This window comes from Chiloscyllium plagiosum, unplaced genomic scaffold (genome assembly GCF_037043375.1).
Source record: "Chiloscyllium plagiosum isolate Xiang-an unplaced genomic scaffold, Cpla_swu_hap1 HiC_scaffold_37, whole genome shotgun sequence".
In the NCBI taxonomy this organism is placed as follows: domain Eukaryota; kingdom Metazoa; phylum Chordata; class Chondrichthyes; order Orectolobiformes; family Hemiscylliidae; genus Chiloscyllium; species Chiloscyllium plagiosum.
This window is the reverse complement of record NW_028270175.1, coordinates 22,182,195-22,326,373: the sequence shown is the minus strand read 5'-3', so window position 1 is coordinate 22,326,373 and position 144,179 is coordinate 22,182,195. Positions and strand designations below refer to the sequence as shown.

The following is a 144,179-nucleotide window of genomic DNA, read 5'->3' as shown; positions in this document are numbered from 1 at the left end:
CATAGATCATCATCACCAATAGTAAGGTCACAGGGAGATGAGGGTCTTTGAGCTCACTACAGGTGTCCAAAGCTGTAAGGCCACCAGAATATACTGTTTGGCAGGCAGCAGAACCTGGACCTGCACTCATAGTGTGAGTGAATCAAAAAGAAAACTTATTGAGAGCACGCCTATTGCATAGGTGCCATTTCTCTGTAAATAAAGCCTCATGTTTGTTAATATATGCTATGACTTGTTTTTTGCTTAAGTCCCTGTCTAATTCCTAATAAAACTGTCACAATATGAGGTGAGACATCCTGTTCCATACATGATGCACAATGGAGCAAGGCCTGACTTGAGAAGCTGCTGTGCTGTTTGTGGGCAAAGTGAACATTGCATTTATAAGGAACTCAGTTAGTGAGCCATCTTTTCTCCAGATGGACAGACATTGCTATTTCTTCACTGGCCTCAGTGGTCAAAGCTGTTGATCTTGTTTGAAATGATCAGCAATGTTTAGGGCAAAGAGATGTATTGGGATAGTGAGCTAACTCAAGGGATCCCACAAGTGTATTTCCTCTGCAGTTTATGGCTATTGCTGTCCTTTGAAGGGCCTCATCACATTACAAACACCTCTGACACTCCCCCCTCCTTAGGCTGATGCATTTGCCCTGCCCACCCCAGGTTTGGTGGTGCTAACTTTCTTTGCTATTTATACTTGCAAATTCTAGGACAATGGAAAGCTTTTGACAAGTGGCCCTCAGCTTATGATTTCCAGGCTCTGCTTCTGCATATTGGTGAGCCCCTAAATATCCAAATCAAAAGCTTTAGTGCTAGGTTAAATGGTGGCCTCTATGTGGGAGGTTGAGAAGGGGTTATTAAAGAACAGTAGGGAACTGAAGGCCTGGGCTTGGGTATTGGAGCACTGAGTTGGGTGTGGGAGGTAGATCACAAGGATTGATGTAATGTATCTGATCTAGGCTTGGGGGTCCAAGGCACTTGCTCAGTCCTCACCTAGTTATTGTGACTTCATTTCCAAAGGTTTGGAGAAAATGCCAGAGTACCACTTAGGTTTGGGCTGGTTGCATCCACCTGCCCATCTCTTTCTTTCCTTCTCCTTCAGATTTTCCCGTGTTAAGTGCGGTCATCAGAAAGCAGTTTGATTACCCTTCAAAACTACCACTATTTCTATTTTGGATTTGCCGATGGTTTTATAGCCATATGTCCATTAATTCAGACTGGTAATTAAACAATAGAAGATTGTCCAAGTCCACACTTTTAGTGAGAGTTTTATTTTTGTTAATCGCACTAACCACACTCCATAAAATTCACACACCCCATTAATGGCTTCCCAAAACTTTACATGTAATTCACACCCAATTAAGCCTTAATATATCCAGCACCTGTTCTTCTCTCATTTCATTAGGTCTCAGGCATTCCTTCAGACCATGTTAGATGATAATACTTGGGACTTGTCTGCACCAGTGGCTGGGGTGCCCTTTCCTTCCATCTCACCTCCATTTAACCCAGACGTGGGCAGGTTGGTGTAAGAGTTCTAATTTTTTAAACCTTCAGCCACCATCTGAACCAAGTCTGTCCACAAATTTCCTTCTGAATGACCAGAGATGCAGTTAGAATACTCATTGATTCAGCATGCAGTGTTACTCCTGAAAACAGCCATTATTATTCTTGACCAATCAACCTTCTGGTGATTGCAAAATGAATGCAAATAGAAACAGAGTTTAGGGCGGCATGGTGGCACAGTGGTTAGTACTGCTGCCTTACAGTGCCAGAGACCCGGGTTCAATTCCTGTCTTGGGCAACTGTGTGTGGAGTTTGCACATTCTCCCCGTGTCTGTGTGGGTTTCCTCCGGGTGCTCCGGTTTCCTCCCACAATCCAAAAATGTGCAGGTTAGGTGAATTGGCCATGCTAAACTGCATTAGGTGAAGGGGTAAACGTAGGGGTCTGGGTGAGTTGCTCTTTGGAGGGTCGGTGTGGACTTGTTGGGCTGAAGGGCCTGTTTCCACACGGTAAGTAATCTAATGAAAAACTGATTGTTTCTTGTCAGTGTAGTAGGAGGACCAGTGTATGAACAGAATTTTTAAAAGAAGGAACCTATCTCTTTCTTTTTGACGAATTGACCTAATACCGTTGTGTTTTCACCTATTTTCTATATGTTATTGCCACAGAGAACAACGTATTCAAAAAAGGCCAGCTGTCACACCTAATTTGCATTTTTAATTTGCATATATTTACAATTACACCAAATTGGGGGATGGGTGGATTAGTTAGAGGGTTGTAGTTAATACTGAGAAAGATAACAACATAAAAGTCTAGTGTTCATAAACATTTGCAGAATGGACATGTAATTGGCAAATTAATTTCAATGTAGATGTGTGAGGTGGTACAATTTGTTTGGAGGAACAAGGAAACCTTGCCAAATCTCCTGAGAAAATGAGGCAGAGGATAAAAGCTATCGATACACATCATTTAAAGTAGTATAAATGCAAACCCTGGAATGCATTTTTTGTGGAATAGAAGTGGAAAGCAGAGAGCTTATGTTAAATATGTAGAAAACCTTGGTTAGACTATAGTTAGAGTATTATGTGTAATACTAGTTACTGTTACTAAATGGATATACAGCATGCTGGGGCTCCATATATTGAAGAGACAAAGTTGAGGGGTATACTATCAGAGGCCTTTAATGTTATTGATGTAATAGGGTAGATATACAGAGGATGTTTCAGGCAAGTCCAAAATTAGGGACCATTTTAAGAATGATGTCTTAGGGCGGCACGGTGGCACAGTGGCACAGTGGTTAGCACTGCTCCCTCACAGCGCCAGCGACCCAGGTTCAATTCCCGCCTTGGGTGACTGTCGTGTGGGGTTTGCACATTCTCCCCGTGCCTGCGTGGGTTTCTTCCGGGTGCTCCGGTTTCCTCCCACTATCCAAAAATGTGCAGGTTAGGTGAATTGGCCGTAGTGTTAGGTGAAGAGGTAAATGTAGGGGAATGGGTCTGGGTGGGTTGCGCTTTGGCGGGTCGGTGTGGACTTGTTGGGCCGAACGGCCTGTTTCCACACTGTAAGTAATCTAATCTAAGCTGTGCTGATTGGTGTAGGTGACAGTTAGTCTTACAAACTTTCTATACAGCAACAGTTGCTGGTGTTCTGCTTAAGCCTGTGTTTTATGCTGTCTGGTTGCTTCCTTCACTTTCAGTCTTTGTGCCACTAAACTTCCTCGTGTTGATTAATCTCCCAATACTTCTGCACAGATAACATGTCCAAAAAACTTCATTGGTCCTCTTTTGAAGTCATTTAAGAGCGCTCTTGTTCTTCCTGCTTTACACTCAGCTTCTTTGTTAGTTTTTTCTACAACCACTTAATCCTTAGATCCGCCTCAAGCACCACATTTTAATGCAATTGATTTCCTTTACTTAAACAAAAAAACAAAGAACTGTGGATACTGGAAAAGCTCAGCAAGTCTGGCAGCATTTGTGGAGAGAAAGCAGAGTTAACATTTCATGTCCTATGACCTTTCTCAGATTGTATAATTACATACCTCTAGAGTAGGTCGGACTTGAACCCAGATCTCTCAGGCCATCCAAAGTTTCTTTCTCAATGTACCAAGCTTCGCATCCATAATTAATTACCTGTCAGGCATAACATTTTCATACACAGATTCAAAACCCAAGGAGGGATTCTTATAATTTTTTAAAATATTGAAGACACATTTGTGGCTTGTCCAATCCTTCTCAGTATTGCTTTTGACATTGGAAGTTAGTATGCTCCCTTGAGAGTTGAGTTGATCGACTTATTCTGACATACTTTCATTAATTCTGATGTTGCAATCTGAAATGTCCTTTCTCTTCATCATTACCATAGTGTACGTGTTCTTGCAGATGCATCTCACCCCATCTTTACTACTTTCCTTTATAATGGCAAAGATAGATTTGCAAGTCCTTTATTGCCACAAGAAAGGCGTTTGACCATAGGAACATACGACAGTGGAGCAGAAATTAGGCCATTCAACCCACGGAGTCTGCTCTGCCATTCAATCATGGCTGATAAGTTTCTCAACCCCATTCTCCCACTTTCTCCCCGTAACCCTTGATCCCCTTTGAGAATCTATCTGTCTCACTTTTAAATATACTCAATGACCTGGCCTACGCAGCCTTCTATGGCAATGAGTTCCATAGATAAAGGCATTAGCATTGAAAATGTTATTGTCTCTCCTACCTTTATACTTTCAAGCCCTTCAGTTTTGCAGAACACTAATGCTAACACTAATGAGCATGTGCATAGGAAGCTTTGTCATGATGTCATGGGCACACAAGGAAGTGGTGAATCTGAGAAAGGAGCAGCAGTTTGGACCTCACACTCGACTGGAATCTGTATGGCCGATGTAAGTAAATGTTTACCTCAAAAAGTTCTCTATCTCTAGTCAGATGCGTTACACGGAATAGTGCGCCCTAAGCTCTAAGACACAGCCCAACAAAAAAACTCAAATGAAAGCAAATTACTGCAGATGCTGGAGATCTAAAATAAAAACAAAGTGCTGGAGAAACTAAGCAGGTCTTGCAACAACTATGTAGAGAGAAACAGCTTTAATGTTTTGAACTCAGTATGACTCTTCTTTGAAACATTTTCAAACTTGCTTCCATTTACTGTTATGTTGCAACCTGAAGTGTCCTTTCTCTTTGTCATTACCATGGGGTATGTTTCCTTGAAGAAGAGTGCAAGTTGAGAAGAAGGCATATGGTACTCAAATCGTTAACTCTAGTACCCTGTCCACAGATGCGACCAGAACTAGTGATTTTCTCCAGCACTTTGTTTTTGCAACAAGCATTCTTCTGATAGTGTTGAAACTTTATTGCTGGAACAGCACAGCAGGTCAGGCAGCATCCAGGGAACAGGAGATTCGACGTTTCGGGCATAGGCCCTTCTTCAAGAAGGGCCTATGCCCGAAACGTCGAATCTCCTGTTCCCTGGATGCTGCCTGACCTGCTGTGCTGTTCCAGCAATAAAGTTTCAACTTTGATCTCCAGCATCTGCAGACCTCACTTTCTCCTCCTTCTTCTGATAGTGCACTTGTTTTATAGGAATAAGCAGTTAGTTATAACATTATTCCTCGTAAATAAATAATTCACAGAAACGTTTACCCGGAGTGGTTAGAATGTGGAATTTGCTACCACATAGATTAGTTGAGACAAACAGCATAAATGCATTTTAGGAGAAATTAAGTACATAAGGTTAAAAAAGATATGCAAATATCCTTGAAGATAATGAAGTGGGGTGATGGGAGATTCTAGTGAAGCATAAAACGCCAGTTCAACCAAAAGAACTCTTTCTGTCCACTAGATTCTATGTAATTTTTTGGCAATACATAATAGATCCTATTTTGCTTACTTTGCATTTTATATTCCTGTTTGGTCTAAGTAAACAATATGGACCCAGAACACTCAAGTAAACATTTACTAGTACTTTGTAGTTCTGGATATGCTGCTTTGTAGTCATGGATCTGTAGTGAATCTGGTAGATTAATGTAAATTAATTAAAACGTGCTATGCCTGACAGTACATTAACCTAGCTCAATGATACACTCTGGTGATTGATATGTTGCACTGCAGTTATTCACTATTATTTAGACGTATGAGCCTGAATATTCTTTTGAAAGATTTAGAATCATTTTTATTGGTGATTTGAATTCTGTGAAAACAGATTGTGAATAATAAGGCTCTGATTTTCATTGATCTGTATAGTAAAGAGGTCATTCAGCCATTGTGCTTATGTGAACTCTTAAAGTAATGTATGTCAGTTGTGGCTTAGTTAGGAGCATTCTTACTTCAGAGTGAGAAGGTTGTGGTTCAAATGCATTCTCAGATTTGAACACAAAAATCAAGAGTAACACACCAACACAGTAGTAAAGGAGTGCTGCAACATTAGATGTGCCCTCTTTAATATGAAACATTAAACAGGAGAGGAGGAGGCGATAACCTAGTGGTATTAACACTAGACTATTAATCCAGAATCTGGATTAGTGGTGCTGGAGGAGCACAGCAGTTCAGGCAGCATCCAAGGAGCAGCGAAACTCAGCTAATATTTTGGCACCAGGGTTTGAATCTCACCATCTCACTATAAAAGATATGTGGAATTAAGAATTTTCTGATGACCATGAAGCCATTGTTGATTGTGGGAAAACACATTTGGTTTACAAATGTCCTTCAGGGAAGGAAATGTGCCATCCTCACCTGGTCTGACTTAAGTGGAACAAGCGACTCCAGAGCCACAGCAATGTGGTTGACTTTTAACTGCTTCCTGAAATGGCCCAGCAAGCCATTCACCTGTATCAATTGCAACAGAGTTTCAAAGAAGAAAAACTGGATGGGCCACTGGGAATGGAAAAGACAATGACAAACACGGTCCTTTTGACCCTGCAAATACCTCCCTACCAATCTCCTAGTGCCAAAACTGGGAGAGCTGTCACCCAATAAAGTCATACTTACAGAATCATATCTTACAGACAATGTCCCAGACACCACCATCACCATTTTTGGATAAGTCCTGTCCCAGTGGCAGGACAGACCCAGCTTGGTGTTATGCAGTCAGCTCTGGATTCTCTGGGAGTCCTCAACATTGGCTCCAGATCACAAGATGTTTCATGCCTTCAGGTTAAACATGGGCAAGGAAATCTCCTGCTGATTACCATGTACCATCCTTCTTTGGTTGATGAATCAGTACTTCATGTTGAACAACACTTGGAGGAAGCACTGAGGGTGGCAAGGATGCAAAATGTACTCTAGGTGGGGGATTATAATGTCCATCACCAAAATGGCTTGGCAGCAGCACTAACAGAGCAAGCCAGTTGGGTCCTAAAGAACATAGCTACTAGACTGGGTCTATGGCAGATGGTGAGGTAACCAAGAGGGACAAACATGCTCACCTGCGTCCTTACCAATCTCCAGCTGCAGATGCATCTGTCCATGACAGTATTGGTAAGAGTGACCACTGCACAGTCCTTGTGGAGAAAGAGTCCTGCCTTCCCTCCATTGTATTGTGTGGCATTATCACTGTACTAAATGGGTCAGATTTCAAACAGATCTAACAGTTCAAGACCGGACACCCATAAAGGCACTACAGGCCATCAACAGCAACAGAATATTAGTCTGGCATTGGATAGTGCAGGAGGGCATGCCAGAAGCAGCACCAGACAGACATAAAAATGAGGTGTCAACCTGGTGAAGTTGCCAAACAGGACCAGTTGGATGCCAAATAGCATAAGCAACAAGTGATAGACAGAGCTAAGTGACTTCACAATCAATGGATCAGGTCGAAGCTCTGTTGACTGACGAAATCCAGTCGTGAATGATGGTGGACAATTAACCAACTCACTAGAGTTGTTGGCTCCATAAATATCCCCATCCTCAATGATGGAAGAGACCAGCGTATTATTGTGAAAGGTAAGGCTGAAGCATTCAAATTCAGCCAGAAGTGTCAGGTGGATGATGCATCCTGGCCTCTTCCCGTAGCCCCCAGCATTACAGATACCAGTCTTCAGCGAATTCAATTCACTCCACGTGAACAAGAAATGTTGGAGGTACTGGATACTGCCAAGGTAATGGGTCCTGACAACATCAGGCAGATAGCAACAGTTGGAAAATGGAATTGAGGCAAAAAAAATCAGCTACAATAGCTTGTATTGAAAGGGTTTCTCATGTAACTACAAATTAGTCTCAGTCTCTGAAGTTTGTATATTCATCGTCTGAGGCATGAGAAAGAAGAAGGAGGATGGGAAAAATTTCTGGCTGTAACAGCTGCTCCATTTTTGAGGAATTTTAGTTGTTGGAGGTGGTTTCCTTGAATTCCAGGAGCAGCAACAATTACTGTTTTATATGCTGTTGCTTTGTTTTGGAACTTTGGAAAAAAAAGTCAAAACAACAGCACTTTTAAAAGCACTTTTAATGGCTCAGGGATGGGCAGGACTCACAGCTTAATGTTCCAGGATACAAATGCTACAGGAAGGAAAGAAATGGGGGCAAGAGAGGACAGGAAGTGGTGTTTTTGATAAGGGTTAGCATTACAGCTGTGCTGAGGGAGGATATTCCCAGAAATACATCCAGGCAAGTTATTTGGGTGGAACTGAGAAATAAGAAAGGGATGATCACCTTATTGGGATTGTATTATAGACCCCCCAATTGTCAGAGGGAAATTGAAAAACAAACTTGTAAGGAGATCTCAGCTATCTGTAAGAATAATAGAGTGGTTATGGTAGGGGATTTTAACTTTCCGAACATCGACTGGGACTGCCATAGGGCAGATGTTCACAGGTAAAGGGATGGCTGGAAAATGGGAAGCCTTCAAAAATGAGATAACAAGAATCCAAAGAAAGTATATTCCTGTTAGGGTGAGAGGAAAGCCTGGTAGGTATAGGGAATGCTGGATGACTAAAGAAATTGAGGGTTTGCTTAAGAAAAAGAAGGAAGCATATGTCAGGTGTAGACAGGATAGATCGAGTGAATCCTTAGAAGAGTATAAAGGCATTAGGAGATACTTAAGAGAGAAATCAAGAGAGCAAAAAGGGGATAGCTTTGGCAAATAGAATTAAGGAGAATCCAAAGAGTTTTTACAAATACATTAAGGACAAAAGGGTAACCAGGGAGAGATTAGGGCCCCTCAAAGATCAGCAAGGCGGCCTTTGTGTGGAGCCGCACAAAATGAGGGAGATACTAAACGAGTAATTTGTATCAGTATTTACTGTGGAAAAGGACATGGAAGATACAGAATGTAGGGAAATAGATAGTGACATCTTTCAAAATGTCCATATTACAGAGGAGGAAGAGCTGGATGTCTTGAAACACATAAAGGTGGGTAAATCCCCAGGAACTGATCAGGTCTACCCTAGAACTCTGTGGGAAGCTAGAGAAGTGATTGCTGGGCCTCTTGCTGAGATATTCGTATCATCAATAGTCACAGGTGAGGTGCCAGAAGACTGGAGGTTGCCTAATGTAGTGCCACTGTTTAAGAAGGGTGGTAAGGACAAGCCAGGGAACTATAGACCAGTGAGTTTGACGTCGGTGGTGGGCAAGTTGTTGGAGGGAATCCTGATGGACAGGATGTACATCTATTTGGAAGGGCAAGGACTGATTAGGAATAGTCAACATGGCTTTGTGCGTGGGAACTTATGTCTCACAAATTTGATTGAGTTTTTTGAAGAGGACTGATGAAGGCAGAGAGGTAGATATGATCTATATGGACTTCAGTAAGGCATTCGACAAGATTCCCCATGGGAGACTGATTAGCAAGATTAGATCTCACGGAATACAGGGAGAATTAGCCAATTGGATACAGAACTGGCTCAAAGGTAGAAGACAGAGGTTGGTGGTGAGGGTTGTTTTTCAGACAGGAGGCCTGTGACCAGTGATGTGCTACAAGGATCGGTGCTGGGTCCTCTACTTTTCGTCATTTACATAAATGATTTGGATGTGAGCTTAAGAGGTATAGTTAGTAAGTTTGCAGATGACACCAAAATTGGAGGTGTAGTGGACAGCGAAGAAGGTTACCTCAGATTACAACAGGATCTTGACCAGATGGGCCAATGGGCTGAGAAGTGGCAGATGGAGTTTAATTTAGATAAATGCGAGGTGCTGCATTTTGGGAAAGCAAGTCTTAGTAGGAGTTACACATTTAATGGTAAGGTCCTAGGGAGTGTTGCTGAACAAAGAGACCTTGGAGTGCAGGTTCATAACTCCTTGAAAGTGGAGTCACAGGTAGATAGTATAGTGAAGAAGGCGTTTGATATGCTTTCCTTTATTGGTCAGAGTATTGAGTACAGGAGTTGGGAGGTCATGTTGTGGCTGTACAGAACATTGGTTAGGCTACTGTTGGAATATTGAGTGCAATTCTGGTCTCCTTCCTATCGGAAAGATGTTGTGAAACTTGAAAGGGTTCAGAAAAGACTTACAAGGATGTTGCCAGGGTTGGAGGATTTGAGCTATAGGGAGAGACTGAATAGGTTAGGGCTGTTTTCCCTGGAGCATTGGAGGCTGAGGGGTGACCTTATAGAAGTTTACAAAATTATGAGGGGCATGGATAGGGAAAATAGACAAAGTCTTTTCCCTGGGGTCGGGGAGTCCAGAACTAGAGGACATAGGATTAGGGTGAGAGGGGAAAGATATAAAAGAGACCTCAGGGGCAACTTTTTCACGCAGAGGGTGGTATGTGTATGAAGTGTGAAGGCTGGTATAATTGCAACATTTAAGAGGCATTTGGATGGGTATATGAATAGGAAGGGTTTGGAGGGATATGGGCCAAATGCTGGCAGGTGGGACTAGATTGGGTTGGAATATCTGGTCGGCATGGACAGGTTGGACCAGAGGTTCTGTTTCCATGCTGTACATCTCTATGACTCTATGACTTGAAAAGTATTTACTGAAGGAGCGTCAACTACTTCCCTGGGCAAGGAATTCCATAGTTGAAACTTTATTGCTGGAACAGCACAGCAGGTCAGGCAGCATCCAGGGAACAGGAGATTCGACGTTTCGGGCACAGGCCCTTCTTCAGGAATGAGCAGAGAGTGTTCAGCAGGAGAAGATAAAAGGTAGGGAGGAGGGACTTGGAGGAGGGGCGTTGGAAATGTGATAGGTGGAAAGAGGTCAAGGTGAGGGTGATAGGTCGGAGTAGGATGGAGGCGGAGAGGTCAAGAAGAAGACTGCAGGTCAGGAAGGCGGTGCTGGGCTGGAGGGATTCGGCTGAGACAAGGTGGGGGGAGGGGGGATGAAGAAACTGGTGAAGTCCAAGTTCATCCCCTGTGGTTGGAGGGTTCCCAGTCGGAAGATAAGACGCTCCTCCTCCGACCGTCGCGTTGTTGTGGTTTGGCGGTGGATGAGTCCAATGACCTGCATATCCTCGGTGGAGTGGGAGGGGGAGTTGAAATGCTGTGCTACAGGGTGGTTGGGTTGGTTCGTCCGGGTGGCCCAGAGGTGCTCTCTGAATCGCTCCGCAAGTAGGCGGCCTGTCTCCCCAATATAGAGGAGGCCACACCAGCTGCAGCGGATGCAGTAGATGATGTGGGTGGAGGTGCAGGTGAATCTGTGGCGGATATGGAAGTTTCCTTTGGGGCCTTGGAGAGAAGTGAGGGGGGAGGTGTGGGCGCAAGTGTTGCACCTCCTGCGGTTGCAAGGGAAGGTGCCGGGAGTGGAGGTTGGGTCGGTGGGGGGTGTGGATCTGACAAGGGAGTCGCGGAGGGAGTGGTCTCTACGGAAAGCTGATAGGGGAGGGGAGGGAAATTCCTTCGTCTCCGCTGCATCTGCTCCCAGGAGGACCAGTTCAAAATACGTACAACACAGATGGCCTCCTTCTTCAAGGACCGCAATTTCCCCCCCGACGTGGTCGACGGTGCCCTCCACCGCATCTCCTCCACTTCCCGCTCCTCCGCCCTTGAGCCCCGCCCCTCCAACCGCCACCAGGACAGAACCCCACTGGTCCTCACCTACCACCCCACCAATCTCCATGTACAGCGCATCATCCGCCGTCACTTCCGCCACCTCCAAACAGACCCCAGCACCAAGGATATATTTCCCTCCCCTCCCCTATCAGCTTTCCGTAGAGACCACTCCCTCCGCGATTCCCTTGTCAGATCCACACCCCCCACCGACCCAACCTCCGCTCCCGGCACCTTCCCTTGCAACCGCAGGAGGTGCAACACTTGTGCCCACACCTCCCCCCTCACTTCTCTCCAAGGCCCCAAAGGAAACTTCCATATCCGCCACAGATTCACCTGCACCTCCACCCACATCATCTACTGCATCCGCTGCAGCCGGTGTGGCCTCCTCTATATTGGGGAGACAGGCCGCCTACTTGCGGAGCGATTCAGAGAGCACCTCTGGGCCACCCGGACGAACCAACCCAACCACTCTGTAGCACAGCATTTCAACTCCCCCTCCCACTCCACCGAGGATATGCAGGTCATTGGACTCATCCACCGCCAAACCACAACAACGCGACGGTCGGAGGAGGAGCGTCTTATCTTCCGACTGGGAACCCTCCAACCACAGGGGATGAACTTGGACTTCACCAGTTTCTTCATCCCCCCTCCCCCCACCTTGTCTCAGCCGAATCCCTCCAGCCCGGCACCGCCTTCCTGACCTGCAGTCTTCTTCTTGACCTCTCCGCCTCCATCCTACTCCGACCTATCACCCTCACCTTGACCTCTTTCCACCTATCACATTTCCAACGCCCCTCCTCCAAGTCCCTCCTCCCTACCTTTTATCTTCTCCTGCTGAACACTCTCTGCTCATTCCTGAAGAAGGGCCTGTGCCCGAAACGTCGAATCTCCTGTTCCCTGGATGCTGCCTGACCTGCTGTGCTGTTCCAGCAATAAAGTTTCAACTTTGATCTCCAGCATCTGCAGACCTCACTTTCTCCTCAAGGAATTCCATAGAATAACAACCCTCTGGGTGAAGAAGTTCCTTCTCAGTTCAGTTCTAAACCTGCTTCCTCTAATCTTGAGGGCATGCCCTCTTGTCCAAGTCTCATCCACCAGTGGAAACATCATACATATATATATATATTTTATCTATTCCCTTCATAATTTTAAATGTTTCGATCAGATCCCCCTTCATTCTTCTGAATTCCAATGAATATGATCCCAATCTACTCAGTGTCTCCTCATAGTCAACCCCGCCAACTCCAGAATCAATCTAGTGAACTTCCTCTACACCCCTTCCAGTGCCAGTACATCCTTTCTCAAGTAAGGAGACCAACTCTGCACACAGTACTCCAGGTGTGGCCTCACCAGCACCTTGTACAGCTGTAACATTACCTCTCTGTTTTTAAACTCAACCCCTTTAGCAATGAAGGACAAAATTCCATTTGCCTTCCTAATTGCTTGTTGCACCTGTAGACCAACCTTCTGTGATTCATGCACAAGGACACCCAGGTCCCTCTGCAAATCAGCATGCTGCAATGTTTTACCATTCAAGTAATAATCTACTTTGCTGTTACTCTTATCAAAATGTATGACTTCACATTTACGAACATTGTACTCCATCTGCCAAACCTTTGCCCACTCACTCAATGTATCTATTTCCTCTGCAAAGTTTCGCAGTCCTCTGCACATTTTGCTCTGCCACTCATCTTAGTGTCATCGGCAAATTTTGACACCATACAAGTGGTCCCCGACTCCAAATCATTGATATAAATTATAAATAATTGTGATCCCAATACCGATCTCTGAGGCAAATCACTTGCCAAACAGAATAGCACTCATTTATCCACACTCTTTGCTTCGTGTCAGTCAACCAATCTTCTATCCACACTAATAGTCTACCCCTAACACATGCATCCTTATCTTGTGCAGCAACCTCATGTGCGGCACCTTGTCAGAGGCCTTTTGGAATTTTGTTTCTAAACTCTTGCAAAGCTATTGGGCCTTCCTCCCATTAGGCTACCTATGAACAAATACCCCACCAGTGCCATACGGGGAGGCATCACACATCAATATCAGATCTTTCTTGGGATCATAGTGTGCCAATACTTTAAGAGAATGATGCTGTTTTCTTTAATTTATTGAAAGGTAGGTTTTATCTATGAGACCATTTCCAAGGTTGACCCAGATGATGCAATGGTGCCGGGATTGATCCAGGGTTACATATGAACATAACGTAATAATTTCCCAGATCAAGAAATGACCTAAGCTTCTGGACAGATGTTAGATTTGATTTGATTTATTATTGTCACATGTACTGAAGTACAGTGAGGAGTTCTGTTTTGCATGCACTACAGGCAAATCATACTATACAAAGTGCATTTGGGGCAATAGAACAGAGTGAAGAATGTAATGTTACAGCTGCAGAGAAGGTGCACAAAGTGCAAGATCAACATTAAATTTAAAATTTGTGGGAGCCAGGGAACCTTTGATCACCCTCACTTTATTTTTCAATGGGTGTCATCTGGTCTTGTCAATTCTGTAATCCAAGTGGGTCACTTGCGGGGCCTGGAGCATGCAATTTTCCCTTCTTCGGCATACGTCTGCCTTGGAAAAACACCTTAGGACTATTTACAAGTTCTGAGAGTTCATCGTTAGGTTTCCCTTTTATCAGGACGTCATCTAGGTAAATGGCGCATTCTTTCCATACACTGGACCCAGTCTTCAATAGCAGGATCAAATGAGCCAAACTCCCAAAACAAAGGCATGATAACAGAAAATGTTTAGCCAAACTCAAAGGTAACTGTTGTGAGCAAATTTCTTCAGAATCATGCTTTACTCTCATCACCACTGAAATAACTCCACAGAGGCCGATATCCCATCACCCTTTTTTTTACATGAACAGTCCTTGACTATTATACTGCCTCATACAGAGTCAGGCACCAAAGTGTTAGTATCCCTGACACTCAACCTTTATTTTCCTCTTTTTAGGAACACACTGACTGTGGTCCAGCCAGCACAGAGTCAGTGCCCTAAACTGAGGAGAATCTAATTCTCCTGGTTATATATTTTTTCTTTTTTTTTGTGCTTATTTTTCCCCAGCAGCCATATCGTGTGTGTGCAAGTGTAGGACACAGTGTAGAACAACAGATGTTTAAATCTTTATTTGTGTTCCACCACCAAGAAGAAAGGAAACACCTGAGTGGCCAGTGACAGCAATGGCCTTCTTATCAAAGGCCAACGCTGCGTGATCAAAAAGGTGAAGGGGAGGGCAGGGATTCAATCAAAATAGAGTTGGAAAAGGAAATAAAACATTCCACTCCCTGCGGCTCCCACTTCTCCCTGAAGAGCTCAAGGGTGTTGGTGGACACCGCATGCTCCTTCTCCAGAGACACCTGGGCTCGGACACTCAACCTTATTTTTCTTTTATAAGTCTGGGCATTTATAAGTTCAGAGAAAGTGAGGACTGCAGATGCTGCAGATCAGAGTCAAAAAGCACAGCAGGTTAGACAGCATCCAAGGAGCAGGAGAGTCAACGTTTCAAGCATAAGCTCTTCCTCAACCTTTTTTTTTCTTGTTTTTAACCCCCACACTACCACCTAAGTGCGGTAGTGCTTATTTTTTCCTCAGCACCCATGGTGTGTGTGTATACGTGTGAGACTCAGTGAAGGACACAAAGTGCACGAATCTTTATTCAAATGCCACCACCAGGAAGATAGGAAAACACCCGGGTGGCCAGTGACAAACACTGCCCTTCACATCAAAGGGCAGTGCTGTGTGATCAAAACAGTGAAGGGGAGGGTAGGGACTAAATCAAAATAAAGTTGGAGGGAGAAATGATGCACTCCACTCCCTGCGGCGCCCACCTCTCCCTGAACAACTCCAGGGTGTTGGTGGACACCGCGTGCTCCTTCTCCAAGGACACCCGGGCCCTAACGTAACCGCGGAAGAGGGGCAGGCTTTACTCAATCTTTACTTTTTTTTTCCTTTTTTTTCAGTGAAAGACACAAAATGCACGAATCTTTATTCAATTTCCACCACCAGGAAGATAGGAAAACACCCGGGCGGTCAGTGACAAACACTGCCCTTCACATCAAAGGGCAGTGCTGTGTGATCAAAAACAGTGAAGGGGAGGGTAGGGACTAAATCAAAATAGAATTGGAGGGAGAAATGATGCACTCCACTCCCTGCGGCGCCCACCTCTCCCTGAACAACTCCAGGGTGTTGGTTGACACCGCATGCTCCTTCTCCAAGGACACCCGGGCTCTGACGTAACCGCGGAAGAGGGGCAGGCATTACTCAACCTTTTTTTTTCTTTTTTTCTTTTTTTTCTTTTCTTTTTTTTCTTTTTCCTTTTTTTTTCCCTTTCTTTTTTAACTCCCACACTACCACCTAAGTGCGGTAGTGCTTATTTTATCCCCAGCACCCATGGTGTGTGTGTGCAGGGGTGAGACACAGTGAAAGACACAAAGTGCACGAATCTTTATTCAAATTCCACCACCAGGAAGATAGGAAAACACCCGGGTGGCCAGTGACAAACACTGCCCTTCACTTCAAAGGGCAATGCTGTGTGATCAAAACAGTGAAGGGGAGGGTAGGGACTAAATCAAAATAGAATTGGAGGGAGAAATGATGCACTCCACTCCCTGCGGTGCCAACCTCTCCCTGAACAACTCCAGGGTGTTGGTGGACACCGCGTGCTCCTTCTCCAAGGACACCCGGGCTCTAACGTAACCGCGGAAGAGGGGCAGGCATTACTCAACCTTTTTTTTTCTCTCTTTTTTTTCTTTTTTTTTCTCTTTTTTTTTGAGCGGTAGCGCTTATTTTATCCCCAGCACCCATGGTGTGTGTGTGCAGGTGTGAGACACAGTGGAAGACACAAAGTGCACCAATCTTTATTCAATTTCCACCACCAGGAAGATAGGAAAACACCCGGGTGGCCAGTGACAAACACTGCCCTTCACATCAAAGGGCATTGCTGTGTGATCAAAACAGTGAAGGGGAGGGTAGGGACTAAATTAAAATAGAATTGGAGGGAGAAATGATGCACTCCACTCCCTGCGGCGCCCACCTCTCCCTGAACAACTCCAGGGTGTTGGTCGACACCGCGTGCTCCTTCTCCAAGGACACCCGGGCTCTAACGTAACCGCGGAAGAGGGGCAGGCATTACTCAACCTGTATTTTTTTTTCTTTTTTTTTATTATATTTTTTTTTTATCTTTTTTTTCCTTTAACCCCCACACTATCACCTAAATGCGGTAGTGCTTATTTTATCCCCAGCACCCATGGTGTGTGTGTGTGCAGGTGGGAGACACAGTGAAAGACACAAAGTGCACGAATCTTTATTCGATTTCCACCACCAGGAAGACAGGAAAACACCCGGGTGGCCAGTGACAAACACTGCCCTTCACAGCAAGGGACAGTGCTGTGTGATCAAAACAGTGAAGGGGAGGGTAGGGACTAAATCAAAATAGAACTGGAGGGAGAAATAATGCACTCCACTCCCTGCGGCGCCCACCTCTCCCTGAACAACTCCAGGGTGTTGGTCGACACCGCTTGCTCCTTCTCCAAGGACACCCGGGCTCTAACGTAACCGCGGAAGAGGGGCAGGCATTACTCAACCTGTATTTTTTCTTTTTTTTTTCCACACTACCACCTAAGTGCGGTAGACAGTCTTTTCATTTTTTTTTTATTTATTAAACCCCCACACTACCACCTAAGTGCGGTAGTGCTTATTATTTTTTTCCCCAGCACCCATGGTGTGTGTGTATACGTGTGAGACACAGTGAAAGACACAAAGTGCATGAGTCTTTATTCAAATTCCAACACCAGGAAGATAGGAAAACACCTGGGTGGCCAGTGACAAACACTGCCCTTCACATCAAAGGGCAGTGCTGTGTGATCAAAACAGTGAAGGGGAGGGTAGGGACTAAATCAAAATAGAACTGGAGGGAGAAATAATGCACTCCACTCCCTGCGGCGCCCACCTCTCCCTGAACAACTCCAGGGTGTTGGTCGACACCGCGTGCTCCTTCTCCAAGGACACCCGGGCTCTAACGTAACCGCGGAAGAGGGGCAGGCATTACTCAACCTTTATTTCTCTTTTAAGGTGCTTGCGGTTTATTTTTTTTTCTTTTTTTTTTCCTTCTCCAAGGACACCCGGGCTCTAACGTATCTCCTGGTTATACCGCTTATTTTATCCCCAGCACCCATGGTGTGTGTGTGCAGGTGTGAGACACAGTGAAAGACACAAAGTGCACCAATCTTTATTCAAATTCCACCACCAGGAAGATAGGAAAACACCCGGGTGGCCAGTGACAAACACTGCCCTTCACATCAAAGGGTAGTGCTGTGTGATCAAAACAGTGAAGGGGAGGGTAGGGACTAAATCAAAATAGAACTGGAGGGAGAAATAATGCACTCCACTCCCTGCGGCGCCCACCTCTCCCTGAACAACTCCAGGGTGTTGGTCGACACCGCGTGCTCCTTCTCCAAGGACACCCGGGCCCTAACGTAACCGCGGAAGAGGGGCAGGCATTACTCAACCTTTATATTGTCAGCCAGGACTGCCTGATTGGACTAAATTACCAGCCCCAATCAGGGAACTTGTATATTCTATGAGGTCCAGCTGACTGACCTCATTACAATCACTACAGCTGGTTTGCCTGGAAGTTGGCACAGATTGTGTTTCAAAACAAATGGCATGCTGCACTAAGGGGGGAGAAAAGCTCCCAACAATGAAGAACAAATGGAGGCTTTTCCTCCCACAGTCTCCTCCCAAACTACCCTCACCACAACATCCACCTCCTTCTACCCATTCCCACCCTTTCTTCTGTCGTTCCCCCCCCCCCCACTGTCACAATACAAATTACATGACATTACATTACAGTGTGGAAACAGGCCCTTCGGCCCAACAAGTCCACACCGACCCGCCGAAGCGTAACCCACCCATATCCCTACAATGTTGATCTTATTACACAAGTATAAATTCAGGACCATTGTTCTTTCATTTACACAAGTTTATGTGTCTTTGTTTAGCTGTTGGAGTCATAGGGAGGATGATAATTCTATCTTGGATGGTATAAGTGAACTCTTTGCCAAGTGGAGAATGTCCACGTTCACAATGTTTACAACACGGAGGCGAACCCCTCTGTGAATTAAACCAAACACTTAGAAAAGCTCCAGTCCTCTGTTAAATTATGAGTGACAGAGGACTGGAAAGTGGACATTTTCTGAATTATTTATATTAAAAACCTTCTCAATTTTTTTACAAAAACAACTATATATATATATAAAAACCAGAATACAAAAGGATAGAGGTAGTACAACAGTGTCATATCACAATACTATTAATAATAAACTACCTACTATTCTACCAGAACATATCTATTTAAACTAAACTACAATCAAATTAAATAAAAGTTAAATTAAGATGAATTCAAGTTAAATTAAATTACTTTATTCACAATACTTTATTCTATTTCACTCACCGCACCTCTGGGAGCACCAGTCATGATACCCGTATTTTCCCAGCTTCCCCCTCCCAGGCCCCAGGAGCCGCCCAATCCGACTCGGACGGCTATATCACGGCACTGGTTAATATTGCAGATAAGTCTGTGTCTATATAATTTAGAAAGGGCCGCCATGTCTTTTAGAACTGCTCTGTTTTGTGGTGCATCATATTTGTAAGGTAGTCTTGGGGGAGATGCTCCATCACCAGCCTACGCCATCCCATAAGACCTGGGAGTTTTCCACATCCAATTCACTAGAATGTTCTTCCTTACACAGTGGATAAGAATGTTACACAACCTCTTCCCGTGTTCCCCCAAAGAGAACAAGCTTGGCAACCCCAGGAGAAGAAATACTGGATCCACCTTGACTTCAATTCCCACAATTTCCCTTCAGCTCCCTTACAATGGCACTCCTATATCTCCGGATCTTGTAACATGACCAGTAGCAGTGTGTAAGAGTGTCTATACTAATTTTAGATTTGGGACATCCTAGAGATGCTCCTCTCTTGAACTTAGCACGCCTCCCTGGCGCCATATGAGCCCTGTGTAAACCTTCAATTGCATGGCCTGTGCTTTGTTACATATTGAGATTTTCTTTCATGTTCCCATATATCTCCCCATGTTTCCATTGGAATATCCTCTCCTAGTTCCCAATTCCAAGTCCCACAGACTCTCTCCATATCTCATAAGGCACGCCCTTTCTGTAAATGATACAAAGTACTAACGGAAAGAGCACCCATGCACTGAGCACTCTTTTCTCCCTGTCTGACTGGTAAGACTGTGGTCCTCATCCTATCTGAAAGTACTGGAAAACATCCCTATTAGACAGTTCATATTTCTGACTTAGTTGACTAAACAACATCAAGACCTTCCCCTCAAATAAATCTCCCAAACACGAAATTCCCTTATTCTCCCATAGCTTAAATACAGAGCCCATTGCCCCAGGTTTAAATCCTGGGGCTCCCGCTAATAGGGTAAACGGCGAGGTCTTAATCCAATTGCCCTCGTCTTGCCTCATTATCCACCATGCTTTCATTGTATTCAAAATGATTGGGCTCATACACTGCTCTGTCATGGATTTCATCTTATCCGTGAATAATAGATTAGCTAGGGGATAACATCAAGCCAAATAGACCTTGAATCCCCCCGTACCCAGTCACCCACATATGCTAAGATGGTGCTTATTTGATATCTCTTCAAGTCCGAAGGTCCACCCCGCCTCCTCACCCTGAGGGAGTTGCAATTTAGTAAACTTAATTAGGGGGCACCTGCGACACCAAATGATGGACCCAAGCCAATCATTGAGCCTCCGTAACACTTGTCTGGGTAGCAACACTGGGAGCATTCTCATGGGGTGCAACAGACAAAGAAGAACATTCATTTTGATCAGGGCTATTTGGCCTAACCATGATAACAGTAATCCCTCCCACCGCTGTAAATCCTGTTTTATTCTCTCCAGTAATTTTACTTGGTTAGCTTTATACAGCTGGTGGAAGTCAGATGGAATAAAAATTCCCAAATACAAAAAACCTTTTGATGACCATCTAAACGGGAACTGCATTCCATCCTTTAGATCAGGCACCTCCACTAATCCTCCCACCAGCATGTCTTCCAATTTTGTGAAGTTGATCCTGTATCCTAAAAAACTGCCAAATAAATTAATTTTTTGTATCAATCGGCATACGAATTTCTCCGGATAGGCCAAAAACAAAAGGACATCGTCAGCGTATAGGGTGATTTTATGCCCATTCCCACTCCTGGTGCCACTATTTCAGAGTCCCTCCTGATAGCCTGCGTTTATACCAGGAGGTCCAGCTTCTCAAAAAAAGGACTGTATTCTTGCTACACTGTCTTCGCCGCCCTCTGACCGGTATAACTCTGCAAAATATTCCCGAAATCTAACATTGATCTTCAACTCACGGGTAACTGTGACAGCCCTCTCTTTCATAGACATAATGGATTGTGAAGCACTTTTCTTTCTAGCCAGATAAGCCAGATATCTACCTGGCTTATCTCCAAATCTAAACAACCTTTGTTTAGCAAAGGAGACCTCTTTTTGTGTCACCAGTGTGTGCACTGAGTCAAGAGCAGCCTGGAGAGCCATGACCCAATGCAGCTTAATCACTGAAGATCTATTATAATATGCTTCATCAGCCACCTTCAGTCAAGCCTCCAGCTCTTTCTAGATGTTGATTATGAATTGGTCAGGCCTTAGCGGTCTCCCAAAGTACTGACGGATTATTGGCCGTACTCAAGTTAATATCCCAGAAAGCCCTGAACTCTCTTGTAATGTACTCAGCAAATTTGCTATCCCTTAACAGGAATGGGTCCATGGGCCAGTGCCGTGCATCTATTCCGACACCCTTGATTTAACATCTAAATACACTGACACATGGTCCGAGATAGTTATATTCCCAACTTTGGAAGCCAATATTCTGTCCAAACAGACCGATGGCATAAAGAACATATCAATTTGTACGTAGCACTTTAATTGGAAGCACTAGCTTTCGGAGTGTCGCTCCTTCATCAGGTGGTTGTGGAGACACAATGGTCAGGCACAGAATTTATAGCAAAAGTTTACAGTGTGATGTAACTGAAATTATACATTGAAAAATACCTTGATTGTTTGTTGAGTCTTTCATCTGTTCGAATACCGTGACAGTTTCACTTCTTTCATGTGTAAATCACAAAATCTTTTTTTAAAAGTTGCATCCTCAGGTTAGCTGTAACAATTGGTGTTAGCTAGACAATATGCTAACACCAATTGTTACAGCTAACCTAAGAATGCAACTGTGCCAAATACAATGCACATGTAAATAAAGGGTGACTTGGTAATGGGATACCGGCCACCATGGAGGTATTTAACTGCTCTTCTCTTCCTTTATCAGCCCAGGGGGAATGAGATCATTTATAGTGCATTACCGGCTGCAACACCTGATGACCCTGACTGTGAATAGAGCCTGAGATGTGGATTGGGCCTACAGATGTTGTGGTACTATTTGCTATGCCTCTTCTCTCCTTACTGTGTTTGGTGCTGCCAGTCATTGAAGCAAAGTGGGAGAGCCTAGTCAGTGACTGCAGTGAATTTTGACTGCAACAAAGTTGTGCAGCCATAGCCTGTAACTTTCCGTTCATTATGTTTCATGCAAGGACCAACTTAAACTGGCTACAACTGATTTTAATTCTTATTTAGTGTAAATTATCTTGTAAAGTGCCAACAATAAATTTAATGAAACATTGAAGCTTGGGAATGGGAGCCAGCCGTCCTGCTTCAGCTCTCTGAAGTCTACATCTTATCACGTCCCCATCTTCACTGTTGTCATATGTTTGTTTAAAAAATAGGAGCAGAATATGCCCTGTAGTCCCCCAAGTCTGTTCCTCCATTGAATAAGGTAATGGCTGATCTGATTGTGGCCTGAGCTCCACTTTCCTGCAGGTCTCCAATCATCCTTAACTCTCTTGTCTAACCTCACCTTTGCAGTACAGAAGATCACATGCTTTCCCATCTTTCCAAACCCCAATTACTCCAAGACCCAACAAACTTACTTTAAAAATCTTATCATCACTTTTAAATCCATCTGTGACCTCACTCTATATTTCCTTGTGATTCCTTCCTTCCTTCCATCTCATCCTATGCTGTTCATTCATAACCCATGCTTCCTTCGCTCCAGAATGGAAGACTGATGATTCATCGAACACAATATGATCCTTTAGAACCCCTGACCAGGGAGGTGTCTTTCCCTGAGTCAGATGGTTTAAGTCCTGCTGTGGAAGGTCTCACTTGTCACAATCAATGGTTCACTGCATCTCTGTGGAAGATGGTGCAAATGTGGTACAGGGAGAAATAGAGAACTGACATTCAATTCCAGTACTGGGGGAGCTCTGCATTGTCAGAGATGACATCTTTTAGAAATGACATTGGAGTTCTCATTTGCCCTTTTGTGTGGATGTGAACGTTTTGTTGATAAAGACTCAGTCATTTCATTTTATTTTGTGAGACCTCTCTGGACTGAGGGCCAGGAAGTCTCACGCCTCACTGTCTTTGCTGTTCTATATCTAATTCTTCTGAGAAAGGTGAATTGTTTTGATGGTAACTGTGAATCTTTAGTTCCTAGCATGTGAAATGTTTCTGATTAATGTGATGCTACTTGGTGTAGGTATCTGCAAACTTGGCACTTGGCCATACCTTGGGCAGAGGAGAAGCACAAGAACTTGTGGGTGTTCCAGTCTGCACAGGCCCGACAGACACTGTGAAGAATCTTTAGCTGTTGAGGAGGTATCGCTACAAGCTAAGGCACAACTGAGAGTATCACAAATAGCTTCAAATAGCAGATACAGCTGCTCATTGTTGGAGACAGAAGACATTATTAGACCAAGCTATCAGACATCAACATCCAGTGCTTATTAAAATAGTAGGTGAATTGTCATTCTTCTTTATAAAGTGATTACATCTGAAGAACAAGATTTGGCACTTTCCGAAGAGTAGCTAGGGAATAGTGCAGGAAAATGAAAGCAATAATTATCCTGATGAATCATCGCTGGATTCCCTTCAAAGATAACAACATCCTGCATAAGCTGAAGAACTCAAAATCAAACTGCTCCCTTACTAGCCCACAGTAGCACATCAAAAATTAACATTTCCCTCCTCTCTGCCCACTTCCTGACTCTTCCCTTCTCCTACACTCTAACAGCCTGTCTTTTCACATTTCCTCCACTCTTTTCTCATACTGAATAAGCCCATTTTCATTTTATAGCTTAAAGCAGTTTAAAATCAGTATTTACGTCAGTTTCTCTATTTAAGTAGTAAGTGTTAGTGTTGAGTGCAGGAGTCAATGAACAGCTTCTGCTTGTTGATAATCAAAGCTGAGTTATAGGATAGGCTGACATTTCTGACATCATTAGCTACAGGCCACAAGAGGGCAGCATTGGCAACAGGTCATACAAAGTTGGCACAACTTCACGATCAGAGCTGAAAATGTGTTGCTGGAAAAGCGCAGCAGGTCAGGCAGCATCCAAGGAACAGGAGAATCGACATTTCGGGAATCAGCCCTTCTTCAGGAATGAGGGAAGTGTGTCCAGCAGGCTAAGATAAAAGGTAGGGAGGACGGACTTGGGGCAGGGGCATTGGAAATGCGATAGGTGGAAGGAGGTCAAGGTGAGGGTGTTAGGTCGGAGTGGGGTGGGGGCGAAGAGGTCAGGAAGAGGATTGCAGGTTAGGAAGGCGGTGCTGAGTTCGAGGGATTTGTCTGAGACAAGGTGGGGGGAGGGGAAATGAGGAAACTGGAGAAATCTGAGTTCATCCCTTGTGGTTGGAGGGTTCCTAGGCGGAAGATGAGGCGCTCTTCCTCCAACCATCGTGTTGCTATGGTCTGGAGATGGAGGAGTCCAAGGACATGCATGACCTTGGTGGAGTGGGAGGGGGAGTTGAAGTGTTGAGCCACGGGGTGGTTGGGTTGGTTGGTCCAGGTGTCCCAGAGGTGTTCTCTGAAACGTTCCGCAAGTAGGTGGTCTGTCTCCCCAATATAGAGGAGGCCACATCGGGTGCAGCGGATGCAATAGATGATGTGTGTGGAGGTGCAGGTGAATTTGTGGTGGATATGGAAGTATCGCTTGGGGCCTTGGAGGGAAGTAAGGGGGGAGGTGTGGGCGCAAGTTTTGCATTTCTTGCGGTTGCAGGGGAAGGTGCCGGGAGTGGAGGTTGGGTTGGTGGGGGGTGTGGACCTGACGAGGGAGTCACGGAGGGAGTGGTCTTTTCGGAACGCTGATAGGGGAGGGGAGGGAAATATATCCCTGGTGGTGGGGTCCGTTTGGAGGTGGCGGAAACTTCACGATCAACCTTGGAAGACCTCAGGGGAACAACTCATTTGAAAACTTGCACCAAATAGGCTAAATTGGAGGGGGAATAAAAACAACTCCTACTGTAACTAATTTTGAATTTCTACTTTATTATCTAATTTTTCCTTATCTGCTGAGACACATGCCCTTGACAGATAGAGTCATAAAGTCATCGAGATATACAGCACAGAAACAGACCCTTAGGTCCAACTCGTTCTTGCCGACCAGATATCCCAACCTAATCTAGTCCATTTGCCAGCACTCGGCCCATATTCCTTTAAGCCCTTCCTATTCATTTACCTCTAAATGTTGCAATTGTACCAGCCTCCACCACTTCCTCTGGCAGCTTATTCCATACATGTACCACCCTATGTGTGAAAAAATTGCCCTTTCGGTCTCTTTTATATCTTTCCCCTCTCACCCGAAACCTATGCCCTCTAGTTCTGGACTCCCCCACCCCGGGGAAAAGACTTTGTCTATTTATCCTATCCATGCCTCTCATGATTTATAAACCTCTATGATGTGGTTGCATGATGAATAGTGTCTCCACTATTTCACCAAGTTATCATTCTCCATGTGACAGTCTAAGGAGTAAAATCAAGGAGACCGTTTAACCTCTGGGATGACCTGATACACTCATTTTGCATCCATGCATGCATTTAGCAACCAGGAGTGGGGGATTTTCCCCTACCAACCTACAGTGGTGTCAGGTCAGGATAAGATCAGGTTTTGCTGTGATAGCATTCACAGTTGACACTTCTGGCTTAACCTCAGACATGTAGAGCATGACATACGTCAAATAATTCTCCACAAGCACTGAGCCTTAAGGGCAGGTAGAGACTGGATCACCAGCTGAGGTGTAGGCTTGCTGCAAAGAGTAAGATTGCTTTTGCTGGTGCTATTGCTATTATTTTGCATCATGCTCTTATGTGAACATACTGTGTTCCTGTCTGAAAGTGGATTTATTAATAGCTCTTCAGATGTTGGAAGCAAGTAGTCAGATTATCCCTGCTGTCTCATCAGCTAGACAGTAACATTGAAGAGAGGCGATTGAGGCTGTTGCTTAACACCAAGCTGAACTTGGTCAAAGGTGAGAATGCTGGAGATCCTTTATAGATCACAAGTTGTTTTGTGATTGTTAACTAATCTAATAGCTCAGAAATGCAATAAACTGTTAAGAGTTTTATTCCAACATCATGGGGAAGAAGTGGAAAGACAGATACAGTGAGTTTGTGTCAAAATGCCACCAGGAATCTCAGACTTGAGAGTATTCCCTGTCAAAAACATAGCCAACACACAGATTCATTAAATATTTATTGATTTTGCACTATTATTTCAATGCACATCATTACCTTCCTTATGTGCAGACTTTATCTGTGAATGTTTCTCCCAGTGAATCATATATATTTTAAATATTGTTTCCAAGCCCACTATTATCTGGATGTGTGTCACTCTGTGAATCATAATCTTAAAATAATATGAAAGATAAAATATTAATGAAATCTGAAGTGTTTCCTACTCCATTGCCCATGAAATATGTTCTCTTTTTGATGAGCAAAGGTAAATTGAGAGCCACTGGACTCGTGGACTGTCTGAGTGTGTTTTGTGTGTCAACTTTACTGATTTGTTGAAACATTTTTGAAAAATAATTTTTAAGGGTGAAAATAAGTACTTTTTTTCCAAAATGCAACAGCCTTCAATTAGGTGGTCAATCAAAGAATTGCAGTGTTTCATTCATGTTATTATAGTTCCCTTACTCTCACAACAACCATCTCCAAAGCACATTTTACGAGAAAGGTATCTCGAGTTGTGGCACATTATTATAATGTCCATCTTTAGTTTTCTGACAGATGGACTAGATTCAGGCCTCTTGCCTTTTCAGAGTGACAGGATGATGTACAGCAGATGATAATGATGTCTGCAGTACAGCAGTGGGTGATGCAGACAGTATTGCATCAGATGGCAACACTGAACTAGAAACAGAATGAGGTTATGACATAGTAGCGTTACTCCACAAATAATGAACAGGGTATGATAATTTTGGTACTGCCACACAGTTTGCAGAAGTTAAAAGAAAACCCTGTTGCTGTTTAGTTTCCCATTTCCAAACCTCTTACTACTCCTCATGTGATCACTTTCAAATAAAGAATAGAAATGTAAACATATCCTCAGCTGTAGTCACAACATGCATAACATTATATACACTTCTGAACTGTGTTATTTATACACTCTGTAGAAACTGGATCTATTTGTTCTATTTTTACCTTATTTGAAGGAAGAATGTACACATTTTGTTATTGACCTTCAGTTATCAGCACAATGTTTTGCTACAACCCTCTCATGGGCACTCTGTATAACAAAATGGTAAGATAGAGCATTTTACATTTTACATTATCAATTGATAGGCTTTACTGAGACAGAATCCAGCATTACATAGATACCACCCTGCTATATACAATCTGTTACAGCTACCAGTCACCACTGTCTGTTTCAGCTCAGCTAATATGATAAGTTTGAATTAGTTTCTTTTTTTGTCTGTTCCTCGGGTCCCTGCTGTCTTGGGTTGAATTTGCACATCAGCAGAAAGAGTGGGTGCTATCTCTTTCTACACCTTTCAATGATACAATTAAGCTGTGCTGGTAACATGGAGAAATCAATGGAGCTGACATCTGAAGTTGATTTTATTGGAGCAAACATGAACTGATTGGATCTTACAGAAAGCACTGAGATCCTGGTGGAGGGAGGTAGGTGTGGAGAGGCCTCTGGTGACTCCCAGAGTCTCATTACTTTATGCTTTTCTGTAAAAGTATTCATCATTTACTGAGGTTCAAGATGACCATAAGGCCATAAGACCATAAGACATAGGAGTGGAAGTAAGGCCATTCGGCCCATCGAGTCCACTCCGGCTTGCTTTGACATGGTTTGCTTTGATTTTTTTTCAATGATCTGTTTGATGATAGCATCTCCTAGGTGGTTCTAAATCATTGCAACCAGCACTTCCTCAGAGGGTCCCCGGTTTATGGTGATCTCAGTGCTCATCCAGCTGTTAGAGGGCAGTTATTATCAATGGAACCCAAGCTGAACATGTTAGCTTTTTCACTGAGCAGAAGCAAGATGGGAGAAGGAACACTAAAATGTTATTGAAGTTATAGTGCAGTAATTTCTGATGGTGCTTGGTATATAATATTGATGTGCAGCAGAGATTTGGGCAAGCCTGAGAAGACACTTTACTGCTGCTCTGCTTTGATGAGAAAGTGGGGGTTGCAGATGCTGGAGATCAGTGCTGCTCTGCTTTGTTTACTGGCTGTTGTCAATCTATGAAATGCTGGTGATTGTTACCTTTATCTGAATCACTGCTTGCAGCAGAGAAGCACCTCCACAATTCTGTCACCGATGCAAGCAGCCAGACATTGTTTTAGATATGGGTCCCAGAGATTTATGTTACATTTCAATAATTACTTATTTTTAGCAGCCCTGAAGTAATTTTATGGCCAAGGCCAAAATCCAGAAATTGGCTAAGTAAGGATAATAAAACCTGCAAGTATTTTGGAGTTTTAACTGTTAACAATGCTGAGGGGAGCACTCCCTCACTCCATCTAAGTTTACTGCTCACTGATTGCTTCCTCTACCCACATTATTGAGGCTGCTCTGCGGCCAGCACATTTTTGTTCTTGGGGTGTGAATGTCACTGATATATCTAAGGTTTGCTGCCCTTCCATATTTTGTGTTCAGAAAGTCATGATTAGCTGTCTTCTTGAAATGCTGCAGTTTATATGATGTAGGTACATCCATTAACCTGCAGGATTTAATTCAGTGATGATGAAGGAACAATGATATAGTTCTCAATCTGGAGGGTGTGTGACTTAGAGGAGGACTTCCAGGTGATGGTTATCCTATAACTTCTGTTACTAGCAGGTCTGAGGGTGATCTAGGTTCATTTGTTCTCCTTCTCCCTCTTTGGGGATTAAAGCATGTTCTATGCTTGCCTTTAGTCAGCTGCTGTTGGACAGAGACCTTTCTCCCATCTCCCTGTTCGAAGCTTGTTAATAAGTCACATCTAATATGGTGTTTTCTGCACATGCTAATGTAAGGAACATTTTTCGAAGGAAAGTTGGCTCCCTGAAGGATAATATCCTTGTGAAGCAGCTTTCAACTTTATTTCATGCCTCAATGTTTGTTTAACTATTATCTAACTATCTTTGTGGTTAAGATGAGGAACAAGGGCTCCGTCTAATAGATGATCCCTGTTCTGGTACATGGATAAATACAAGAAATACCCCTTCCCTGCTGTGTTGGTTTTGGGGATACTAACGGTTCTCTAACCAGCCCATGCTCTGGAAGCTTTTCTCTCACCCACTGCGCCATCAAAGCGAAAGGTATGGCAGATCTGGCAGAGGTGAAGGTGTCATGAGCATTTGCTCATGAGGATATAAGGATCCGAATGTTGAAGATTGATACTTGAGTTAACCCAATGACCGTTCTCTGTCTTAGAGCCAGATATTAAGGACTAATAGGGTATTTGGCACTCACACCTCTGTTTGTCACCTGGAAAAACTGGATGTTGATCGTGAGAAGCAACCGTCACTCATTTCCCAGCTCTTTAATTAGAGATTACAGGGCAACAGTTAGAAGCAGGAACCTGGATTGATTTACCCTCCATAAACCTGGGGATCACAAGGAAATTAACAGGGGCAGGAATCCTGGTTGATGTCCTGTCTCCCTAACATTGGGCAGTGATCAGAAATAACAACATTGGATGATTTCTCCTCTCTGTAAACCCAGTTGTAGCCCCACTGCTTCTTGGCTGAGATGAAACCAGTGCATTTTTAGGCTGAGTAACATTGGGTGTGTATTTATTCACTGAGCTATTCCTTCACAGCAATTAGTTGTTGATAACTTCTGCCTTCACCTCTTCAAATTTGAGTTTCCTTTCTTTAAGTGCAGAGTAGCTATCAGCTTTTGTTATGTTTTTGCTTGGAGTATGGAATTTTTTCGTTAGTGACCATATCCCCCTATGTTGATATCTGGTTACCTGAGAGAAATTGTTGGCTGGAAGGAACCTGGACCTGCTGTTCAGGCTCCCAGATGCAATACTGGATACTCCTTTGTTGAACCACTTTCTCACTTTGTATTGGCAGTCGTAATGATGAAGTAAATAGCTGGCCCCGTCTATCATGCAGGATATGCTGGGACACCATTAGAATCAAATGCAGATTTAAGCTTTTAAATTGCTTAAACTGAAAGATATACAATACATACACAACATATTACACACTTAATGTCAACAATATTGTAATAAAAGCTCAATTGTGAGTTAAGCAGAGAACAATTCAATCTCTGAAGATGTTGAGGTTTATGTTTAAACAGTATAAAGCTGATGTTTACACGCCACTGTAAGCATTTGCTGTGCAAATGAACCAGATACGCATATTTTGACCATTCTTAGCTTCCCCCCTTTATCCCCCCATGAAAGGATTCCCTACCTGGTACAGTTTAACTGTTTTAAAACAGGATGATGCACAATTTCGGGAATGAGTGATTATTGAACTTTGCAAGAATAGACTCTGTTTGTCAAGACGAACAGAAAGCTGAATCTAAGGATTACGAAAACCTCTACAAGTTGTTTCAAATGTAGATAAGAGCCTTGGGTCTCCAGTGTCAAGATGTTCTTGTTGCTCTTTAGAAAGGTTTCTGATCCCAGTTAAGCAGTTTAATGGCTGAGCATTTCCTTACATCCAAATCACAAGAAACATTGCAAAGGGCTGAGTTGCAGACCATAAGACCATAAGACATAGGAATGGAAGTAAGGCCATTCGGCCCATCGAGTCCACTCCGCCATTCAATCATGGCTGATGGCATTTCAACTCCACTTACCCGCATTCTTCCCATAGTCCTTAATTCCTTGTGACATCAAGAATTTATCATTCTCTGTCTTGAAGACATTTAGCGTCCTGGCCTCCACTGCACCCCGCAGCAATGAATTCCACAGGCCCACCACTCTCTGGCTGAAGAAATGTCTCCGCATTTCTGTTCTGAATTCACCCCCTCTAATTCTAAGGCTGTGTCCACGGGTCCTAGTCTCCTTGCCTAACGGAAACAATTTCCTAGCGTCCACCCTTTCCAAGCCATGTATTATCTTGTAAGTTTCTATTGGATCTCCCCTTAATCTTCTAAACTCCAATGAATACAATCCCAGGATCCTCAGCCGTTCCTCATATGTTAGACCTACCATTCCAGGGATCATTCGTGTGAATCTCCGCTGGACACTCTCCAGTGCCAGTATGTCCTTCCTGAGGTGTGGGGACCAAAACTGGACACAGTACTCCAAATGGGGCCTAACCAGAGCTTTATAAAGTCTCAGTAGTACAACGGTGCTTTTATATTCCAACCCTCTTGAGATAAATGACAACATTGCATTCGCTTTCTTAATCACGGACTCAACCTGCATGTTTACCTTTAGAGAATCTTCAACTAGCACTCCCAGATCCCTTTGTACTTTGGCTTTATGAATTTTCTCACCGTTTAGAAAGTAGTCCAAGCTTGTATTCTTTTTTCCAAAGTGGAAGACCTCGCATTTGCTCACATTGAATTCCATCAGCCATTTCCTGGACCATTCTCCCAAACTGTCTAGATCCTTCTGCAGCCTCCCCACTTCCTCAGTACCATCTGCCTGTCCACCTAACTTCGTATCATCGGCAAACTTCGCTAGAATGCCCCCAGTCCCTTCATCCAGATCATTAATATATAATGTGAACAGCTGCAGCCCCAACACTGAAACCTGCGGGACACCGCTTGTCACCGGCTGCCATTCTGAAAAAGAACCTTTTATCTCAACTCTCTGCCTTCTGTCAGACAGCCAATCCTCAATCCATACCAGTAGCTCACCTCGAACACCATGGGCCCTCACCTTACTCAGCAGCCTCCCGTGTGGCACCTTATCAAAGGCCTTTTGGAAGTCTAGGTAGATCACATCCACTGGGTTTCCCTGGTCTAACCTACTTGTCACCTCTTCAAAGAATTCCAACAGGTTTGTCAGGCACAACCTCCCCTTACTAAATCCATGTTGACTTGTTCTAATCCGACCCTGCTCTTCCAAGAATTTAGAAACCTCATCCTTAATGATGGATTCTAGAATTTTACCAACAACCGAGGTTAGGCTAATTGGCCTATAATTTTCCATCTTTCCCTGACTCCAGTGACTTTTGAAAGATCTCAACCAATGCCTCCGCTATTTCCTCAGCCACCTCCCTCAGAACTCTAGGATGTAGCCCACCGGGGCCAGGAGATTTATCAATTTTAAGAACCTTTTAGCTTTTCTAGCACTTTCTCTTTTGTAATAGCAACCATACTCAACTCAGCCCCCTGACTCCCTTTAATTGTTGGGATATTACTCATGTCTTCCACTGTGAAGACTGATACAAAGTACTTATTAAGTTCTCCAGCTATTTCCTTATCTCCCATCACTAGGCTTCTAGCATCAGTTTGAAGTGGCCCAATGTCTACTTTTGCCTGTCGTTTGTTTCTTATGTATTGAAAGAAACTTTTACGATCATTTCTAATATTACTGGCTAGCCTACCTTCATATTTGATCCTCTCCTTCCTTATTTCTCTCTTTGTTATCCTCTGTTTGTTTTTGTAGCCTTCCCAATCTTCTGATTTCCCAGTGCTCTTGGTCACTTTATAGGATCTCTCTTTTTCTTTAATACATTTCCTGACTTCCTTTTTCAGCCATGGCTGTCTAATCCCTCCCCGGGTAATCTTTCTTTTCTTGGGGATGAACCTCTGTACAGTGTCCTCAATTATACCCACAAACTCCTGCCATTTTTGTTCTACTGTCTTCCCCGCTAGGCTCTGCTTCCAGTCTATTTTTGTCAGTTCCTCTCTCATGCCCTCATAATTACCTTTATTTAACTGTAACACCATTACATCCGATTTTGCCTTCTCTCTTTCAAACCCTTTGGTCCTATTCAGGGAGTGGCTCACAGCACTGGGGAATCTAATGAAGGGAAAAGATGAGGGATCAGTTTGAAATAATAAAATTAAATTTCTGTGTTTTCTCTGCAGTTGTTAGTATCAATCTTTCTATGTGATGTCATCCATCAGTATCAATTTTTGATTTTAATGCTTTTAAATGAGTCATACTTTGTTTTCTTGCAAGTTAATTTTGTACAAATTTTAAAATTCTATGCTTTGGAAATTTTTAGAATTTGTACTCTTTAATTCCAATATTTCATTCTATGAACTATAAGTAATGTTGATGTGGAGGAGCTGGTATTGGCCTAGGGTGGACAAAGTTAAAAATCACACAACACCAGGTTATAGTCCAACAGGTTTATTTGATGAAGGAGCAGCGGTCCGAAAGCTAGTGTTTCCAAAAAAACCTGTTGGACTATAACCTGGTGTTGTGTGATTTTTAACTTTATTATTATTCAGTCTCATGGTGTGAAAATGGTGGTACTGTTTAGGAGAAGATGCAGCAGAGTGAGGAATATTTAAGGCTGGTTTCTTTATAGATCCTTTTATAGATTATCTGTGATTTCTGAATTTTAAGCTGCATTGGAAGGATCTACATTAAATATGGAGATTTTCCAATTTATTTTTGAGGGAGTCTGGTAAATGAAAATGACATGTTCACTATCGACTGACAGTCTATACCTTAACCACATTTACTCACCTCTGCTTCAATCTCACTAAGTTGTGATTAAAAACCTGTTTGAAATGTCAACTTGTCCTCTGAGCATACAGATTAATGTGTACAACATTTTGCTTAAAAATCTCTGTGTTTTAGTGGAACACATCTTGTGCTGACATTGGAATTTTCTGTTGGATACAGAATAGGCTGGTTATGGTAAAGAACAGATTTGGTTACTGCTGGTGTTGCTGGAATTCATTCCCGAGACCGGTCTGGCATTACAGCAATGCAAAGTTTCTATTTATTTCATGAACTCAGTGCACTTGCTCGTTGGATGAGAGTACAGTGTGTGATTCATATCCCTTAACATCAATTAGTTTCTATAACAACAAATTGTTTGGGCATCAGGATGTTCCAAAAAGCTAATGAACACTAATGAAAACAAAATAGAATGATGAAAGGGAACAGGAAAATGGAAGAGGCAGGAATGATGGCAGAGGGTGGCACCTCAGGCAACAACCAATGCACTTTTAACCAAGCCATGCAACATCCTGATGAGCACAAATGAATAGTCATGCATGGCAACTATTGCTGGTGGCTTGATTCGCTAGACAATAAAGGTAATCATGCCGGCACAATATTCAAACAATGCATTATCACTAATAAGTGGCTCATTCACCTCTACGTTATAAGGTTCTGAGTTCAGGCCCTACTTCAGGATTGGAGAATGAAAATCAAAAGCAAACTGCTAGCACTTTAGGAGTGCAGTACTGTTGGAGGTATAGCCTTTTGTGTGAGATATTACAAATCAATTTTTAATGTGTGTGTGTGTGAGTGACATAAAAGACCCTTTGGCACTATATCAAAGAGAATCAGGAGCTTTAACTGCAGTGTCCTGGCCAATATCTGTCCACAAAAGAACAAATATCGCATCATTATTTGATCATTGTTGCTGTTTGCGGGAACTCGCTGTGGCAAATTAGCTGCCATGTTACAGCAGTGACTACACTTCAAATGGTTGTAAAGCACTTGGAGATGTCCCATGGTTCTGAAAAGCTTTATATAAACGCAGTCCTGTCTTCATTTCATTCTATATGAAGTTTATTGCACTTAGAATAATAAAGAGTACCATTACATTTGAGACACCAGAATCTGGCAAATGTTACACACTGTACCACTAATCTGGTGGTGTTTTACACAGAATCTCGTTTAAGTAGTGGCCTAGCTGTGGTATTAGGGCAACAGGCAATATGGTTACATTCATCATTAACTGAGCTATGACAATGTCCAAAGCAAATCCAAACGAAAGCAGTAATAATTTTATCGGCTTAAGTAAACAATTGCTGCTGTGAGAAGGGATGATGTATAAAATATAAAATTATATAGAAGCAAGAGGCGGCTATTCAACTCCTGGTGTGTGCTCTGTCATTCAACACGATCTTGGCTCATCTTCTACCTCAACCCCATTCTTCTGGATTAACCACACATTTTTGAAGGAAAATAATTGTTTAGAATAAAGAGCTAATGAATCTGTTCGAGGGCAGATTCAAGTGTCACACAAAAGCCTACCAACCAAGGACAATTCTTGTGGATTTGTAAAGAAACTTTGTATTGGTGAGCCATCCATGGTGGACCTAAATAATCAGTGGAAGCCTGTAGGGATTAATCCTGGATCTGTTGATCTCCATCATCTTTAAAAATGCCTTCGCACAAAATCACCAGGGAACCATTAGCAACCTATGACTGAAATTTGCAATGTCATGAAATAAATAGAATGCAGGTAGACCTTGATGGAATGGTTGGGGCAATTGGGAGAGTGTGGAAATAGAATTGTACCTTCTGGATGTCTTTTAGCCAATTGGTAGCTTATTTATGTGGATTGTGGCACTTTTATTATGTGTACATCATGCAAGACCTTGAGGCTGTCCCTCGAATCAAGGGTAATATCTACTCAGGATTGAGAATTTCCATGTGCAGGTTGTGTGCTTACTGTGCACTATATTCATTACCAAAAATCAGGACAATTAAAGATTAAAACAAAAAACAGGCTCCTGTCTTGGTTGGAGCACACCCAGGAGTGTTTGTTCCATATGCAGAGTTATAGGGAAAAGGTAGGAGATTGGCATGCAGTTAAAATGCCGAGAAAGCCAGTGCAGACACAATGGACCAAATGATCACCTCCTGCACAACAAGTATTTTGTGAACTTTTGGTCCTTTCACATGGTGATGTACAAGCTTTGGAAAAGACCCAAGGAGACTTCTAAGAGTAGAAGTTGAAAAGCTGTCAGTTACCAAGATAGAGCTGACAGCAGAGGCTGTTGTATTTTAAACAAACTTTGATTTCAGACCTTTCAACGAGCTCAATAGGATTACTAAAGTCCAAATATACAAGTTAAGTAAGCACAGAGTTAGGTGAGGTCTGACATGGTCAACCTGTGTACAACATAAATGTTTGCTGCATGCATTCAGGTGAGAAATGGACGAGTTAATATTAGTTTTTCTATATTTGGGTAAATTACTGGGATCAGAGTTCAGTCAGATTAATGGAGATTTTCCCAAAACTGGCCTTTACTTATTATAGGTTTTTTTTTCCCTGTCCAAGGACATTGTGTGAGTGACATCTGATGGTCATTGAACTAGCAGGCATGGGGCAGACTTGAATGGACACTTGTATCATAGTGGTAGCATCCACACTTCTGAGCCAAAAGACCCCAGGTTCAAGTCCCACCTGTTCCAGAGGTGTGTAATAACATTCCTGAACAGGTTGACTAAAAGTCTGGGGCAGACTTGAAGTGTCTCTTAGAAAAATATCTCCAAATCTGAAACGGAAAGCTGGTATTGTTTTAGGTGATCATGATATTATTGGAGTGTTGGAGAAACAAATAGGGCAGGCTTGAGGGGGTTCTTGTGTAGTGGTAGTGACCTTTCCTCTGAAGGAGATTCCAATTCAAGGCCCACCTACTCCAGAAATGTGTAATATCATCTGATAAAGTTAATTCAAAAATGTCGAGGACAGAATTGGTAGATCAGCTCATATTATGCTCCTTTTTCATATATTCTAGATTAATGGGGTTGTGTTATTATGAGCTAGCAATACAGAAATACCGAGAAGGCACCCTGAAATGAGGTGCACTATATGAGGTGAGTGCTTGTAAAGTTGCAGACACCATATTTGAGCAGATGATAAGGTAACAAATCTGCAGATTACAGCGCTGAGAGGGTGAGGGAGTGTTTGCTTGACTGTATGGTGTGTTACAGATAACTGTGTCCAAAGTGTTGTGGTGTCATGCACTTTCAGATGACAACACATATGTCAAACTGATTATCGATAGTCTAACTTTATTTTCATCAGATGGCAGACCAGGAACTCCTACAATGATGAGTGCTGGAATGATTTAAAGATTAATTGTCGGTCTGTTTGGCTGCATTGTTTGACTATCAAGTCCTATGGTTGAACTCAAAATGGGAATTTCTGACTCAGAGGCAAGAACAAGACTGTGCCTGCACGATGCAACATGACAGATTAATTCATTGTCTTCTACTTTTTGTTTATACAAATCAATTAAAAGATAAGGTAGAGTATAAATATTGTATGAACTGCATTTAACACTTTCAGCGCTTTGTTTTTATAATTACTAACTGAAAAAAATACTGTGGCTGTTTGAACTTTCACACACTAATCCTCTACATACTGCACTTCCCCCATCCAACATTTGTTCAACAGCGGTGTGGATATTTAAAACTTGAGCCCTTATTAATGATCCTCAAAACAACTTATGTTGTAGCATGACTCCTTATATGAACTCCTTGCTGTGTATATAAATCTTAAGCACTAAATGTCACAAGTTATGTTCATCCCATGTAGAATATCCAGATTTCAGCTTGACATAAAACCCCAGTTCATACTTTAAACAAGTTGGAACCTGTTCAGCAATAACCTACTAATTCCTGATGCTAGGGTTCCTTACCACTGAAGTCTCATTAGCTTAGTACAGTTCCTAGCATGACAAACAATGTATATGTACATCACATCTTTTACAACTTTAGGACTTCCCAAAGCACTTTACTTATCAATCATTTACTTCAGACAACAGTGTACTCACTGTTGGAATTAAGGAAACTAGACACACAGCAGACTTGAGCAGTTGCAGTTCACAGATTAAAAGGGGCAGTAACAACTAGGAAACAAACTTGACTGAGAGAGGTAACAAAGAGTAGTGATTAATGGATGTTTTTCAGGCTGCAGAAAGGTTTCTAATAGATTTCCTCATCCATTAATGACCTAGGATACAACTTGTCCCTCCCTGGCGATGGCAAAGGTGGTGGTGAGAAGAGCAAATAATTGGGCAAGTTGGCCCAGGATAGATACCCCTTCTTGCCATATCAGCAATTGAGATTTTAGCAAGAAGGTCAATTAGGGACCTTTTTGTCTCAGCAGCAATAAAAGTCCTTTGGGTTAATTACAGTACCCTAGGCTTTATTAATTGGAGTTTAGAGTACAACACCAAGGAGATTGCATTAAACTTGCATTAGACAGACCTTGGCTTCAACTGGAGTACTGAGTGTCACACAAGGACAGATACAAGGGTATTTGAAGACATGGCAGAGAAGATTCTGGAGAATGAGTCCAGGGATGAAAGACTGGAGAATAGAAGGCTGAGGGGAATTCTGGTAGATGATTCTACTCATAAACCATGAGTCTGGACAAAGCTTTCAAAGGGGAATGAGACTGTTGTCAAAACATTTCTAATCTGCAGGGTTATAGGAGAATGGCACCAACTGAAATGTTCATTTGGAAAGATGGTGCAGACACGATTGTCCAAATAACCTGCTGCACCATAACAACTTTGTGTTTCTGAAATCTGCAACTTCATGCTTTAAAGAGGAGTGCCACCATTGAGACAAGTTAACACTTTTATAACTGCTTTTAAGGTTTGATCATTCCACAGCCAGAAAACAGTCTGCTTTCATGTCCAACCGGTGTAGTATGGCTTTCTCTAGCATGGACTCCAAGAGGCCATGCCCTGCAATTCCCAGAGCTGCTCACTATTTCCATTGTCACAACATAATCTTATGGTCATATTTTTGTCAATTATCACAATAGATCTTTACTGAGTCTTAGCTTCCAGCAATATGTTTATTTGCAACAATACTGAATTTGGCAGCTCAATCTTAGTGTTAACTTCTGCTAAGACTGATTCCTAAACTTAGCTTAAATCAGGGTTTGGAGTGCTATTTAAACAAATAGATATATACAAAATCAATACATTATTCCTGCAAAACAAGATAAACATATAGTTTACTAGTTCTACCCCGTTTCAAAGAGTTTGAAAACAGGAGTCAGAATTACAACTATAGCCAGTTGTTCTGCAGACTGTGCAAATTTTAAACTATATAAAAGTTTAAGCCACTTTGCTGCTCATCCCAGACACCGCCTTTGATGATGAGATATCAGCATCAAATCAGATTCAGTTGATGTGATGACTGGAGGTGGCCCAGGATTGGCAAACATCATTCCATTATCCAGGAAACATGCCCCAGCTGCTTAATGTCAGCTGTTCATTCCTGATCCCTTTTGCCTTGGGAGTGAAATAATTTCATATGAAGCTTAGTATCTCAGTGACCGCCTAGTAGAGTAGATGCCAGGTGCATACTGGGATGATACACACTATTCCTGACCTGGTTAGTCCACTGTATGTTGGACAGCACACTTTTGGACATTGAGTAAAGAAAGTGAGTTTCAGATGTGACTCCCCTTTCTCTATCTGGTCCTGGTATGATTCACTATCATCTCTACATGAATAACATGCATTTGATATGTTTTCAGATTCAGACTATGCCCTCAACCAGAGGAATGCAGAGAAATGCGAAACAGAATCTCCACATAAACCTTAACCATGACCTCACTCAGCCTAGTGCTTGCAATCAAAGAGCTGTGAAAATATTGCAACATCACAGTGCAAAGTTACGAACAATTACAGCAAATAGAGTCAAATGCTACAGTAAAAGTCCATTCCAGCAGAACAAAGATTCTAGCTTGTACATGGGAGATTGTGAGGTAGTCTCCCTATACAAAGTCTAGTTGCCAGTTGGTTGTCCTGTACAACGTAATTTCATGGTCTGACAGTGATATCACAAGTCATTGATGCACAAGTGTTTTCAGATGCTTTTAACATGAAGAGATCATCAATAACCTGCCACAGACAGTTTTCAAATGGAAAGTCATTATCCACGAGATTGACCAAGTAATAGTTGTCATGGATGTCCTGAACTATCTGTTGTGACGGAGATCCTGCTGGGTACAATTTGGCCCATCGTTCAATCCACAGGGCAAAGGCTTCATCCTGAGAAGAAAGTACAGCATTACCAAGTCTGCAGACTACTTTCCACTACACTTAAACACACACTGCATCCCTCTTTCCCCACATAGACATCCCCCTCTGGCCTACTCGTACACTTTTGCCCCAGATTGTACAGAGAATGTATACTTGTGCCTTTATCCTATGTGTGGTAGGGGATTAATACGAGTAAGCAATTCTAATGTTGATTAATTGAGTGGAAAAGGTGCTGTACCATGTCTTTAAGTAATCAAATCAACCACTAGCAGAAATCCCAAGATATATTTTGGGAGCTGCCACACTTACATGTGGGCATTCTGAGGATCAGTGTTCAAATTCATTGCAGAGAAAAGACAGAGACAGAATAGTTAAAAATACATCCACAATGACTTCACAAAGCAACCTAACAGATCAATTCCTGACAAGAATTGATCCATTACCTTCCAGTACATGAAGCTGACGGGATCAACCACTGTTGGTTGAATTATCTCACGTCCAGGGAAAATACCCCATGTAACTGCAATTGGCTGCAGATCAAAGGCATTATTTATATTCTCACCCTGCAACACGAGAAACATTCCAACATTAGCTTATGAACATGCTGAAAATGGCTACAATTTTGCAATTGTCCCATTTCGGTTGAATACAAAGTCAGTACAACGTTTGAGAAATTGAAATTAGTTACATTCCAAAAAGTAGACTGTAGCTCGTTTAGTCCCCTTGGTAAATGTTATGCTGCAGACCCCAAAAAAGAGCTGCTTCTTTGTGCTCCTTGTCTCATGTCCAAGAGGAACTGGTTGCTGGCTTTCAGTGGTGGAGGAAGCGGTTAGCCTCCTATGCTGGGTTGAGTGAATCTACAACTGATTATTTACAGTTATTACCCAAATGTCAGTCTAAAGGGCTGATTTGGTTATTCTGCACTGCAATCCTACTCAAATTTTTGTGGACTCCCTGAAATTTTGCCATGTGAGAACAGAGAGCAGCAAAGGCTCACAGAATAGCCTCTACCATCTGAGCCCATGTCTACTGAAGCTGCAGGATTATGAGCATTGAGGAGAGATTGTGCTGTCACAGCATTTCAGTGCTGATGCACCCTGTGATATACCCAAAATTTAGAGCTCTACACTGGGCATACCTCATGGTATCCCTGTTACTTTGGCCTCCACTGCAGAGGAGCACAGTTCAAATGAGCAGTCACATGTAACCAAGGAAATGTGCTAGTGGACTAGTTAGCAAAGTTTGTGATGCTCGTAGATAGTCTAATGAGGATAGGAAGTACTGTCACAAAGGTAGCACCTTTTCAAATCTCGACCCAAGGTTAGGATGGGTTTATGTTGGCTTCTAGCCAACAGGCTCAACTATTTCATTGAGTATGACCAGCCTCTCCCTAGGCCCAGAGCTAGAAAACTCCTGCTTAATTTCCTGATTGAAGTTATCGGTAAATCTCTAATAACTTTCAAATGAATGAAAAGCTAAAGAACAATCTATAGATGCATCAAGGGAAACTCTTCAGTTTTCTTCTTAAAGTAACAACATTTAAGTTATATTCTTTACTGTGGCTCCATCCATGACTGCTTTGTCCTTACCTTCACATTTACAATCTGGTAGTTCACTCGTGTTTTGTAATTCTTGAGAACTTTAAGTAAAGTAGGTACGTTTTCAGAGGAGGTAAAAAACTCAAGGTAAGCCTGTAGAATGAAGAGTACGATTCAGCCACAGAGTAAATACATAGGTGCTTCTCAGGGCCTCTCTTCGTTTGCCCGGAATTCCAAACTAGCAATTTCTAAACCAACAGAAGTATCCTTTTACACTCCTAATATTCTCTTTACACGTACCTTCTGAAAAACAAAGCCTCCCTCTGGTCCCCAACCCACAATGGGGTCGGTTGATGGTCGAGCATTGATGTTAGGCTGGGAGTTTATTGTGAGAATTCCCAATCGATTCACTTTCTCCAGTTCTTTTTTCATCAGAGATGTTTCTAGTGCCAAAGGTTCATCATTCCAGGGCAAACAGGTCACCTGAGAATACACAAATCTGAAGTCACTGGGAGTTCCTTTTTTTTTTAAAAGGAATTCTCTTATAGATGGCTGGGCCAGCATTTATTGACCATCCCTAATTGGCCTGGAGCTAGTGATGGTGAACAACATTTTTTTTTAAAACTGATACAGGCAATGGTGCTGTTACTAAGGGATTTCCAGGATCTTGACCAGCAGTGAAGGAACAACAAATGTTCCAGTTCAAGCTGGTACGCAACTTGGAGGGGAAGTCGCAGTTTTTGGTATTCTGTTCTTGTTCTTCTAGGCAGGAGAGGCCGCAGTCTTGGAAATTGCTGGTGAAGGAGCACTGCAACTTGTCGATGCTACACGATGCCATGTGTGCTGGTGGTCAAGAAACTGATTATTGAAGATGTTGGTCAGTGTCGCAATCAAATAGGCTGCTTTATCCCAGACGGTTTCAGCTTCCTTGAGAATTGTTGGAGCTGCACCCATTCAGGCAAGTGCAGAGTATTCCATCCCACTCCTGACTTATGTGTTGTATTTGGGAGATAGGAGGTGAGTTACTCACTGCAGAATTTCTTGCCGACAAGAGTAAACCAGAGGCTAAGTATTCATATGGCTCATCTCGTTCAGTTTCTGCTCAATTAAAATGTAAATTATCCATTAAAAAACTGGATCTGGGTATTTCAAACATTTGAGTTCTGCACTGTAAGCCGAAGGCTGCCAGACCCAAAGTGATTCACTTTAGTTGGGAAGGTTTTGTTTGTTTCCAATTTATAAGCCATTGCCAATATGTCCATTTGATTCATGACCATCCCTTAATCCTGAAACCCTTCAATACAGTTTTTTTCCCATTATCTCTACCATTTATCCTGACATTTGAAAGAAGATTCAATTTAATAATTCCAGAAATTTGATCCTCAGGTTCTTCAAGTCCAGACAATCTAACATATTATCACAACCCATTAGGATTATTATCACTGCAGTGTACTGATGGATTACTCTTTGGAAAACAAAAATCAATCCAGAAACAAAAACAGAAATTGCTGGAGAAACTCAGCAGGTCTGGCAGCATCTGTAGAGAGAAAGCAAAGTCAATGTTTTTCATTAGAACTAGCAGTAGCAAGAAAAGGTGGTATATGTACTGAAGGCAGAGGATAAATGAATGAGAGGTAAGAAAGACAATTGGGTGGACAAAGGGCTGGATAATGGTATGGCAGGGAGAAACACGTGCTGTTAATGGGTACCATAAGTATATGAAAATAGGTCAGCTGTGCTGAAAGTAGCCCATGTGATCATGAGGCCTAGGGTGTGGGGGTAGGCAAAGGACATAGAAGGTGATGTCCAGCCCCAAACATTATTGAGCTCGATATGGAGTTCTGGAAGCTGCAGGGTTGCTAAGCATTAAATGAGATGCTGTTCTTCAAACTTGTGCTGAGCCTTGCAGCAGGTTGGAGGCAGAAATATTGGCCAAGGAACCCGGTGGTGTGTTGATGTGGCAGACAACTGTTCACACCAGGTTGTGTTCGTTAAATTGTGCAGTAATCTGAAATACTGACCAGTTCAATGAGATGAAGGTAGCGTATAAACCCCAAGGCTTACAGTTTTGGACTTTGGCAACTCAATATATAACGTAACATAACATATAAGCAGCAAGTGTGCATGAAAATTGAAACACCCTGATAATAATCAGCAAAGCCACCTATTAAAAAAAGAAGTTGAAAATTTGAAGCCTCAAGACTCCATTACCCTGTAATTTCACCTGGTAGCAGCTTGTATAAACAGTTGGGAGAGTAAGAACTTAGTATGAAATGGCATTAACTTCATATTAAACTTCCATAAACTACTACTGAATTTAAAACTCAATGCTTCTAAATTAGTTACAATAAATAACAGCAATTTCTTAACATAGTTTGATTAGATCACAGCAGCCCATTACCTTTTCGCCATGGCTGTTGGATTCACCAGAGATATATGCTGTGAAAACATCAAAGATACTTTTCTCATCTACTAGCTCCTCCCCCCACATCTTCAGCAGCTGGTCTTTGGAATAATTATTCTTCAGATAGAAGAGATAATAATCGTTCAGCTCACCAAATGCAGGAGATGATGAGTTCCCCCTGAAACAACAAATATAAAATCTCACAATGCAGACACTGACCTCTCCTCAGTAGCATTGCCATAATTGTTCAATTAATGTTATCTATAGTTACCTTCTGTAAATTGGTTGCCATCTTTAGGGGAGCAGAAAATTAAATAAACTTTCATGTTGTTATTGGTAATATTTTACTGAATAGACCCAGTGCATGAGAAAAAATAAACCACAGTTTAGCTCATTTAGGATTGGAATATTCCAGATTAATCCCATCAAAATTAAATTGAAGAGACCTGTAACCACCAGTATTTCAACCTGATGTTACATGGCTCAAACCCTCACTCCAGACGTACCCAAGGCTGGTACAATTGCAACATTTAAGAGGCATTTGGATGGGTATTTGAATAGGAAGGGTTTGGAGGGATATGGGCCGGGTACTGGCAGGTGGGACTAGATTGGGTTGGGATATCTGGTCGGCATGGACAGGTTGGACTGAAGAGTCTGTTTCCATGCTGTATATCTCTAGGACTCTAAGTTTGGAAGGGCTGAATTGAGAATTATATTTCTAGATGTTTTTCCACAATTGAGGTGGATATCACACACCATACACTAACAAAGCTCAACTACCAGCACTAATATATTGCCAAATATTTACAATAGTAATCTTTGTCATGTAATTAACTGTTGAAATACTGCACCTTCATACAATTATTCACAGTCTCAACACAATCATGATTTAAATGACCGTACCATCTTCCATTGGGAAATTCATCCCAATCCTGCGTTCTGTAGATATAACTCTTCTGCCTTGAAGCCCAGAATATTGGACGAACATCCTCAACCTTTCGCTTTGGATTGGCACTGGTGGTCCATGGCAAGGCTCGCCTGAATGAGGATAGGGAAAGAGAAATTTAAGGGGTTAAACACACCTACTCCCATGACAATGACCTCAAAACAAAAAGGACAAATCTGTGATACATTCAAGCAACTGATAGTGGACTCAAGATTACAATAACAGTATCTAAGCTGTGTCCTCTCCCTTTCTGAAAATGAAGTCCTATCATGTACTAGAATGCAAATTAATGAATAAACAAAGGGGCAGGTACATCCAGAATTTAGCTCGCATCATTACTTTTTTTTCTAATGCTGGTTAAGTGAACTGAAATAATCATGTTATTTACCTTATCTATTCAAACCTACCTAGGGTCCTCAGTCCATAACCTCAGTCGTTTCAGAATCTCCACAGTTGCCACCTCTCGGTTCAAGGTGTAGAAATGAAGCCCTGGCACCAATCCTGATTCCAACAGAACCTTGCACATGTCAGTGGCCAAGTCAATACCATAATTCCTAATGGCAGCGTCATTATCTTTGATTGGTTCAATTACATCTTTGATTTCCTGAGGTACCTGTAGCTTGGAGAGCTTGACCAGCTGTCGTAATGAGTGATACCCCTGCCACAGGATAGAAGGAAGGTGTGTATGAAATTAATAATCTGAATTGTACCAATTTACAGAATGAGAACGAAAATGTTGCACTTCTGCAGGTAACTATGTGAAATTATTGCTTCAATGTAAGGCTACGCAACAAGGTATGTCAAATTCTTAACTGGAATCCCAGATGCCCCCAAGCCTTCTGTTTGTACATACCTGAATGGGGAAGATTCCTGGCAGAATAGGACAAGTAATTCCAATTGCACGACAGTCCTTGAAAAATGTAATGAAGGTTTCAGGTTTGAAGAAGAGTTGCGAGATGACAAAGTCTGCACCAGCATCTACCTTTGCCTTCAGGTGTCTGAGGTCCTCCTTGTAACTGTCGCATTCTGGGTGCCCTGTTGGGTAACCTGCAAGGAAATAACATTTAAGTTAACTTGATTTAAGGTAATGAGAACAGAACACTAAGAAACTTATTGCGCAAAACTGAGCTCACCAGCAACACAGATATCAAAGTAATCTTGGAACTCAGAGCGTATATGCTTGACCAAATCACTAGCATAATTGAATCCTTTTTCTTCAACCTTCCACTCATCACCCATGGGATCTGCAGACAGAAAAAAAATTATGTTTAAGGTCTGTACAATCCATCAAACCGTGGAACGACAACCACTTTTCATCATCTGACTCCTGTCTCCCTCACTCTATTTTGTCAGGTGGGGAAATGTAGAATTGACTGGATAATTTGAATGTTGCTCATTGTCAATCAACAGGTTAAGAGTGGTTTATAGATCCTTCCTTACCTTTGCACCCAACTGTCTTTTACTGTAATATTATATACAGCAAGTCAATAGTACTTCAGGTCATTGGTGGATTGGGGGAAGCTATGTATCTTTGCCTGTCTCATGTTATTTTAGACATCTATTTAGACATAACAGGACAGCCTCTTGGAAATCTGACAGATGAGTGGCATGAATTGCTCAAGCCCTCATAAATGTATTACTGTTTCTTACTCTTTGATTTGCCATGTTTGAATGCATAGTTATGGAGCTTTGAAAAATATCAATCTTGGTATTGTTGTCTCATTGGTGAATGTAACCTGAATCAGAACACTTGGTGCTAGAACACTATCAGCAATCGTAGATATAGAAATTAATTGAATAATTTTCTAGCTGGCCTGAACTGAATGCTGGTTTTGATGGGAAACCTTTGAGCTCAGTGTTAAACAGAGTAAGTTTTCCACATTTACAAGGGTGTTGAGCAAATTGGGACAGCTGGTGGCATGCTACCTTTGGGAGCATATCACTATCGAACCCAAGGCGCCTCAATACAAAAACAGCTCCAGGTTTAAACTTTGAGTTCTTCATAGGTCCAGACATGTTGATAATAAAAACAATATAATTGGGTGATCTTACAATACATCAAGAGGATAGCCTTTTCTTCTCTTCCATGTGTCTCCACTGTAAATGTTAGAAATAAGGTAGATGATAGGGAGATGTGAATTCACTCTTGAGTTCAGGACACCAAACCAAAAACATCCCTAATGTAGGATGAGAAAAGTTAAAGTGAAGAGACGTAGAGCAGGACACTGATCAATATCTCACCACCACGGAGCGCGAGTATATTCTTCAGACCCAAATTACGAGCCTTGTGTAGGTGCCGTGAGAGCTCATCCTTGGTTTGATTACAACAGGTTATATGCAACAATGTCTCCAGTCCACAGTAATTTACTGCTGTACTAGCTATCATCATAGAGGAAGTCTCCTTGTCAGAGCCTGGGTCCCCAGCAGGATGCCAAGTTATATCAATGAAGAGTGGTCCACCAACAGCCATATGGTCAAACCTAAATCAAGACAAAGGTCATGGTCAGCAAATTGTAACAAGTCATCTCAAAGAATAAACGATCAATTCCCAAGTTTGGATTCTCCACTGATTCAGTAGGCTTAAACAGGGAGCCATACAAATTACGCTTCATTGTTGTAACCCATTTGTATCAGAGCTAGGGCAGAATATTGCAGTTGGCTTCAGTAGCCAGGTTAGGGAGGAAACAAGAGAAAATTGACTCTACTCCAACAACTAAAGGTGAGCTCCAGTTTAATCTGTAATGCCCCCATTAATACATGTGTGAAATTTGTAATTTGATACAAGAAAGAACAACACATAATGGAACAAGAGCCATCACTCAAGAAAAGCCACATTGGAACTCGGTTCAGCCTGGGTTGTGACTTTCAGCAGAGGAACATTTGATAGGAGAAAAGGAAACCTAAAACATGTTTTCAAGGTGTTAACCTAGTCACAACCACACAGCACATGACAGGTTTGGACATCCTGATGGAACCAGGTGGTCATCTTGCGTTTTGTGCATTGGGGGAAGAAACAGAAGTTGACACCAATGAGCCTCAACCCGACATATAAGTTGATTCTGTCCATACTTATTTGAGGGCATTAGTGTTCTCTCTGAAACATTCCAGTGTATATCTCCAACCTTACAGTTTGTTTTCCCTTGTATTATTTATCTCTATGGCTGAGGAACTTATGGCTCAGCTTTGGTTATTTCACTCCAGCCAGTATAACGCAGACTGATTGTCAGTCTGGATATTTGCATTGGGAAGAGCACTGGTCACCAATTAGTGGTACAATTGACTAGTTCTGACTGCTCCAATAAGGCAGCCACTTCAGCACCATCATAGGCCACACCACATTAAACCTGCTCCAGGATTATCCTGAACCCACTCAGAACACAGCACTGCTTTCAGAATTAACAGTTCATCATTTCATGAGTGATGCTTTTGACAGTATGTCCATACAATCAGTAAGATATGCAAATTCAAATCCATGAATACTTCCATCTGGAAGGACCAGCACAGCAGATATAGAGGAACCTCGATTATCCGAACGACATGGGCAGGGACTATTTTGTTCGGTTAATCGAACATTCAGATAATCGAACGCTGGATAACATGGTTTAGCCAAGCATTGGGACCTTGTGATCTTGTCCAGATAATCCGAAATTTGGATAATCGAGGTTCCTCTGTAAATTGAAACACCACCACCTTCAAGTTGCACTCCAAGCCACTTGGATCCACACTTAGAAATATATCACCTTCAGTGTTGCTGGGCTACTGAACCAGTGGAAAACCCTGGAACTCCCTCCCTAATGTGATTGTGAGCCTACCAACAATGGATTACAATAACTTTAAGGTAGCTTACTCCCACCTTCTCAAGGGTAGCTAGGGATAGGCAATAAATGCTGGACCAGCCAGTGAAACCCATATCCTGTGAATGATGTTTTGTAAAACTCATTCCTGTTCCCAGCAAACAAAAACAGGAAGATATGAATAACAGGGCCGGGTTCCACTTACTTCCAAATAAGGCTAGGATTATACAGATTAACCAACACCCAATGACAGAACAATGCAACATCCAGTTTGGGGGAATGTCTACTTTGTAAATTTTCTTTTCACTTCCTCCCCCACTTTAAGATGCTGGTTAATTCCTCATAGCAACCCTATTTACCCAGTTCACAGAACCCAGCAAGTCCAACCTTGCACACAGCTTCTGTATACCCAGCCATTGATTGTTGCTCTGTGTCCCAAGGCTGACCTGGAGATCAGATTAACAGCACCACTTGAAGTTCGAGGAGGGAAGAACTCCAAGGAGAACCACTTGTCCCCTGATTCAATACGTCGACGCATCTTTTCATGGAGTCGGTCAGAATCAGGGCCAGGCGTTGAACTGCGTGAACTCTCTTGGAAGCCATCACTAGAACTACTGTCTGATTTGAACACCTGCCCTTTGTCGCTTTGCTCTGTATTCACCATTACTAGTTACCTGCAAGAAAAAAGTTTCAACCTTTAAATAAATTGGAGCTACAGATTCCACATGAAATACACTATGTTTGAAACACCCAAGCCCAGAGCAAGTTTCATGATATTGTGACCACTGTATTTGCAAATGACCAAGGTTCAGTAGTTATTTCCTTCCTTTCTCTCTACAGTCTTTGTTCTGGTGGGTCAGTAATGAACTCATTCAGGAGATGGGTGAATCAGAACCTATTATCTCCATAACATTCAAATTGGACAGGAACTAAGATTTAGTGAGACAGGATTTAACAGGAGAAGCTCCTAATGTCTGCAGGAAATAGTTTTCGTTATTGAAGACTAGTTGAGAAGACAAATTATTTTCAACAGCCTGCTTTCAAGATATATAGTCAAGGTCATCTTCCTAGTAGGTACTCATTAAATCCTCTTTCTGTTGAGAGTTGGACTTGTCCCACTGCTGAACATTCAGGTCACCATTCAGTTCTCTTTAATAAGTAGAATGTCTACTTGCACATTTGTCTGACTGGGTCATCAGAATGCCAACAGTACTTCATAACTAATCCAGTTGAAAGGCAAAGAACAACCAACTGAGTTTTTTGGATCCTGAATTACAGATTGGGGAAGCAACTCTCAAATTTCAAATCTAATATTGACCTTGTTTTTTTGAGCACCTTCTTTGCAGCTGTAACATTGTATTCCTCGCTTTGTTCTATCACCCTATGTTCTTTGTATGGTATGATCTGCCAGTTCTGCATATAAAACAAAACTTTTCACTGTACCTAGATACATATGGCATTAATAAATCCAATCAATCAATCAATCAAATCAAATATTGAGGTATCTTGAACAAGCAAGTCAGACATAGCAGGATTGCTATGAGGACAAGCTGAAAAACTAAATTCAATAAATTTTGCAATTTGTATTTTGAAATAATTCGATAAACAGTGAAAAGTTGCCACATTATTAAAGAAATACTTCACCATTGAGACGGTATTTAGGCTTTAGTAATCGCAAGGAGGAGTCGAGAGTGTGGTGCTGGAAAAGCACACCAAGTCAGGCAGCATCAGAGGAGCAGCAGAATCGACGTTTTAGACATAAGCCCTCCATCAGGAAGATTTAGTAATCTCAACTTTCCATCAAAATCCCCTCAGTTTTTTCCTACTCAGTTTAGCTTTGTAAATCTCTTCCTCAATATAAATAATCTGCCACTTCATCTTCTGTGTCTTATTTATTCCCATTCCTGTACGAGCTTGCTCCTCTAAGATTGGCCGCCCCTGTTCTTTTTGTCCCATTACATCATTGATGGCCAGACTAAGTGAAGAAGGGGTCACTGGGCCGACAGCGTTAACTTTGCTGACCTTCCACAGACGCTGCCAGGCCCGCTGAGTTGTTCTACAATTTCTGTTTTCGTTTCCCTTTTTGGACTTGTTACTTCAATACCATTGTTTTAGGTACTACAGAAATACTAGTTGTTATTGTAATATGCTTAGGGAAAATAACAAATCAACCCACCTACTTGTGACTCCTACATACTACAAGCTAATGTGCTGAAACGGTGACAAATATTGCTAAGCAGCACCTACCAGAAAAAAATCAAATAGCACAATTTTTTAAAGAGGGATTGTCGAAGAAACTGGAGCCCACTGCTTCAGATCTTTAAAGTCCAGTTTAACCACTGGAGGTGGTTTCGGTTTAAGGCTTCATTGAAGTGTTACAAACTGAGCTTAAATGATAGAGAGGCTGTTTTGATTAAGGGAGGATGTGAATGTCAGTTTTGCAATAATGTTTCTCTCAGCATTGATACATTTAGACCAACGTTTAAAGTACGCATCAGGACAGGAAATAGCAGCTTAGAGTGAACGTTCCTTTGCACACCGCGTTCTTCATTCCAGACACTGTTGGGGAAAGATAAACTTACAATTCAAACGTTATCTGAAAATGACTGGAACGGTACAACAGACAACGATACTCACACAAAGTAGCAAAATAGCAGCGTCAGTCTAAAAAAAATGGCGAAAATAACTCAGAAATGTTACCAGAGAAGCGAAAATCCTGGGTGCATCAGTGAATAATGGGCTTGACGAGTTAACGAGGACAAACTGACATTTCCGCTAGCCGTGAAATTGTAAAGTCAACATTTACTTAACAGACTAGATCATCATGTGAGTTTAAATCCAACTCCAAACTTCTCAAAGTGTTTAGACAAATGGACATAGTTTGTGGAAAGCAAATTTGTGGAGTCTGAGGTTGCAGTTTCGGGTCTTGTTCGTCATTGCCGCGTTCAGACAATATCATTAATATAACATTTACCAGCCGATCAGAGAAGGTGCAGAGTTAACAGTAAAACGACACACTTAAACCTCGAAATACTGCAAACAAGTTCAACGACACTACTGGATAGCTCTTCCCCAAGTCAACAACGCCCAAAGGCAGTTCGACTGTGACTTCATATGAAACTTTTTGTGGATGATAGACCCACTTCGCGGCAGACTCGCACTGTAGAATAAGGAGAAGCCGATTTAAAGGATCCAATCCCAGCACTATTTTTAGCCCCAGGAACAGATGGTCGAGACCTTGATCCGCCTATCAGGGATGCAACACCAAAAGCAGAACTCTAGAGTCTCAATTCTATACCGGGAATGAAAGAGAAACACTCTTACAGGAAAGCAACCCTCTGCACAGTCACATTCAGATCGACCAAGACAGATCATGTGAAAAGTGACTTAAAAGCGTACAATGGGCCTTGGGGCCTAGCCTTTCTGTGTCAGCTGTGAAAGATCTACCCAGTAAGTCAGACCCTTGCACATCAAAGTACAGAATATTTCCCCCTTTCACATGATTATCCCATTCCTTCTGGAAGTTGTAATCGAGTCATCTTCTGCCACTCTCTCAAGCAGTAGATCTTTCCTCATGGACTCTTGTGAATGACTTGAAATCTGTATTCTTTGGTGCACTAAATAGTTTCTCCTCATTTACTCCATTAAAACAGTTCACGACTTTGAATTCTTCTCACTTTTAATAAGCAAAACTACCTAGTGTCTCTCGTCTTTCTCTGGTACTAAGGGGTTTTGTATTCCTGGTACCGTTGTAATAACATTTCCTTTCCCCCACTCCAATACATTTGAGGTATAGTGCCTAGAATTCTCAGGCTGAGATATTGACAGTATGGAAGGAAGCCATTCAGCCCACCATGTCTATGCTGGTCAATGGAAATCTGACAATAAAATCCAATTTTCCAGCTTTTGGCCCCATTGCCTTGGAGGTAGTGTAAGTCATGGAGTCATAGAGATGTACAGCACAGAAACAGACCTTTGCTCCAACCTGTCCATGCCGACCAGATATCCCAACCTAATCTAGTCCCATTTGCCAGCACTTGGCCATATCCCTCCAAACCCTTTCTATTCATATACCTATCCAGATGCCTTTTAAATGTTGCAATTGTACCAGCCTCCACCACTTCCTCTGGCAGCTCATACCTCACGCGCACCACCCTCTGCGTGATAAAATTGCCCCGTCGATCTCTTTCCCCTCTCACCCTAAACCTATGCCCTCTATTCTGGACTCCCCCACAAGACTTATCCTATGCATGCCCCTGATGATTTTATAAACCTCTATGCCATCACCCCTCAGTCTTCGACTCGAGGGAAAACAGCCCCAGCCTATTCAGACTCTCCCGATAGCTCAAATCCTCCAACTCTGGCAACATTCTTGTAAATCCTTTCTGAACCCTGTTAGGAAAGAGACCAGAATTGCACACAACATTACAACAATGGCCTAACCAATGTCCTGTACAGCTGCAACATGATCTCCCAACTCCTGTACTCAATACTCTGACCAATAAAGGACAGCATACCAAATGCCTCTTCACTACCTATCTACCTGCGACTCCACTTTCAAGGAGCTATAAACCTGCACTCCAAGATTTCTTTGCTCAGCAACACTCCCTAGGAGCTTACCATGAAGTGTATAAGTCCTGCAAAGACTTGCTTTCCCAAAATGCAGCACCTTGCATTTATCTTAATTAAACTCCATCTGCCACTCCTCAGCCCATTGGCCCATCTGATCAAAATCCCATTGTAATCTGAGATAACCTTCTTCGCTTTCCACTACACCTCCAATTTTGGTGTCATCTGCAAACTTACTAACTATACCTTCTATGTTCATATCCAAATCATTTATATAAATGACAAAACGTAGTGGACCCAGCACTGATCTTTGTGGCTCTCCACTGGTCACAGGCCTCCAGTCTGAAAAACAACCCTCCACCTCCAACCTCTGTCTTCTACCTTTGAGCCAGTTCTGTATCCAAATGGCTAGTTCTCACTGTATTTCATGAGATTCCCTATGGGGAACCTTGTTGAACGCCTTACTGAAGTCCATATAGATCACATCTACCGCTCTGCCCTCATCAATCCTCTTTGTTACTTTTTCAAAAACTCAATCAAGTTTGTGAGACATGATTTCCTACGCACAAAGCCATGTTGACTCTCCCTAATCAGTCCTTGCCTTTCCAAGTGTGTAAATCCTGTCCCTCAGGATTCTCTCCAACAACTTGCCCACCACCAACGTCAGGCTCACCGGTCAGCCTGGCTTGTCCTTACCACCTTTCTTAAATGATGGTACCACGTTAGCCAACCTCCAGTCTTCTGGCACCTCACCTGTGACTATTGATGATACAAATACCTCAGCAAGGGGCCCAGCAATCACTTCCTTAGCTTCCCACAGAGTTCTAGGGCACACCTGATCAGGACCTGGGGATTTATCCACTTCTATGCGTTTCAAGACATCCAGCACTTCTTCCTCTGTATTATGGACATTTTTCAAGATGTCACCATCTATTTCTGAATGCCGAAAAAAACACAGCAATTTTGAGAGTTTTTGACTGAACCACACTTTCAGGCAGTGCACTCTTCAAGACTCCCACCACCCTTTGGGTGGAAAAAAATTCTCAACTCTCCTCTTTTAGCTCCTTTCTTTTACCCTAAATCTGTGCTCCCTGGTTACTGACCTGTCTCCTAATGGAAAATGTGCCTTTCTATCTATCTTATGTAAGCCCGTAAGTCTCATACACCTCCATCAAGTACCTTGTAAATCTTTGGTGATCCAAGAACTGCCTCAGTTTATCCAATCTTTCCTCATAGCTCTACAGCAGGCAGCATCCTGGTAAAGCTCCTCTATGCTTTCTCTAGTGTAATCATGACCTCCTTAATAATGCGGTGATCAGAACTGCATGTAGTACTCCAGTTGTGGCCTACCAGCATTTAATACAGTTCTAGCATAACTTCGTTTTTGTATTCTATCCCTCAGTGAATAAAGGTAAGTTACCCATATGCCTTCTTACCTGTGTTGTCTACCTTCTTCCACTACTCACAGGGATTTGTGGATATACACACAAATATTCCTGTCATGCCAGGATCCTGCCATTCATAGTATAATACCTTCCCTTGATATCCCTCGTCAAGTGCATTTCCTCACTTTTCAAGGTTGAATTCTACCTGTTATTGCTGTGTCCAGCTAACGTACATTGATAACCTCCTGCAATAAATGGTTAGTCTCCTTATAAATGATCACAAATGCTCCAGCTGAGACCTAAACATTAATTATAAAGTTTGAGCAAAATGTCTTTGTTCTTGTATTGTTTGCCTTTATTTTATACAGCCATATACATTTTTAAATAACTTTTTCTATTTGTCCTTTCACCTTCAAAGACGTATGAACATCCATCTCGAGTTATCACTATTTCTTACACTCTGAAACTGTATAGTTTAAATGTATACAGCCCTTCTTCATTCCTCCCCGCAAAATAGAATACTTTACACTGGTCTGGATTAAACATCATCTCTCACACGTCTGCTTCCCGATGTCTGCTATTATCTTCCTTATATGCCTCAAGATTTACTGTTTGTGATGCCTGCACGAGCCGTCAGTTCAGAATTGGATATGTAAGATAGCATGGACTTGTTCTGCACTGAATGTAATAACTGAGCCGTACGATCAGCCTTTAAAAAAGTGAAGGTGAAGGTTAAGGTTAAGACCATCAAGTCAAAGGATGGTCAACCACCACTCAACCCAATTTCAAAAGTGTGCACACTTCAACACGCATGCGCAGTGCGATATTTATATATGACGTCACACGTAAATCTTTTGTGATGTGTCTGGAATGGAAGCGCATGCGTACATTGGAATCAGCGCACATGCGTAGTTGTTCATAGTTGCGGGTGTCAGCAAGCACTGCCCTCTTTCATTCCCGGCGCGCGAGAGTCGGGACCTTGCCTGTATCGTTAGGCCCCGCCCCCCCCCAGTGACTGGCAGGCCCGGCGCACGTAAACGGGCGGGGGTGGTGGTCGCAGGTCACGTGGGGGTAGCGATGGCGAGCGGCCGACGGTTGCGGTGTTGCTGCTGCGGGGAAAGAGAGGGCCGCAGCCCGGAGGAGCTGGTGAGCGGGGAAGGGGTGCTAGCTGCAAGCTTTCCTGAGTTCACCACCGGGTCTCCGTGAGCTCGGTTCCGCCCCTCTTCCCTGCTCCAGGATCATCACCTCGTCGCCTAACTCCTGGGACACTGCCCACTCCCTCACTACTACCCCCTCTTCCTCTCCGCCCCAGAACAGTCTCCTAATCTTGGCCCACTGCTTTCCCCACTCCCCTCGTTCTTTACATAATATATTCATTTCCATAGCACCTGTTTCTTCTTCACTCAACATAGACCATTGTTTGATTTTTGTCTATTCGTGGGGAGCATCACTGGGGCATTGTCTTCAGTTCTCTGTATTTAGACACACGTATTTTTCAATCGGGGTAAACCTTGGTTGATTTCTTCCTCTCAAGTTCAATGACCAGCTATACTTTAAAGGAATACAGACTGTTAAGTGGTCATGCGAGAAGGTGGGGAATGACATGAGGTTATTTACTTTGGTAGGAAGAATTTAAAAGCACAATATTTTTTTTAAAAGCCAAAGACTAATCAGCATTGATATTCAGAAATGTTTAAGGAATCTTGCATTCAGTTAATCTATGAGGAAGCAATTTTTTAAAAATAAGGTTGGTGGAGAATTATGAGGAAGTCTTTCTGGAATTATGTGGCATTTTAAGACTGGGATAGTACATATACTTTTGACTGCATTTATTAAGGCAAGATATACCTGTCAAATAGGTTGTGCAATTAAGGTTTGCCATATTGGTTTGTGGGAAAAGGAAGTCCTATAAGAAGAGATTGAATAGCCTATATTCTCTGGTCTTTTGAAGAATGAAAGATGTTTATATTGAAAGACAATACTTTTGGGGCATTTGACAGGCTCGATACTGTGAAGATGTTTCCTTTGGTGAATCTAGAGCTGATGGTCATCATCTCTGGGCAAGAAAGTAACCATTTTGAACTGAGCTGAGTAATTCTTCATTCAGGATTCTGCATGTTGGAATCCTCAACTGAAAACTGTTTGCTCAGTCAATATTTATATTGAAGACTGAAATTGATGAATTTTGGACACTAAAGGAATCGGATGATTAGGTACAAAAGGCAATGATGTCACGTTCAGTAGCTCTTCATGGACCTGAGTGAAGAGGGTAATGGGAAATGCAGTCCATTGTGAGCTCAATAACAGAAAATTCTTGGGCTCAGAGATGGAATGGGTTTGTTGCAGAAGGGTAACAAATCAGTATTTTAATAGTTCTAAATGTTGGGTGGGAAACAAGGGTTTAGAAGGTTTCAATCCTTGGTTAGACAATGCTGTACAGCCTGCAGCTGATTGATCGTGAAATTGCAGTATTTCAGTTAGTGCTCAGATTGATTTTTGTATTTTTGTATTTTTTCTTGGCTGACTATAATTTGACCACAGATATGATGTAATTGAGTTTTGAGAAGATTTGTTGAGGTTCTGGATGTAGGTTTGCTGGCTGAGCTGGAAGGTTCGTTTCCTGACCTTTCGTCATCATACTAGGTAACATCAGTGAGCCTCCAGATGAAGCACTGGTGGAATGGCCCACTTTCTATTTGTGTGTTTAGGTTTCCTTGGGTTGGTGATGCCATTTACTATTTTTCTCAGGGGGTGGTAAATGGGATCCAAGTCAATGTGTTTGTTGAGAGAGTGCCATGCTTCTCTGAATTCTCGTGCGTGTCTCTACCCCTACGTCAAAGACCTCTCGGAAACGACTGCCAGACTATTCAGACCTCTTGGCATCATGGTAACCCACAAACCCACCAATACACTAAAGTACAGCTAATATACTTGAAAGATCCTATACAGACAACAAGCAAAACTAATGTCATTTACAAAATACCTTGCAAGAACTGTAACAAACACTACATTGGACAAACAGGCAGAAAACTAGACACCAGGGTCCATGAACATCAACGAGCCACAAAACGTCATGACCCACTCTTACTAGTATCCTTATATACAGGTGAGGAAGGACACCACTTCGACTGGCACAATACATCCATCCTAGGACAAGCCAAACAAAGACATGCATGGCATTCCAACCGGAACTCTATCAACAAACACATTGACTTGGATCCCATTTACCACCCCCTGAGGAAATGATGGCACCACAGGAAATGACATCACCAACCCAAGGAAACCAAAACATAAATAGAAAGCGGACCATGCCACCAGTGCTTCATCTGGAGGCTCACTGATGTTACCTAGTATGGTGACAAAACATCTGAAAACGAACCTTCTAGCTCAGCGAGCAAACCTACATCCAGAACAATTGGGCGGCATGGTGGCACAGTGGTTAGCATTGCTGCCTCACAGCGCCAGAGACCCGGGTTCAATTCCTGCCTCAGGCGACTGACTGTGGAGTTTGCACATTCTCCCCGTGTCTGCATGGGTTTCCTCCGGGTGCTCCGGTTTCCTCCCACAGTCCAAAACAAAATGTGCATGTCAGGTGAATTGGCCAAGCTAAATTGCCTGTAGTGTTAGGTGAAGGGGTAAATGTAGGGATATGGGTGGGTTGCGCTTCGGGGGTCAGTGTGGACTTGTTGGGCCGAAGGGTCTGTTTCCACACTAAGTAATCTAATCTAATCTAATGTTGTAATAATTCTGATAACAAGGGAAAGATACATTGGAGGAGGTGCGAATCCATTCACTCATAAGTGTTTGTCATTATTGATCAGCTCCTCGAGTTTGCTCAACTGGGTCATGGCTAATCTGTATTTTAACTCCATTTTTCCCCCATATCCTTTGAAACCCTTACTCAACAGAAATCTGTCAATGTTTGGCAGTAAAATTTCAGTTGATACACCCTCCCCACAAGCGTCATACGAAAGCTGTGTTGCAAGGGCTGTAATGGTGGGAAGGGGAAGTACAGTCTATTATGTTAGATGTTCAATGTCTGTAAAAGCATTTATTTTTCCAACTGCCATTACTAGAGTTATTGCTTTATGTTAGACTCATGGAGAAGAGATAGCAAACTGTTTCTTGATTGTCAAACTGAACAGAATAAATGCAAAATCTTTTATTCATAACAGACTATTCTGGGGGAGACACATGAGGAAGAGGATGAAATTTTGCCAAGGAAAGATTATGAGGTATGTAAATGGCAAAGCAAGTGTGCAAAATAAACTTTCATTCATTCCTATATGCAGCACCTGAACATTGAATATGTTGGTTGAGAGGAAACTAGACTGGTTAGACGCCCTTTATTGTCATTCACTTCCTTCTCTTGCTTATTTTTGAGTTTTTCAGCATACACCTTCACCAGTTGGAAGCTCAAGCAAACTGATGACTTCTTCATTTCAGGCTTGTAATACAACTCTGTTGAAGAGATTTTTGAGAAACTGTTAGTCCACATAAGTGATGTTTTGGTTTAATAACATTCAAATTAGCAGCATCTCCATCTTTGTTCAACAGTGGTTCTTTCCAGCGTGCATTGGTCCTATGTCGGACACAGGGGATATGTTTTGGGACATGTTGCCTCAAATTGATTAATTGCCCCACCTTAAATCTGCTGATGCGTAATATATCAAGCTGAATGTGGAGGAGCTTCTCCTTAAATCTATGCATTTCCATTTCTTTTGATCATAGAATGTGAATATCTCTGAAATCAACATTTGTTGCAAACCCCTAATTGCCCTAGTATTGAAAAGTATGTTGTACGAGACTAGTGTTGCAGCAGACTTTAAAGGCAAGCTTTCTCATAGCTGTAAACTGTCTAACACTCACACAGGCATCAGGTTACACCATGATTTCAGAAGAACAGCAGTAGTGAATCATCGTAAATTATTCTTTTATAATCTGCAACAACATAACCTGGAAGTAGAGTATTGCAAAGACAAATGACCCTTTGAGAGAAAAAAATTCACCTCATCTCAGTCTTTAAAGGAGATCTTTTTATCTTAAACTGTGTTCCCTTGTTCTCAGTCGAAGGGTGTGGTACTGGAAAAGCAGAGCCAGTCAGGCAGGATCCAAGGAACAGGAGAATTGACGTTTCGGGCATAAGCCCTTCATAAGGAATTCCAGCACCTCGCTCTTTGACTCTGATCTGCAGTCCTCACTTTCTCCCCTTGTTCTCATCCAAGAGGAGGAAGCAATCTTCCAACATCCCCTCTGTAATTCCTGCAGGATCTTAAGCTTCAACAGGATTACCTCTCATCTGAACTCTAATGTGTACATGCCCAACCTGTTCAATCTTCCTTCATCAGATAAGCCCATCTTCCCAGGAATGAGTTCAGTAAACCTGCTCTGAACTGCTTCTAATGCAGTTTATCCCTTTTCAAATGCGGAGACCAAAGCTGTATATAAAACTCAAGATGTGCTGACACGAAGGCCCTTCATAGCTGCAGTAAAACAGTGTTGCAGTAAACATCAGCATTTACCCATCTTCCTAATTGCTTGCTGTGCCTATAAATGCCACTTTTTGTGAAACCAGATCTCTCTGTGCCACCAAATTGTGTAATCAATCTCCACTTGTATAGTTTTAAGCTTTTCTATTTTATCCTGAAATTGGCAAGTTCACATTTTTCTTAATATGATATTCCATCTATCACATTTTTCCCACCTCCGTAACCTATAAATATCCCTTAGTCTATCTTCTCTTCACAACTTACTTTCCTTACTTGTCATCTGTAAGTTTAGCTACCAGACATTTGGATCTTTCATCCAAGTAAGTAATATATATCATAAGTAGTTATGACAAACCACCTGGAGAATATAACTTTGGTGAAATTAATTTGGAGTAGAAATTGAGCATCAGTAATCATGATTATGAAATTAACAATTGTCATAAAACTCCAGGTTCACTGACTACTTTAAGGGAGAGAAACTGTCTATTCTTTACTGTCTAGCCTTTACGTGAGTCCAGACCAACTGCAATATGGTTTACCTTTACTGCCTTTTGGAGTGTTCTTGAAGCTCAGTGGATCGTATGCATCCAGAAAAACAAATACCCTGGGAATGAGCACATGTAGCAGTTTCACAGTTCAGTTGAAAACAGATTTATAAATGACCTGAATCCCAAGATTAATCCATGACTAAATAAATTACTGTTTTTATATTATGTAAAATGCTGATCATTATGTTGTATGCCAGTGTTTTGACTCTGACTTTAATCAGTACTGAACCTGGCACTTTGTTCGTAGGCTGTACTCAAGATGAAATGCTCACTGCAAATTCTATGATTTAAGTGAAATGACAACAAAATCAATGTAGATTCACACTTTGTTCTGCATCTCTAAATGAGTATTTTTCATTTTCTGGTGTATCTGATGGTTTGTTTCCTTTTGACAGAGTTTGGATTATGATAAATGTATCAATGAACCATATCTGGAGGTACTGGAAACGCTGGATAACAAGGTTTGTTGAGAAATCTCTGTGACCGTTTGTCCGTTTCCTTCTTTCAAATTCCTTTGCTCTAAGGAAAATAACCTCAGCTTCTCCAATAAAATCTTATAGGTATATTTCCTTAACTCTGAAGCCATTCTGCCTAATTTCCTCTGCACATCTCAGCAGCTTTCATGTCCTCAAAATGTGATCAAAGCTGGAAGCAGTACACCAGTTAAGACCTAACCACAGCTTAAAAAAGGTTCAGCACTGTTTCCCTGCTTTTGTATTCATTACCTCTATTCATGAAGATCAAAGTGCCATACGCTTTACTAATTAATTTCTCAATCTATCTTGTCACCTTCAAAGATGTCTGCACATGAGCAATTAGGTGTCCCTACCTCTCAAAGTCTTTAGAATATATCATATAGCCTTCTGTTCTGTGAAAATACATAATCTTGCACCAACCTGGGCGGCACGGTGGCACAGTGGTTAGCACTGCTGCCTCACAGCGCCAGAGACCCGGGTTCAATTCCCGACTCAGGCGACTGACTGTGTGGAGTTTGCACATTCTCCCCGTGTCTGTGTGGGTTTCCTCCGGGTGCTCCGGTTTCCTCCCACAGTCCAAAGATGTGCAGGTCAGGTGAATTGGCCATGCTAAATTGCCCGTAGTGTTAGGTAAAGGGGTAAATGTAGGGGAATGGGTGGGTTGCGCTTCGGCGGGTCGGTGTGGACTTGAAGGGCCGAAGCGCCTGTTTCCACACTGTAAGTAAGCTAATCTAAAAAAAAATAAATCTCATCTGACATCTGTCTGCCTATTCCTGATGAAGGGCTTTTGCCTGAAACATCGATTTTGCTGCTCCGCGGATGCTGCCTGAACTGCTGTGCTCTTCCAGCACCACTTATCCAAAATCTGGTTTCCAGCATCTGCAGTCATTGTTTTTACCTATTGTGCAAGCCAATCTATGTAACACTATCATTTGGCAAATATTGAAATTTTGCTTAATTTCAATATGCAATAACTTTATATTGAAATGCAGAGGTCTTAACACTGATCCAGGGAGTGTACCATTATCTGCAATTTTACAATTTTAAGGGCACATTTTTACTATGGCATTTACTATCCCATTGTCAGTTTTGTTTTTATACAATTTGACACTCCTGCTGAGAAACAGGAGAGTCAATTTTGATAATTAATTTTTTTTGTGCCTTTATCAAATTCTTTCTTGTCAGATTCCATGGGCGGCACGGTGGCACAGTGGTTAGCACTGCTGCCTCACAGCGCCGGAGACCCGGGTCCAATTCCCGCTTCAGGCGACTGACTGTGTGGAGTTTGCACATTCTCCCCATGTCTGCGTGGGTTTCCTCCGGATGCTCCGGTTTCCTCCCACAGTCCAAAGATGTGCAGGTCAGGTGAATTGGCCATGCTAAATTGCCCGTAGTGTTAGGTAAAGGGGTAAATGTAGGGGAATGGGTGGGTTGCGCTTCGGCGGGTCAGTGTGGACTTGTTGGGCCGAAGGGCCTGTTTCCACACTATAATGTAATGTTATCTAATGTAATATAGACAAATCAAGGCATTCCCATCAACTTTGTTGGTACTGCATTAAAGAGACATTCAGTTCAGTGAATCATGATTTGCCTTCTCCTGTTTCTTTACTTAAAGCTATCTAAGTGCCTGTTGAATTTTTTTTTCTGATTAGTGTTTCTGAAACCCTCCCCACCACAGATGTTAAACTGATTGGCCTGTAATTATTAGGAATGTGCTCACATTCTGTTTGAAAATGAGTGACAAGTTTGTCACTTTACAAGACTCTGGTACCTTCCCTATATCAAAGGAAAGTAATGGCAAGCCCTTTCGCTATTCCACCTTCTTTCACAACCTAGATGCTATACAATGGATCAGACAACTTATCCAGTCTTGAGCATGTGCATTCTGACAATGGGCGGCACGGTGGCACAGTGGTTAGCATTGCTGCCAGAGACCCGGGTTCAATTCCCGACTCCGGCGACTGACTGTGTGGAGTTTGCACATTCCCCCCGTGTCTGCGTGGGTTTCCTCCGGGTGCTCCGGTTTCCTCCCACAGTCCAAAAATGTGCAGGTTAGGTGAATTGGCCATGCTAAATTGCCTGTAGTGTTAGGTGTAGGGGAATGGGTCTGGGTGGGTGCGCTTCGGCGGGTCGGTGTGGACTTGTTGGGCCGAAGTGCCTGTTTCCACACTGTAAGTAATCTAATCTTTAAAAAAAAATTTTTACCCCATCTGATTTTATTGATGTTTAGCCAATTCTCCCTTTGTAAACGCCTATGTGAAGTATAATAAAGATCTGTTCGCATATCCACCATTAATGAATTCAATAATTGGCACAGTACTTCAGTTGCCTTTCACTGACTGTGAATCCAGGGTCTGCCTAACCATAGTTTTGGGGAAAAAAAACTAACTTCCAGGACAAAAAGGATGCACTGTACATGCATAGTCTGCCATTTGCAAAAGTCATTGATTGCAACATTCTATGCACCCTAAACAACGGGGCTGTCTTGCACTTAGTAAGAACTCTAGCCTTGCCCTATGCCTCTTAGCTGTATCTTGTATCACTAATGGGCACCAACCTGCTACTTACTGCTAGCTTTCTATTTAGTTGCTGATAGAAGATTTTTGGACTCTTTAAATTCAATGCCATTCAATTCTCATTTTTCCTTTCTCCATCTTAGTCTACTCTTCACTTACTCCCAACTTGCTGTATTTAACTTCACTCTCAATTGACGAATTCATCAGATGTGCACCACAAGTCCTTTTACTGTTTCTTCATATTATCTACCTACCTTGTCATTCAAGGAGCATAGTTTGATTTTTCTTGTCTCGTGTTTAAATGTATCTGTGCCTGAAATATCACTTTCTTAAAAATCAGCTAGTGTTTGGTTATATGTTTTCTTGTCAAAACTTTGGTTCTATTTTATTCTGGCTGAATACCTTTCTCAATACATTGCAGTTAACCCTCTTCCAGTTTAAAATTATGTTATTATTCTTTGCCATTAGTCATTTAAACCTTATACAATGATAATTTATAGTAAATGTTGCCCCACGGACACTTGGTCCATCTCATTCCCTATCACCAGATCCAGGCAATGCCTCGTACCTAGTTGGATAGAGAACATACTAGTCATGCAGGAAGTTCTCTGCACACACTTAAGAAATTCCTTTCCCTTTGTTATAACATTATCCTGATCATCTTTTTGTGTGCTTAGTATTCTCCATGATCATCACTCTAGTTTCTTATTGTTGCTATTTCACTGTAGATTTGAATCACTGTCTCTCTTTCAATTATTGGTTTTCAACTCTGACCAAATGGATTCTGTTCTTGTCACTTCAAGGAAATTATTAATTTTCAACATTGCAATGCTTTCCCTAATCATACTGCCACCACCTCCCTCTTTTCATTGTCCTTATTTTTTGAGCACTTTGCATCTTTGACAATTAAAGGCCCAATCTTGGCTATTTCTTAACAACATTTCTGTTATTGCCACTATTCTGGAAAAATAAACTTCTGAGTTTTTCTAAAGATATTTTTAAAAGAAAAATAAAGTTTAAATCTAATGGTTAATCATTGAACAGTAGAACATGTATAATTTTCTTAGGCTAATTTTGTTTTTCATAGTTTTATTAATTGCATCACACAAAAATCCAGTTACATCTAATTGAACAATGCATAACTTTGTGGAGTCTCTAACAACAATGTGGGAGTGGGAATATTGAAGCGCTCTCTGATCTCCTGACTGCTGCTTCTGGTGGGTGGTCGTCTGTTGGGTCCTGAGTGATAGTGCATGCTTTCAGAATTTCCATGAAATTTGTACATGCTTAATATTTTGAATTTACAATCAGTTTCAGTAAGTAACAAAACAATTCTGACAGTTTTCTGTTAGGCAGCCTCTGCCACCCTCTCATCACCCCATCACATCTATCATTATTCTCCTGTCATGAATTCCTGTGCTCCCATGTAGAATGGAAATGACGTTTGTATACAGTGTCAGTTTAGTTTTGCGCCCAATTCCAGAAACTTCAGCAAAGAATCTGTGCTGACACTTCTGTATCAACTTTGGAAGTGTTTTTATTTAGTAGAGTTTTAAACCCAAGACCTTTCTGGTATTTGAAGTGACCAGATGATCTCCTCTTACTATTCAGAGAAGAGCAAGGGAGCTCTCCTTTACCCAAGTTAATCTTTACCCCTAAAACAATTCCACTAAACAACAATTATTTGGTAACTTACTTTATTGCTGTTTGGGGATCATGTAGACTGAAAATTCGTACTGCTTTTCTGTCCATTACAGTATAGAACTGCAGAAATTCTTCATTGGCTAAGAAATGCTTTAGGACGTCCTGAGATTGGTAAAAGCTCTACTTGATATGATTTTTTTCTGCGCCAGGTAATTGTATCCAGGTGGCAGTGTACCTTTTCTCTTCAAATCGATGAAAACATGATTTACCATTTTCTCTCTCATTGAAATTTCTATAGTTTAAAATAAATAAACTTTAAAAACAAATCAAATTATATTTCACAATAATATGATTAATTTTCAGAATAATCTCGTCTTTTATGCCTTTCTAATGCCTTTATTGAAGCATTAAATTTGGGAGCTTCGTCCTTTTTTTAAAAAAACTTGATATTAGATTGATAGTTTAGCAAAATTTTGGGACTTGGATTTGGAATATCTGGGTGTATGTGTAAGCATCTAATTTCCCAAGGAGTGTGCAGTTGACTTTGCTAAAGGAATAGTTGTAGATATTCTGCCCTTTGCCACACAAGTCTTCTCTGTCATTTAGTTCAGTTATTGCTGAATTGTATCTTGACTCCATTTCTTACCCTTTAACCCTTAATGCATATGTCTTACAAAAATTTATTGATCTGTTTTGAAATTGAAATCCATACCCCAATACCCCCCATAAACACACTTAACAGTCTTTGGTGGAGAGAGTTAGAGATTTCCACACACTTTACATTAACATGCACTTCTTGAAATCACCTCTGGTAATGTGTTTGAAACAAATATTACCAAACTGAATTAACCCAAGCAAAAAAACATGCAATGTTGTAAACAGATTAAACAGCATCCATGGAGAGAATAGACATATTAATATCTCAGTAACAAAACCTTTAATGCATATGCAAAGCCTTAACCATTTCTCCCTCCACAGAGGTTAACTGATTTGCTGAGTGGTTTGTAGGTTATTTTCTTACTTCTGAACTAAAATTAAACATTAAGGACTCCTTTTTATCATAAACTACATTACCCAACTCCTCTGCTGGTAACCTTGCTGGGTTTGCTTTGACTGCTGTGATAGCTTTTTCTTTAATTTTGACAGAAAGTGAGAAGATGCGAGGTGGTTAAATGGATCCTGGTATTTTGTATCGGTGCCTGCACTGGTTTGGTGAGTGAGTTTTTGATTATGGTGTGAAAATGTGTATTTAACGTAACTGTTGTGATTAGACCCCAGGCAAGATCTCCCAAGTTATTCAGATACCCCAAATCACTATTCTCCCACATTAGCAGTGAACAACTAGCTCCCCTTCATTTTTCACCTGGTCCCTTGGTTAGTCACAACAATTTTGATGAAGCGTGGCGCTGGAAAAGGTGCAGCAGGTCAGGTAGCATCCAAGGAGCAAGAGAGTTTACATTTCAGGCAGGACTCATTCCTTTCTCATTCCTCAGATGCTGCCTGATCTGTGCCTTTTCCAGTGCCACGCTTCTTCAACTCTGATTACTCCAGCATCTGCAGTTCCCTTTGTCTCCTAGTCACAACAGTTTGAAAATAATTCCTTCCTTGTGGGTGCCTTTCACCCTGACCAAATGAGCTTGTCTTTTTAAAAAGGAGTCAATTTAACCAGGCTTTCTTAAGTTAACAAAAAAGTGAATTTAATGTTTACTAAATGTAAAAAGAAATAAATTCCAAAACACAGACAGATTAGGAATAAGAAATCAATGATAAGATGAAAAAGAATTAAAAGATATATGTATCAGTCTCTTTGAATTGTTTATGAAGAGTAGATAATGGATTGTTAATACTTGAAGATTTAGGAATCTTTATTTAACTCATAAATTTGTATAAATTAATTAAATAAGTAGAGACAGTTGGACAATGATGTGCTGAGCTGTATGATGTTGGAGCTGGCTGATCCCATTGTGAACGGTAGTAACCACATCTGTAGCAAGTGTTGGTTGCTGGAAGAACTCCAGATCAGAATTGATGATCTGGAATCTGAGCGTCAAACACTGGCACGTCTGGGAGGGGGAAGAGTTACCTGGACACTTTGTTTCAGGAGGCAGTCACACCAGGTAGATTAAGTAATTCAAATTCAGTTAGTGATCAGGAACAACAAGGTGTGACTGTAAGTGTGGCAGGTAGGGGGATGGAGTTCAGGAGTGGAGGAGCCTCAGCCCTAGACCTTGTCCAACAGGTATGAGATTTTTGCTCCCTGAATGGATGAGGAAAAGGGCTGTGGACAGGATGAGCCAGCTGACCACGGCACCATGATGCAGAAGGCCATTGGTGGGGGGGGGAAGCAAAAAGCAAGTAGCTGTTATAGGGGATTCTAAAATTAGGGGGACAGATAGTATCCTTTGTGAGCTGGATCGAGAGTCCCAATGGCATGTTGCCTTCCCGGTGCCAGGGTGCAGGACATCTCCGACTGGCTTGAAAGGATATTGGAGTGGGAGGGAGAAGATCCAGTTGTTGTGGTCCACGTTGGCACTAACAACATAGGCAAGGCTAGGAAGGAGGACCTGTTTGGGGAGCATCAAGCACTAGGTAGGAAATTGAAGAACAGGTCCTCGAGAGTCATAATCTGTGGATTACTACCCAAGCCACCTGCTAATTAGCATACGGATAAGAAAATTAGGGAAGTAAACACATGGCTAAGAGATTGGTATGGGAAACAGGGATTTTATTTCATGGGACATTGGCATCAGTTTTGGAACTGGGGCAATCTGTACCGATGGGCGGTCTCCACCTGAACCAATCTGGAACCAGTATTCTGGCGAAAAGAATAGGGTGGTCACGAGGATGTTAAACTTGAGTCGGGCGGGGAAGGGAAAGGGAAAGCAACAGGGAGTATGGAGTCAAGTAGAAAGTTAAGCAGCAGGTTAGCATGTGTGCAGGGTTTTAGTTCAAGGCAGACTAGGAATGAAGCAAAAAGGAAGGATAACTTAGGACATATTTCTAGAGATGTTGGAAATCATGAGGATAAGACAATTAGCATTAAGGCACTTTACAAATACTACGAGCATTCAGGTAACAAAGTAGATGAATTAACGGCACAAATCATAATGAATGATCACACAGAGAGTGGTTGCAGGGGGTTCAGGATTGGCAGTTAAAATCCAAGGATTTACAACTTATTGAAAAGACAGGGAGGTCGGCAGAGGGGGCGGAGTTGCCTTGTTAGTTAAGAATGAAATTAAATCTTTCGCACTGAATGACATAGGGTCAGCTGATGTGGAGTCTATGTGGGTGGAGTTGAGGAGCCACAATGGCAAAAATAAACCATAATGGGAGTTATGTACAGACCTCCCAGCAGTGGTCAGGACCAGGGGCGTAAGATGTACAGGAAACAGATAGGGCATGTCAGAAAGGCAAGGTCATGGTGACCATGGGGGACATCAATATGCAAATGGACTGGGTGAATAATGTTGCCAGTGGATGCAAAGAAACAGAATTCATGGAATGCTTACAGGATGGCGTTTTGGAACAGCTTCTGATGGCGTCCACAAGAGAGCAGACTATTCTGCACTTAGTGCTATGTAATGAGCCCAACTTTATAAAAGACCTTAAAATAAAGAAACACTTAGGAGGCAGCGATTATAATATGGTAGAGTTCAGTCTGCTGTTTGAAAGAGAGAAGGCAAAATTGGATGTAATGACGTTACAGTAATTACAGGGACATGAGAGAGGAACTGATGAAAATCAGTAGGGCAGTAGGGCAACAATGGCAGGAGTTTCTGGGTATACTTGAGGACACAGTACAGAGGTTCATCCCAAAGAAAAGAAAGATTATCTGGGGCGGAGAGGAATTAGACAGCCATGGCTGACAAAGGAAGTCAGGAAATGTATCAAGGAAAAAGAGAGAGCCTATAAGTGGCCAAGAACACTGGGAAATCAGAAGATTGGGAAGACTACAAAAACTGGGGATAACAAAGAAGGAGAGGATAACAATATGGAAGGAGAGAATCAAATATAAAGGTAAGCTATCCGGTATTATTAGAAATGATAGAAAAGTTTCTTTCGATACATAAGAAACAAACGAGAGGCAAAAGTAGAAGTTGGGCCGCTCCAAATTGATGCAGGAAGGCTAGTGATGAGAGATAAGGAAATAGCTGAAGAACTTAATAAGTACTTTGTGTCAGTCTTAGATTAGATTAGATTAGATTACTTAGTGTGGAAACAGGCCCTTCGGCCCAACAAGTCCACACCGACCTGCCGAAGCGTGTACCACCCAGCGTATACCCCTACACCTACCCCCTCGTCTAACACTACGGATAATTTAGCATGGCCAATTCACCTGACCTGCACATTTTTGGACTGTGGGAGGAAACCGGAGGAACCCACGCAGACACGGGGAGTTGCCTGAGGCAGGAATTGAACCAGGGTCTCTGGCGCTGTGAGGCAGCAGTGCTAACCACTGTGCCACTGTGCCGCTCACAATGGAAGATGTGAGTAATATCCCAACAATTCAGGAGAGTCAGGGGGCAGAGTTGAGTATGGTAGCCATTACAAAAGAGAAAGTGGTAGAAAAGCTGAAAGATCTAAAGATTGATAAATCTCCTGGCCCCGATGGGCTACGTCCTACAGTTCTGAGGGAGGTGGCTGCGGAAATAGTGGAGGCGTTGTTTGTGATCTTTCAAAAGTCACTGGAGTCAGGGAAAGTCCCAGATGATTGGAAAATCACTGTTGTAACCCCCTTGTTCAAAAAAGGATCAAGACAAAAGATGGAAAATTATAGGCCAACTAGCCTAACCTCAGTTGTCGGTAAAATTCTAGAATCCATTGTTAAGGATGAGATTTCTAAATTCTTGAAAGTATAGGGTCAGATTAGAACAACTCAGCATGGATTTAGTAAGGGAAGGTCATGCCTAACAAACCTATTGGAATTCTTTGAAGAGGTGACAAGTAGGTTAGACCAGGGAAACCCAGTGAATGTTATCTACCTAGACTTCCAAAAGGCCTTTGATAAGGTGCCTCACCGGAGGCTGCTGAGTAAGGTGAGGGCCCATGGTGTTCGAGGTGAGCTACTGGCATGGATTGAGAATTGGCTGTCTGACAGAAAGCAGAGAGTTGGGATACAAGGTTCTTTTTCGGAATGGCAGCTGGTGACATGTGGGGTCTCGCAGGGTTCAGTGTTGGGGCCGCAGCTGTTCACATTATATATTAATGATCGGGATGAAGGGATTGGGAGCTTCTGACGAAGTTCACCGATGATACAAAATTAGCCGGACAGGCAGGGAGTACTGAGGTGGTGGGGAGACTGTAGGAAGATTTAGACAGTTTAGGAGAGTGGTCCAGCAAATGGCTGATGAAATTCAACGTGAGCAAATGCAAGATCGTGCACTTTGGAAAAAAGAATACAGGCATGGACTATTTTCTAAACGGTGAGAAAATTCACAAAGCCCAAGTACAAAGGGATCTGGGAATGCTAGTCCAGGATTCTCTAAAGGTTGATTTGCAGGTTGAATCTGTGGTTAAAAAAGCAAATGTAATGTTGTCAGTCATCTCGAGGATTGGCATATAAAAGCAGCAATGTGCTTCTGAGACTTTATAAAGCTCTAGTTAGGCCCCATTTAGAATACTGTGTCCACCTTTGGGCCCCACACCTCAGGAAGGACATACTGGCACTGGAGCATGTCCAGCGGAGATTCACACGGGTGATCCCTGGAATGGTAAGCCTAACATATGATGAACGGCTGAGGATCCTGGGACTGTATTCATTAGAGTTTAGAAAGTTGAGGGGAGATCTAATAAAAACTTACAAGATAATGCATGGCTTAGAAAAAGTGGATGCTGGGAATTTGTTTCTGTTAGGCGGGGAGACTAGGATCCATGGGCACAGCCTTAGAATTAGAGGGGGTCAATTTAGTATGGAAATGAGGAGACATTTCTTCAGCCAGAGAGTGGTGGGCCTGTGGAATTCATTGCCATGGAGTGCATTGGAGGCCGGCACGTTAAATGTCTTCAAGGTAGAGATTGATAATTTCTTGCGAGATCAAGAATATAAGGGCTATGGGAAGAGTGCAGGTAAGTGGAGTTGAAATGCTCATCAGCCATTATTAAATGGCGGAGTGAACTCGATGGGCCGAATGGTCTTTGGCTTTTCAGTTGATTGAAATTGTTTTGTCCTGTTTTCTTTTGACAGCGGTTGGCTGGCAGCACTCTGTGAGGTTGGTACTTCTGTCTTGTTTCCTTTTCACTGGTTTGCTAGTGAGCTGGCTTCTAGCACTCAGAGCGAGAAAGTCATTCTACACTATTGCATGGGTGACTCGTGGGTTGTTGTTTGACTCTGGGATCTTTACAGCACACTCGTACTTGAACCTGGATTAGTACATGTGGGTTCCTCAGTTAATCAGTAATCTCTTCCGCTACACACCAGGGTTGATGTTGGATTTTAACCCATTTTTTTGGAAGGTCATAACTCAAAAGTATTTATAAGAGGTAGCTTACTAAGAGGTGAGGAGATACTCTGCCCCCTTGCTACCTCTTTCTTTCATGTCTCCCCCTCTGTTTAAAATTTTCCTAACATTTTACTGGTGCTACATTCCATGTGTCCTACATAGGATTTTTCTAGAGAGCACAGAAGTAATGTCAGTCACTTTTTGACTGCCCTTATTTCAGAAGCACCACTTTTGGAATTAAGTTTAAAAATTGTCCATAGTATTTTGGTTCTACTTTGTTATTATGATACTCCTCCTGCAGGGCAAATGTGAGATTCATCCTCACCTCATTACAAAATATGAAAAAGAATGGAATATATAAAGAATAAATACACTCTCCCACTTTTTGCAAATGGGAAACTGAGCTGCTGCTTGTACCTTTGCAGCGTTGAACAATATTTTCGTTAGAAAAAAGGAGATCGAGAGGGAACCTGATTGAGGTTTACAAAATCATGAAAGGTATAGACAGGGTAAATAGAGACAAGTTTTTTCCCAGGGTGAAGGATTCAATAATGAGAGGTCACTCTTTCAAGGTGAGAGGTGGAAAGTTTAAGGGGGATATACGCGGCAAGTACTTCACACAGTGAGTGGTGGATGTTTGGAATGCATTGCCAGCAGAGGTGGTAGAGGCAGGCACGGTAGATTCATTTAAGATGCGTCTGGACAGAAGCAGGAGTAGGTGGGGAGCAGAGGGATACAGATGCTTAGGAACTGGGCGATAGGTTTAGACAGTACATTTGTATTGGCTCAAGCTTGGAGGGCAGAAGGGCCTGTTCCTGGGCTGTAAATTTTCTTTGTTCTTGATCTTTGGCCCACTCATCTTGTCAAAATAGATCACTTGGGACTTAAAAACCCATTCTTTGAGCTTGACTACTAGGTCAGCTGACTGTATTTTCCGAAAGAGGACTTCTAATTGCTCTAAGTGTGTTTCTCGCGTTTCACTTTGCGCAAGGATGTTGTCTTTGCAGTAAGATAAATATGTTGCTAGCTGGTTCATTAGCCTTTAAAATGTGGTTGTGGCATTTTGGAATCCAAATGGCCTGACTTGACACTGGTATAACTCTTCAGAGTTATGAAGGCAGAGATTTCCTTTGTGCGGATAGTCAAGGGAACCTGCCAATATTACTTTGAGTAAATTGATCTTGGTAGTGTAGGTTGCTTTACCTACCCTATCAATCTAATTTTTCAGCTGAGCTATCATGGTGTCATAGAGATGTGCGGCAAGGAAACAGACCCATTGGTCCCACTTGTCCATGCCGACCAGATATCCTAAATCAATTTAGTTCCATTTGCCAGCATTTGGCCTGTATTCCTTTGAACCCTTCCTGTTCATGTACCCATCCAGATGCCTTTTAAATGTTGAAATTGTACCAGCCTCCACTACCACCTCTGTTACCTCATTCCATGCACTCATTACCGTATCCATAAAATGTTGTTTCTGAGGTCCCTAAGGTATGATTCAGCTTTGATCACTGTATTACCTTTTCATGCAGAGCATTGAGGAGCTGTTTAGCTTGGGTGTGAGCACAATTGGTGCTAGTCTTTTAAAATTGGTGCTGCAGCATGTAGTTAATCTCCTCCCAAATGTAGGTTAGCTTTTCTGGACCTAGTGACCTGGCCTAGCCTACATGTGACTCTGGAGCCAGAGCAATGTGATTGACTCTCAACTGCCCTCTGAAATGGCCTAGCAGCCCACTCAGTTGTATCAATCGCTCGAAAGTTATAACCAAGAAATGAAACCAGATAGACCACCTGGCATCGACCTTGGAACCAGAAAAGATAATGGCAAAAACATAAAAAGCCCTGTCGACCATGCAAAGTTCTCCTCCCCAACATCTGGGGGCAAGTGCCGAAATTGGGAGAGCTGTCTCAGACTAGTCAAACAACAGTGTGACATAGTCATTCTTATGAAGTCATACCTTACAGATAACAACTCAGACACCACCATTACCATCCCTGGATATGTCCTATCCCACTGGCAGGACAGACCCAGCAGAGGTGGCGGCATAGTGGGATACAGTCGGGAAGGAGTTGCCCTGGGAGTCCTTGACATTGACTGTGGACCCCATGAAGCCTCATGGCTTCAGGTTAAACATGGACAAGGAAACCTCTTACTGGTTACCACGTACTGTTGTCCTTTGACTGATGAATCAGTACTCCTCCATGTAGACCAATGCGGAGGAGGCATTGAGGTTGGTAATGGCGCAAGATGTACTCTAGGTGGGGGATTTCAATGTCCACCACTAAGAGTGGCTCAGCAGCAGCATTACTGATTGAACTGGTTGGATCCTAAAGGATACACCTGCTATACTGGGTCTGCGGCAGGTGGTGAGGGAACCTACAAGAGGAGAAAACATAATTGACTAATCTGCTAGCTGCAGAAGCATCTGTCCATGACAGCTAGGTAAAAGTGACCACCGCACTGTCTTTGTAGAGATGAAGTCCTGCCTTCACATTGAGAATAACCTCCATTGTGTTGTGTGGCACAATCGCCATTCTAAATAGGGCAGACTTTGAACCAATGTAGCAACTTAAGACTGGGCATCCATGAGGCACTGTGGGCCATCAACAGCAGCAGAACTGTACTCTAGCACAATCAGCAACCTCATGGCCAGGTATATCCCCCACTCAACCATTATCATCAAGCCAGGTGATCAACCCTGGTTCAATGGAGAGTGCAGGAAGGCGTATCAGGCTAACCTAAAAATGAGGTGTCAACCTGGTGAAGCTACCAAACAGGTCTACTTGTGTACCAAATGGAATAAATAGCAAGTGATAGACAGTGCTAAGCAATCCCACAACCAATAGATTAGGTCTGAGCTCTGCAGTCCTTCCATATCTATTTGTGAATGGTGTTGGGCAATTAAGCAACTCACTGGAGGAGGAGGCTCCACAAATATCGCCATCCTCACTGATTGAGGAGCCCAGCACATCCGTGCAAAAGATAAGGCTGATGCATTTGCAACAATCTTCAGTCAGAAGTGCCAAGTGGATGATCCATCTCTGGCTCCTCCAGTGGTCCCCAGCATCACAAATACCAGTCTCCAGCGAATTCAGTTCACTCCACGTGACATCAAGAAACAACTGGAGACACTGCATACTGCAAATTCAATGGGAATTGAACCCAGGTCTCTGGCATTGTGAGGCAGCAGTGCTTGCCACCGTGCCACCCATCTTCTTCGCTGTCCAGTGCTTTTACCATTTAAGTAAGTAAATACTAGTAAAAATGCTCAGCCTATGTGCTCTAAGTAAGTTAAAAATTCTATCTATACTTAATAGAAGAATAAACGATATCAAACTGATTACTACAGCTTAGTTGTGAGATTTATTTACTATTTCCTGATATGAGTTTAATTCATTCATGCAATTTCATGGAAGTGCTGTTTTGTCAGTTAGCTTCTTAAAGGGATAATAGCCCAGTTAAAAGGTATTTAAAAGATACTTAATCTGTTCAGGTCCAGGAGATGGTTGGTAAGGGCTGATTAATGTTATAACGTTTCATGGAAACGTTATAGGGATGGTATTGTTCTTTGTGCTACACTTATTCAGAGGTAAACACTGCTACTAGCAAGGGCTGATAAGGTGTGGAAATGCAGTAATGGGTTTGAAAGGGTTGTTTCTAAATTTGGATACTACAGAACCATGGTTTTATGAATGTTTCATTCATTCATTCATTCGTTTAATGTTCTAGTAAATAATGGTTAGTAAAGGTTTAGAATGAATGAATGAGAACCCACTATTAATAAATATAGCAAGCTGGTGAGTGAGTTAATAAAGATAGCCTATAACACAATATCTCACAACCCCTTCTTGGCAGTAGTATTGCTTTATGATGTTGACATGTTGAAGTCCTTGAGGCTCCATATCCACGGTGCTTGTCGGGGGTGGGGAGGGTCAGTGAAAAGCAATTAGGTAGTATATTCTCTTGAGCTTCTTTGCTACTCTGTATTGGGCACCAAACAGTCTTTTGGTGTTTATTTGATATTGGTGGGGGCACTAACACACACACTCCTGGCTGAAAGGTTTGCTCCATGGTATGTTTTTCTGCCTTTTGTTAGATCTTTGAATGTTCCTAGGCCACTTCATAGGCTTGTGAGTCGCTTGTAGAGCTCTTCTGCGTTGTCTAACTTGGAGACTTCATCCTTATGTTTTAGATAATTTCTAAACAACCTGTTCAGAGATATTCTTACACACCCCTCAAGCAGGTTGGACTTGAACTCTGACCACCTGTCTGAGTCACTTTCTATTCTAAAGACCTCTCCTTGATAAACTTGAAAGTTGCGCCCAGCTCGGCTAGATCTTGGTGGGCAGAATTAGGTGAATTCCCTCGGCTGGATCTTGGTGGGCTGGTGTGGTTTTCGGGGGAAATGGGTAGCCATGTCCATGATGTAAGGATATACTCGTAGCCCCCTTTGGTTTTTGGCATGGGCCCTCTAGTTCACTAACACTTTGCTGAATGGTTTTCCAAAAACGGCCAAGAAATTCATAGGAGGGGTTGCCATTTTGTGTTTTCCCATAACAGGTTTTCCACGGCCCAAATCAACTGTGAACAGCTGTTACGTGTGAAAAATGGGGAAGCAATTTTATTATTGCTAAAATATGGGGTGGCATGGTGGCTCAGTGGTGGCTCAGCTTAGCACTGCTGCCCCACAGCGCCAGGGACCCGGGTCCATTCCTGCCTTGGGCGACTGTGGGGAATTTGCACATTCTCCCCGTGTCTGCGTGGGTTTCCTCCAGGTACTCTGGTTTCCTCCCACAATCCAAAGATGTGTAGGTCAGGTGAATGGCCATGCTAAATTGCCCGGAGTGTTAGGTACATTAGTTAGGGGAATGGGTCTGGGTGGGTTACTCATTGAAGGGTCGGTGTGGATTTGTTGGCCAGTTTCCATACTGTCGGGAATCTAATCTAATCTATTAATCTGGAAAATCTGGGCACTCTGGTTCAAATCCCACCGTGTCAGATGGTGAGGTTTGAATTCACTAAAAGTATCTGGAGTTAAGAATCTTCTAATGACCATGAAATCATTATTGATGGTCAGAAAAATCGATCTGACTCACTAATGTCCTTCATAAAAGGAAATCTGGGGAGATTCAAGATGGCGGCGACCCAACAAGTCTGAGTCTATAGTGCTCCTCCCAAGACGTGGGCAAAGTGGGCCACCCGCCCCCACCACACCTGTCAAATCCTCTAAAAAAGTTTTTATTTAATATAACTAGTTACTCTGTACTAAACTTAAACAGTCTAATCTCCTGCAAAAATGTCTAAAGGGAAAGGAGCCCGCAGTTCTCAGCAGGCAGGAACCCCTCCCCCACCTTCCCCAGCTGCAGCAGAGGCGTCTGCAGCCGCCCCGGGGGACTTACCTACAGTGGCGAGCCGCGTAGAAGTAATTTCCAAGCTTGACGCGAAGATCGATGCCTTCATCGAGGAGTCCTGGAGCTGATGGAATTTACTCTCGGTCGCGCTACAAAGGCACGACCGAGACATCGAGGAAATCGAGTGCCGAGTTGGAGGGACGGAGCTAAAGGCCACGATCTCTGAAACTACTGCAGAATCGGCAGTTGGTCAGGTCCGGACTCTCGAACAACAAGTCCGAACCTTAGAAAATCACGTCGACATCGAGAATAGAGGTCGTCGAAAAAATATTCGTTTGCTGGGCCTCCCCGAACGGGCAGAGGAAGGCCAACTTAGTGTTCCTGGAACAGTGGCACCACAGCTTTTAAATCTGAAGGTTGGATCAGGCCAGTAAGGGTGGAATGGGCCTACCGGGTTGCAATACGCGGGCCCAGCCCGAACCAGCACCCCTGCCCCATCCTGTTCCGGCTCCAGAGCTACAAGGAGAGGCAGATGCTCTTAGAAGCTTCCAGAAATCTTGGGAAAGATCCCCAAGCCATGATTCACAAAGGATCCAAGATTATGCTGTTCCAAAACTTCTCCCCAGCTCTGGTCCGAAAGAGGAAGGCGTTTGACGAAGCGAAGAAGCGTTTAAGGGACTTAAACATCCAATATTCCCTGTGCTACCCATCGACGCCACGTTTCGCCATGAAGGGTCCGTGCACAACTTTGGATCACTGGAGAAGGCCAAGGAATTTCTGGACTGTCTTGAATAAATTGTGAGAGTTAATTCGAGTGGTGAATGATGTTGTTCTGCCCTCACCCCACCCCAGTTCACTCCCTTTTTTTTGTCCTTTTATTAGCTTACTGGTTAATATTATTCCTGGGGAGTGGGGAGAGGGGTTTATTTATTTGTTCTTCACTTCGCGATTTCCCCCCCCGCATTTTATATATATACTACACACACAGGCAGGGTGGTCTAGTTACTTATCCTATTTTATCACTATCTTTAAGAGCGGGCTGTTTTCCCCTGTTATTTTGTATTACTATATTTAATTATTATTTGTTGAGACTGTAATTTTATAGTTGTACAGGTTTATACATGGTATTAACATCACCAAAAATATCTAGGTGCTAATGTGGGTGGGGGAGGGGGGGGTAGGGTAGCTCAAAAAGTAGTGGAGTCGTCATCCTTATTCGGAAGAATCTCCCCTTCAAAATCCCAAATCAGATAAAAGACTAATCTGATCGATATATTCTAATTAAAGCCTTTATAAATGGAGAGGAATATGGGATCTTAAATCTGTATTATTCCCCAGCACATCCTTTCATATTTATAACAGAAGCCTTCTCCAAGTTGATGGCTCTCGGTGCTCGTCATACAATTGTAGGGGAGACTTCAATTGTATTCCGGACCCAGAAATAGATAGGATTCCCAAGAGTATTGCAGGAGTATCTCCCAGATCCAGACAATTGGTGGATTTGAACAAAGAATTAGGACTAGTAGATGTGTGGAGATGCCTTCACCCACAAGGCAGAGATTTTTCTTTCTACTCTAATCCACATAAATGCCACACCAGAATTGATATGTTTTTTGTCCCCTCGATTTTTAAAAATTCCATATCATCCTGGAAAATAGGTAGTATAACAATTTCTGATCACGTTGCTGTATACATGGAAATCAAGGTGAAGAACAATGAGACGTTCTCTCTCCCCCCCCCCCCCCCCCCCCCCCCCCCCAGCATTGGCGTATGGATTCCTTCCTGATGAAGGATAGTAAATCTGTAAAGTACTTCTCTTGAGAATTTAAAACCGTTTTGGAAATTAATTCAGGTACAGCTAATAACCCATCGACGATGTGGAAGACCATCAAAGCCTACGCACGAAGTTTAATCATTTCATACTCGGCGACCCAGGAAAAATTAAAGGAGAACAACAGCGTCTGCTTGAAGCTCGCTTAAAAGCAGCTGAAACAGCATACACTGACAGACCCTCTATTATCAAATTACAAAGGATTACGGCTCTTAGGACAGCTCTGAATACCACGCTTACCCAAACGGCTAAGAGGGAAATATTATTTGCAAAACAAAGGTTATATGAATTTGGCGATAAACCTGGTAGATACTTAGTATTTCTTGCAAAGAAAAGAAAGGCCCCTCAAACTATCAAGGAAAGTGCGGGTACTTTGACTCATGACTACAAAAGAATTAATGCAATCTTCAGAAAATTTTACGCTGATTTATATAAATCGCAGGATTGCGAAGATAGAGCTAAGAGGATGTAGTCATTTTTTAAAAACTTGACCTTTCCAGACCTAACCCTGGAACAGGTATCGGTCCTGAATGTTCCCCCAACAATCCAAGAAATACTTGACGCAATCAGGCACCTTCAGAGCGGTAAGGCACTTGGCCCAGATGGATTTCAAGCTGAATTCTACAAAGAATTTCCCGGGCAGAAACACCATTTTAGGGTGGCACAGTGGTTAGCACTGCTGCCTCACAGCACCAGAGACCCGGGTTCAATTCCCGCCTCAGGCGACTGACTGTGTGGAGTTTGCACATTCTCCCTGTGTCTGCGTGGGTTTCCTCCGGGTGCCCCGGTTTCCTCCCACAGTCCAAAAATGTGCAGGTTAGGTGAATTGGCCATGCTAAATTGCCTGTAGTATTAGGTGCAGGGGTAAATGTAGGGGAATGGGTCTGGGTGTGTGCGCTTCGACAGGTCGGTGTGGACTTTTTGGGCCAAAGGGCCTGTTTCCTCACTGTAAGTAATCTAATCTAATTTACAGGAATATTGGCTGACCCTAATATAACGGCCCTGAGGACTGGTACAGGTAAACATAAAATTGCCCTTTATGCAGATGATGATCTCCTATTCCTCAGTAATCCCCTGATGTCCGTGCCTCGCTTAATCCAAGTTATTAATATATTTAATGCATTCTCAGGCTATAAAATTAATTTTTCAAAATTGGAGGCTATGCCAGTGGGCGGCCTCGCTAACATATCCCACCTACCGGATGGATCCCACTTTCCCTTCCGGTGGTCCCTGGAGGGTTTCTTATACTTCGGTATTTTTGTCAACCCAGTGTTTGGCCAGCTATACAAGCCTTATCCTGGAGAGGATAAGGCAGGACCTCCAGCGATGGGGAGACCTTCCAATTTCCTGGTTAGGCAGAATAGCATTAATTAAAATGAATGTCCTGTCCCGTCTCCTATACCCTATGAGAATGTTCCTGGTGATGCTGCCGAGGTTGGCACTACGCAAATTGTATGGCTGGCTGGGCTCCTTCAGCTAGAATCATAGACAGCCCCTCATTAAGCTGATGAAGCTACAGCTTCCACAGGCAAGGGGAGGACTGGATTTTCCAGATTTTAGGAAATATCAGTTAAGTTCCCTATTAAGCTACATAGCAGATTGGGTCTCATCTGACCCGCAATCAATCTGGCTGGACATCGAGGCTTCTCAAGTAAAATGCCCACTTATTAACCTCTTATTTTCAGACAAGGGGAAAATCATTACGGACCACTGCAAAAACCCTATAGTACTAAATACAATTAAAGCTTGGAATATAATGCGGCAAAATGAGGGCAGTTCACACAAAACATCCCCCTACACTCCGATAGTGGGGGCATGGGGGTTTCAACCGGGGCTTACAGATGCCACATTCAAATTCTGGAGATCCAGGGGTATCTTCTGTTTAGGGGATCTGTTCAAGGAAGGGGTCCTGATGTCTTTTGAATAGCTGCATCAGAAATTTTGATTACTTAATGGTGATCTCTTTTGAGACTTCCAAATTCGAGATTACATACAGAAGAAGACTACGCTATTAGATAGTCTTTATAAATCAGACAGAGAACGTAGAGTGTTATGGCCAATCGGGGTACCTTCGGTCAGCACTTTTTATCATTTATTACATGATGAAGTATCGGAAGATATGGACCATCAGCTTAAAACATGGAATCAGGATTTGGGGCTGGAAATCTCCATAGAAATGTGGAATGATATTTGGGAAAATGCCAGAAATATCTCCATCTGCAACAGAACCCAGGCCATTCAGTTGAAGATACTTCACAGGGCCCATGTAGCACCGGACCAATTGGCAAAATTTAAGGCAGGAGCATCTCCAATGTGTCCCAAATGTAAAACAGAGGTGGGCACTCTTGTTCACTGCTTGTGGACTTGTCATAAGATCCGTAAATATTGGACTAAAGTAGGAAACGCCCTGACAGAAATCTTGGGAACAGAAATTAGAATAGATCCAGTATCTCTCATTTTGGGCTTTCCGAACTTGCCTTCCCTGGATGTGCACAGGAAGAAATTATTTTCCATTCTCTCTTTCTGTGCAAGGAAAAATATTTTGGTAAACTGGGTGGCTGAGGGCCCTCCTGGACTTTCAAATTGGCACAGAATAATCATGGAATGTATACCCCATGACTTCTTTACAAACATGGTGCACCAGGAAACTGAACTATTCTATAAAATATGGCACCCTTTCTTGAATTACACAGATACAGATATTTCAGCCACTCTATGAAGGGCTTTTATCTAACTGAGACAACGACCCTGGCTGGTCTGGGGCCCCTTGGAAGAGGAATCCCCCCACATGAATACAGGTTTTTGTTATGATTTGATGATAACATATTCCGAGCATGTACTTTACTACTCAATTTCTGTGTTACCCGTCATTTTTTTTTCTTGAGTAATGTAAGAGATTTGATTATACACTCTGGTTAGTTGTAGGTTGGATTAGTTGTTAGTTGAGTTTTGTCTTTTTCTTTTTCTTTTCGGTATCTCTTCTTTTGTTTGACAGATTTTGGCTAGTATTTATTTAAGATTTAATTATATATCAGTGTTTATACTGGGTTTTTTTTATTTGTAAACTTGTAAAAACATAAAATGACTAAATAAAAAAGGAAATCTGCCATCCTCACCTGGTCTGGACTGCTTGGCCTACATGTGACTCCTGACCCACATCAATGTGGTTGACTCTCAAGTGTCATCTGAAATGGCCTAGCAAGGCACTCAACAAAGAAATTAAATTGGATGGATCACCTGGCATTGATGTAGGCATTGAAAAATTCAATAGCAGAAGAAACTCTGTTGTCCTGCAAAATACTCCTGAGAACATCTGGGGGCTCGTGTCAGAATTGGGAGAGCTGTCTCACAGATTAGTCAAGCAATAGCCTGACAGTCATACTTGGATATGTCCTGGTAAGACAGATCCAGGAGAGATGGTTGGTATACAGTCAGCAGTGAGTTATCCTGGGACTTCCCAATGTTGACTCCAGACTCCATGAAATCTCATGGCTTCAGGTTAAACATGGGCAAGGAAACCTTCTGCTGATTATCATGTACCATCCTCTCTTAGCTGATGAATCAGTACTCCTCAATGTTGAGGGAGGCAAGGATGCAAAATACACCCAGGATGAGGGATTTTATTGTTCATCTCCTAGAGTGGCTTGGCAACAGCACTACTGATACAGCTGGTCAGGACCAAAAGGATACAAATGCTAGACAGGGTCTGCACCAGTTGGTGAGAGAATAAAAGAGTGGGAAAAATATATTTGTCCTCATCCTTATCAATCTGCTAGCTGCAGATGCATCTGATCATAACTGTGCTAAATTGCCCATAGTGTCCAGGGATGTACAGGCTAGGTGAATTAGCCACAGGAAGTGCAAGATTGCAGAGATAGGATATGGGTGTGGATCTGGGTGGGATAATCATCAGAGGGTCAGTGTGGACTTAATGGGCCGAATGGCCTGCTTGCACACTGTATGGATTCTAATATTCTAAGTGTTGGTAAGAGTAACTACAGTACAGTCCTTGTTGCAGATGAAGTTCCACCTTCACATTGTGAATACCCTCCATCGTGTTGTGTGGCATTATCGCTGTATTAAATGGGGCCATCTTCAAACAGATGTAGCAGCTCAAGACTAGGCATACTTGAGGCACTGTGGGCTATCAATAGCAGTAGAATTGTACTCCAGCACAATCTGCAATCTCAGCCTGGCATATGCCCCATTCAAATATCAAAGCCAGGGGATTAACCCTGGTTCAGTGGAGAGTGCAGGAGGGCATGCAAGGAACAGCACCAGGTATATCTAAAAATGAGGTGTCAACTTGGTGAAGCTACCCAACAGGACTACTATAGCATATCAGCAAATGACAGAGCTAAGTGATCCAATAATCCTAAGCTCTGCCATATCCAGTCCTACATGGTGGCGGACAATTAAATGACTCACTGGAGGAGGAAGCTCCACGAATATCCCCATCCTCAATGATGGAAGAGCCAAACACATCACAGCAATCTTCAGCCAGAAATGCTGAGTGGATGATCCATCTCGGCCTCCTCCAGTGATCCCCAGCATTGGAAATATCAGTCTTCAGCCAATTTGATTCACTCCATGTGATACTAAGAAATGGCTAGAGGCACTGCTATGCCTCCTGACAATCTTCTGGCAACAGTACGTGGTGCTCCAGAATTTGCTATTCCCCAGGCCAAGCTATTCCAGTATAATTACAACACTGCCATCTACCCGAAAATGTGGAAAATTGCCTAGGTATGTTGTGGACACAGCAGGGCAAATCCAAGCTGGTCTGGAACCACCACAATAGTCTACTCTCGATTATCAGTAAAATGATGAAAGGTGTCATAAATAGTGGTATCATGCGGCACTTGCTCAGCAATAACCTACTCAATGACGCTCAGTTTGGGTTGCACCAGAGCCACTAGCTCCTGACCTCATTATAGCCTTGGTTCAAACATGGACTAAAGAGCTGAAATCCAGAGGTGAGGTGAGAGTGACAGCCCTTGATGTACAAGCTGCATTTGACTCAGTATACCATCAAGGAGCCCGAGCAAAACTGCGTATCAGGGAGCAAAGTCTCTGCTGGTTGGTTATTCCTCGCACACAAGGTGGTTGTGTTTGTTGGAGCTGAGATGACTGACATCCAGGAATTCTGCAGGAATTGGCCTAATCATTTTCAGCTGCTTATCAATGATCTTCCTTCCATCATAAGGTCAGAAGTGAGTATGTTTGCTGATGGTTGTGCAATGTTCAGCTCCATTGATGACACTGAAGCAATCCATGTTCAAGTGCAACATGATCTGGACAGTATCCAGGCTTGGGCTGACAAGTGGCAAGAAACATTTGCACCTCACATGCCAGGCAATGATCATCTCCAATCGGAGACAATCTAACCATCATCCTTGACATTCAGTGGTGTTACCATCACTGAATCCACCTGCTGACTCCCATAACCTGACCACCATCTACAAGGCACAAATTAGGCATATGATGGAATACTCAACTCTTGCCTTAGACAGCACCTTTGAAACCCTTGATCACTCCCAACTAGAAGGACAAGGGCAGGAGATACATGGGAATACCACCAAATAACAAGTTCCCCTCCAAGTCACTCACCATCCTGGAAATATATCAATGTTCCTTCATTGTTGTTGGGTCAAAAATCAGGGAATTCCTGTCCTAAGGGCATTGTGAGCCAGTCTACAGCACGTGGACTACAGCTGTTCAAGAAGATAGCTCACTACCACCTTCTGAGGGGTAACTAGGGATGGACAATAAATGATAGCCAGCTAGCAACACCCATGGCCCAAGAGTGAATAAAATAAAAATTGGACTTTCTTTGAGTTCACTCATGGACCCAGTTAGATCATTTTAATGAGTAATTAAGACACAGATCTGGCAGATGATCTGAGTTGTAGTGTTTAAATGTATTCCCATTGTTTGTATTTATATTCTATGCAGTGTGATCGACTGTGTAACCTCCATGTTGAACCTGGCTTTCTGGGTAATGTGGCTGGCTTATGGTGGGTCAAATGATATTGACAAGGAATGTGCATTTATAGACACCTTATGCCTGTCAACATTTAGGAAATGTTAGTGTTTCATATGTTCAATTATTTTGAAGTACAGATGAATATGACAACTCCCAGCAAGATTCCATCAATAATTAAGATAAATAACCAATTAATTTGTGTTCTTATGTTGGTTAAGGTAGAATCTGCGCAATTTACTGAAATTTTCAGTATTTTCTTGGAATTTACCTTATTTGGAAGAGAGTACCCCCAAATATGCTGCATTTCCTTGGAACCGCAGTTGTAGCCTACATTTTGTGACCGTGTATTCTGGCGAGACGTGAAAGCATGGTATTCTGACTCCTGTAGGAACTGAGGGAAAAAAACAGCTTTGTGGGTCAAGAACTTAAGTGTGTTCGGATGCAGCTAATAAACAGCCAGACTCCACTTATGATTAGATTACACTAATTGTTAATTGATTGTTTGACTCTGCTTTTTTCAGGTTGGACTGTTCATCGATTACTTTGTTCATCTCTTCTCAGACCTTAAATACCAAATCATTGGAAAATGTATCCTTTGAAATGTGATAATGCTAGAAAATGACAGAAGGTAAGTGTCGATGTATGTGAATGTAGATTGACTGACAAATAAGTTGTAACAGGCTGGAATCCAATCCAGAGCCAGTTCTGATCACACTTTCTACTGCCGTCTGAGCAATGATTTAGAAAAGCACCTTAATATGTCTTATTTATAAAAAGAAGGACAAATCTATTCTATCAAATTACTGTCCTATCACCCTATTCTCAATTGCCAGCAGCAAAGTGAAAGAGTGCTATCAGATGGCAGTTAGTTATGAGTAACATTCTTGTTGATGCCCAGATTATACTCTATCCTGACAATTCTGTTCTCAACCTCCAAATGTGGACAAAAGATCAGAAGTTGAGATGTTTGACATCAAGGTTGCATTTGTCCAAGTGTGACATCAGAGAGCCCTTGTAAAACTGTTTGGATTGTTACTAGAAGATACATAATCTCAATTTACATTTGCTTTGTACCTGAAACATAATAAAATTACTCAGTGTTTCAAAGAGACATTATAAATCTAAACATGACACCAAACCACAAAATTGGCTTATTTTCTGACTGCCCAAAACCTCTACCACCTACCAAAAGGTACAAGTCAGGAGCGTGATGGCAGCTGTGAACTTGATGATTTTTTGATTGTTATCTTTGCTGCATATTTTCCCTAATTTCACCTCTTGAAGCGGTGGAGGATTGCAGTGAGAGGGGATGTCTCGCACTCTCCCTCCTTGAGATTCTTGCGTTCAACATGGGTTTTGTTTTCCTGGCCAGTCTATTTGTCTTGATTGAGGTAAGAACGTAAGTGTGTTACATCAAATTTGACTTGTGTTTTAAATGAAAAATAGCAACTATTAAGGCAGTAATGGTGTACAACGCCTTGTGCTCACTGTTGAGTCTCTGGAGAATGAGGCAGTGCTTTCACTATCTGCTATTCATCCCATTCTTGCTGAAAGCAAAAATGAAATTTGATGTTTTCTTTACAGGGGTCAGACTGGTTGTTATCATTGTCAATGGTCTATGTTCTGCCAGGGTTGGGGACAGTATCATGTTTTGAAAAATATCTTTTTGTTTCAGCCAGTTGCAGCTGGATCAGGAATTCCTGAAATCAAATGTTATCTAAATGGGGTAAAGATCCCTGGAATTGTGAGGCTACGGACCCTGGTCTGTAAAGCAGTAGGCGTGTTGTTCTGTGTGGCTGGAGGTAAGGGGCGACTTGAGGTTTTTTTCCTATGTTAGTTGCATGTTCAGGAAAATATGCTTAACCTCCTGTTCAGAAGCAACACGCAACATTTAACAGTACAAAAAATATATATCAATTGGATCAGAATCTGAGAAGGACAGCTTGACATTTTGGGTGGAACCTTTTAACAGAACGAAAAGACCTTTTATTCCCATTGTGGTCTAGTGGATCTGACATGCTTCTGTTTTGCCTGAGTGACATCCACAACCTTCATAATGTTCAGACTGCTGTGCTAATGGCTATCCATTCTTCCTCCTCCTCCTTAAATTGATGCTAATGGAACTCAGACACTTAACAAAGGATGCTACAAGTGTGAAACTCTACAGGAGCTACTAGTTACTTAGTAAATTACGATACATGTACTTTTGGTTTCTCTGCCCAGCTATTATGGAACAAGGCATAGTTGGTGCTGTCTTGCACTGTTTGGTTGTACCCTGTCCCACTGTTGATGGTCCATCTATTTTTGCCCATTCTTTGCAGTGTCCATGAAGGTATCGGCTTCATTTTAATGACAATTGTATACAAATGATGAGAGAATCACAAAGTGAGTCAATAAGTTTGAATAGAGTTTTGCAATTTTTGCTTTATATATTCATTCTTGGGGTGAATGTGTCTCAGAAGGCTAGCCTTTAATGCCTGTCCTTGATTGCCTTGAGAAGTTGGTGGTGAGCAGCTGCCTTAAACTGCTGCATAGCTCAATTACAGTCCCATGATGATTCCCTTGACGGAGTTGTGCATTATGTGTTCTGTCTATGAACTGAATTGGGAACTATTTTCAACCTGAGGTACATTTTGGTGTTCAGAAAATATTGTGCCACTATACTGCTTAATGCCTTCCTTGTGGGGAAAACTGATACATGTTTATATGCAACAGCTTTATCAGACCTAGAAGTTTGTGCAAACGCGGAGTTCTAATTGTTGAGAACTGACGCAATATTTCTTAGATTTTATGATTTTGAGAGGGCCATCCAGTCCTTTTGTAATTTCAGCTGATTCACTTTAGTGGTGTAAAGTCTTTTCCTCACCATTGGGCAGAATTTATCCGTTGAGTGCTGTACTGCTCCTGTTTGGCTGTTCCAGGCAAAGTCTGATGCACGTTTTGTTTCTAGGATTATTTGTGGGAAAGGAAGGTCCAATGATTCACAGTGGAGCAGTGGTGGGAGCAGGTCTGCCTCAGGTGAGTGATTGCAGCTTGGGGTAATGGCAGGCATCAACAATTATTTATAATGTGTTTCAGATGTGTCATTTTGTCAGTTGTGTCTCCACATTGGGTTATTTTTGCTGACTTTTTGTTCAGTTGCTAAAGTATGGAAATTTGATTAATGGAGAGTTGGAAACAATTACATGAAGTTCCATTACCTACTGTTGCCCTTCATCCTCCAAATGAGACTTTACAATCAAACAAGATAAAACCCAATTTGTTCTTTCTTCACTCACCCATCCCGAACCAAAGTCCTACCACTCCTCCAGTTTCTCACTTTGAAGATATTCCCAGATGTTATCCTGAAATTACTCGATCTTAGTTGGAAATTGTCATGGTTCTCGTTTGCTTGAGTAACTTGTTCAGTGTGGTGCTGAGCCAGCTTTGTGCTCAGCTAACTGATCGTGGCTAACCTACTCCTTTATTGAGTTGTTCTCAGCAACACATCATCGAATAACCTATAACAGTAGGATGGGTTAGTAAATGAGAAGAATGTCTTCCTTGTTTCTGTCTTTAAGTCAGTTAATGCTCTTAAATCTGTTGTTAGGCCAGCCTCTTTTTCAGAATGCCAGCAACCATGCAGTTCAAAGGGATTCAGTTCTACTGGAGTCCTGAGCTATTATGGAATGCTCTTTGAAATTCACAATGTTCTTGGGCTCATTTTTCTAGAGTTTGTGAATCTTCGTGTTGCGGTGTTCTGAAAAAGTCAGTGTTGTTTATAATAGTGCTTAATTGTGGTATTGCTTAACTGAAGTAAAAGATCAAATCTTTCAGGCTTATGATTTTGTCATAGGCAAGCAAAAAATCAAATAAATCAGTGAGCATTTTTAGGAGCAACTGGGTTTTTGGGACCTGACAGGATTTTTGGCTGGTATGGTTTGTGGTTAGAGAAGAAGGGTACATCAGAAACATTGATCTCTCTGCCTCCTGATGTTACCGGGCTTGCTGTGTTCTTCCAGCCTCCAGCTTGTCTATGGTAGATTGTGAATTAGTGGTGCTGGAAGAGCACAGCAGTTCAGGCAGCAACACACACTGACCCACTCCACCCTCACATCACGCAAAAGCCCTTCATCAGGAATAAAGGCAGTAAGCCTGGAGCGTGGAGAGATAAGCTAGAGGATGGTGGGGAAAAAGGAGCATAGAGTACAATGGGTGAGTGGGGGAGGGGATGAAGGTGATAGGTCAGGGAGGAGAGGGTGGAGTGGAGAGGGTGGAAAAGAAGATAGGCAGGTAGGACAAGTCCGGACAAGTCATGGGGACAGTGCTGAGCTGGAAGTTTAGAACTAGGGTGAAGTGGGGGTAGGGGAAATGAGAAAACTGTTGAAGTCCACATTGATGCCCTGGGGTTGAAGTGTTCCGAGGCGGAAGATGAGGCGTTCTTCCGCCAAGCGTCTGGTAGTGAGGGAGCGGCGGTGAAGGAGGCCCAGGACCTCCATGTCAACTGTCGCCGGGACATTAACCGCCTCAACCTTCTACCTCCCTCCCCCACTCCAACTTCTCACCCTCACAACGCGCAGCCCTCCAATCCCTCTGCTCCAATCCCAACCTCACCATCAAGCCAGCGGATAAAGGGGGCGCAGTGGTAGTCGGGCGCACTGACCTCTACACCGCTGAAGCCAAACGTCAACTCGAGGACACCTTTTCCTATTGCCCCCTCGACCATGACCCCACCCCCCATCACCAAACCATCATCTCCCAGACCATACAGAACCTCATCACCTCAGGAGATCTCCCACCCACAGCTTCCAACCTCATAGTCCGGGAACCTCGCACTGCACGGTTCTACTTCCTTCCCAAGATCCACAAGCCTGACCACCCTGGCCAACCCATTGTCTCAGCATGCTCCTGCCCCACTGAACTCATCTCTACCTACCTCCACACTGTCCTATCCGCCCTAGTCCAGGAACTCCCCACATACGTTCGAGACACCACCCACGCCCTCCACCTCCTCCAAGACTTTCATTTCCCCGGCCCCCAACGCCTCATCTTCACCATGGATATCCAATCCCTCTACACCTCCATCCGCCACGACCAGGGCCTCCAAGCCCTCTGTTTTTTCCTCCCCTGATGTCCCCAAAACAGTACCCTTCCACCGACACTCTCATTCGTTTGGCCGAACTGGTCCTCCCCCTTAACAATTTCTCCTTTGAATCCTCCCACTTCCTCCAGCCCAAAGGGGTAGCCATAGGCACACGTATGGGCCCCAGCTATGCCTGTCTCTTTGTTGGCTATGTAGAGCAGTTGATCTTCCGTAATTACACCAGCACCACTCCCCACCTCTTCCTCCGCTACATTGATGACTGCATTGATGCCACCTCGTGCTCCCGCGAGGAGGTTGAGCAATTCATCAACTTCACCAAAACATTCCACCCTGACCTTAAATTTGCCTGGACCATCTCTGACACCTCCCTCCCCTTCCTGGACCTCTCCACCTCCATTAATGATGACCGACTTGACACTGACATTTTTTACAAAACCACCGACTCCCACAGCTACCTGGATTACACTTCTTCCCACCCTACTTCTTGCAAAAATGCCATCCCGTATTCCCAATTCCTCCGCCTCCGCCGGATCTGCTCCAAGGAGGACCAGTTCCACCACAGAACACACCAGATGGCCTCCTTCTGTCGAGACCGCAATTTCCCTTCCCACGTGGTTAAAGATGCCCTCTAACGCATTTCGTCTGCATCCCGCACCTCCGCCCTCAGACCCCACCCCTCCAACCGTAACAAGGACAGAAAGCCCCGGTGCTCACCTTCCACCCTACCAACCTTCGCATAAACCAAATCATCCGCCGACATTTCCGCCACCTCCAAACAGACCCCACCACCAGGGATATATTTCCCTCCCCAACCCTTTTCGCCTTCCGCAAAGACCGTTCCCTCCGTGACTACCTGGTCAGATCCACGCCCCCCTACAACCCACCCTCCCATCCTGGCACTTTCCCCTGCCACAGCAGTGCAAGTAAAACCTGTGCCCACACCTCTCCCTCACCTCTATCCAAGGCCCTAAAGGAGCCTTCCACATCCATCAAAGTTTTACTTGCACATCCACTAATATCATTTATTGTATCCGTTGCTCCCGATGCGGTCTCCTCTACATTGGGGAGACTCCTAGCAGAGCGCTTTAGGGAACATCTCCGGGACACCCGCACCAATCAGCCACACCGCCCCGTGGCCCAACATTTCAACTTCCCCTCCCACTCTGCCGAGGACATGGAGGTCCTGGGCCTCCTTCACCGCCGCTCCCTCACCACCCGCCGCCTGGAGGAAGATCACCTCATCTTCCGCCTCGGAACACTTCAACCCCAGGGCAAGAATGTGGACTTCAACAGTTTCCTCATTTCCCCTTCCCCCACCTCACCCTAGTTCTAAACTTCCAGCTCAGCACTGTCCCCATGACTTGTCCGGACTTGTCCTACCTGCCTATCTCCTTTTCCACCTATCCACTCCACCCTCTCCTCCCTGACCTATCACCTTCATCCCCTCCCCCACTCATCCATTGTACTCTATGCTCCTTTTTCCCCACCCCCACCCTCCTCTAGCTTATCTCTCCACGCTCCAGGCTCACTGCCTTTATTCCTGATGAAGGGCTTTTGCCCGAAACGTCGATTTCGAAGCTCCTTGGATGCTGCCTGAACTGCTGTGCTCTTCCAGCACCACTAATCCAGAATCTGGTTTCCAGCATCTGCAGTCATTGTTTTTACCTATGGTAGATTGTGGGGCAGGGTCGGGTATATGTAGCAGGGCTGATTTATAGATGTGTTTGAGACCAGACAGGATGGCCTGTACATAGGTCGTGGTGTATGGACTGGAGGGCAAGGTATGTAATGTAGGTTGTAGAATGAAAATGGGTTGTAGAGTGTGTTGGAGTGGATGTGTGGAGGGAGCTGGATGGGGTCAGATAAGTGTGAGAATGTTGGTCACCCTGCTATAGGAAGGATGTTACCGAGACTGGAAGGTTTGAGTTATAAGAATAGGCTGGGACTTTTTGTTCCCTGGAACATAAGAGACTGAAGCATGACCTAATAGAAGTTCATAAAATCATGAAGGGCATAGATAAAGTGAATAGGCGAGATTTCTTCCCTAAAGTAGGAGACTTCAAAACTAGACAACATAAGTTTAAGGTGAGAGGCAAAAGATTTAAAAGGGACCTGAGGGTCAATTTTTTCACATAAAGGATGGTGCATACATGGAATGAGCTGTCAGAAGAAGTGGTAGAATTGGGTACAATTACAACATTTAAAAGATGTTTGGACAGATACATGGATAGGAAGGGTTTCGAGGGATATGGGCCAAACACAGGCAAATGGGGCTAGTTCAGTTTAGGAAACCTGATTGGCATGGATAAGTTGGGCTTAAGGGTCTGTTTCTGTGCTGTATGACTTTATTTAGTGATGTGGACGAGGTGGAGTGGAGCAGGAGTGAAAGTTGAGTATGAGGTGGAATGATCTTTTGCATTTTGCAGTGTTTTGTTTTTTGTGTAATGCTTGCTTTGCTTTCTTGCCTTCTCTGGAATAGTTCCAAAGCATCACTTTCCACAAGATCCAGTTCAACTTCCCGTATTTCCGCAGTGACAGGTAGGAATCATTTGTGAACTGCACATCCTGGGTTTTCCTGAAATATAACCAACTTCTGTCATTTTAAACTGGTAGAGTCACAAAACTATCTGCTGCATGTTGCCATACACATTGAGGCTGCAGTCATTTAAAATCACTTCACAGTGTAATTTCACGTCTGTAGGGAGCTTTAGTGATGTTCAGTGAAATAGGGTTAATTCTGCTGTGAAATCTGTGCAGTCTAATTGAGAATGCAGGATGCAACCATGAGAGCTGACACTTAAAAAAGTAGTGTGTGTGGTGCTGGAAAAGCACAGCAGGTCAGTGTTTCAGGCATAAGCCCTTCATCACGAATGAAGGGTCCTGATGAAGGGCTTATGCCCGAAACGTCGACTCTTCTGCCCCTCTGATGCTTCCTGACCTGTGCTTTTCCAGCACCACATTCTTGAGTCATGATCTCCAACATCTGCAGTCCCTCACTTTCTTCCATTCTGTTGAAAAGCCAAAATGAAAATGGTGTTTGTGGAGGTAGTTTTGTTTCTTAACAAATCATGATCACATCACTGCAGTGAACTCTTTTGAAAGGATGGATGAAGCCAGCGCCTCAGTTGGGTAAAAGAGAAGGGCTTAGTCTCTGACATATCAATGGCAGGTGTTTGAGAACAAATTGCCACAAAGATGGTGGAGTGAAAGTTTAATTTTGTATTCTGATGTTAATATGTTACCATGGGACATCTGGTGGTGAGGGAGTGGAGCAAACTTTTGCTGGCTCACTGGCTGCCCTGGGAAGGTACTTGCTGTTGGATCCAGCTGATTTTCCCTCCCTTGAGCTGTTGGGATTCCTGATCCCTGGGAAATAACTTGCAGCTATTAAATTGAAAACTGCTGTCAAACCTCAGACACGTAAGCTCATTAAAACATCAAAATGTTGAGTCCACCTCTGGAGTAACCCCACCAACTTGTCTCTGATAAAAACTGGAAATGTCTGAGTTGTAGATTGATTGATTTCTATCTGATAATGTAAGTGTTTAAATCCCCCCCCCTTTGTATCTGAATGTTCAATGTGCAATCAGATGTTTTCCTGTTGCTAGGTGCTTATTTTGAGAAAACCATGGAGAAAAAGTCAATGTGTTTTATTTCAGCTGTTGAGTCTTTGTGTTGGTTTTCACAGTGGAATTTTATGATGCTGTGTCTGAAAGGCTCTGTTGGCATCCACAGGGACAAGCGCGACTTTGTGTCAGCAGGCGCAGCAGCAGGTGTTGCAGCAGCATTCGGGGCTCCAATCGGAGGGACGTTGTTCAGTTTGGAGGAAGGGTCCTCATTCTGGAACCAAGCGCTAACGTGGAAAGTGGTGAGTGTGACCAATTAACTGCCAGTATTGAGGGAAACCATCTGTTTTTTGAGCCAGTGCAATATTTTGTCTGACTGAGGCTGTTTTTTTCATGCACTGGTATTTGGCTGGGCTGGAGCCAGGTATGGACAGTGCAGTAGTCTGGTTGGGGTTTGGTATTTGGTATGCAATTGTTTGACTGCAGAAGCTGCGGTGGAATAGGTGTGGTAGTTGGTTTTGGCAGATGTGGCTGGGTTGGGTGGTTCAGTGTGGGTGATCAGTTCTGTCTTTTGATTGTATTTTCTGCTCTTTTCCAGCTCTTCTGCTCAATGTCTGCTGCATTCACACTGAACCTCTTCCGCTCAGGTATCCGTTATGGGAGCTGGGGTTCTTTCCAGCTACCTGGATTGCTCAACTTTGGCGAGTTCAAGGTATTCTGTGGATTTGTTGCTGCTTTCTGTAATGTCCTTCACAACCCCATCTGAAAGCCCTTTATGCAAATAGTTTTGGAAGTATGTAGCGTGGAGAAATTTCACAAAAATGTAATGTTCACAGGGAGAGCTAAACATTGTTGACAAATGTTTGCATTTATTTGTACACTCATCTATGGAGTGACCTTAAGTGTCTTCTAACCAAGTAAGTACTTTTAAGGTGTGGTCATTGTTGTGATGAACGAAATTCAGCAGTAAATTTGCACAGAACAAGAACCCGAAAATTGTAATTGTAATTATGACCAGATAATTTTTTTTTTAATGATGTTGAGGGATAAGAATTGGCCAGGGCACACAAGATACCATTCCTTCTCCAAAATAATACAATGGGATCTTTTATGTTCACCTGAGAAGTTCTATGGGATCTCAGTAACTATTCAAGTGCAAGAACATTACCTCCTTTGGGTTGAACTGGAGTGCCAGCCGAGATATTTGTGCTGACGTCTCTATAGTAAGAGTTGAGTCCACAACCACCTCAGTCGGGCAAGAGTGCTACCAACTGAGCCACACCTGATATCAGTTTTCTTGGACTGACAAAATGAGTTAGGTTTTTTTGTTTTGAATTATCCTTGGTTCATTAATTACAGTTCCGTTTCACCAAAGTTATAAATAACTTTTCTTATTGTTTGAAAATGTAAATCTTATGGATAGCGAGCTGCATGTGAGTCAGAAAGTTGTGGGTTCGAGTACTATTCCAGAGACTTGGAGGCTCTCACTCCAGTGGAGGACCGAAGGAGTGCTGCACAATCAGGGTGCCAAGTCACTTTCAGGTACCCTCTCTGAAAAGGGGGAAAATCTCTTTGTTGGGATCTCTGTCAAAAGAGTACCTGAACCCTCTGACCCATGACCAGAATGTTTGTTTATCCTCTGTGTTGCCCCATACATACTTCTGATGAACGTGTCCTGCACTGACACTTGGTTGCTTGATAAACCCGAGAGTAGGCCAGCTGTTTAGTGCCCTCATGAACTCTCAGGTGGGGTCTGCGCGTTTCATTCCATTGGTTCCAGCTTGTGCTCAAATGGTTGCTGATGGCATTGTATATTAGTGTGCAGATGGAGACAAGAAGTGTCATTTGTGGACAGCAGTGGACCTGGCCTTCTTCATCATAATGGGTGTGATTGGTGGACTCTTGGGAGCAATGTTTAATTGTCTGAATAGGAGGCTTGCAAAGTATCGCATGCGCAATGTGCATCCCAAGGCCAAGTTTGTCCGGTAAGTAAAGACGACTTAGAAAACATCTCAATCTCACCATATTCACATCTTAAATTTTATACCTCATCCCAATTTTTCTAAGCTTAATAGCCTACATTTCTTGCCCTCCTCACTGTGCTAATACTTGCAGAAGTACCGTTCCATAGGTCATTTTAACTATCTTTGCCTCTGAGTGCTTCACTGACGATCAGCAGGTTATCCAACATGAGACATTGCAGCTGATTTCAATCCTGGCCTCAACAAAAGTTTAAACTGACTCCTCCAGCTTGCATCACTGGAAGTTTTGACTGATTTTTATTCACCGCCATCCCACCTTTATCTCAAGATTGCAATAGCAGTCCTCAAACTACTTCTGTCTAAGGTCAACCTTAGTGCATCCTTCTCTCGAAATTGGGTGTAGCTATTATTTCCTGGATATCACCCCTCATTCAGTTCAGTGATGCATATGCCTCAATGTTTGGGTGTAACGTGTTAGCAAGAGTGTGACTCATCGTGTTCATTCATCTTCTATTTAAATTGAAATATTTAAAGATTTACTCCTGTCTATCTCCCTGACCTCAGGATTCTAGAGAGTCTGCTGGTTGCTATGGTGACAACAATGGTCGTATTTGTAGCCTCCATGACTCTAGGAGAATGTCGTGACATCCCTTTGCAACCACATAGCAACAACACAACACTACAGGTGAGTGTGTCACTCAGGTTTTCATAATCTCCATAAATGTTTTGAAACTTTGAGCATTGAACATTTTGTTCAATTTTAGAAATTAAAAATTTGGCATCTTTTCAGTTTTGTCAAGATAAATCCTGTTACCGATTAAATTCCTTTGCTCTATTTTGAGACTTTCAGATGTGTTATATGTGGTCTAAATTCAGAAAGCTTTACATCTACTTTCCCTTTAAATGCTTTACTATGTGTCATTGTGAGGATATGAGATCGGCTTTTTCCAGCCATCCCTGGAAATTAGAGACTTTGTCTCATTTCACTGTATGAGTGAAACACTGTTATAAATGGATGTCTGACAGGGTTGGGCTGTTGGTTCAAATTCAAGAGCTGCAGTTCTAATCTTATACCTTTAATCTTGACATAGCAGTTGTTTTATTGTGTTTTGCTTTTTTCCCCTCAGCTTTCTGAGCGAACTGTAAATTCCAGCATCAAGACCTTTTTCTGTCCTAACCAAACCTACAATGACATGGCCACACTCTTCTTCAATCCCCAAGAGACTGCCATTCTTCAACTCTTCCACCAGGAGGGTGAGTCACAATAGGTTGGTCCATAAGATAGAGTTGTAGATTGGTTGTAGCACAGAAGGTGGCCATTTGGCCCTTTATGGCTGTACTGGCTGTTTGAACAGTTTCACTTGGACCCATTGTCCAGCTTTCCCCAAGTAGCCCTGTACATTTCTCTTTTCAGATAGTAATCCAATTCCCTCTTGAATGTCCCCATTTTACTCGCCCCACCCTTCTTTCAGACACTGAATTCCAGATCTCGTAAATTTGCTGCATGATCAAGCTTATTCTTATGTTGTCTCGCCTTTTTTTTGGCAACTGCCTTCAATTTCGTATTGGATCCTTCCATTAATGCAGTTTTCTTATCTACTCTATCCAGGCCCCACATGATTTTGAATATCTCCATTGAAGCTTCTTTCAACCTTGTCTTCAAGTAAAGTAATCACAACTTCTCCAATCTTTCTCTGTAACTGAAGCTCTTCATTCCTGGGACCATTTTCATGAGTCTTTTCCACGTACTCTATAATGCATTAGTATTATACTTGAAATGTGGTCCCCTTGAGGCCGAACCTGTGTTTTGCATAAGCTTAATATTATTTCCGTAATCTGAAGCTTGCTACTTTTGTAGTCCTGCCTGCTAAATTCCTGACTTGCTCCTGACAGAATTCTGACTGCAGGATTGTATTCCTTTGACATATGTCATTGGTACTGGTATGGACCAAAATTGTTTACTGTTCATTCCCCTCCCTTAGTTCCTATTGCATTTATTCCCTTTGCATACAGTAAATCTCTGTTCCCCTCCACACAACCTCTTTTTATAGTGTACCCAGGTGCTGCAGATAACATTGGAGTCCATCACTGATGGCAGAAAACTAATAGAAACTGTATGTTAACCTCCCAACTGTAGTGGTGATGGTAAGGCATTAAACAGGAAACTAGAGGTGCAGGCCGTAAAGGTACACTTGTGAAAATAGGCAACTTTAATCTGCATATAGATTGGTCAAATCAAATCTGTAACAATACCACAGAATAGGAATTCCTGGAGTGTATATGGATGGATTTCTGGATCAATAAATTGAGTAGATAGAGTATAGCCATGAAAAATGTTTGAAATGTCGATTTTCCTGCTCCTCAGATGCTGCGTGACTTGCTGTACTTTTTCCAGTCTCACTCTACTCTGACTGGATGTAGGTTTGCTCACTGAGCTGGAAGGTTCATTTCCAGACGTTTCGTCACCCTACTAGGTAACATCTTCAGTGGGCCTCCAGGCGAAGCACTGTACATGATTCCTGCTTTCTATTTATATGTTTGGGTTTCTTTGAGTTGGTGATGTCATTTCCTGTGGTGATGTCATTTCCTGTTCTTTTTCTCAAGGGTTGGTAGATGGGGTCTAACTCAATGTGTTTGTTGATAGAGTTCCGGTTGGAATACCATGCTACTAGGAATTCTCGTGTGTGCCTCTGTTTGGCTTGTCCTAAGATGGATATGTTGTCCCAGTCCTTCCTTATCTGTATGTAAGGATACTAGTGCCAGACTACTCAGACCCCTTGGCATCATGGTAGCCCACCAACACACTAAAACAGCAGCTAATGAACTTGAAAGACCCTGTACAGACAAGAAGCAAAACTAATGTCATTTACAAAATACCATGCAAGTACTGTAACAAACACTACATTGGACAAACAGGCAGAAAACTAGCCACCAGGATACATGAACACTAACTCGCCACAAAATGACATGACCCTCTCTCACTAGTATTCTTACCTATAGATAAGGAAGGACACCAGTTCGACTGGGACAACACAGCCATCTTAGGACAAGCCAAACAGACACACGCACGAGAATTCCTAGAAGCATGGCATTCCAACTGGAACTCTATCAACAAAAACATCGAGTTAGACCCCCATCTACCACCTCCTGGGGAAAAAAGAACAGGACATGACATGACCACGGGAAATGACATCACCACAGGAAATGACATCACCAACTTAAAGAAACCCAAACATATAAATAGAAACCAGGAATCATGTACAATGCTTCGCCTGGAGGCCCACTGAAAATGTTACCTAGTAGGGTGATGAAACGTCTGGAAATGAACCTTCCAGCTCAGCGAGCAAACCTACATACAGATCCTCAACCTGAGCTACAAATCTTCTCAAATCTCGCTACTACTCTGACTCTCCAGTGTCTGCAGTCCTCATTGTCTCAATAAATTGAGGAACCAATTAGAGAATAGGTCATGCTAGACTGTGTATTCAGAAAGGAATAATTGGAAATCCAGTTGTGCAAGGTCCCTTGGGGAAGAAAGACCGTGGCATGATAGAATTCTTCAATAAAATGAAGTGATGTAGTTGATTCTGAGACTAAGGTCCTGACCCTAAATAAAAGAAAATACATTGATATGAGGGGCGAGCTGGCTAGGACAAACTGGGGTATATTTTGTAAAGGAATGATGGTGGATAGGCAATGTTAAACATTTTAAAGTGTGCGCGGAGGAACTGTAGCAATTGTTCATTCATGTTTGACACAAAATAAAACTGACAAGTTGACTTGACTCTGGTTAACAAGGGAAATGCAAGGAATGGGCATCCCATTTGGCTAAAAATAAACAGCAGACCTGAGATTTGGAGCAGTTTAGACTTTAGCAAAGGAAGACAAGTTGATTAAGAGGGAGAAAATAGAGTACGAGAGTAAACTTGTGGGGAACAGACAAACTTCTGTAGATATATGAAGAGAAACAAATTAACTAAATTAAATACAGTCAGCAACAGGAAGTTATAATGTGGAACAAAGGGAAGCCAGATTAGTTAAATACAATTAAAGACCAATTAAATTTTGGCTCTATTTTCACAAAGGAGGACACAAATGATGTCCTATAAATCTTGGGGAACACAGGATCTGGTGAGAGCAAGGAACTGAAGGAGATCACTACCAGTTGGGAAATGGTGCTGGGGAATTGATGGGATTAAAGGCTGATCTCGAGGGCCTAGGACTGAGAGTGTTGTAATTAACTGCTCGCAGTATATGAAACAAGGTAAATGAGATTACAGTGCAGATTGAAATTGGCAGGTATGTTGTGGTGGGTATCAAATTTCTGTATGGAGATCAGGGCTGGAATTAAAACACCTTGTTGAAAGGACTTACAGATGAGCAGAAGGGATGGGGTTGCTGTGTTGTTAGTAAGAAGTGAAATTGAATGGATAGCAAGAAGTGAAATAGACTAGAAGGCATAGAATCAGTGTGGGTAGTGGGTAGAGTTGAGGAGTCGCAAAGGAAACAATACCCTACTGGGAGTTATGCACAGGTCTCAAAGCAGTCGTCAGGCTGTGGGGAAGAAAATAATTCAGGAGAAAGAAATAACGTGTAATCATGGGGTCTTCAATATATAAGTGCCCTGGGAAAGTTGGGTTTGTAGTAGATCTCAAGAAAAGGAATTTGTGAAATGTCTACAAGATTTGGATACAGAACTGGCTCAAAGGTAGAAGACAGAGGGTGGTGGTGGAGGGTTGTTTTTCAGAGTGGAGGCCTGTGACCAGTTGAGTGCCACAAGGATCGGTGCAGGGTCCTCTACATTTTGTCATTTACATAAATGATTTGGATGCGAGCGTACGAGGTACAGTTAAATTGGAGGTGTAGTGGACAGTGAAGAGTGTTACCTCAGATGACAACAGGACCTGGACCAGATGGGCCAATGGACTGAGAAGTGGCAGATGGAGTTTAATTCAGATAAATGCGAGGTGCTGCATTTTGGGAAAGTAAATCTTAGCAGGACTTATACACTTAATGGTAAGGTCCTTGGGAGTGTTGCTGAACAAAGAGACCTTGGAGTGCAGGTTCATAGCTCCTTGAAAGTGGAGTCGCAGGTAGATAGCATAGTGAAGAAGGCGTTTGGTATGCTTACCTTTATTGGTCAGAGTATTGAGTACAGGAGTTGGGAGGTCATGTTGTGGCTGTACAGGACATTGGTTGGGCCACAATTGGAATACTGCTTGCAATTCTGGTCTCCCTCCTATCGGAAAGATGTTGTGAAACTTGAAAGGGTTCAGAAAAGATTTACAAGGATGTTGCCAGGGTTGGAGGATCTGAGCTATAGGGAGAGGCTGAATAGGCTGGGGCTGTTTTCCCTGGAGCATCGGAGGCTGAGGGGTGACCTTATAGAAGTTTACAAAATTATGAGGGGCATGGATAGGATAAATAGGCAAAGTATTTTCCCTGGGGTCAGGGAGTCCAGAATTAGAGGGCATAGATTTAGGGTGAGAGGAGAAAGATATAAAAGAGACCTAAGGGGCAACTTTTCCTCTGGCAGCTCATTCCATACCCATACCACCCTCTGCGTGAAAGTGGAGGAGACTTGTACAATTTCAACATTTAAGAGGCATTTGGATGGGTATATGAATAGGAGGGGTTTGGAGGGATATGGGCTGGCAGGTGGGACTAGATTGAGTTGGGATGTCTGGTCGGCATGGACGGGTTGGACCGAAGGATGTTTCCATGCTGTACATCTCTATGACTCTATGATTTATTTGAGCAGCTTGTGGTACAGCCCACTAGGGAACAGGCGATTCTGGATTTGGTGATTTGTAATGAGGCAGTCTTGATTAGGGAACTTTAAGGTGAAGGAACTCATAGGGGGCTGTGATCATACTATGATAGAATTCACCCTGCAGCTTGAGAGGGAGAAGCAGGAATCAGATCTAACAGTATTACAGTTGGGTGAAGGTAACTACAAAGACATGAGGGAGGAGCTGGTCAGAATTGATTGGAAGGAGAGGTTAGCAGGGAAGATAGTGGAACAGCAATGGCAGGAGTTTATGGGGGTAGTTCGGGAGGCACAGCAGAACTTCATCCCAAGGCAGTAGTAGTATACTAAGGAGAGGAAAAGGCAATCACGCCTGACAAGGGAAGTCAGGGACAGTATAAAAGTGAAATAGAAAGTATACAAAATGGTGAAGATTAGTAGGAGGCCTTTAAAAACTATCAGAGGATAATTTTTTAAAAAATCAATAGGGGAGAAGATGAAAAATGAGAGTAAGTTAGCTAATAGTATAAAAGAAGATTTCAAGAGGTTTTTTAGGTATCTTAAAAGGTAAGAGAGGGAAGCTGGACTGCTGGAGAAGTAGTAAATCATAACAAAGAAATGGCAGAGGAGCTGGATAGATACTTTGCATCAGTTTTCACAGAGGATGACACCTATAGCTTACCAGAACTTTAAGACAGTCAAGGGGCAGTGGTGAGTGTAGTGGTGATCACAAAGATGCTAGACAAGCTGAAAGGTCTGAAGATGATTAAACTGTCCAGATCAGATGGACTGCACCCCAGAGTTCTGAAAGGTGTTTGCCATTTGTACAAATGATTTAGATGAGACTAAAAAGCATGGTTAGTAAATTTGTGGGCGACACCAAAGTCATAACAGAAAGTGAAGAAGGTTTTCTAAGGTTACAAAGGGATCTTGCTCAAATGGGTCAATGGGCTGAAAATGGCAGATGGAGTTCAATCTGGTTAAATGGGACAGCACGGTGGCTCAGTGGTTCGCACTGTTATCTCCCAACGCCAGGCACTCTGGTTCTTTTCCAGCCTCGGGCGATTGTCTCTGTGGAGTTTGCACATACTCCCTGTGTCTATGTGGGTTTCCTCCAGGTGCTTCAGTTTCCTCCCATAGTCCAAAGATGTGCAGGTTAGGTGAATTGGCTGTGCTAAATTGCCCATAGTGTTCAGGGATGTGTAGTTTAGGTGCATTAGTTCATTGATAAATACAAGGTAGGGGAATGGTCTGTGTGGGTCACTCTTCAGTGGGTCGATGTGGACTTGCTGGGCTGAAGGGACTGTTTCCATACTGTAGGGATTCTATTCTATTCTATAAAATGTGAGGTATTGTGTTTTGGTACAACAAACAAAGGTAGGGTTTATACAGTTAATAGGCAGGGCCTTAGATGGTTTTGTAGTCGGAGGGACCAAAGGATGCAGGCACATAATTATTTGAATTTTGTGTCACATATAGACAGGGTGATTAAAAAGGCATTTAGCACGCTTGCCTTCATTTCTCAGTCCTATGAGTGCAGGATTTGGGAAATCATGTTGAGGTTGTACAGGACATTGGTGAGGCTTTTTCTGGAGTACTGTGTCCAGTTCTGGTCACCCAGTTGTAGGAAGGAAATTATCAAGCTGGAGAGGATTCAAGAGATGTACTATGGTGTTGCCGAGTGTGGAAGGCTTGAGGTATAAAGAAAGGCTGGTTAGGCTGGGACTTCTTTCACTGGAACTTAGGAGATTGAGAGGTGACCTAAAAGAAGTTTATAAAACAATGAGAGTAAAGATAGAGTTGATGGTAGTTAGCCTTTCCCTAGGATGGGGAATTTCAAGACTAAGAGACACATTTTTGAGGTAAGAAGAGAGAGATTTAATCAAGATGAAAGGCCAATGTTTTACACAGTGTGTGGAATGAACTTACTGAGGCAGTGGTGGATGCAGGTAATCCTACAACATTTAAAAGACATTTGGATATGTTCATTAATTGGAAAAGTTTGGAGGGATATGGGCCCGGAGAAGGCATGTAACCACAGTTTAAGTTGGAATTATATTCGGCATGGACTGGTTGGACTGAAGGGACTGTTCCTGTGCGGTATGACTCTTAAGATAGCTGAGGAAATTGTAGAGGCATTGGTGGTGATCTTTATGCATTCACTGGAGTCAGGGAGGGTCCCAGAGGTAAGGAAAATATAACACCTCTATTTAAGAATGGAAGGAGGCAGAAGACAGAAAGCTATAGACTGGTTAACTGACCTTGATTGTTGGTAAGATTTCAGAGTCCATTATTAAGGATGAGATTGCTGAATGTTTGGCGGTGCATGGTAAAATAGGGCTGAGTCAACAAGGCTTTGTCAAGGTCATGCCTGACAAATCTGTTAGAATTCTTTGAGGAAGTAATGAACAGGTTAGTGCAAGGATATTCAGTGGATGTGATCTAATTGGATTTCCAGAAGGCCTTTGACAATGTGCCACACAGGAGGCTGCTAAATAAGATAAGAGCCTGTGGTGTTAGGGACAAGATACTGGCATCGATAGGCGATTGGCAACTGGTAGAAGGCAGAGATGAGGATAAAGGGTCTTTTATGGATGACATCCAGTAACTAGCGGAGTTCCACAGGTGTCATGTTATGTATGTTAATGATTTGGATGAAGGAACTGAGGGCTTTGTTGCTAAGTTTACAGATGATGCAAATAAATGTTGAAGCAGGGAAGCTGCAGAAGGACTTGGATAGGCTGGAGAGTGGGCAAACAATTGGAGATAGAATGCAGTGTGGGAAAGTGTGAGGTTATGCACTTTAGTAGGAAGAGTAGAGGTTTAGTCCAGTTCCTAAACAGGGAAAGGTTTCAGAAATTTGAAGTACAAAAGGACTTGTCCTAGTTCAGGATTCTTTTAAGGTTAATTAACACATAGGCGCAGTTGGTAGTTAGGAAGGCAAATGCAGTATTAGTGTTCATTTCAAGAAGGCTAGAACACGAGCAGAAATGTACTACTGAGGTTTTATAGGCTCTGATCAGCCTGCATTTGGAATATCGTGAACAGTTTGGGTTCTGTATCTAAGGAAGGATGTGATGGCTGGAGGAGGTCGAGAAGAGGTTTACAAGAATGAACCTCGTGATAAATGGCTTGTCATATGAGGAGTGGTTGAGGACTCTGTGTCTCCTACTTGATTGAGTTTAGAAGGATGAGGGGGATCTGATTGAAACTTACAGAATACTGATAGGCCTGGATAGAGTGGATGTGGCAAAGGTATTTCCATTCATTGGACAGACTCAGTGAAGGGATGGCTGTTCAGAACTAAGGAAAGGAGAAATTTCTTCAGTCAGAAGATGGTTAATCTGTGGAACTCATTGTTTCAGAGGACTGTGGAAACCAAATCATTGAATGTACATAAGACAGAGATAGATAAGTTCTTGATTATTAACGGGACCAAAGGTAACAGGTAGCACGCAGGAGAATGAGGTTGAGAAACATATCAGCCATGACTGAACGGGGGGAGCTGATTCATTGGATCGAATGGCCTAATTCTGCTCCTGTGTCATAAGGTTTTATTGGCTTGATAATCTAGTTAAGAAAGTGGCCTTAGAAATAGTGGATGCATTCATTTGGTAGTCATCCTTCAAGATTCTGGAATGGTTCCTATGGGGGTTAGTTAATATAACCCCACTATTTAAAAAGGAAGGTGGAGAGCAAACAGAATTGTAGACCAGTTAGCCTGACATCAGTGGTGGGGAAAATGCTAGAGAACATAAAAATCAGTGATGGATTGGACAGAGTCAGCATGGATTTATGAAAGGGAAATCAGGCTTGACAAATCTACTGGAATTTTTTGAGGATCAACTAGTAGAGTTGATAGGGGTGAGCCAGTGGATATGATATTCTTCGATTTTTGTAGGGCTTTCAACAGATGAGATTGGCATGTAAAATTAAAGAGCATGGGATTGGGAGTAGTGTATTGACATGGATAGCAAATTGATTGGCAGACAGGAGACAGTAGGAATAAACAATTTTTTTTTAATGCAGTGCAGTGACTAGTTAGATATCCCAGGGATCAGTGCTTGGACCCAAGGTATTCACAATTGGTATTAATTATGTAGATGGGGGGACTAAATACAATATACTATATACTAAATACTAAATACAATACAATACAATACAATAAATACAATATCTCCCAAGATTACAGATGATGCAGTTGAATGGAAGGTGCTGAGGAGGGTGCAAAGATGGCTCAGTGCAATTTAGAAAATTTGAGAGAGAGAGGAAATGCATCAAGTATGTGGATAAATGTGAGGTTATCCAGTTTGGTAGCAAATTGGAAAGTAAGATTATTATCTGAATACAATAGATTGGGAAAGGGGGAGATGCAACAAGACCCTGGGTGTCCTTGTGCACCACTGTCAAAGGAAGCATGGTGTGCAACAGCTGGTGAAGAAGGCAAATGTTATATTGGTCTTCATAGTGTGATGATTGAGCTACATGAGCAGGGATGTCATTGCAAGGGCCTTGCTGAGACCACAGATGGAATATTATGTGCAATTTTGTCTTGTTATGAGGACAGATGTTCTAGCTATGGAGGAAGTGTAACAAAGGTTTACTGGACTGGTGTGTGAAGAGAGACTGGATTGGTTGAGACTGTACACAGTGGGGTTTAGAAGGAGGGGGAATCTCTTGGAAGCCTATATAATTCTAGCAGGGATAGATAGGAAAAATTCAGGAAAGATGTTCCTGCTTACTGAGTGTCCCGATCCAGGGACCCTGATTTAGGGATATGGGGTGAGCTCTTTCATGCTTCAATGAGGAGAAATTCCTTCACTCCGAGAATGATGAGCCCACGAGCCAAACCATTGAATGTTTTCAAGAAGGAGTTAGATCTCGTTCTTGAGGCTAAAGAGATCAAAGGTTATGAGGAGAAAGCGGTATCAAGTTGCTGAGTTCCATGATCAGCCCTGGTTATACTAAATGGCAGAGGAGGCCTGAGAGGCAGATGGCCTACTACTGCTGTTTTCGGTTTCAATGACTGAAGTTCCATAGTGTGGAAAGGTCCATCGTTTTTTTTCACCCCGTCCCACCTCCAAAGCTTCTGAGGCTGCGAGTTAATTAAAAGTTTGAGATTGGTGATTTTTGTTTGGCAGATGTATTAAATTTTCCGGAACCAATGCAGATAGATGGAGTTAAGATACAGATGGCTCATGACATAAGTGAATGAGAAATGGGATTCTCGGAGCTAAATTGCCTCCCTTGCTGGATTCATGAATTTGGTCTGTCACGAATTATGAGAACAGATTCTGAGATTTTGGGCAATATAGCTGATTGAAATTGGTATAATAGTCTAAATTGGTTAAGTATGTTTGATCTACAACAGAGATTGAGTCAGGTCAGCCTGCCTTTCTCAAGGCATAGTGATTGTGATTTTGGCAAAACTGTTGCGTCTGCTGAAGGATTTCATTGTTCGTGCTGTTTTACTATTCTTGTCTCTCCAGGAACCTTCAGTCCAGTCACTCTGAGCATTTTCTTTGTTCTTTATTTTCTTCTGGCTTGTTGGACGTATGGTGTGTCAGTCCCCAGTGGGCTTTTCGTGCCCTCGCTTCTTTGCGGAGCTGCTTATGGTCGACTTGTAGCAAATGTTCTGAAAACGTGAGTGATGCAAGAATAAATTTTGTGCAATGGGCTTCCAAACCAGTTGGAACGCAAGTGATAGCTATTGGTTTGTGAAATTGTGGTTACAGTCACCCTAGAGTGCATTAACGTTTGGATATAGTCAAACGTCGAATGATTTTACTGAAAGTATTAATTTGCAAGAAGCACAAATAGACTTTACTACACAAGGATCAAGTAAAGCAAACCCTACTAATAAACAGAGTCCTAGGTAATTGCTTCCACTTTACATCAAAAAATGCAACCAGTAGATATTTTAGACTCCTGAATTCCTCAACCCACACTTACCGTCTCCACTATGATTCATCCCTTCTCCAAGAAAACTTTGACAATTTATCAGATTCTTGATGGTTATCCACTTTTTTTGCAGCTACAAACTTTTGTCACCTTACTGTAAGGTCTGTAATTTTTGAACTTGAGCAGCTTTACAGCTCCTGACACAATTTCTTTCTCTCTGCCTTCTTCAAGGTATCTTATAGTTTTCAATATGAGAGCTAGAGTGTGGATTTCTTCCTCTAGCTCCAAATTGGGAAATCTGCCAGCCTCTTCCTTCATGAGCTCTATCTCCAAATTAAATGTAAATTCCCACCTACATTCTGTTCCATGACAAAACTAGTGATCTCTTTGCTTCAGGTGCAGGGCTGGTTCGTGTTAACTTGATTTGCGTCCTTGAATCAGTGAGCTGCAAGTGACACTAGGCTAGGGCTACCTGCTTGTGGTAATCCTGTGTTTATCATAAGCCTGTAATTTGTATCTAAAATTGGCTTCCTGTATCCCCTTCTCCAATGGAATGGGAAACACTGAAGTCCTGTTTTCAGTTAGGAATTTTAATGAGCTATCTCTGACCACAATGATCTTACATCTGAGAAACACTGGGTCACTTTTAAATGCAACAATTTACAAATTTAATACTCTTAACATCTTATGGACTTAAAGAGACTTAAAAGTCTTATGATTGCAGGCATGGCAACAGCTGAGATTGACCTCAAATATAAATATTGACACCTCAAGTCTTCTGTTTGCTCCTTAATAATTATTACCCCGCTTTTATAAACTCCAGGACAGATCAAATCCCTCTTATTTACTCTAAATTTAAGGACACAATCCATTGCAAACCATAACCCTCTTAAAAATCAAAAGCTAAAGTCCTGAAATACATGAATTATAAAACCAAATATTCATAAAATTAAAATTCCAACAAAGCATCCACCAAAGCGTGATGTTCTATGTTTCACTCTGGGGAATGGGAGGTCTAGAGAATGGAGACTATTGAGATAATAGAATGGGGTTGCACGGGCACTGTTGATAGTGAGCATTTTTAGTGTATTTTTCTGTTCTTTTCTCAGGTTTATTGGAATGACGCACATTTACTCTGGGACCTTTGCTTTGGTTGGGGCAGCTGCATTCCTTGGTGGGGTGGTCCGAATGACCATTAGTCTCACAGTCATTCTCATTGAATCAACTAACGAAATCACATATGGATTGCCAATCATGGTCACACTGATGGTATGTCATTTCCTACCTACAAGTATATGGATGTGCAAATATATTCACATAGGAATCAATATCTGCTGATAAACATAGAGTCCCAGTGTAAATAATTCTCAGAATAAACAGCAGTCTAGGATGAGGTAAAAGTGTACTAACCCAGGGTTAAGTTAGAGTTATATGTAAGTTTGTGCCCTCCTGTTTGAAAGTGTTCTTCCTGAGATTTGCAAGAAAGTAGAATACCTAGAGCTAACACTTCAGTGTTCAGGGAAGTATTTCACAGCTCCATGATGAGCATGATAAAATCGCTTTAAATGTGTGATATTAAGTGCCTCATATTGTTGCTTTGGATGCATTTTATCAGCAACTTCCATGTCCCTCATCCTCTCTCTTCCAGATTGCAAAATGGACTGGTGATTTCTTTAATAAAGGGATCTATGATCTGCATGTTGATCTCCGTGGTGTACCCTTACTTGAGTGGGAGACTGAGGCTGAAATGGATAAGTAGGTGTTTATTACTATGGACATACATAGCTGTTCTGTCTATTTCTCTGGTAATTGTTCACTATTACCAATGAATCATGTGATTAGGTTTAACTTAAAATTAACTTTTTTATAATGTATGTTTGAGAGAGACACGGCAACACTGGCAATGTCCAGAGCTTGCTCCTCTCTGACACAAACTCCTTCATCTTTACTGAATCCCTCCAGTCTGTCCTTTTATTGCAGTTAATTACTTCTGTACTTAAATTGTTAGATAATTAGAATGTCAAAATGTTCAGAAATGCAGAAACATAGACTTGGCAACAGTTATTAAGACTCTTCTCCAGTTTTTATTGAGGCACAAGGGGTTTGATGGTTTGTAGTTAGATGTCTGGGTTTTTGATTTATCAGGGTCTTCCCTCTTTAGGTCAGAAACAATGTTCCACAATTCACTCGAGGCAAAGTCTTACTGTTGAGGCTTTGCATCAGCTCCAAGCTGGGCAGTTGGTGAGGTCAAGAGGCAAATATTGTAAAATGACTTTTAGAGCATAATACATTTCATTCACTTTATGATCAATCTTAGACTGACAGCCAGTGATATTATGGAGCCAAATCTAACCTACGTCTATCCTCACACCCGGATTCAATCACTGGTCAGTATTCTGCGCACCACAGCACACCATGCATATCCTGTGGTCACGGAGAACAGAGGGAACGAGAAGGAATTCATGAAGGGAAATATCCTCATCAGCAACAACATTAAGTTTAAGGTAAAGCTGTGCCAGTGTGTTATCAATGCTGCAGAACCAGACAATTACAAGGTGATACCATTGGAAGCACAATCCTGTCAATTAATCAGACTTGAGAGTAAATTTGAGGCAATGACAAGGGCACCTCTGAACTTGTGTGGTGGCAATGGGAAGATGAAGTTGCTGCTGATATGGGGAGAGAACCATGTTGGCTATTTAGATTTGTTCTTGTGAAGAACTTACAGGCAAAATGGGTCAAACCACTACTTTGTGTGTGAAATAATTAAAATGAAAAATTAACTTACATTACACAGCAGAGAATCATAGAATTTTACAGCAGGGAAGGAGGCCATTAGATCCATCATGTTTGTACTGGCCCCTGAAAGAGCTACCTAGCTAGTCTCCAGCCCGATCTCTGTAGCCCTCTAAATTCATTGCTTTCAACTATATATACACAGCTTTCCTTTTAATTTCCCATGAAGTTCGTATCCACCACTCCCCAGGCAGCACATTGCAAATCCTAACAACTGAGTAAGATGTTTCTCCTCATCTCACTCTTAACTGTCTTGCCGATAATCTTGAAGTGACCCCTTGTTACATATCAAATAGTGGAAACAGAATATCCATCTTTAACCAATCAGAATTGTTCATAATTTTGAACACCTCAAGAAGATCAACTCTTAATCTTCTCTTCCAAGGAGAACAAACTCAATTTCTCTAATCTTTCCATGTATCTAAAATCAAACATGCTTCCTGTAATAAGGTGCCCAGAATTGAACATAATACTCAAAATATGGTCTCACCAATCATTTGTAGAGGTGCAGCATCACTTCCTTACTTTTATACTCTTTCACAATGTTATGCCTCACTGGGGTAATGCACTAGAAATCAAACTCTGCTGTTCCTGGAGTTGTCACAAAAGTTAACGAATTTATGAATGTATGCAAAATTCCCTAATCAACTGATGCTTTAGACCCAGGTTGAGAGAAAGCACAGTCCAGGTTTATGTGCTAAACAAAACTTTAGTTTATTTCAAATAGATTCTAGCTGCAAGTATACAATTATGAGCCATCAAGATATGTTCATATGGCATATAACTGCACTAGTTGAAGCTATGACTCCTTATGAAACTTTCCCATACACAAACAGAGAGACACAAATGAAGCTTGGTGTTATGAATGGAGGGAAAGACGAGAAAGGCAGTCCAGTGTTCCCTGATCACAGGGTTAGTGGAGCTAATCCCTTGGAAGAGAGGAAAAAATTCTGGCTGCTCCTTTTCTGAGGTATTTTAGGTGTTGGAGGTGATTTCCTCGAATTCCAGGGGCAGCAATTACTGTTTTATATGCTGTCGCATTGTTTTGGAAATTTGGAGAAAAAAAAGTCAAAACAATAGCAGTTTTAAAAGGGAGAAGGACAGACAAAGGAAACACATGGTGCGGTCAGTGCAGGAGAGAGAAAAACCCACATTGCTAACTGACAGAGATAGCAGTTACTGCCTTTGCTGTTGAATTCATGTATCAATGACATCAGAGTGTGTCTGGGAAAGTTAAACCAACTGTGAAATTCACAACTGATCTTGTAAAAACCTGTTTGGGAGAGGTCACAGCATAGAAACAGATAAGTGGATTTTAAGCGTGGCCTTAAAATAAGTCTGCAGTCGTGAGTAGATTGGGTTCTTTCTTGATTACATGTTTTATTGAGCTATATCTCTTGATTAAACTTAAAATATAAGCCATAAGTATTCATTTAACCTGGAGCAGTGTTTTGTAGAGGAACAATTTTCTGGTTCAGTAGATTGAAAGATGCAAAAATGGTCTTTAGTAGAGTGATACGCTCTTGTCGGATATAGGAGTTTAAGGAGAGTTTACGGGTTACTGAGGATTATATCTGCAATAAATGCCGTTGGTTGCGAATCATATCAGATTGAATTGATCGGTTGGAGAGGCAGTTAGAAGCAATGAGGAATTTACAAGAGCAAGGGGATGTGATGGATGGCAGTTAAAGGAAGGGGGGAAAAGTCTCAGATACAGTCTCATCGAACATAGAACAATACAGCACAGAACAGGCCCTTCGGCCCACGATGTTGTGCCGAACATTTGTCCTAGCTTAAGCACCCATCCATGTACCTATCCAATTGCTGCTTAAAGGTCACCAAAGATTCTGACTCTACCACTCCCACAGGCAGCGCATTCCATGCCCCCATCACTCTCTGGGTAAAGAACCCACCCCTGACATCTCCCCTATACCTTCCACCCTTCACCTTAAATTTATGTCCCCTTGTAACACTCTGTTGCACCCGGGGAAAAAGTTTCTGACTGTCTACTCTATCTATTCCTCTGATCATCTTATAAACCTCTATCAAGTCACCCCTCATCCTTTGCCGTTCCAACGAGAAAAGGCCTAGCACTCTTAACCTATCCTCGTACGACCTATTCTTCATTCCAGGCAACATCCTGATAAATCTTCTCTGCACCCTCTCCAAAGCTTCCACATCTTTCCTAAAGTGAGGCGACCAGAATTGCACACAGTACTCCAAATGTGGCCTAACCAAAGTCCTGTACAGTTGCAACATCACTTCACGACTCTTGAATTCAATCCCTCTGCTAATGAACACTAATACACCATAGTCCTTCTTACAAGCTCTATCCACCTGAGTGGCAACTTTCAAAGATCTATGAACATAGACCCCAAGATCCCTCTGTTTCTCCACCTCACTAAGAACCCTACCGTTAACCCTGTATTCCGCATTCTTATTTGTCTTTCCAAAATGGACAACCTCACACTTGGCAGGGTTGAACTCCATCTGCCACTCCTCAGCCCAGCTCTGCATCATATCTAAGTCTCTTTGCAGCTGACAACAGCCCTCCTCACTATCCACAACTCCACCAATCTTCGTATCATCTGCAAATTTACTGACCCACCCTTCGACTCACTCGTCCAAGTCATTAATAAAAATTACAAACAGCAGAGGACCCAGAACTGATCCCTGTGGAACTCCACTTGTAACTGGGCTCCAGTCTGAATATTTGCCATCTACCACCACTCTCTGACTTCGACCGGTTAGCCAGTTTTCTATCCAATTGGCCAAATTTCCCTCTATCCCATGCCTCCTGACTTTCTGCATAAGCCTACAATGGGGAACCTTATCAAATGCCTTACTAAAATCCATGTATTCTACATCCACTACTCTACCCTCATCCACATGCTTGGTCACCTCCTCAAAGAATTCAATAAGACTTGTAAGGCAAGACCTACCCTTCACAAATCCGTGCTGGCTGTCCCTAATCAAGCAGTGTCTTTCCAGATACTCATAAATCCTATCCCTCAGTACCCTTTCCATTACTTTGCCTACCACCGAAGTAAGACTAACTAGCCTGTAATTCCCGGGGTTATCCCTATTCCCTTTTTTGAACAGGGACACAACATTCGCCACTCTCCAGTCCCCTGGTACCACCCCCGATGACAGTGAAGTCGAAAAGATCATTGCCAACAGTACTGCAATTTCCACTCTTGCTTCCCACATAATCCTAGGATATATCCCGTCAGGCCCGGGGGACTTGTCTATCCTCATGTTGTTCAAAATGTCCAACATATCTTCCTTCCTAACAAGTATCTCCTCTAGCTTACCAGTCTGTTTCACACTCTCCTCTTCAACGATACGGTCCCTCTCGTTTGTAAATACTGAAGAAAAGTACTCATTCAAGACCTCTCCTAACTCTTCCGACTCAATACACAGTCTCCCACTACTGTCCTTGATCGGACCTACCCTCGTTTTCGTCATTTTCATGTTTCTCACATACGCATAAAATGCCTTTGGGTTATCCTTGATCCTATCCGCCAAAGATTTTTCATGCCCTCTCTTAGCTCTCCTAATCCCTTTCTTCAGGTCCTTTCTGGCCATCCTGTATTCCTCCACTGCTCTGTCTGAACCCTGTTTCCACAACCTTACGTAAGCCTCCTTCTTCCTCTTTACAAGACATTCAACCTCCCTCGTCAACCAAGGTTCCCTCACATGACCATTTCTTTCCTGCCTGACAGGTACATACATATCAAGGACACGTCGTATCTGTTCCTTGAAAAAGTTCCACATTTCCACGACATCCTTCCCTGACAGCCTATGCTCCCAACTAATGCTCCTCAGATCCTGTCTTACAGCATCGTAATTACCCTTCCCCCAATTGTAAAACCTACCCTGTTGCACGCACCTATCTCTCTCCATAACCAAGGTGAAAGTCACAGAATTGTGGTCACCATCACCAAAATGTTCACCCATTAACAAGCCCATCACTTGTCCCGGTTCATTACCGAGTAGCAAATCCAATATGGCCTCCCCTCTGGTCGGACAATCTACATACTGAGTTAGAAAAGCTTCCTGGACACACTGCGCCAGCACTGCCCCATCCAATCTACTTGATCTAAAGAGCTTCCAATCAATATTTGGGAAGTTGAAATCGCCCATGACTACTACCCTGTGGCTTCTGCACCTTTCCAAAATCTGTTTCCCAATCTGTTTCTCCACATCTCTGCTGCTATTGGGGGGGCCTATAGTAAACACCCAACAAGGTGACTGCACCTTTCCTATTTCTGACTTCAGCCCATACAACCTCCAAAGGCAGATCCCCCTCGAACTGCCTTTCTGCAGCCGTTATACCATTGATAAGTCTCATAGATAAGTTAACTCCAGGAAAGGTAAGAGAGGTAGGTAGGTAGTGCGGGAGTCTTCTGTGGCTATCCCCATTTCTAACAAGTATGCTGTTTTGGAAAATGTAGTGGGTGATGGATTCTCAGGGGAATGTAACACGAACAGCCAGGTTTCTGGTATTGAGGAGACTTGCTCTAATGTAATGTGAGGGACATCAGGTTCCAAGCGATCAATTGTGTTAGGGGACTCTCTAGTTCCGAGGTACAGTCAGACATTTCTGTGGCCAGCAGCAAAAAATCAGAATGGTGTGTTGCTTCCCTGGTGCCAGGATCAAGGATGTCTGAGAAGGTGCAGAGTGTTCTCAAGGGGGAGAGGGGCCAGCAGGAGGTCATTGTACACATTGGAACCAACAACATAGGAAGGGGAAAGCTTGAGATTCTGAAGGGAGATAACAGAGAGTTAGGTAGGAATTTAAAAAGGAGGTTGTCGAGAATAGTAATATCTGGATTATTCCTGGTGCTACAAGCTAGCTGGGGCAGGAATAGGAGGATAGAGCTGATGAATGCATGGCTGAGGAACTGGTGTATGGGAGAAGGATTCACATTTTTGGATCATTGGATACTCTTTTGGGGTAGACGTGACCTGTACAAGAAGAACGGATTGCACCTAAATTGCAAAGGGACTAATATACTGGCAAAGAGATTTGCTAGAACTGCTCAGGAGGATTGAAGCTAGTAAGGTTGGGGTGGTGGGAAGCGGTTTGAGACCGAGTGAGCTGGTGAGAAAAGAGATCAATTTGAGACTTGTACAGTTGAGAACAAAGGCGGGTCAAACAGTCAGGGCTGGCAGGGACAAAGTAGCGAACAAGGTAGGACGGATAAATTAAACTGCATTTATTTCAATGCAAGCGGCTGAACAAGGAAGGCAGATAAACTCAGGGCATGATTAGGAACATGGGACTGGGATATCATAGCAATTCCAGAAACATGGCTCAGGGGTGGACAGTTTAATGTTCCAAGATACAAAGGAAGGACAGAAAGGGAGGCAAGAGAGGAAGGGGAGTGGCATTTTTGATAAGGGATAGCATTACAGTTATACTGAGGGAGGATATTCCCAGAAATTCATCCAGGGAAGTTATTTGGGTGGAACTGAGAAATAAGAAAGGGATGATCACCTCATTGGGATTATAGACCCCTAATAGTCAGAGGGAAATTGAGAAACAGATCTATGAGGAGGTCTCTGTTGTCTGTAAGAATAATAGGATGGTTATGGTTGGGGATTTTAACTTTCCAAACATAGACTGGGACTGCCATTGTGTTAAGGGTTTAGATGGAGAGGAATTTGTTAAGAGTGTACAAGAAAATGTTCTGATTCAGCATGTGGGTGTACCTACTAGACAAGGTGCAAAACTTGACCTACTCTTGGGAAATAAGGCAGGGCAGGTGACTGAGGTGTCTTTGGGAGAGCAATTTGGGGCCAGCGACCATAATTCTATTAGTTTTAAAATAGTGATGGAAAAGGATAGACCAAATCTAAAAGTTGAAGTTCTAAATTGGAGGAAGGCCAATTTTGGCGGTATTAGGAAAAAACTTTCAAAAGCTGACTGGTGCAGATGTTTGCACGTAAAGGGACGACTGGAAAATGGGAAGCCTTCAGAAATGAGTTAACGAGAGTCCAGCGAAAGTATATTCCTGTTAGGGTGAGAGGAAAGGCTGGTAGGTATAGGGAATGCTGGATGACTAAAGAAATTGAGTGTTTGGTTAAGAAAAAGAAGGAAGCATATGTCGAGTAATGACAGGATAGATTGAGTGAATCCTTAGAAGAGTATAAAGGCAGTTGAAGTATACTTAAGAGAGAAATCAGGAGGGTAAAAAGGGGGCATGAGATAGCTTTGGCAAATACAATTAAGGAGAATCCAAAGGGTTTTTACAAATACATTAAGGAAAAAAGGGTAACTAGGAAGAGAACTAGGAAGGTAACTGGGCCCCTCAAAGCTCAGCAAGGCGGCCTTTGTGTGGAGCCACAGGAGATGGGGGAGATACTAAACGAGTATTTTGCATCAGTATTTACTGTGGAAAAGGACATGGAGGATATAGAATGTAGAGAAATAGATGGTGACATCTTGAAAAATGTCCATATTACAGAGGAGGGTGCTGGATGTCTTGAAATGCATAAAAGTGGATAAATCCCCAGGACCTGATCAATGTACACTAGACCTCTGTGGGAAGCTGGAGAAATGATTGCTGGGCCTCTTACTGAGATATTTGTATCATTGATAGTCACAGGTGAGGTGTACCTGAAGACCGGAGGTTGGCTAACGTGGTGCCACTGTTTAAGAAGGGTGGTAAGGACAAGCCAGGGAACTATAGACTAGTGAGCCCTGACATCAGTGGTGGGCAAGTTGTTGGAGAGAATCCTGAGGGACAGGATATACATGTATTTGAAAGGCAAGGACTGATATGGGATAGTCAACACGTCTTTGTAGATGGGAAGTCATGTCTCATAAACTTGATTGAGTTTTTTGAAGAAGTAACAAAGAGGATTAATGAGGGCAGAGCGTTAGGTGTGATCTATATGGACTTCAGTAAGGCGTTCGACAAGGTTCCTCTTGGCAGAAGGTCGAAAACAGAGGGTGGTGGTGGAGGGTTGTTTTTCAGACTGGAAACCTGTGACCAGTGGAGTGCCACAAGGATCGGTGCTGGGTCCACTACCTTTCATCATTTATACAAATGATTCGGATGTGAGCAAAAGAGGTATAGTTAGTTTGCAGATGACACCAAAATTGGAGGTGTAGTGGACAGTGAAGAAGGTTACCTCGGATTACAACGGGATCTTGATCAGATGGGCCAATGGGTTGAGAAGTGGCAGATGGAGTTTAATTTAGATAACATGTTGCATTTATCTAAATTAAACTCCACCTGCCACTTCTCAACCCATTGGCATGTTGCATTTTGGGAAAGTAAATCTTAGCAGGACTTCTACACTTAATGGTAAGGTCCTAGGGAGTGTTGCTGAACAAAGAGAACTTGGAGTGCAGGTTCATAGCTCCTTAAAAGTGAAGTCGCAGGTAGATAGGATTGTGAACAAGGCGTTTGATATGCTTTCCCTTATTGGTCAGATATTGAGTACAGGAGTTGGGAGGTCATGTTATGGCTGTACAGGACAATGGTTGGGCCACTGTTGGAATATTGCGTGCAATTCTGGTCTCCTTCTATCGGAAAGATGCTGTGAAACTTGAAAGGATTCAGAAAAGATTTACAAGGATGTTGCTAGGGTTGGTGGATTTGAACTATAGGGAGAGGTTGACTAGGCTTAGGGCTGTTTTCCCTGGAGCGTCAGAGGCTGAGGGGTGACTTTATAGAGGTTTATAAAACCAAGAAGGGCATGGATAGGGTAAATAAACAAAGTCTTGTCCCTGGGGTCGGGGAGTCCAAAACTAGAGGGCATAGGTTAGGGTGAGAGGGGAAAGATATAAAAGAGACCTAAGGGGAAAATTTCCATGCAGAGGGTGGTACGAGTATGGAATGAGTTGCCAGAGGCAGTGGTGGAAGCTGGTACAATTGCAACATTTAACAGGCATCTGGATGGGTATATGAATAGGAAAGATTTGGAGGGATATGGGCCGGGTGCTGGCAGGTGTAGGACTGAAGGGTCTGTTCTCGTGCTGTACATCTCTATGACCGCATAAGTGGTTGTGGTTTGGAAGGTGCTGTCTAAGGATCTTTGAATTTGTGAAAAGCTTTTGCCTCATTGGTTAAAAGCCAGTGCTTACTGATGAGAGGAACCAAACTGGCTTTTTCACGCACGAGATATTTTTTTCACAGGAAAGAATAGCACCTTTCTCTTCGAAGGTCTGGCTACTGACTGAACATTCATGCTCATGAGTACCTGGGAGCCAGGCACTTAGTTGTTGTAATTGAAAACTAGTCACCAATTCCACAAAGCAGTCAGCAACTTGTTAATGACTGAATCTTTCCTTGTACGGACTTTGTCTGCAACTCAACTGCAGTAAACCTCCTCACTGCTTGAACAAATAACAGTGCAGAGAACTTGCGATGCATTAAGAAAGTGCAGTAATCCTTCCACAGTCCTTTATTTTTAAAATTTTTCTTTTCCCATTTCGGTCCACAATCAAAAATACAGCAAAATAACAAGATATTGTCTTTACAACATATCAGACATTTTACAAACATTGAAATACTTTGTACTCACTCTTGTAATGTAAAAAACAAAGCAAACATTTTAAGTACAGCTAAGATCCAGGCAGTTAATTGCCAAATTATCCATTTTTATGTTAGTAGTTTGGTATAAATATTTATTCCAAATGACTTCTCATTAGTCACAAGATACAAAGTAATTGTGGTTGGACTGCACTAATACGGAAGGGACCAATTACTGGGTCGCAGTCAGATACTGATAGCAAATGCCAAGCTACTGGACTGCCAGGATAAAACTGATGTGGTCTTTTTCACTATCCTGTACTTCACATTCTCTGTAGTGGTGGCAACAGCCACCAGAGTGCGCCTGTGATCTAATCTGATCAAGCTTTCTAATCCTGCCCAATAATGAAATTACGTAGGAGTATTGCAGTGCACACTCAGGCAGTTCTTTGCACACCTAACCCCATTATGGTCATTTTTCCCAATAATATATTTATTATTTTGCTTTCTGTGGTATTTTAGTTAAATGATCATGACTTGAAATTGTCAACTTTGGAGTTTTATAATGGTTAACATTCAGTTTTCTAATCTCTTTATCATAGAAGCTATCAGCTTTTGTACCTTGTCTCTCTCTGCAGTGAGTGTTGATATCCCCCTCCCTTGAAAGATGCCTCTCCATGTTTGGAATTTAATTGAACCTTCAATAATGTGCTCCAGAAATGGGCACTGAATTCCATGCAATTGTTTTGTAGCTGGAATTGCCTCTCAATCAATAAGCTTTCACTTTCGTTGTATCAAATGATCAATGAGCACAAGGAGCACGATAAAATATGGCTAATTATTTGTGGATTTGTATTTATCTATTAATGGCTGCATAATGTACCCAAACTAGTGGACAAAATAAAAAGACTGCAGCTTCACAAATGAAGCTAAATATTACAAATAATAGTTTCAGTTTAATAGAATCTGTTCCCAACATGGGACATAATTAAACTGTTACATAAATATTAAAAATAAACTTGTCAATTTCAAATAATCTTTGAGAAAAAAACCCAAAAGAATTGAGGATGCTGAAAATCTGAAATGCAACAAATTGCTGGAAAGTCTCAACAGGTCTGGCAGCATCTGTGAAAAGAAATCAGTTAACGCATCGGGTCCAGTAAACACCCTCCAGAACTGATGGTAGCTAATAATCTTTGAGACTTCGACACAAACCACTTGATTTGAACATTCTTGGGTTTATTGGGATTACCTGAGTTTCGAATATCTCAGCTCTCAAAATTTTAAGGTATCTTCAGTTCTGTGCTGCGCTATTCACAAGGCAGCTTGTTACTTACTCTGTAACCTGATCCAGATGAAACTTGGGACTTTACTTCAAGTTAAGCTCAATGCAGGAAAAGGCAAGCATTTCTATTGAATCTTCCACAGCCTTCAGGTGTCCGAAAGCACTTTGAGGCCAGCTGAATGGTTTTCAAATACAGTCGCTGTTGCAATGGAGAAAATGTGATAGTGAACCTATGCAGAACAAGATCCTGCAAACGGCAATATGATAATGATCAGGCAATTTTTTTTTGTGATTTGGTTGAGGGAAAAGTATTGGTTAGCGCACTGTGCAGAACTCTCGTATTCTACTTCAACTATCACTCATAGAACCAGACAGAGGAAGGCCCTGGTTTAGTATTTTATCTAAAAGACTACCTCCAAAAGTACAGCATTCCCTTTGTACAGAGCTAAGCGGGTCAGCCTGGGTCATGTGCTGAAGTCTGTGAAATGAACTTGACCCCCTGTCAGCCTTACTCAGATAGCCTTGTGACCCATAACTCTGGTTGCATAGTTTTTGAATAGTTTATATACTTAGAATAGAATTAGAGTTAAGGCACTAGAGCAAAACTGGTCTAAACGTTTTGTCCTAGTACCTTTTATGTCACACAATATCTGGGAACAGACAGCAGCGGAGAGAACGTTAATTAAAAACAAGTTTTAAAACCAAAATTTAGAGGTAGGTTTTAATATTTGGAAACTTTTGGGAGAGGTAAGCAGGGACCCAAGCAATAGCAGTACATTTTAAAGAGATGTACTGGAAAGGAAGTTTGTAAAAGGCCCAGTAATTAGGAACTATCTGGAGTAAGAGTAGGAATTTTAAGTAGAATTTGTTTTTGTAACCAAGCAAAAAGTACTAACAGGAAAATAAAAAACAGTCAATCATCTGACCGTACTTAGATGTTTAAATTCCCTTTTAAATCACTGTCACGGTTCAGCCACCACTTCCATGCTGGTAGACTTAAATGAGTCAACGGAATTTCACTCTTAGAATTTTATTCCTTGCGTTTAAATCTCACCACAGAGCTACCCTTTTCTATTTCCATGTTCAAGTTCAATGACATTGCCATGACTGAACTCCTCTACCATCAATATCATGTGTTACTGTTGATTTAAAAACTTATTGAACCAGTTGTTTAACTATTGCAGCCATGAGTAGGTCAGAAGCTGGGGATTGTACAATGAGTAACACACCCCTTGACTATTCTGAAGTCTGTCCATATCTACAAGATGCTGTCCACTTGTCTGAATGAGCGCAGCTCCAGATGCTCAGTTACCTTCCAGAACAAAACAGCCTGCTTCATTGACATCCATCTACCACCTTAAAGGATTTCCTGCCCCCGTGACTGACACAGTGACAGGCATGCGTACCATTTACAAAATGCATGATAAAGTTAAAACACTCTCTCTCTGCCATATACCCCTCACATTCACACCCACGTACACACCCTCTCATAGACTTATACTCCGTCACACTCTACCAAGCACGCATCCATGCAAACACACACTCAGTCACGCGCACTCACATATTCACATGCACATGCATACTCCTGTAAGTCTGTGGGGTGAATTTATTTTTGCAGATACATTCTATTTTGCTCAAAAAGCACTCAGTTTGCAGGCTGTCAATCCATGTAACATTTTAGAAATTGCTGCTTTGGGAATAGAACCAGTCTGACTTAAGATTGGGATACAGACAGACTCTAACCGCACATCTTTAATACATTGTCTGAGCTGAGATGTCACTTTTTAAAAATAAAACCTTAAATTATCTCGAGAATGTGACTTAAAAGAAGTTCTGGAATTTACATGTTAATGAACCGAAACCTGCAACCCATTCTAAAAGATGAAAGACTTAACAGCAATCTAGGTTTGTTCAGTATGTCGTTTTAGTTGCATGACACTGTAATCTTTTGCTATAAATTCTGTGTCTTATGGTCCTGCTCCACAGCTCCCTGATGAAGGAGCAGTGCTCTGAAAGCTAGTACTTTCAAATAAACCTGTTGAATAATAACCTGGTGTGTGATTTTTAACTTTGTAAACCCCAGTCCAACACCAGCACTTCTGTATCAAAGATGCACAACAGCATCATGCACATAGTCATTTGACAATACAGAACTTGAGTCTGGCAATAATGACAAGTTTTATTGAAGCTTTTTGTTTTGCACACATCTGGACAATTTGCAAGAATGTCAACTCAGGGGAAAATCTGCATGAGAGTAGAGTGCCAATTGGTTGATGAATGGTTTCAGGTAGAGATGTTGTGATAGAGAATGCAACTGTTAATGCTGATTGATATCAAACTGCCAGTCTGTATTTAAATTGGTTGACTCTGATTGGACAGGTATTGTCCTAAGAAATGACCACACACATGGCTGTCATCTGTTTTGTTGATGCAGAAATAATGCACATGAAAGCCATCCTGTGGGATAATGGCCATGCTGATAAGATTTTTTTTTCTCACTAAATAATCACACAAACTCATGAATGGACTTGAGTCATTCTACATCTTGAAAAATGCTCATGCTATCTCAGGTTATCCTGAAGGGTAATCTATCTTGAAAGTTTGATCAGGTGAGGCTAATTGTTTCATGCTGGAGAAGCAACATGAGTGATATTTTCCATTAAAAAGATTCTATGTTCAAGTCAAAAAGGCGTTCTATCTATCTCACAAATGAACAATGTGGTTTATGAATTTTAGTGTGATGCCAGGTGTGTAAACCATATATCCCAAAGACTGGTGGATCATATGACATAGCATATCGGTCGCATTAAGCAAAATACTTTCTGTATCCAAACAGCCCTATGCTTGCAAAACTCTCAATGCAGTCTTAAACTTTCAATGTAATTCTGACGATTACTAATCAATTAGCATAAATAAGTACATTCTCTTTGGCATTGCCTGTACCAGTCAGAGTCCACTTTCCAACCAATCCAGTCTCCTCATGCAGTATAAATGTTAGCTTTCCCCTTGAATTCTTGTGAATTGTCCTGATGATTCCAAAATGACAGGTTTGTTTTCTTACATTGCAGAATTTCATTGCCTCCTTTGACAGCACCTTTGAAACCCATGACCAATTCCACCAAGAAAAGCAAGGGAGCAAATTCAAGGCAACACTGCCATCTGCAATTCCTCTTCGTAGTAATGTTTCACTGCTTAGAAATATATCAACATTCCTTTACTGTGATTGGCTGAAAAGCCTGGAATTTCCATTCGAACACTGTTCTAAGAATATCTACACCATAGGGACTGCAGCGGTTCAAAAAGCAGCTCACCTCCACTTTTTGGGCATTTATGAATAGGCAGTAAATACCCTTGCCTCTAATGCTAACATGCAATTAGCCAATCAAAAAGGAACACATTCAGCCCCTTGAGATTGCGCTCCTCCGATTCTGCATTGACTGATCCAGATTTTCATCGTCCATGATTTCTTTTTCAGCTTTCTGTTACCCTATTCTCTTAAATCACTCCATAAACCTTTGTCTGTTTTTCTCCATTAAGAAATTTCTTAATACCTGGCTTTGACTGCACTTTTTGTCATCTGTTCTGATATCTCCTTATGTGGTTCAGTATCAAAGTTTGTTCAATAGAGATCCTGTGAAGCACTTTGAGATTATTTACTATGTAAAGATTCTATGTAAAGACATTTTGATGATATTGGACATTCTGCCATTGCTGGTTGCATAATTAACTGCAGAGACCTACTTGTGTACACTACACCTTGAAATATAAGTTAAATTGCAGTTGAGCATGATCCTGGTTACCTTGTTGGTACACTTGGTGTTGGGCTCACATTTTATTTGTTTGCTGCAGAAATCAAGTATCCTGACTCGAGCTGGGGAGCAACGTAAGCGGAGCCAGTCAATGAAATCCTATCCCTCCAGTGAACTGAGGAACATGTGCGATGAGCTGGTGACAACTGAGGTTGCTGAAAATGGAGAGGACATGTTGCAGCAGATGTTGGAACGCAGGTGGGTGCATGCACTTGTCAGTCTTGGTGTTACCTAGTTAGTGTATGGCTTTAGTGAATGCTTTCACTATTTGAGCTGCACGTGATTTTATCATGCAGGTCAATAGCCTGCGATTGATGTGCTGTGATATCTGCTATTGTATTTTGGTGAGTTGCAGCTGCTCAGACTGCAGCTCATCCAGCATACTGAGTGAGAGGAAAGCTCATCTCAGGGAGCAGTGGGTACAGTAGTATTCTGGTTTCGTACTAATTGATTATCCAGAGGCCAGGATTGATGATTAGGGACATGCGTTTGCATGCCATAACAGTATCTTGGGGATATAAATACAATGAATTAAATCTGAAGTAAATAATTAATACGATAATAGTAATCATGGATTTTTTTTGTTAAAACCCATCTGGTTCATCAATGTCCTTTCAAAAAGGAAGTGTGCCATTTATTCTTGGTATGAGCTGCTTGTAAATTCAGATCCATGAAAAGGTCTAAGCAAGAAAAATCCAAATTGTATTCAAGAGCAACAAATGCAGACATTGCTTGTAACCCATTCACCTTGTGAATGAATAGAAACGATTGATGATACTTGGAAAATGAACTTTCCTATTTTTTTTTGCCCAAATATCACTAAGAGATTGTATATCAGGACTTGAACAGATGTGATCTCTCCCTTCCCTTTCTTCATTTCAGGGAATTGTAGAGGAGAAAAATGTAACTTTAACCCAAACTATTGATAATGTTTGGGGTTCTCTAACTGTCTGACACTTGCACTTATTATAGTAACTGGTAAAACCTAAACAGCTTCAAGTTCACATTGTATAGTTGCCATCTTTGAAGGTGCAAGAAATGGTGCAGATCTGGAGTTGGTGAAGTGTTTATTATAATAGAAATTGCTGGAAAAGTCCAGCAGGTCTGGCAACATCTGTGGAGAGAAATCAGAGTTAACATTTTGGGTCAAGTGGCCCTTCCTCAGAACTGATGGTAGGTTGGAAACTGTCAGTTTATATGCAGAAGATAGGGTGTGGGGAGGGGGTAAGGAGTAAACAATGTTTGGGATAGACCCCAAAGAGAGAGAAGAGCAGTTAAATGGACAAAGATGTGGATAACAATCTGGCAAGGAGAGTGAATAGCTGGGGACTATTACTGGATAACAATGAGTGGCTATCCGCTCACAAGGCCTGGTTGTGGGGGTTTGGGTAAGGACATGGGAGAGTTCAAGCCCTAAAGTTATTGAACTCTGTATTGAGTCCAGAAGGCTCCAGGCAGAAAACAAGGTGCATGGGGGCCTGCAGCCTTCTGCTCTCTATCACTATGTTGTCATATAACTTACTATTACACACCATCCATTATTAGCTACTAACAGTCCCCATTAGCAGATATTCGCTCTTCCAGCCAGATTGTTATCCTTTGTCTGTCTAACTGCTCTTCTATCTCTTTGGACTCTATCCCCACCTATTGTTTACTCCTTACCCCTTCCCCCTACCCTGTCTTCTCCATATAAACTGACGTTTTCCTAGCTACCATCAGTTTTGAGGAAGGGTCACTCAACCTGAAACATTAACTCTGATTTCTCTCACATGTTGCCAGACCTGCTGAACGTTTTCATTTCTATTTTTGTTTCTGATTTACAGCATTCACAATTCTTTTGGTTTTTGTTTATTGTAATGCTGGATAATGGTCTCTATGTAATATTTGGTGATGGCTGTTACTGGAAAATTGAGTGACAATGTAAATGAGAAGCGATTGTGACCCTTCATCCTGCATCCTTTCAAAATGACATTAGTATGAAGTTTTAACCCAATGGGCTATAACAATTTTACCGTTGCTGAAATAAGTTTCAAATATTTTTTAAATGTGTTAATTAACTTTCTGAAACTGTGGTGGATAGATGGTCATATTCTAGGTTATTGGCATTTATGTAGGATGAGAAAGTGAGGCGAGGAAATGTTTTGGTGAATTGGAACTCTAATTGGTATTTGAATTTTATTTGACTGAAAGCCTGTTATTTTAATGGGCACATTGAGATATTTGAACCACTTTCTTGTTTGCACTGATATTTGAACACAAACACTTACGTGAATTGCAGTTGTCCTGTTCACAGTTGTACAGTTGTGCCCATTCAGTCACTTATGCCTTCCTCCCCTACAGACATCCCCCCTATCCAAATCTTTATCCAGACCAGTCTCCCAGTGAAGAATGGACAATGGAAGAGCGCTTTCGACCTTTGACGTTCCATGGTCTTATTCTGAGATCACAGCTGGTTACACTGCTTGTGCGTGGGGTTTGCTACTCAGAGACACATTCAGTAAGTTCCTTAAAATATACTTATGTTTTTTTATTTTTCTTAAAGTCATTAGTTTTTTTGTGTGGATAAAGGAGGTACATGTTTTGATGGGTAATAATATGACTCCCAGTGCCAGCAGTTATAACATGCTCAGGACAAGTATAGCATAGACTCGAAGACTCAATTGCTCATTCACTTGATCTGACAATATCAGTGGGAAGAGAAAAAAGTAATGTGTCATGTCTGTGCCCTGACTATTTCTAGTATTTTGTTTTATTTCTGATTTCCAGTATCTGCAATATCTTGTTACTGTCATACATTTGGAATTGGACTGAGGCAATCTGATTGGTTTAACTGAATAAACATCTACAGAATTCCCACTAGGGATCCCATTTAAAGAGTAAATAGTGATCTTAGAGACTGACTTGAATAATATTTACAGAAAACTACACTCATTCTTGTGATCCAGAGCAAATCCAGAGAACAGCACAGGGAGGAATTAGGATGCACTTTGTAAAATTGAGAAAAAAAAGTTTCTCTGGTGCATTTACATTATTTGGGGTACAAAGTAAATTTACCAGAAGAATTGTGATAATAATGAGGGACAAGCAATGAACCTGGCATTTGAGGACCCTGCTATTAGACCAATTGAGGACAGAGAACGTGTAAGGAGCATTGAGGTAGCAATCAAAATATTTGCAATTAAACAGATACGATATGGGCTGTCCATTGGAAGAATGGCAACAATAAGGTGCAGATACAGAAACCTAGTGACCAAGTTAAAGACAAGATCATGAAAAAAGACAGATTTGTAGCAAGAAAATTTTTTGGACAGTAAAAACATTAGAAGTAAAATTATGTAGCTCTTGACATTTATTGAATTGTTGAGCTTTGCTGTAATGTAATATGGCTGAATCTAAAGCTTGTTATTGAATTTAAGTGGTTTGAATGTGTTCAGAAAATGTGACGTAGCCTGAGATATCAGGAATTCCTGGGAGGTTAGGTCAACTTGATCATATGGAAAGTTTAAGAAGATCTATATGATAAGCTACTTTGGATTAATATTGTCACTGTTTGAAACCAAAGCTTAGCTCTTAGGAACCAGCACTAAATAGGAAGGATGATCTCTTCTGAGAAGAGAGACTTTTTTTAAGAGGAGAGTTAATCTAATGGATAACTTCAGTTAATGATGCATTTTTATATAACCCAAATAGCTGACAATTGGTAAATGATAATGACAAAAAAACAGCGAATGCTGGAATCCAAGATAACAAGCAGCAGGCTGGGAGAATACAGCAAAGTCAGGTAGCATCAGGCAACAGAGAAGTCGATTTTTCAGGTGTAACCCTTCAGGACTGGGGTTGGGTATAAGGGGAGCTGCAGATAAATGGGGTGGGGGGAAGTGGGATGGCAGGGTGGTGAGGTGGGGATAGGTGAAGGCAGGAAGCGGGTATGACCTGGTTGGTCAATGGGAGGAATGAATCCAGTAGGCGGCTGGGAGGAATAGAATGGAGGGGGAGGGGCTGGGAAGGGAGTCATGGGATGGGAAGGGAGGTTATTTGATAGACAAAAAAGTTGCTGATGCTGGCATCCAAGGTAGAGAAGCAGGAGGCTGGGAGAACACAGCAAGCCAGGCAGCATCAGGAGGTGGAGAAGTCATAACAAAGAAACTGCAGATGCTGGAATCCAAGGTAGACTGGAGAACCACACCCCATCTTCCACCTGGGAGCTTGCAGCCTGGAGGACTCAACACTGAGTTCTCCAATTCCAAATAACCACCCTTCCCAGCCCCTCCCCCTCCCTTCCATTCCTCTCAGCCACCCCCTGGATTCATTCCTCCCATTGACCAATCAGGTTGTACCCTCCACCTATCTCCACCTCACCACCCTGCCCCTCCCACCCCTTTATCTGCAGTTCCCCTTTCATCCACCCCCAGTCCTGAAGAAGGGTTACACTTGAAACGTCAGTGTCTCCTCATGATGCTGCCTGGCTTGGTAAATGATAATGGCTGACTGCTTCATGAACCATTTGTCAGAGAGCTAGGAAAAGCAGCTGATCTTGACTTGGTATTTGTGAGTGACTCAGACAACAGGAAATGGAGGTCGTAGCATCTTTGGGAAACAGCGACAACAGAATAGTCAAATTCAACATTATCTGGGATTCAGAAACAAGGACCAGGAGCCAAGTATATAACTTTAAAGGGGCTAATTCCAAAAGCAAATTAATTTGAAAGGGAAGTTGATTCAGCAGCATATCAGTGAAAGCCAACTGTAGCGTTTTTAAAACTATAATGTTGAGCATGCAGGAGAATAATATATTTAGTCGGGGTATACGCCATGAATGATGCTGAAATAGTCGAAAGTGAAGGTAAAATACTTAGTCTTACACAATTAATATGTTCAGCCAGTGCAGAGCAGCAATTAGAAAAGATGAATGCTGAACTATGTAGCCAGCATTGAGTATGTCAGAGGAAGCCCTAATCAAACTATACAGATTGCAGTCTCTGACCAGACTGCAACTATGTCTAAATCTAGTTACTGAGGTACAAGGCAAACATTGAAGAACTGGGAAAATGCAGGCAAGAACCATGAGGCTGATCAGTGCAGTTCCAGCTCTGAGATGAGCATAAAATTTTATTCTGAACCTTGAAAGCAGGGTTCTGAGAGGAAAGTTGGTTAACAGCATGGGAAGACTAAATATGTAATAACATTTAAACTAACCAGCTACTAAGACAAGGAAATACTGTCTCAAACTAGTAACAGGCAAATTTAGGAACACATTTGGAAGTTTGATCATCGAGAACAGATTCCAAAGTAGCAAGAGGGAATGGAAAACCCCATAATACTCAGAGAAACAATTTCATGTAGCAATGGGGCAAAAATGGAATTGTGTTGAGTGGATAACCTAAGAAGTTCCTGATATTCCCACTAATCAATAATGATTATGTGCTGGTCATTTCTTTTTATCAATTGTCACTTCAGTCACGTTCTCACTGCATTCCAGAGTTCCACCCAACCACGACTATCCTATTTGGAGATGACTGAAGATTATCCACGATATCCCGATGTTCATGACCTTGACCTGACCCTCCTCAACCCACGCATGATTGTGGTAAGTCATTGTTGAAGCTGTAGGTACAAGTGGATGAGGGCCCAGCAGCTGTTGTGATCCGATTCATTTTTATCAACAGGGCAGAAAGAACTTGGTCTGACTTTGCAGCATTTATGTAATATTGGGGAAGAGATGTGGGTTTGTGTGCACTTATAGGCACATACACCCCTCCCATTTCTGCTCCTGTTGCTGTTATTTTTCATGAGAATCTGTTTGTAGCCACTGGGGAGCCCTAGATTCTCAACAGTAGTCATATTCATGTAATCATGCTCGTAAGTCTACAGGATGGAAAATAGCCCTTTGACGCATCAAGTCTATCAGTCAGAAACAACCAGTTGGCTACTCTAATCCCATTTTTGAGCATTTGGCCAACTGCCTTGAATGCCTTGAATGCCTTGACATTGCAAGTGCACATCTAAATACTGCTTAAATGTTATGAGGGTTTTTTGCCTTTATTACCCTTTTGACAGTCTGTTCCAGATTCCCATCACCCTGTCAGTGAAACAAGTTTTCCCCTCATCCCCTTGCAATCTACTGCCGCTCACCTTAATCTGCCTCTGTCGTTTCTCCCTGCACTAAGGGGAAATGATCCTTCCTTTCTTCTCTAACTATGTGACTTATAATTTTATACATCTCAATCATGTCTCCCCTCAGTTTTCTCTGCATCCAGGAAAACAATCCCACTCTTTCTAATCTCTCTTCATAACTATTTTCATACTATTTCATGCCAAATAGTAATCATTGACCGTACTTTATGCATTCGTACTTTGTTAAATTCACTCTTACTGCAACTTTTCTTGGCTCTATTTGTTGAATGACTATACTATAAAACTAGTTTAGCCAATCATTGTTCTATCTATTGAAACTTCAGTTGGGTCCTGTTTTGTTTTGCTTTGTTTGTTCTTGAATGTCAGAAGTCACACGACACCAGGTTAGAGTCCAACAGGTTTATTTGAAAACGCAAGCTGTGGGAGGGCAGCCCCTTTGTCAGGTGCAGTGAGACGCAGTGAGATGCAATAACATATTCTTCAATATGTTATTGCCTCCCAAATATTTTCTACTAATTCATTCCTGAACTTCTCCAATCATGTTCCAATCCCTGCCATTGCCCATATCAAAGTTATTCTCCCTGAGCATAAAAACAGTAAACTAGTTGTCCTCATTCTTTTCAGCCTATCTGTAGCTTTCAATGTGATTGACAACACTAATCTCCACTGCGTCATCTCTGAGATCTAGTTAGGTAGAACTGCACGTAGTTGATTCCATTTGTTCATTCTTGGCAAAGAATGACCGGAATGTCTTCTCTTTGTGCTGCTGCACCATTATCTATAGGATCCCTATCATTGCCTCCCTCCTATTTCTCATGTACATGCTGTCTGTCAGTGACATCCTCAAAAACATACACTCAGTTTCTACACCTTGCTGAATATACCCAGCTTGAGCCCACCATCACTTGTAATGCAGGCAATTTGCACTTAACAAATTCCAGCAAATAGCAATGTGATAATGATCAGTGTGTTTTAAGTGATGTTGAAAGGGGAGTGAACATTGGAGGAAAATCTACCGTTCTCTTTGAGTCTCTGCGATGGGGTCTTTACATCCAAGAGCAAAAGTGATTGAGACAATTGATGTAATATTGCATCTGAATGACAGCACCTCCAAAGCACAACACTCCCTTATTGGAAGTTTGCCTATGTTATGTGTTCAAATATTTGGAGTGAGACTTCAACTTCTGACCTTTTGACAGAAGCAAGAGTGTTGATGATTATTATAGACTATAATGTGTGTTTAAAAGATTAATGTATGTCATTTAGAGTCTGGGAGACAAGGTTGTGATGGATGCTGCCAGCTTGTGGGGTGGGGTGGGGTAACATAAAGAGGAGGATAATAATTTTCTTTACAAGTTGCGATCTCCAGATTAATGTTCTTTATATAACCTTATGTTGAAACAGTTGTCTTGCCTCTGCTGTAGGATATTACGCCTTACATGAATCCTTGTCCTTACACGGTCTCGCCAAACACGCATGTGTCTCAGGTCTTCAACCTGTTCCGCACCATGGGATTGAGACATCTGCCAGTGGTCAATGCTGTGGGAGAGGTGAGTTAGGGACGGAGTCATATTATTAGATACATGATTCATGACGGGAGGCATCATTAGGGATGGGGTTGTGTGTGTGGTTAAAATTCCTTCATAGAATGTGCGCATCACTGGCAAAGTAAATGTTAATTGTCTATTCCAAGTAGCCCTAGAGAAAGTGATGATGAGCTGCCTCATGAATTGCTGCAATCTTTGGAGTGTATCTTGGGTACCCACAATGCTGTACAAAGAGGTTTCCATGATATTGATCTAGTGATGAAGATCCACTGCAGGATAGTGTGTGGCATGGAGGAATACATGCAGGTGGTAGTGTTTTCATGTATCTGCTGCCCTTGTGCTTCTAGATGGTAGTAATACAAGGTGCTGTTGGAGTTGTTTGAGTTACTTGACTGCATCTTGCAGAGTGCATTTTATTGATCAGTATCGAAATGCTGAGTTAGGCAGCAAAAGAGAGATTTACAAGGATCAATTGTAAATCCATAGTTGAGCACAAATATTAGTTTCCACATTTCCTTTCTGGATACTTTCCCTGTTCAGAAGCACACCCCCACTGTTAAGAAACCAATTATTTCTTAATCAACCTGTTCAAACATGTTATGTCACACCACTGCCCACCAAGGCCAGTGTGGCACTAATAAAACTGAAGGAACGGAATGGAAAACAAAAAAGGAACGAACTAAATCAAAATATTGCCAGAAGAGAAGGTAATGTTCAGATGTGTTATGATGCACCTCTGGAGAAGATTGAACTTGAACACAAGTCCTGTTGCCCAGATGTAGGGATGCCACCATTGCACCGCAAGAGACCGAAAGAACCCTGCTTTTAGATATTTCAATATTTTCTAATGAACCTTTGAACATATTAATGTTCAAAAATGTAATCACAAATGTCTGGATCAGGTGGGACTGAACCCAAGCCTCATGGTCCAGAGGTAGGACACTACCACCACATCCCCAGAGACCAGCTTTTAAAAATACAACATTCAATGAGTATTGCCTACTCTCAATTAACTCTGAAGTTTATCCTTAAAATTACCTGCGTATCTCACTGACATAACATATTACTGTCGCTGTACTTTGGTGAAGGGAATGAGTATTGAAGGTGGTGGGTGGAGTGCCAATCATGTGGCTGCTTTGGCCTGGATGGTGTCAAGCTTGTTGAGTATTGTTGGAGTTATAGACAATAGACAATAGGTGCAGGAGTAGGACATTCAGCCCTTCGAGCTTGCACCACCATTCAATATGATCATGGCTGATCATTCCTAATCAGTATCCTCTTCCTGCCTTATCTCCATAACCCTTGATTCCACTATCTTTGAGAGTTCTATCCAACTCTTTCTTAAAAGAATCCAGAGACTGGGCCTCCATGCCCTCTGGGGCAGAGCATTCCACACAGCCACCACTCTCTGAGTTGCACACAATCAGGTACATGGAAAGTATTCCATCACACTGCTGACTTGTGAATCATAAATGATGGATAGGCACTGGGGAGATGGGATGTGAGTTATTTGTCTATTCCCAGCTGTAAGCTACCCTTGTAGAAACAATATTTATGTGGCCAGTCTTGTTCAGTTTCTGGTCATTGGTAACCTCCAGGATGTTGTTAGTGGGATTCAGCAAAGACTCTGCCTATGAATGTCAGTGGTTAGGTTTGCTTTTGTTGCAGTTGGCCATTACCTGGCATTTATGTGACACAAATGTTACTTGCCATGTATCAGCCCATGCCTGGATATTGTGCAGATCTTGTTGTATGTAGACATTGGCTTTGCTATCTGCAGTGTTTATGAATGGTGCTGAACATTGGGCAATTGTTAACAAACATACCCACTTCTGACCTTATGATGGAGGGAAAGTTAAACAGCTAAAGACAGTTGATCCAAAGACATTATCCTGAGACTGAGGTGATTGACCTGTAACAACCAGAACCATCTGCCGTTGTGCTTGGTATGAATTCAACCAGCAGAGAATTTTCCCTGATTCCTACGTTTTCCCAGGGCTCCTTGACACCATTGTGTTGCAGTAGCTTAGTTCATGAAATAATCGCAGGAACTTCTAAATAGGTCAATGAGTATTTATTGAATGACTGTTGGGAGAGTCCACCCCAGAAAAGGTTACGAGGTCGCAATCTAACTTGACAAGAATTCATCATATATTTCTACATTGTAAATCAAGTAGACAGTATATTGAATTCCAAGATGGTCTGTTTTAGACAAACTTTTTCTTTTTTCACACATTCCAAAAGTGTCAAGGAGCCAATTACCCATGATCTCACCATTCCCTATTATCCCAGGTGCCATCTGTCTCTGCTCTGAAACCTATGCTTCGTTCTCATCCTTGACTAAATCCTATTCCTTTTTCTGTCTTGGTGTGGTACAGGGTCATCCTGACATTCCATTTCCAAATAAGGTCTCAGGGTTCATGCTGGATCAGCCATTTTCCATGGAAGTCTGTCTGCTGCATCAGCATCTGAGCGTGTTTGTGCAGTTTAATTTCTTTTTTAACCTGACAACTTGCTTGAATAAAATAAATGAAAAATAAACATTAAATTATTATTTCTCATGAAGATATCTAAAACTCTACCTCATTCTAATGCTAGCTTGAAATTCATGTGGATTTACAGATGAACTTGTCATATCCAAATTGCCTCCAAACACTTGTTTAAATGCTGCCTTGTTATTAAGGCCATTCACGCTCATCTCATTTCTGGAGTTAAGATCTTTGTCCATGTTGGACTGAAGTTGGATTAGGGTCAGGAACTGAATGACTGGCAGAACACAATCTAATCTTCAGTTAGGTTATTTCCAGTGCCAGACAATAATACTTGCTGATCCTTTCTGTCAATTTGCTGATGATAGAAAGTAGACTAATGGGGCAATAATGTAGAACTGCTTATGAAGAAGGGTCACTGGATTGGCACTGTTTTCTCTCCAGAGATGTTGCCTGAACTGCTGAGTTTTCCCAGCAATTTTTGATTTTGTTTCTGATTTCCAGCATGCGTATTCTTTGCTTCTGTTCAGTTTTATTTTCTTTGAGAGGGTGATAATTGGCTAGTTTTGATTAGTTTTTTTTAATAAACAGAACATGCCTAGGCCATTTTTCACATTGGTGGCTAGATGCCAGTTTTGTAATTATTGGAACAACTTGGCTAAGGCTACAGCATATTTCAGAGCACAAGTCTTCAATATGATTGAATATTGTCAGTACCACAGCTTTTGCAGTATTCAGTGCTTTCAGCAGTTTTTAATATCATGTGAGTAAATTAGATTTAAGACTGGCATTTATGATACTGGGGACCTCAGGAAGAAATGGAGATGGATCATCCAATCAACTGTTCTGGCTGAAGACTGATGCAAATACTTCAGCCTTGTCTTTTGTACTGATCTGCTGGGCTCTCCCATTATTGAACGTGAGAACATTTGTGGAACTTGCAATTTCAAAGTGTTATTTAATTATCTAACAGCATTCATGATTGAGTGTGGCAGAACTGCAGAGTTTATCTGATCCATTGGTTGAGGGATCATTTGGCTCTGTCGATGACATACTGCTGCTACTATTCAAATAGCCACTTATATACTGTAGCTTCACTAGATTGCCATCTCATTCACCAGGTAGTCCTGATGCTGCTGGCATGCCTTCCTGAACTGTTCATTGAAACAGATATTAATGTTGGTAGATTGTGAAATAAGACAGACTATCAAGTTACAGATTGTAGTTGAATACAATTCTGACACTGCTGATGACCTGCAATGCCTCATGGACTTTCAGTCTTAAGTTGCTCGATCTGTTTGAGCTCTGTCTGTTAATACCACGTAACATGCTGTCATATATCATCGTGAAGACTGGACTTTTTCTACACATTGATTGTGCAGTCGTCATCCCTACAATAGACATGAACAGTCATCTATGACAGTTGGAGTAGGGAGGATGAGGTCAGGAAAATGTTTCCCTCTTGTTGATTCACTCATTGCTTGCTGCAGTGTCTTTTATGCCCCAGCCAGTTTGTTCAGTAGTGTGGCTTCTGACTCACTTTTGAGGATGGATATTGAAGTCCCCCACCCAAAGTAATTTCTGGTGCTTACTATGCTAGGTGCTCCTCCAAGTTGTATTTAATATGTCAGAGTGCGAATTCATCAGCTGGTGCAGGGGTGATAGGTGCTAATCAGGAAGATTCCTTGCCCGTTTTTGAGATTTCTTGGAGCCCACAGTCAATGGCCCACAGGCAAATCATTCTGAATGTACACCACTCTATTACCACATCTAGTGGGTCTGTTCTGCTGATGGGACAGACAAACCCAGAGGAACAGGCTCACTACTGGGGTGATAGTGGTCATTTAATAGTTTGATTGGGATTCGGTGGTCAGGTAAGCATCAATGACTCAGTCAGTGTTCACTATATATTCTACTTTTGATTTTGAGGTGCTCATTCCCCAAATTGGTGTTAGCCTGAAAATGTGCTCCACCGTTTTTAACACCCAAGATGTTCAGACTCAAGTGCCTCCTGTTCTGCATGCTTTGAAATACTAGTAATAAGAATAAAATAAGAACATATGGGATCCCAGCGATCGCAAGGTAACCTGTATTTCTGATGTGTCTACTCTAAATACTTGTTAACAAACCTTTTTGAGTTCAACTGAGAGTTCAACCCTTATTTAAAGCTGAGTATGTTGCACGTTTGAAACAAATGATAATCGCAACAAGTCAGACAGATGTTAAAAAGTAACCTTATGGGCTTTCTATTTATAATGTGCATCTGTTAATAATTGGTAAGCTTCCTTGGTAGATCGGGGAGAATTAGAAATAAGAAAATGCAAGCTTGCTTTTTTTGACCAGCTCTATTCCATATTTACTGTTGGCTGTCCCAGGTCAACCTGAATTTGTAGTAAGGATCTGGGATCTTTCACTGCCCTCATGTCCAGAGCCAAATATTCAATTAGTCAGTGGATCACAGCTGAAGATGTTGAAATTGCGTCTAGGAAATTCTGTTTTTCTATGGGTTATACCTGTTTATCTTCAGGGATTGAGGTGGAATTTCATCAGATTCTCTTCCTGGCACTGATTAATGATCCATCATGTCAGTAAATATGTCAATAGGCATGGCATTATGATACCAAATGAAAATTACTTCAAAGTTGTTGAAGTGATTCAGTGTCAAATTTGATTTAAAAAAAAAAGACAGAAGCAAGGGGAGCAAGGGCATATTCAGTGACACTATGGAAGTTGATCAAATCCTATCACATTTTATTTTTCTTTTGTTTTAGATTGTTGGAATCATCACAAGGCACAATTTAAGCCACGATTTTCTATCAATGAAACTGCGGCAGCATAAAATGACAATGTGACCTTCTTCCTCTCTGTGCAACATTCCAGAATCTTCTATCCTGCACTGCAATGACTTTGATTTTCAGAGCCATTTAATGAGACAGGACATTCATCGGTGCCTACACCTGCTCGTTCACCTGCCAAGCGACAGCAGCTGAAAGATCTTGGCTCTGACACCTATAATTTGCAGCAGTACTCACACCTATTTAAAATAGACAATACTGATTTTGTTAATTGTGGATATAACTGCAGTGTTTGTATGTCTGTATTCATGTGAGCTTGGAAGCCATGAAAAGGAATGATTACTTTTATGTTAGCTAAGCTTCTGCAGTTGGACCTGCAGCAGTTCGAGGATTTTGCAGCGCATAATGTTAGGTGAATACTTGTTTTGCAGTTGGTTGACTTTGCACAATACTTATTGTCCGTCAGGTCAGTATTGAAAGGACTGGTCTGGAAAAGACAAAAAACATAAAAGCACTAACAAAACAAATTCAGAGGTGCTCACTAACCAGATACATCAGAAATAGATAACAGACTTGGACTCCACTTTCAAGGAACTATGTACCTGCACCCCTAGGTCTCTCTGTCTGACAACATTCCCCAGGGCCCTACTAATAACTGTTTAAGTCCTATTTTGGTTTGCCATACCAAAATGCAACACCTGGTATTTTTCTAAATTAAATTCCATCTGCCACTCTTTGGCCTATCTGGTCATGGTCGTGTTGTACTTTGAGATAGCCTTCGTCACTGGTCACTACACTACCTATTTTGTTCTCAACTGCAAATTGAGTAACCATCCCTCTTATATTCTCATCCTGATCATTTATGTAAATGACGAAAAGCAGTGGACCCAGCACAGATTCTTGTGGCACAGATTCTTCAATCCAAAAAGCAACCTTTTACCACCCTCTTCTGTCTCCTACCTTCGAGGTGCCAGAATTTTCGTATCCTAGATCCCATGTGATCTAACTTTTTTATCAGTCTACTAACCTTGATGAATGCTTTGCAGAAGTCCATATAGAGAACATCTACTGCTCTGCCTTCATCAGTCTTTTACACCTCTTTAAAAAAAACTCAGTTAAGTTAGTGAGATGCTATTTCAAATGCACAAAACCATGTTGACTATCCCAATCAGTCCTTGCCTTACCATGTAAATCTTGTCCTCCAGAATCCCTCCAACAGCTTACCCACCATTAACATAAGGCTCACCTATCTATAGTTTTCTGGCTTTTCCTTATAGTTGTTCTTAAACAATGGCACCACATCAGCCAACCTCCAGTATTCCGGCATCTCAGTCATGGATGATGATGATGCAAATATCTCAGTAAAGGACCCAGCAATCACTTCCATAGCTTCCCATAAAGTTCCTGATCAGGTCCCAGGGATTTATCTACCTTTATGCGTTTTAAGACTTCCAGCACCACCTCTTCTGTACCTTCTCTTCTGTAATATGTAAATTCTTTTCAAGCAGGTAGACAGAGTGGTGAAGGTGGTGTTTTGGCACGCTTGCCTTCATTGGTCAGACATTAAGTATAGGAGTTGGGACATTATGTTGTAGCTGTGCAGGACATTGGTGAGGCCACTATTAGAATACAGCATACCGTTCTGGTTGCCCTTTTATAGGAAAAATATTGTTGGGACGGTGCAGAAAATATTTACAAGGATATTGCTGGAGGGTTTGAGTGAAAGGGAGAATCTGAATTGGCTGGAGTTTTTTTTCCCTGTAGCATCGGAGGCTGAGGAATGATCTTATAGAGGTTTATAAAATCATGAGGTGCATGGATGGGGTGAAACTCTGAGGTCTTTTCCCCAGGGTAGTGGAGTCCAAATTTTGGGGGCATAGATTTAGGGTAATGATTCAAAAAGGATCCGAGGGGTAATTTTTTAACGGAGATGATGGTGCATGTATGTAGCAAGCTGCCAATGGAAGTGATGGAGGCGGGTTCAATTACAACATTTAAAAGGCATCTGGTATTTGACTAGGAAGGATTTGGTGGGATATGGGCCAAGTACTGGCAAATGGGACCAGGTCAGACTGGGATGTCTGGATGAGTTGGGCTGAATGGTCTGTATGACTGACTTAACACCAACTATTCTTTTGTTTTTATGCGTTTTGTTCAAACACTAAAACTGCAAACAGAATCATTGGTAGAGCAGTTCTGCAGGGAAATTTGTTCATGTGCACAAACCTGGGGTTTAGTTTGAACAATACAGACAGAGAAAGCTGGGGATATTTTTGAAGCTAGATTATTGTTTGAGGTAAAATTCTAACTGCTGAAGGACCTGCTGTGTATTTCCAGCATTAACAGTTTGTTTCATTTTGGAATGGAACAGACTCCTGGTTGGAGGACTTTCTGTTGCCATTAGTAACCACTACAATTCAGTCAAGCTTTGTTGTTCTACTCTTGCTGTGATTTCCATGGCAACATGATTTGTTTCTAACTTGGTATCCACAGCTTCCCCCAATTGGTGCAAATAATGTGTGGGTGACACTATTACAATAAAAAAAAATTGATCTCTGATCACATTCAAGAGAAAATCATTGGCAGATATGAAATAAATAGGATTGGGATCAGTGTAATGATGCTCCCAAATGAATCCTTTGATTTCTCAGAAGTTGTATTTTAGCAGAGTTCTCGGTACAACAGCCCAGGGGTGGTGATTGAAAACAGATAACCTGCTAATACACTTAAGAGTGTGACAAAAGCTGATAGAATCAGTGAAAAGATGAAACTGCTAGTTGTGGATTCTTGTGAAGTCATTTGGAACCCAGTAATGTGGAATTCGTCCTTTTGCCTAGGATTCTCAGTAATGATAGGAGGCATTAAATTTAGGCATCCACCGAGGGCAGAGTGAATCTGTTATCCTGCTTTTTATGTTCAGATACTTGAAGAAAAACAATTCCATGTTTTACAATTTGTTTTAGAGAAGCAAAGTACATATATGAAGGGTTAAAGTACACAAAGGGAACTCAGATTAGCAGCTCATGAATCAAAGGGAAAAGCTATTGGAGTCTTCATTCATAAGATTATATTCTGAATTTTAAATAAAAATGATTTATTTCATGTAGTTAAGTGTTTGTCTTTGAGAGTCTCAATGTGCTTGGAACCATGGAAAAAAGTTTGATTTGGAACTTAAGTCACATTGAGAAGGAAAATGTTTTATTAAAAATGTTATTTTTGTCTTTCATGATGCTCCCTACACCTAATTGCCCATTGCTTTTTCCTGAGATAATTCTGTAGTTTCCAAGTTTTGATCATTTTGACAATAGTATGAAATGACTGATCAACACTGTTGAATTGAAACCTGGCAATTTAAAATTCTGTATAAGTCAGTAGTATTTGTACACTTGTCTTTCAGAAATGCTCCTGGTGTGTGATGAGCTTAGAACCCCACGTTCTGTAGGATATAAAAGTGAAATGTTCTTTAGTTTTGGCACACTAACTCTAAATGATCTTGGAGCTGTTTAATGCAAAGTGCTCTCTTCAGTCTTGTTTTTACTTCTGGGACATTGCAGACCAGCAGTGTTCTCTTCAGGCCTTAGTCTGTGTGTTAATGTCTGTACAATTACTGAGATGGCGTCTAAGTTTAGTTTTAATTTGGGTTTGCGATACTTCAGGCAGAACTGGATTGGAACTGTATACCACAGTGCTTTGAGACTACGCACCACAGAGCATTTGGATTCCATATTGTCATTAATTTGGATATTTGGAGCTACTGATCCACATCACTTCAATTAGATTTATTCATCACAGACTAGAGTACTGAACACAGCTCTTTCGAAACCTTCAAGCCCACACATTCAAAGAGAAGAAAGCATGATGTCTTCAGGTGCACAAACCTGACTGAGGCTGTAGTCTCTGGCCTGTGTTACAGTTGTCTGTAAAAACTGAAATATTCAGTATAGTGGGTGATACCATGTATTTGGAGTCTTATCACATTGTCATATTTGCACTTACTATTTGACATGAGCTAATTATTTCATATGGGAAAGGTTCTGAAGCCAAATATAATTCTCATTTTTATTTCATGTTTTAAAAGTTTGTTTCTGTAACGACCTTTATTTTAAAAATTAGTTTACATTGTAATAAACATTCCCATTTGTGATCCTGCAAGTGTTGATTCAATTTTTTTATTCTTGTCACCCAAGCATATTTCCTAAGTATTATCTTAGGAATTCTGTAGCATTGTTTAATGATTGATAAAATTGAAATTACAATGATATGATCTTAGCATAATCAGAAAGCACATTCCATACAAACTCAGATATTTACAGTACAGAAGGAGGTCAGATGGCCTGTCCAGACCAGACAACAAAGATCTGATGACACTAATTTAATTTTACAGCTTTTCCCCACAACTGTGGAGTCTAAGGAAACAATTGAATATCTTTATACTCAAATGTTATGAGAGTTTTGCTGACTTGACCATCCTTTCAGACAGTGAGTTCCAGATTCCCTCAACTGTCTGAATGAAAATAATTGTCTTCAATTCTCATCTCAGCCTTCTATCTCTTATCTTAAATCTATTCAGATCATGACCTGAAACACCCATTCTCCCCCAGCTGCAATTCAAACTCTAAATCCCAGAGCTTAATTTGTTCCAGGCAGAGGCACCTGTCATCATCAGACTGTTATGATTTCCCATACACTGCAAGGTGTGTAAATCACAGGAACGAACGCCCCAAACATAGTTTAACTAAATAAAATATGAATCCTTGCTTTGACTCTTACTCCTACTTAAGTTTGGACTAGAAAACTCTTATTTATGTTTTATGTCCCACTCACGTCTACACTAATCTGTCTGCTTCTCTATGAGGGTTCTCATCTTCTGCACCCTCTCCAGTTATGCTGACTGCCTGTCACGGGGTCCTCAACTCACTCACTGCTTTCAGTGATACTGATGCCTGTGACTATGTCCTCACTCCACCCACTCTTCTTGATAATACTGATTACATGTTACAGGGTCCTCACCTCGCCTGCTCCTCTCAAACAATCCTCCCAGAAGATGCTGGATTCTTGGGGTCTTAACAGTTATATAAGCATAGAAACAGACCCTTTGGTTCAATCAGTCCATGCAGACCAAAATTCCAAACTAGACTAGTCTCACCTGTATGTGCTTGGCCCGTATCCCTTCAAATATTTCTTATGCATGTACTTGTCTAAATGTCTTTTAAACATTGTAACTATACTCACATACATCACTTCCTCTGGAAGTTCATTCCACACACGAACCCCTGCGTAAAAAAAGAATTTCCCTTAGTCTCTTTTTTAAATCTTTCTCCTATCACCTTAAAAAATATGCTCCCTAGTTTTGAAATCCCCCACCCAGGGAAAAGACACCTGCCAGTCACCTTATCTGTAAACTTCCAAATGGTCATCACACAACCTCCTACGCTCCAGCGAAAAAAAAGTCCCAGCCTATCCAGCCATAACTCAAACCCTCCATTCCCAAGCAACATCTTGGTAAGTCTCTTTTGAACCCTCTCCAACTTGATAATATCCTTCCTATGCAGGTCAGGCAGCATCCAGGGAACAGGAGAATCGACGTTTCGGGCATAAGCCCTGAAGAAGGGCTTATGCCCGAAACGTCGATTCTCCTGTTCCCTGGATGCTGCCTGACCTGCTGCGCTGTTCCAGCAACACATTTTCAGCTCTGATCTCCAGCATCTGCAGACCTCACTTTCTCCTCAATATCCTTCCTATAGCAGGAGAATCAGAACTGGACACCACTCCAGAAGAGGCCTCATCAACATCCTGTACAAACTGGACATAACGTCCCAAGTCCTACTTTCAAAGATGTGGGCAATAAAGCCAAGTTTGCTAAATGCCTTCTTAACCACCCTATCTATTCTGATGCAAACTTTAAAGAATTATGTACCTGAACCCCTAGGACCCCATGATCTACAATGCTACCAAAGGCTCTACTTTTGATTGTATGTCTTGTTTGTTTTTACCAAAATGCAATAACTCGCATCTATCCAAATTAAACTCCACCTGCCACTGTTCATTCCATTGACTTAAGTGATCGAGATCTTTCTGTAATCTCACTTGGAGGCTTCAAAATTGAGGCTGATATTTTTATTAAATAAGGATGTTGATTGACATGGAGTAAAGGCTGGTAGATGAAGCTAAGATAATGATCAGTTGCAATTTAATCAGATGGTTAAGCAGATATGAGGAGGCTGAACAGTTGTCTCATGTGCCTATTTTGGCTGCTCCATAATTTTTTATTCACTGTGGGATATGGGTTTCACAGGCTCGCCATTTATTGCCTGTCCCTAGCTGCCCTTGAGAAGATGGCGGAGAGCTACCTTCTTGAACTGCTCAGTACATTGGCTTATAATGCCCTCAAGGAGGAAGTTCCAGGATTTTGACCCAGTGGGGGACAATGAAGGAATGAAATATTTCCAAGTCAGGATGGTGAGTAGCTTGGAGGGGAAACTGCAGGTGATGGTGTATCTGCTCCCCTTGTCCTTCTAAGTGGTTGTGGGTTTGGATGGTGTGGTCTAAGGACCTTTGGTGAATTGCAGCAGTGCATCTTGAAGATAATTTACACTGCTGCTACTGAGCATCAGTGGTGCAGGAAGTGAATGTGGTGCCAATCAAGCAGGTTGCTTTGTCCTAGAATGTGTTCAGCTTCTTGAATTCTGTTGAAGCTGCAGCTATCCAGGCAAGTGGGGAATATTCCGTCATACCTTTGACTTGTGCCTTGTAGATGGTGGATAGACTTTGGGAAGTCAAGAGGTGAGTTAATTGGTTTAATCTTCCTAGCCTCTGACGTGCTCTTGTAGCCACTGTTTATGTGTTCAGTTTCTCATCAGTGGTAAGCCCCAGGCAGTGGTGGTAACACCATTCAGTGTCAAGGGTTGGTGGTTAGATTGTCTCTTATTGGTGATGGTCATTACCTGGCATTTGTGTGATGCAAGTATTAGATGGCACTTGTCTGCCCAAGCCAGGATATTGTCCAGATCATGTTGCATTTAAACATGGATTGTTTTAATATGCAAGAAGTTGCAAATGGTGGTGAACATTGTGCAATCATCTGTGAATATCCCCACTTCTGTCCTTATGGTGAAGGGAAAGTTATTGGTAAAGCAGCTGAAGATGGTTGGGCCTAGGACACTACATTGAGGAACTGCTACTGAGATGTCCTGGAGCTGAGATGACTTACCTCCAACAACCACAACCATCTTTCGAAGTGTCAGGTATGGTTACAACTAGCGGAGAGTTCGCCTCCGGATACCCAGTTTTGCTAGGGCTTCTTGATGCCACTCTCAGTTAAATGTGGCCTTGATGTCAAGGGCTGTCACTCTCACCTCACATCTGAAATTCAACTCCTTTGTCCATGAGGACGCATGGTCTCCAATGGATGTTTAATAAATGTTGACACACATCTCAACATAATGAATAATTCTCACCAGCCAGCCACCAACAGACAAAGACCACCTCAGCTCAAGATTAGGATTTTTGTGTATATACCTTTTACTACTGTGCTACAACACTGATTTGAAAGATACTTCTTGAACCAGTATATACTATGGCATAAAGCAGCTTCTAAGTGCTTTTCATGGTTGATGTTATTGGTTTTGTGGACTGGGAGCACTGCTAAGCAATGAAGTTTGCACTGAGGAATGGTAGAGAGAGATTAATACTGGACAACTAGGTGACAAATTTTTAGATTTTGTTTGGACAGCAACTAATCACCAATTCTTAAAAAATGTTTTCAAGACTAGTGGGTTACTTAGATGAATAGTCTGAACTTTTCCAAATTTCCCAGATAACTGAAGTCCTTCATCCCTGTATTCCACCTTTCCAATATTTCTAATTCCTTTTGTGATAGTGTAAACTTCAGAAATTTAATAACAGTTCATAGATTAAAAGA

General features: G+C 42.1%; 2 protein-coding genes across 8 annotated transcripts; one reads left to right on the top strand and one right to left on the bottom strand.

The window, feature by feature from the left end:
- Window positions 1–38,483: 38,483 nt before the first annotated feature.
- Window positions 38,484–51,521, bottom strand: mthfr (methylenetetrahydrofolate reductase (NAD(P)H)). Of its 5 annotated transcripts, none has more exons than XM_043675881.2 (12): window positions 51,031–51,521; window positions 48,840–49,067; window positions 46,841–47,079; window positions 45,733–45,843; window positions 45,453–45,646; window positions 45,007–45,257; window positions 44,557–44,691; window positions 43,651–43,831; window positions 41,550–41,732; window positions 41,301–41,402; window positions 40,155–40,274; window positions 38,484–39,720 (listed from the first exon to the last, which is right to left on the bottom strand). In XM_043675881.2, the coding sequence occupies exons 2-12, from the start codon at window positions 49,055–49,057 to the stop codon at window positions 39,490–39,492; spliced, it is 1,965 nt and encodes a 654-aa protein (XP_043531816.2). In that variant the 5' UTR covers window positions 49,058–49,067; window positions 51,031–51,521; the 3' UTR covers window positions 38,484–39,489. The 5 variants fall into 5 exon arrangements, with proteins under 5 accessions (XP_043531816.2, XP_043531815.2, XP_043531814.2 ...); XM_043675880.2 differs by having other exon boundaries at window positions 51,094–51,521; XM_043675879.2 differs by having other exon boundaries at window positions 51,368–51,518.
- A 3,790-nt stretch (window positions 51,522–55,311) lies between these two features.
- On the top strand, window positions 55,312–140,410 carry clcn6 (Cl-/H+ antiporter 6). 3 transcript variants are annotated; one of them, XM_087980455.1, is made up of 23 exons: window positions 55,313–55,493; window positions 58,523–58,582; window positions 60,780–60,845; window positions 66,167–66,232; window positions 85,154–85,220; window positions 85,917–86,023; window positions 86,308–86,434; window positions 87,583–87,650; window positions 92,195–92,253; window positions 93,451–93,583; window positions 93,880–93,993; window positions 95,100–95,266; window positions 95,828–95,948; window positions 96,391–96,517; window positions 106,580–106,655; window positions 108,023–108,182; window positions 108,562–108,668; window positions 109,231–109,417; window positions 123,333–123,490; window positions 125,633–125,789; window positions 128,772–128,879; window positions 130,852–130,977; window positions 136,235–140,410. In XM_087980455.1, the coding sequence occupies exons 1-23, from the start codon at window positions 55,425–55,427 to the stop codon at window positions 136,313–136,315; spliced, it is 2,511 nt and encodes an 836-aa protein (XP_087836581.1). In that variant the 5' UTR covers window positions 55,313–55,424; the 3' UTR covers window positions 136,316–140,410. The 3 variants fall into 3 exon arrangements, with proteins under 3 accessions (XP_043531813.1, XP_087836581.1, XP_043531812.1); XM_043675877.2 differs by having other exon boundaries at window positions 55,316–55,493; window positions 106,502–106,655; XM_043675878.2 differs by lacking the exon at window positions 130,852–130,977 and having other exon boundaries at window positions 55,312–55,493; window positions 106,502–106,655.
- Window positions 140,411–144,179: the final 3,769 nt, after the last annotated feature.

What these genes read in the sequence shown, in the direction of transcription:
- mthfr (XM_043675881.2), bottom strand. Translation starts at nt 49,057, where the DNA reads ATGGTGAATACAGAGCAAAGCGACAAAGGGCAGGTGTTCAAATCAGAC. An exon ending in CTTTGATATCTGTGTTGCTG is followed by an intron (nt 45,647 to 45,732) that starts GTGAGCTCAGTT and finishes ATTTCCTTGCAG; the next exon opens with GTTACCCAACAGGGCACCCA. An exon ending in GAATTTCCCAATGGAAGATG is followed by an intron (nt 43,832 to 44,556) that starts GTACGGTCATTT and finishes TTGTTGTTTCAG; the next exon opens with GGGGAACTCATCATCTCCTG.
- clcn6 (XM_043675877.2), top strand. Translation starts at nt 55,425, where the DNA reads ATGGCGAGCGGCCGACGGTTGCGGTGTTGCTGCTGCGGGGAAAGAGAG. An exon ending in ACTGAGGCTGAAATGGATAA is followed by an intron (nt 108,669 to 109,230) that starts GTAGGTGTTTAT and finishes GATCAATCTTAG; the next exon opens with ACTGACAGCCAGTGATATTA. An exon ending in TCAACCCACGCATGATTGTG is followed by an intron (nt 128,880 to 130,851) that starts GTAAGTCATTGT and finishes CCTCTGCTGTAG; the next exon opens with GATATTACGCCTTACATGAA.